This window comes from Oryzias latipes, chromosome 11, assembly GCF_053564925.1.
Source record: "Oryzias latipes strain Hd-rR chromosome 11, Olatipes_Hd-rR_3.1".
Classification (NCBI taxonomy): domain Eukaryota; kingdom Metazoa; phylum Chordata; class Actinopteri; order Beloniformes; family Adrianichthyidae; genus Oryzias; species Oryzias latipes.
In genome coordinates this window covers 20077053-20196327 of record NC_136247.1, presented here as the reverse complement: position 1 = coordinate 20196327, position 119275 = coordinate 20077053, and the positions used below count along the sequence as shown (strand labels likewise).

General features: G+C 39.7%; 8 protein-coding genes and 2 long non-coding RNA genes across 24 annotated transcripts; 6 read left to right on the top strand and 4 right to left on the bottom strand.

The window, feature by feature from the left end:
- Positions 1–19417: 19417 nt before the first annotated feature.
- On the bottom strand, positions 19418–37973 carry cspg5b (chondroitin sulfate proteoglycan 5b). 6 transcript variants are annotated; one of them, XM_078954962.1, is made up of 6 exons: positions 37282–37973; positions 31236–32004; positions 30199–30387; positions 29090–29252; positions 28768–28830; positions 28326–28634 (listed from the first exon to the last, which is right to left on the bottom strand). In XM_078954962.1, the coding sequence occupies exons 1-6, from the start codon at positions 37361–37363 to the stop codon at positions 28626–28628; spliced, it is 1275 nt and encodes a 424-aa protein (XP_078811088.1). In that variant the 5' UTR covers positions 37364–37973; the 3' UTR covers positions 28326–28625. The 6 variants fall into 6 exon arrangements, with proteins under 6 accessions (XP_011479099.1, XP_011479101.1, XP_078811088.1 ...); XM_078954964.1 differs by having other exon boundaries at positions 29174–29252; XM_011480797.3 differs by lacking the exons at positions 28326–28634; positions 28768–28830 and adding an exon at positions 19418–20363.
- Positions 22021–23428, top strand: LOC144995326 (uncharacterized). The gene is made up of 4 exons (XR_013658892.1): positions 22021–22196; positions 22749–22926; positions 23056–23150; positions 23308–23428. It is a non-coding gene; the product is annotated as an uncharacterized LOC144995326 (long non-coding RNA).
- A 3278-nt stretch (positions 37974–41251) lies between the features above and the next one.
- Positions 41252–53106, bottom strand: smarcc1b (SWI/SNF related BAF chromatin remodeling complex subunit C1b). 4 transcript variants are annotated; one of them, XM_011480804.4, is made up of 28 exons: positions 52935–53106; positions 52493–52612; positions 51977–52062; positions 51776–51857; positions 51440–51532; positions 50408–50477; positions 50261–50330; positions 49856–49931; positions 49538–49663; positions 48649–48731; positions 48451–48557; positions 47752–47811; positions 47629–47657; positions 47406–47521; positions 47254–47325; positions 47063–47176; positions 46836–46989; positions 46647–46757; positions 45351–45410; positions 44954–45212; positions 44797–44868; positions 44317–44357; positions 43205–43319; positions 42983–43137; positions 42629–42763; positions 42415–42550; positions 42197–42298; positions 41252–41586 (listed from the first exon to the last, which is right to left on the bottom strand). In XM_011480804.4, exons 1-28 carry the CDS (start codon positions 53100–53102, stop codon positions 41519–41521), a joined length of 2880 nt encoding a protein of 959 aa, XP_011479106.1. In that variant the 5' UTR covers positions 53103–53106; the 3' UTR covers positions 41252–41518. The 4 variants fall into 4 exon arrangements, with proteins under 4 accessions (XP_011479106.1, XP_011479107.1, XP_011479108.1 ...); XM_011480805.4 differs by having other exon boundaries at positions 42197–42283; XM_011480806.4 differs by having other exon boundaries at positions 42983–43122.
- A 591-nt stretch (positions 53107–53697) lies between these two features.
- On the top strand, positions 53698–61602 carry aste1b (asteroid structure-specific endonuclease 1b). 3 transcript variants are annotated; one of them, XM_011480802.4, is made up of 6 exons: positions 53698–53935; positions 56408–56674; positions 57354–58255; positions 58897–59128; positions 59226–59409; positions 60272–61602. In XM_011480802.4, exons 1-6 carry the CDS (start codon positions 53698–53700, stop codon positions 60564–60566), a joined length of 2118 nt encoding a protein of 705 aa, XP_011479104.1. In that variant the 3' UTR covers positions 60567–61602. The 3 variants fall into 3 exon arrangements, with proteins under 3 accessions (XP_011479104.1, XP_011479105.1, XP_078811085.1); XM_011480803.4 differs by having other exon boundaries at positions 59226–59371; positions 60272–60562; XM_078954959.1 differs by lacking the exon at positions 59226–59409 and having other exon boundaries at positions 60272–60562.
- klhl7 (kelch-like family member 7) lies at positions 61544–71392 on the bottom strand. The gene is made up of 12 exons (XM_004073813.5): positions 70942–71392; positions 70742–70844; positions 68467–68560; positions 68217–68341; positions 67973–68148; positions 67085–67259; positions 65726–65868; positions 65317–65557; positions 65019–65220; positions 63260–63357; positions 62989–63172; positions 61544–61933 (listed from the first exon to the last, which is right to left on the bottom strand). The coding sequence occupies exons 1-12, from the start codon at positions 71068–71070 to the stop codon at positions 61759–61761; spliced, it is 1845 nt and encodes a 614-aa protein (XP_004073861.1). The 5' UTR covers positions 71071–71392; the 3' UTR covers positions 61544–61758.
- Positions 64452–65852, top strand: LOC144995328 (uncharacterized). The gene is made up of 2 exons (XR_013658893.1): positions 64452–64855; positions 64899–65852. It is a non-coding gene; the product is annotated as an uncharacterized LOC144995328 (long non-coding RNA).
- Positions 71393–71409: 17 nt separating the features above from the next.
- Positions 71410–77099, top strand: si:ch73-345f18.3 (uncharacterized). 2 transcript variants are annotated; one of them, XM_078954965.1, is made up of 5 exons: positions 71410–71497; positions 74059–74219; positions 74447–74525; positions 75101–75322; positions 75398–77099. In XM_078954965.1, the coding sequence occupies exons 2-5, from the start codon at positions 74163–74165 to the stop codon at positions 75793–75795; spliced, it is 756 nt and encodes a 251-aa protein (XP_078811091.1). In that variant the 5' UTR covers positions 71410–71497; positions 74059–74162; the 3' UTR covers positions 75796–77099. The 2 variants fall into 2 exon arrangements, with proteins under 2 accessions (XP_078811091.1, XP_011479109.1); XM_011480807.4 differs by lacking the exon at positions 71410–71497 and having other exon boundaries at positions 74041–74219.
- Positions 77100–81747: 4648 nt separating this feature from the next.
- Positions 81748–106324, top strand: hycc1 (hyccin PI4KA lipid kinase complex subunit 1). 4 transcript variants are annotated; one of them, XM_078954960.1, is made up of 13 exons: positions 81783–81954; positions 92821–92929; positions 93021–93102; positions 93745–93846; positions 94873–95052; positions 96742–96822; positions 96902–97017; positions 97458–97553; positions 98277–98393; positions 98869–98956; positions 100794–100956; positions 101582–101922; positions 104184–106324. In XM_078954960.1, exons 3-12 carry the CDS (start codon positions 93052–93054, stop codon positions 101878–101880), a joined length of 1293 nt encoding a protein of 430 aa, XP_078811086.1. In that variant the 5' UTR covers positions 81783–81954; positions 92821–92929; positions 93021–93051; the 3' UTR covers positions 101881–101922; positions 104184–106324. The 4 variants fall into 4 exon arrangements, with proteins under 4 accessions (XP_011479112.1, XP_078811086.1, XP_023815557.1 ...); XM_011480810.4 differs by lacking the exon at positions 92821–92929 and having other exon boundaries at positions 81748–81954; XM_023959789.2 differs by lacking the exon at positions 101582–101922.
- A 638-nt stretch (positions 106325–106962) lies between these two features.
- On the top strand, positions 106963–113209 carry tomm7 (translocase of outer mitochondrial membrane 7 homolog (yeast)). Its single transcript, XM_078954967.1, has 3 exons — positions 106963–107125; positions 110644–110692; positions 112840–113209. Exons 1-3 carry the CDS (start codon positions 107023–107025, stop codon positions 112853–112855), a joined length of 168 nt encoding a protein of 55 aa, XP_078811093.1. The 5' UTR covers positions 106963–107022; the 3' UTR covers positions 112856–113209.
- Positions 113210–114989: 1780 nt separating this feature from the next.
- Positions 114990–115709, bottom strand: LOC144995324 (interleukin-6-like). The gene is made up of 3 exons (XM_078954966.1): positions 115615–115709; positions 115392–115535; positions 114990–115314 (listed from the first exon to the last, which is right to left on the bottom strand). Exons 1-3 carry the CDS (start codon positions 115630–115632, stop codon positions 115111–115113), a joined length of 366 nt encoding a protein of 121 aa, XP_078811092.1. The 5' UTR covers positions 115633–115709; the 3' UTR covers positions 114990–115110.
- Between the last annotated feature and the right edge of the window lie 3566 nt (positions 115710–119275).

The following is a 119275-nucleotide window of genomic DNA, read 5'->3' as shown; positions in this document are numbered from 1 at the left end:
AAGCGACTTTGTATGCAACACTTCCCAAACATAAAGCGTTATTCTCCACGTCAGAATCAGCGGATTCACGTTGGTCGCACAAATGATCAAAGAGCGTGTGTCATTTAGGTGACACCTCCAATAGTAGAGGCGACTTAGGGGCGACAGTGGCTCAGGTGGTTGAGCGGGTCGTCCAATGATCGAAGGGTTGGCGGTTCGATCCCCGCTCCCACCAGCCAAAATGTCGTTGTGTCCTTGGGCAAGACACTTCACCCTCCTTGCCTCCAGTGTGGCTCCACTGGTTTGTGAATGCGCATGAATGATCCCGGTGATGGTCAGAGGGGCCGTAGGCGCGAACTGGCAGCCACGCCTCTGTCAGTCTGCCCCAGGGCAGCTGTGGCTACAACCGTAGCTTACCATCACCAAGTATGAATGAGGAGTGAATGAATAATGGACATAATGTAAGCGCTTTGGGTGTCTTGAAAAGCGCAGAAAAATCCAATCCATTATTAGAGGATTAACCATCATCAGGATCTGGCTCTGGGGTTTATACATCTATGGTCGGAGGTCATCCCAAGCACGAAAGACGTCGTTGGCCCAAAGTGTAACTGCCAAAGATAACAGACTTATTTCATGAACATTTTTCTGTAACACAAATAAACCTTTACTGGCATTTCTAATATATCTCCTTATTTAAATGTAGTATAGTCTATTTTCAAATACTTATTTCCTCTTCATTGTCAGCTTTTCATGTTAAATAAAAATTCTTTCATGTTGATTTGTTTTTTGCCCTGGTTGTCTGCCTCTGCTGCATCTGTTAGATTCTTAAGATTCTAAGTAGACTTTGCTAGAAATAAAAGGGGAAAATTCTTGATGTTTGTGTTGAGTTCTCATTTAAACAACATTTGACATTTCCCTACTCTGCTCTGTCTAATAGGATCATTGACTGTATATGAATACTAGATTGCGTGACCCCCTCCTCCCTCGTGTTCCAAACAGGAAGTACCTGCTGGTTCCCGGAAGCCAAAATCTCATAGACTTCTATTGAGAAATAAACAGTTATTTCTCATTCTATTTGTCAGAATAACCCTGTATATTTTTTTTAAATATTTTTCCTGATTCTTATTTTCTTTTTTGATATTTTCTATGGTGCAAGTAATAAACGGACCAGTCAGATACTTTAATAAAAACATATGCTCTCACGTCAAATGTTTGAAGAGTTTGATTGACAGATTTTCCTTAGGTCACTTTCAAGTGGTAGGGGTGTGGACTTCCAATGAGCTCAATCCTGATTGGTGAGATTTGATGACTCAGGCTGACTCCGACAAATCACAGCTTATTAATGTTGTCTGACACCAATATGGTGACGTACATATTGCAAAAAAAAATACGAAAAAAAAGGTGACTGAATTGAATTGGAACCGAACCAGAACTAAGTCATTTTCTATGGGTGACGTCACACTCACTCGCTCCAATTGTCATAGACAGTCAGGAATTTAAAAAAGGTGAAAGATTCAACCTTAAAAGCTACACAACTGTTGTAAGACACTCAAGTCGAGGCTTTTCAAATATCGCATTTTCCCCACTGTAAGGCGCACCTGACGCCTTCATTTTTGTCAAACAACAGCAATGCGCCTCACAAATTGGAGGGGATACACAGCGCTCTGTCAAAATGCTTTAAGTGTTCCAAACAAGGTTGGGAATGAATGATGAATACACTAACACGGCTTACGCCTCTAATGTGGCCAACATGCAGCATGTTCCAAACAAGTTGTAGAGTTACTGTGAACACAATTGATAAAGTCTGACTTGACTGACAGACTTATCTCTGCCTCATTTGTTTTGCCTAAACCTCCTTACAGTTCAATGCACCTCAACCCTTGTGCTATCTTAGATGACCCCACCCTTACATTGACGTGTTCTCCCTACCATGACAAAGGTGGATAAAGGTGGAAAGATTTCATGTAATCCATGGACATGTCAGGAACTGGTGGTGGAGGACCCAAAATGCAGGAGACCAAGCTTGGTGACAGGAAATTAAACATTAAATAAACAAACTGAAACATGACAAAACTACGGGGAGAAACAAACCAGTGACAAAACAGAACAGATGACCTGACAAGGATGAACAGAAACTAAGACACTTAAATAGGCTGAGGGCAATTAACTGAACTGAAGACAGCTGTGGGTTATGAACCTTAAAGTGGAGTGACTGACAAAGAAAACCAAACTACTGAATCCTTACAGGACACCAGTGAGGTTCACAAATCATTGAAGAAAAAAGGTTCAGAGCACTGTCTAGTGGGTCTAGATGACCCAACTCCCAATGTCAAAGTACCAAGGATAGCACAAGGGTTAAACATGACAGACGTTCATTGGTGCTCCTTATAATCCAATGCGTCTTATAGGGTGGGAAAGAAAGTAGTTGAAATCACCACTTTGGTTAAAAACAGAAATGTTACAACAAAAGAAAGTTTTGTAATCATACTTAGCACAAGAAGGACACCCTAACCTAATTTTAAGGCATCATGGGAATTCTTTGGACACAGATGTGCCTGTGAGAATTAGTAAAAATACATTTGCGCTCAAACTCTTTTTCATGGAAGCGTGTTCTCCTGTCAAAAAGTGAGTCTGCTGCCGAATCCCTTCACAAAGGTCTGATCTTAAGAAATAATTTTACAAATACTGGGGCAAACTAACATCTCCGTGGTATCCTCCACATCAGAGCATTCAGCTTTAGAAAATCTGTGCTAAAAATATCAAATATTGTGCTATTCTGCCAGCAGAGGCATAAAATTAAAGGTCAGTGTACGGAGCTGTGTGGTTTTATAAACTTCTCCCGGTTCGGTGATCCACTCAAAACCGCTGAACTGACCTGCATGTCGACACGCACACAGATTTGTGCTTCTGTGTGGCGTTGAATGTGTGTGCCCCCTGATATGAATTATTGAGTGTGTTATTTGAGGGACAGCTGGCTCTTGAACATATTAACTGCCTCAGTCAGGCAGCCAGTTACACAGTGACAGGAAGAGAAGAGCGGAATGAGAGTGCTAATGCAATTTCACACTGACTTGTATTGGCGGGCAATTATATTAGGAATTGTTTACGTAAGCTTTCAAGTTAATTTACGCAAGGAAATAAATGATTTCCTCTTTGCATCAAAAGCAGTGAGTCCAGCTTGGTAATATGAATAAATGTCATAAACAGACAGAGTTACTTCTCATGTAAAGCTGTTACCACATATCTGTGTAAGCTGCTCTGCCAGTGATCCCGCTGGGGTGAGCCCCTCCCAGGTGTGCGCACCTGCGTCTCAGGGGTGTGTGAATGTGTGCCTCCCACCTGTGGTGGTAAATTTTTGGTTCCTTCCTTCCAGCACCGCTGGGTGAGAGCAGGGTGCAGCCTTTGGGCCCTGACTTTACTCTCTGTAGGTGTTCTTCTCCCTCCTGTCAGAGTTTTTTTTGTTTTTCATGCATTTGTGTGTGTGCGCGTGCACTTTTGGCTGCAACATGACCTTACAAAGGCTGTCTTCCTTACTACTTTTCATTGTGCCTCACTTTTTTCTCCTCATTTACAGCTCACAGAAGATCTGACATCTCCATGGTAACAAGGATCAGAGGAGGAATGAGTAAGTTGAACAAAAAGCAGTCAGAGAGGACATTCCGAAGAAAAGGAAAAAAAAAGGAAAAGTGACAAAGACGTTTATGGCCAGAGTCGGACATCAGCTGACACCTTTTCAAGCTCTGGGGTTCATTACTCAATTCCTATTATCTCTTAACTTTCATCAGAGTGCTGACATGGAGAAGTGCACTGTTTTCATGGGGTTTAAATGAACCATGTTGAGACTGGGAGGTAAATGTCAGAGGTTTTCAACCGGAAACCTTCACCACAAGAATGTGACCACGGGATGTCGAGTAAATCAATATAAAAGCAGAGGGAGAGGCTGAAAGTAGGGGGGGGGGGGGGGGGGGGGGGGGTGTTTGCTGCATGTGAAAGGGAGAAAGATAGCAGAAGAAGAAGAAGAGGAGGGAGAAGATGAGACCATGAAGATCGGCTGGTTTGTGGTTTAAAAGCTTTAAAATGGGCTACGATATCAAGACCCCTTGAAAGAAGTAAAGTATTCTTAAAATAAGGAAAAAAATGGGGTAAGAAAAATTGATTTACCAAGAATGTTTAAAATAAGAAAAAAATTCCAGTTACTGGAAGATTTCTTCCTAAACTAAGATTATTTTGCTATTGAAAAACTTTTCTTGATAAAATTATTTTTCTTGCGAGACAGAAAAAAAGCCATTTCTCTTGAACCACGGGTCTTTTAACTTTCTTAAGATTCCGGTTTTGCAGTCTGTCTCTCACTATTTAAACCAAAATTTGACCCCTCGCAGAATTCTCCGGCTCTGTTTGGTGCAAAAAACATGTTTGTATCACTGTGAATGAATGATACAATCATGAATCACCAGTGGATTTCTAAATTCCTCACGAGAGTATTTGAAAAATCCAAATCATGGGTTGGAGACCCCTGATGTCTCTTCCAGAATCTGATGTTTTACTGTTGAGACGGTCGCTGCCCCACAGAAGAGGCTCACCAGCTGACCAAAACATGAAACTAGAGCAAAGAATTTGACACAAAAACCTGGCAAAAGTGATAAACAAACGCATCCGATCACATCACACTTTTCTCTAAAACACAGAACTGTCTCTGAAAGAGCGACTGAAGAAATAGAGTTTAAAACTCACTGAACCAAACCTGAGAGAAATGCCTTTGATTTTTCACCTTTTTGGACTTACATTAAATTAAAACAGCATTTTTTATTGTGTCGTTGGAATGAGTGTGGCAAAAAGTAGTCTACTACAAGAATACTTAGTCTAGTCTAAACGTGAAGCAGTATACTTGAAATTTGCTTTTTACACACTATCTATATGTTCTGAATGTATTATGCTTCAATTTTGTCTGAAGAAGTATTCAGGTAGTACACTTCCTACACCACACGTATATAATCTACAGTACACTAACCATACTTCTACTTCATAAAATAAACTTCAAGTTTACTTTTTTTTGTTGGGGGATCTCAAACTTAGGATGATTAGTCATCCTTTGGCAGAAAGTAATCTGTTTAAATGTACTGCAAGTATAATTCGTCTGTACTAAAAGGGAAGCACTATACTTGAAGTTTACTTTAGTTTTTACATACCATCTATATATTGTAAACTCAAAATGTTCCTATTTAGTCTAAAGAAGAATTCATTTAGCGTGCTTCTTACGCTACACCTACATGGTCTATGGTAAACTACACTTGCTATTCTTATACTCAATTATACTTAATAAAATTAACTTCAAATGTACTGCTTTTTACTACATTATCAAAGATAGTGTCAGTTTTAAAAACCTTTCCTTTTTCCTCCATTATGATGACAGAAAGACGGAAAACTTTTGGACTGAAAAGTTTGGTTTTGGGATTGACTCAAAAAAGTACCTTTAGTACCTTATGGATAGTCTCACAGCAGACAAAATGTAAAAAATCTAAATATACTATGTGCCAAGAAATAATCTCCTTGACTTAGTTTAAACTGTAGAACACAGTATCTTCTCTGCACTCACTGTCACCTACAGATGTACAATATCTTATAACTGTCATCTCCTCTCAAATGCCTGAGATCCTCGAGATATGCGCAAGATAACAAACTCTTATCCCAGCATCATGTTGAATCAGCACACATTCCCTCAGTGGACACAAAGGGAATGCTAATGAGGATGCAGATCAGCACTTTCAAAACGCTGGTGGCTCCTGAATTCTCCGGTTGCTCAGGCTGCACTGCAGGCCGAGGCTGCCGCTCAGTGGTTCGCCAAGGAGCTGCACAAACATGAGGCCCACGATGAAACCGGGTCATGCAGGGTAACATGACCCAAAATGGAATTTTCATTGGTGTATTTCAAGCCATCAAAGTAAAAAATACAAACACATTCAAACAAAAATATATATTTATACATAAATATATCAAACCTAAGATGATTAATCAGGACTTGATTGGAAAATTTTAAAAAGTAGAAGAAAGATACATATTCAAATATGCACATAAACATTTAAAAGGTGGCGTAATAATTACTGTCAATCATATATCATAAATAGACACTTAAACATGCAAAACACTGAATCCACCAAATGTGTAGTTTGTGAAAAAGAGTCCAATTACTTTAACAATAGGCGTTATTAATCTTCAGACAAACCAAAGGTATGTCTGAATAAACCCCTTTAGTAAATGAGGCCAAACTTTATTAATTTCAACCATGTTTGAAAATCTTTGGTGTTGGACCGGACGGAAAAGGAAAGAAGGGAAGAAGAGAGAGGGATGTTAAAGAGGGGGGATAGGAGGGTAATAATAGGAGGGAGGGGGGGTAAGACCATGAAGCAGCATAAAGCAACAAGTTTACTGGTTGTTCATCATTATGGTAAGGTTCAAATGTAGTACAAAAAGGGCGGGGCCTGTCCACACACACACTAAAATGTTATCAACACACCTGCTAGCTGCAAAAATGTCCACATGTCAACATGTACACAAAACAGATAGTGTTCACACACGCATACTTATGCCTTAAAACCAACTAGTGTGAAATATTTCCTTCATTCAATCACACAAACTATTAGTGCAAAGGTGAGCTAACACCTGTGCTCAGGTGAGTGTTTATGTTCTTCTAAAATGGATGGAGGAATGTGAAAAGAAGGAAGGAGAGTGCCCAGCCATCCCCACACCAAGACCCCCGCCGCAGCAGCAGCGGCAGCCGGAACCCCCCCAACGCCACACGGGAGCAGGCAGGGAACAACCGCCCCCCGGGAGCAGGCAGGGAACAACCGCCCCCCGGGCGACCAAATCCGCCACCCAGGCCAGGGCCAGCAGGACCGCCGCGAGGCCCCCAGAGCCAGAGAGCAGGGAGGCATGGGGGGAAAGAGAGCGTCGCCCCAGCCCAACCAGGAGAGCAGCCCCCCCGCCGCACCGGGAGAGCCCAACTCAGGGCCCCACCGGAGAAGGGCGCCCACAGCCCCAGACGAGCACCCCATCACCACCCAGGAGTTCCGGGCATCCCCCCGCCCCAACCCCAGGTACGAGCCAGGACCCCCCAAGGGAGACCGGCTCCGCACTCCAGGCAGCCACCCACCCAGCCCACAAGGGGTGTTGTAAACATCGCCCGACCAGGCTCGGCCACAGTTGGAAATTTGGCGGGGCCCAGCGCTCAGGGGCAAGGACCAGACCCCCCCCCCCCCAGGCGCACTGCAGGCTAAACCCCTCACCCTAATATGAGGTTATACGAGGAAGGGGGTAAGTTGGGGACAGCTGGTAGACTGTCCCCCGGTGGTCAAACAGCCGTCCCCCAGCCCCCCCCCCCCCCCCCCCCCCCCCCAGCATAGTGGCCAGGTCCACCCAGCCCAGGAGCCCCATCCCCGGAGGCGCCGACACCCCAAGCCCAGCACCACCCACCCCACAGAGAGAGAGAGGAGCCAGAAGGCGTCGCCCCCCCCCCCGAGGAAGTCCAGGCCCCCACCCCCAAACGCCGGCCCTAGAAGAGCTCTGGTCAGGCCTCGACGGGACCGAGGCAGCCAACCGGCCGGGAAAACCACCGATTGCCTCAGCGGAGACCCCGAACCGTCAACCCCCCATGTCCCGTACCAATATTGGGCTCCCCCTCCCCCCCAGAACGCCCCCCCACGGGACAGGGCCGACAAGCCCCCAACCCCACCCCACTCCAGACCCCGCAGCCGAAGCGGATGACACCCAGGGCGACCGGGGGTCCCAAGAGGCCCTCAGTGCTCATCTGCCTGCCCAGCTGTTGGACAGGACAAGTTAAAAAATAAATAAATAAAAAAGAGTCCAATTATTTGCTTTAATAAGGGAGGGTGGAAGAAAACCATAAATACAATACCAGCCTTAATAAGCTTTACTTAGTTATTTAATTTTTTTTTCTTTTCTTCCTACATTTTTATCATAATTCGATCTGTAACTTCTAATTATAGTTATTTATACTTTATCAGTCCAAGTGCAAAGTTTCTGCAGAGCGGCAGTAGTTTATTAGAAATGTACCTCTGAGTTGTGGGCGGGACTATCGGCACAGAGCAATGATATGTCACCCATAACTGAGGGGCTCTCTGTTTACATGCTCGCCCCCTAGCTTACAGCCCCTCAAACCCTCAACCTAACATTAGCGGTGCAACAAAAATGGCGAGCAATACCAGAACTATCCGGCTGCACAGTTTTGAGACAGATGCCATCTCAGACGAGGCAAACGATAACAAACATCAGAATGGAGCGGAGCAGGGAGCTTGTTACAGCTTCTGTTCAAACTCTGTAGCTGAATGGCTCACGAGACTATAAAAGTGGTTCTATGCAGCAGAAAGCCATGTTCTAACAGCAAAGTTGGCAAAACATCTGTTGCATAACTTGGGTAAATGAACAAGAATACACTGGATACTTTTCTGTTCTTTAATTGCCACAATGGCTGAATTGCTGCCTTGGAAAACTATTTTTTGTGTGGGATGATGACCCAGAAACACTTGTGTCCTAAGGGCTGCTTTGGATTGTTCTTTTTTCCGGTTCTTTCAATACCTGTGACTCTTAGCAGTAGGCTTGAAGTAATAGTAACAGAAGTGTCTGTAGATCATTCGTGTCTGAATCTCTCTTTCACCAACACTTGTGTCACATTGGATCAGTTTACAAAACTTTTCAGATAACAGTGAAGATTTTACCAAAACCTTCTTCATTTGGGTTCTAATTTACTAAAACTTCCACACCTATAGGGTTGATCCTTTCATAAACCTGTATTTGATTGTTTTGGGGAATTATTATGATTTTTACAATTGTCATAGCCTCCTGAATGGGATTGGTAATTTTTCCAGACATTTTTACTTCTGAAGTTATCCTACCCAGATGACATTTGGGGCTTTTCAATGGTATTACAGGTGACAGGGTTGTGGGAATTTTGAGTGGATAACATGTTTCCACCGTTAGTCAGAAGGGTATCTCATGTCAGGATTGTTAAATAGAAAGTCATATTCACATGTGTATTTCATTTCTATACTTTAAATAGAAGCATTTTTATGTATCGCCTAATGTGAGCTAATAATATATCATTGTATAATTCAGGACTATCATCATAGCATCAGCTGGATTGAGCAGCAGGGCAAAGAAGAGAACAGCAGCTCCTCTGGGATCAGTTTTCTCACGAGAGCATCTTATCGTCTCTCTGGAGGTCATCTATTTTCCTTCACTTTGTTTGGTGACTTATTTTGCTAGTTTGATGTTGAGACAGATGTGATCACTCCCCACAGAATATGTACGCTCATCAAAAAAATAAAAGATGAATATATTTAACTAGAGGACACCACTGCACTCTGCTGGACAACAGTGGTAAAGGTGGCTTGATGCGGCGTCCTGCAAGAAAACTTTAAAGCTTTTTTAAGCTTTTGTTTAACTTTTTTTCTTGAAAAAAAAAAACGTTTTTGTAACCGTGTTATATTTACATATGTGGGTTTTAAAATTTACAGGCAGATACAAAATAACTAAGCAGCCAAAAGATAAGAATTCTTCTTGGCTACAAGTAACATTAGATTTAGAGCCAAAGAGATCCAGTCAAATTTATGGAAACACAGGAGAGACTGACGTTTTATTTGTCCTTGTAGCTAATGTTTATGGTGTGGTATGTATAAGCAATGTTTTTATTTTATTTTTTATTTTATTCCTATTTTTTGTAATTAATTAATTTTTTATTAACTACTGTAATTTTTTATATGCTGCTTCTTAACTTGTGTATTCTTGACACTGTCCTTTTTAATGCAGTGGTGTACTCCTTTTTATTGATTGGACTATGAGTCTGGAATACTATCTATCTATCTATCTATCTATCTATCTATCTATCTATCTATCTATCTATCTATCTATCTATCTATCTATCTATCTATCTATCTATCTATCTATCTATCTATCTATCTATCTATCTATCTATCTATCTATCTATCTATCTATCTATCTATCTATCTATCTATCTATCTATCTATCTATCTATCTATCTATCTATCTATCTATCTATCTATCTATCTATCTATCTATCTATCTATCTATCTATCTATCTATCTATCTATCTATCTATCCATCAATCTGTCTGTCATTTATGGGTAGCATCTGCCTTTTCCTCACACCCGCCACCCTCCTGTCTTCCTTCATCACATCCACTAACCATCTCTTTGGTCTCCCTCCGGGACTCTTCCCTGTTATATTCAACCTCATCCTTTTACCAACATCATCACTGTTCCTCCTCTTACTGTATACAAACCATCTCAGTCTGCTTTCCTGCATTTATCTCCAAAACATCTTCCATTATCTGCTCCTCTGATGGAATCATTCCTGGTCCTTTCCATCCCCTTCCCTCCCAAAGAGAACCCCAACATATGTATCTCTGCTTCCTCCAGCTCTGCCTCCTGTCTCTGCATCGGTCAACATGGCTGCTTTCACCACAGTCTTCTACACCTTTCATTTCAATCTTCTGGACACTTTTGTCACAAATTACAGCTGAAACCTCCCTCCACCCATTTCAACCTGCTTGCACATGCCTCTTCTCCTTTTTCCCAAATACAATTACGAGTGTTTTACTTGAAGTCATCCACCTTCTCCCCCTGTAACCTCGCCGTTTATTTTCCTCACATGAGATTCCTCCATCTTCTTTAGTCTGTCTACACTCTCCCAGCCTCATCTTTCCAGTCCCTGATCTCTTTTAGATTATGTTTGCTCAAGATGTAATCAATTTCTTCCTCTCTATGTTCCCTAATGCTTCTCTCTTTTTTGGAAAAAACATCTTCATCATTTCCATTCATTTGGCAGTGTCCACCAGTGTCTGTCCTCCTGTATTCCTGTCCTGAACACTAAACTCCCTCCTCACCTGTTGTCCTCATGTCCACTAAAGGCTGCCCCAGTCACCACTCTCTGCCCCCGAAACTCCTCTCCCACCTCCCTAAGACTATCCCTGTATCCTTTTGCTCACATTTGACCAGGAGGTCATAACCTCTGACATCATCTAACATCCCACTGTCAACGCATCAAACTCACTCCTCTCCGTCCCCAGAGCATTTTTGGCTTCTTAAACTTCCACTGTTTTCCTCTTTTCCACCCACTCCATGATAAAACCGCTTTAACCTGCTCCAAATGTATAGGCCTTGCTCCCTCTTCGTCCGGACTCTTGAACACACACCTTTCTTCTTGGAATCATGTCAGTCAACTCTGTAGTTTTTCATGTTAGAGTCCCTACATCCTTTTCCTCTTTTAACCAACAGCAGTCCAGGTTTTAACAGAACCCTGTAAGTCATTAGAACCAGAGGTGGTTGCTGTTAACCCCAAAGTTCTGTTCATTATCCCCATGGTGGATCGTTTGAAGTCGGTTTTATGTCGGATGCCCTTCAGAACACAACCCTCTGGATTAACCCGGACTTGGAACAGTGCATTCATTAATGTATCACAACAGCAGTAAAACTTCCTAAGTTAATTTTGATTTTTTTTATGTGAGAAGCTTTCACAAAGATTCAAACAAAATCGTATCATTAAAAAAGATAAATACCTAATGATTCATTGGATTTCAAACATCATAAGTTAATTTTTAAAGGTTGTTTCATCATCGTAGGATTTTTTAAAATAGTCTTTGTGAAGACTGTCTGATTTTCTGCTCACAGGCAGAACTTTAGATCTGCTCATTCAGCTGAATCCTGATATTCCCAGGAGCTTTATTGAAGCAGCTGTTATGCTGTAAACATGTAAAAAATACATTTTTTTAATTCATCCCATTTCAGGGTTACTTGTTTTGTAGATTTTATATTACCATTCTCGCTTACACCAAGCAACATAAAGGCTTTCATCCTGATTTCACTTCAGTATTTTTTGTTCTTTTCAAAATCAGAGCCAGAACTGTTAAAACAAATCAAAGTGATATTTTCTTAATTTGTTTTAGAGAAAGAAATTCAAACCACTCAGAAATATGCAGCACTGCAAAAAATATATAAACTAAACTTTGAGATCTGCACTGTTATAAGATTTCTTTAGGACATCTTTTTTATTTTTATTTTAAATCTTGAGAAAGTTTATCTCTTTTTGACATTTAATGTTCAATTTTTTGCATGTAATAAAGTAATGACTGGTTTTTCTAATGGAAACAAAACTTTATTGCAATTTCATTAAAAGTCAAGGAGATAAACTGCACTTTTAAATATTTTTAAAACTCTTTATTAGTCAAACATGAACATATGGAGAATTTTAAAGCTAGAAAAGAAACAATAATCAAAATACTCTATGAGATTTTATCCACATGCTCTAATGTACCCCAGCAGAGATATATTTGAGCAAAAACACAAAACAAATCTGAATGTTTTTCAACATATTTATAGATGAAAACTATTTTGATTCGGTTAGTTTGTTCAAATTATTAGTCATCAGATAAAGTTTAACACCTGAAACCACTAGATGTCAGCAACAACGAGATTCGAGGATGTCATTCAAGCAACAAAAAGATTAAATTATCATTAAAGATGTTGTCATTAAAACGTCTGCCTTACATTCTATTCATCTAACATTATGTATACAGTAAACCCTTGTTTTTCGCGGGGGCTACGTTCCAAAAAGATCCCGTGATAGGCAAAATCCGTGAAGTAGAAACCTTTATTTTTTTCTTACAATTATTATACAATTAAATACTCTATTATACATTGAAAAGAAAGAGCAAACCATTATACAGGCTCTAGCATTTTTTAACAAATAAAGGTACTTTAGTTTAGAAACGTTTTTTTCCAACAAATAACTTGTGTACTGTACTGTCAAATAATAATTTTAATCATCAATGTGAACAGAAGGCTTCAAATTGCGGAGATTAGCCCCGCCCACCGCGACCCGCGTAATTGGATTAAACGGGAGAAAATATAAAATGATGATTATGAAAAAATACAAAGTACAGTGGGACAAATAGTGACTCAAGTGTATCTCACTGCTCTTCAGACTGAGCCGCTGCATCCTGACTCCGCTCTGCAGTGTTTTCTTCTTTTAAAGCCCGCGGTGCAGCTGTGTTTGTTCGGTAGAAGGACATAGTGATTGGCAGTTGTTGTCGCGCTTTTTTCTATGGGGTTTAGAGAAACTAGAAATTGCTAGAGAATTTGCACGTATGTAATGTTAATTTGGCGAGCTGAACAATAAAAGTGTAAATGTAAATTTTGTCCAGTCTCTTGCAATCAAACAAAAAAGGTGTAACTTACATTTCACAATAATTGTCATCAAAACTTTAGCCATAGTTTACATCAGAACCTCCCTCTAAAGTACACAGTTATATTGACAACATGACTAAGTCATTTGACTGTCTTGTTCGTAGACAATGACACAAGGACTTGACATTCTGATGGCACTGACATGTTCAATGACATAAAGACTTAGTTTTGAGAGATGAACTAAAGATTTTGAGCAAGTTAAAGGCTTTTGCAAGAAATCCATAGTGTTTTGCTGTTTGTACATTTTGTTTTGAGAAATGCACACGAATTTGCAAACTTCAATTCTGATCTGAGAATTGTACTAAAGCGACTGAGAAAAACTGTACTGTTTGCAGTGGGTTTTTTCTATGTTGGTATGACATGGTCTGTCAACAAATTACAATATGAACAATAAAAGTGTAAATGTGAATCTTGTCCAATCAAACAAAAAAGGTGTAACTTACATTTTACAATAATTGTCATCAAAACTTTAGCCATAGTTTATATCAGAACCTCCCTCTAAAGTACACAGTTATTTTGACAACATGACTAAGTCATTTGACTGTCTTGTTCATAGACAATGACACAAGGACTTGACATTCTGATGGCACTGACATGTTCAATGACATAAAGACTTAGCTTTGAGAGATGAACTAAAGATTTTGAGCAAGTTACAGGCTTTTGCAAGAAATCCATAGTGTTTGGCTGTTTGTACAAATTGTTTTGAGAAATGCACACACGTATTTGCAAACTTCAATTCTGATCTAAAGCGACTGAGAAAAACTGTAAGTACAGATAGTCTTCATTTAGCACAATTTCCAAGTGAATAGATCTTGTTGAAATAAACTGATTGTTGATTCTCAGTCTAATGGTTGTTTGCTCCAAAATGAGTCAGCATCATTTTATTGTGTAAGTCATCACATGCACAATAGTCTGTTCAATTTTCAAAATCAGTCAAGAAAATATTACCATGAATATGATATATGAATCCCTTGGAACATTTGACTTGCAGTGCCTAAACAATAACAAAGGAACATAGTATTTTGGGGGCACTGACTGTTTAACGCTTGTGCTATCTTAGATGACCCCACCCTTACATTGACGTCTTATTCCTACCATGACAAAGGTGGATAAAGGTGGAAAGATTTCATGTAATCCATGGACACCAGTGAAGATCACAAATCATTGAAGAAAAAAGGTTCAGAGCACTGTCTAGTGGGTCTAGATGACCCAACTCCCAATGTTACAGTTTTTCTCAGTCGCTTTAGTACAATTCTCAGATCAAAATTGAAGTTTGCAAATACGTGTGTGCATTTTTTAAAACAAAATGTACAAACAGCCAAACACTATGGATTTCTTGCAAAAGCCTGTAACTTGCTCAAAATCTTTAGTTCATCTCTCAAAACTAAGTCTTTATGTCATTGAACATGTCAGTGCCATCAGAATGTCAAGTCCTTGTGTCATTGTCTACGAACAAGACAGTCAAATGACTTAGTCATGTTGTCAATATAACTGTGTACTTTAGAGGGAGGTTCTGATGTAAACTATGGCTAAAGTTTTGATGACAATTATTGTAAAATGTAAGTTACACCTTTTTTGTTTGATTGCAAGAGACTGGACAAGATTCACATTTACACTTTTATTCTTCATATTGTAATTTGTTGACAGACCATGTCATACCAACATAGAAAAAACCCACTGCAAACAGTAAGACAAAGGGAAAAAAAGATAGGACAATATTCTGTCCAACAGTACAGGCAGTGCAGTAGGAATTTGTGCGGTCTTCCTACACCTCTTTTCATTCCTGTATGTTAGGCCACAAATTCTCATCCACATCACAGCGAATATCCTCTCTTGCGAAGCAGCGAAATATGTTTGTCACATTTTGACAACTTGGTCAACCATTTTGCAGTTAGTGACTTATACGATGAACTAATGACTAGGTGTTTTGAGGAGTAAGACTATTGCACATCTAACTGTATAATACATTTTGATCAACATGACATGAACAATTGATAATGTAGCAAAGAGCAGAGAATTGTACATAATCATTTGCATGGATGTACCAAAGCAATTGCAACTTGTTCAAAGAAGTGAGAAACTGCTTACATGATGTGCACAAGTGACATCATGATGTGAAGATTGAACAAATAGTTTTGGGAATTTCATTCTGATCTGAGAATTGTACTAAAGCGACTGAGAAAAACTGTAAAGTGCCTAGGATAGCACAAGGGTTACATGAGAAGGAAATTTAGTTTTGACACATGAGTGAATTGTTTTGGGAGAGATATGAGCTTTTGCAGGTGAACCATGGCGCTGTGCTGAACCATCCACATTATTTTGAAAAAAGCACCAAGAGTGTTGAGAACGTCCGGTCTGATCAAGAAATGAGCCAAAGCAACTGAGAAGGATCTTTGCCATTTTGGTGGCACAGACTCTTTACATGGGAAAGGAATTTAGTTTTGAAGCATGAGTGAACAGTTTTGGGAGATATATTAGATTTTGCAAGTGAGCTATAGTGTTGTGCTGAACTATAAGACGTTTTTGCCAAATGATCTTAGAATTTTCAGAATATAATTTCTGTTTCAAGAAATGAGCCAAACCAATGGAGAAAAACTATTACACATGATGATGATGATGATGATGATGATGCATTTTCTGATTGATCATCCATTTATTGAGGGTTCAAAGCATGAAACAGACATTTAAATAATCAATAAAGTAGACTCTAGAAAGGAACAGATGCATATAAAACATTGATAATACTGTGAACACGTCAAAGAACAATTTCCTCAGCAGCTGCTGAAATTGGCACCGTGCTAAGAGACCCGCCGTTTTGAGCGTGCAGAAACCTGAGTTTAAAGAGGCTGTTATTTACATAAAGGTTTGACTGTGTGGCTGCAGGAATCATGATCTGCATTTCAATTTTGTACTCCTTTCACTGAAACTTGCCTGCAGACGTACGTCTAAGGGTGGTTCTTATCTGGGTTGGGAGAACAAATGAATAGGAACAAACCCAGACACTAAAAAACAAGGAGAAGGAAAGCAAAAACAAAAAGGTGACTGGTTCACAGACTTTTGTGCGTTCAAGTTTACAAGTTGGTGAGACGAGTGCAAGTGTGGTCATGAGAGGGGGGGCAGTGAGCGGGTGCTGACTGCGCCATGCTTCACTTTGGACGGTGATGGAGGCAGCTGGGTGAGATGAGGTGAGGAGGGCGATGGGTGAATGTGGTCCCTCCAGGTCTCAGAGCGGTCTGAACTGGACGCCTGAGCCCTGGGCCTGTTCAGCTGAGGTGGGGGGGCGGAGCAGGTGGACATGCATTTGTGTGGGGAGTAAGGGGAGGAGTAGCACCCAGGGGCGGAATGGCGGTTTGGAGACTGGTGGCAGCTGGGTAAGGAGTGACGGCTAGGGGAGGAGTGCCTCCCACAGAGGGGCTCACGGCTACAGTACAGGTGCTCCCGGGTGTTTTTAGGGGACTTGGGCATTTTGGGAGACTTTGGTGTTTTGGGAGATCTGGGAATCGCATGAGAGGAAGAGGAGAGAGATGAAGGGTCTCCATTATTGGCAACCTTGTAGAGGAAGACATCGTACTGAAGCGGCTGGCTGTTTTCCGAGTGCAGCTTGGCCTCTTTGGGCAGAAGCACCTCCAGGCCAATAGTGACTGCATCCTGATGTGGAGTAAAGATGCAGTGATGTAGGAGAGTCACAGACAGAAGACAATCAAATGAAAGCACATACAAAAGGAGAATGGGTTATGACACAGTGGCCTTCTGGATGGAAACACGGCAGCAGGAACTAAAGATTGTGTCACACAGCAACTATGTACATTTTGCGCATATTGAATGAATGAAAATTGGTCAATCGTCAATATATGTAGAAAAAGTGAGAAAAATTGTGTTTTTTACGTGAAATTTTCACTCATGTATCTCGAATGAACCACGTTAAAACCACAGAAGTAGTACGAATAAACCACGCAAAGAACATATAAATCAACATAGAACATGAACCATGCGTGATTTTTGTGCGTTTTATATGTAATTCATTATTGATTCATGTGTCAATTATGTAACTTTAATTTGCTATGTTTGTCATGTATGCGATATAAAACAGAGATCTGCGCACATCGACAAACACAAGAAACGCTTACGGTATCATTAAAGACAGAACTCACACGTGTGAAAAATGCGCATAATGTACGTAGAGGCTGTGTGACCTTTGTACGGTGGCCCTGCAGTGCAAATCACATCACCAAATCACTCAACACACAAAAATGTTGAAGATCAAAACAACAATTAAAAAAGCTTATCAAATAATAAAAAACACAATACTACATTTTAGAAATCAAAACAAAATCCAGAAACCAAAACACAATTCCAAAAAAATGAAACAAAATATAAATTAAATGTTTCGGACAACTTAAACCTAACTTTGGGTTAGAATGATGGACGAACATCATCGTCCAATCAGCGATCTCCCATGGAAACTTCTCTGCGTTGTAATTGTGTTTTATTTTTAACATTTTGTTTGGATGGAAATTACTTTTGTTTTCCACAACGTTTCATTTATGTTTCCTTTTTTTTTGGGGGGGGGGGGGGTGTTGTGTTGTAATTATTATTATGTAATGTTTTTTATTTATTTATTTTGCTTTTTAATTGTCTTTGTGATCTTCAATATGTTTTCTTGTTGAGGGATTTGTTTGATTTGCACTTCTGGGCTACTGTACTATTGCTCCCTCCCATTGATTACTTGTTACAATCTGCTTTTTTTATAACATCAAACCAAAAAAATGATATCTTTATGCTTAAATGCAACAAATGTAACACTTGTTTCTCTACAATGTTGCGGCTCAACTTTCTTTGACCTTTCATAACTTTGGCAAATAAGTGATGGAGCCAAGAAACCATGACTCAGAATTGAATTTAGTCAGAATAAATGAGGTAACCTATTTAAAGGAAACAGTCAGTCATGACTGATGCAACAGAGAAAGAAGCTACAAACAACAGAATCCCTTTCATTAATTTGCTGTAGCAGTAAATACAATAAAATCTATTTATATAAAAAATATTTATCAAATTTATTTTTTTAAATATTGCTCTGTATAATGATGCCCATAGTACACTTCTACTTCTAGGCTGTTTAGATTTCACACGGACTCCATCTTGTAATTTCATGTGGTAGTTAGAATACTTTGCTGGATTTTCTGTCTACGCATTCAGGTTTATTTAAGCAAAGCCTGTCCTCATTTAGGACCACAATCTGTTCTTTGCAGAAAAGCCCCGCCTCCTTTGATGCAAAACACACCTGTACTACACCTGTAGTTAGTCAAAACAGAAAAGTGGCAGTAATAGAAGCGTTCAAGCTTTCTAAATTAAGCAGAATAATCCCACCTTGTGGCCTTTTACTGGTTAAAGTCCCACTCCGATCCTCTTTTGATCTATTTTCAAAGCGTTCCCTGTTGTCTGTCAATTATTATGATACCATTTTTAGCCCAAATCAAAAACCTGTGTTGTTTTCTTGGACAAAGTTTCTGCAGGGGGGGCAAGAGGTCATCAGAAATTCCCCTCATAGTTAGCAGAGCAACCCCACCTCCCCCTTCCATCACCTATCTGTTTAAACTAAACGATAAAAGATTTTTTTTGTCTGCTCCTGATTCACAACGATTTGAATAAAGAATTATTCAGAAATGAAAATTTTAGCTTAATTTTCTTTTCTTATATGTCCTCCATCATCAGAAAAATGCCACAAGAAAAACACAATTTTCATCAGAGTGGGGTTTTTAAAACAATTTACATGAAAGAAATAAACCAAAGGCCATATTTCACTAAGCTGTTCAAGTTATTTCGGATTGTTTTGACATTTTTATGCACCTGCTAATTATTTGATATTTCAAAAAAAAGATTAGTTTTATTATATTTTAAATGCCAGGCTTTCATGGTTCTCTTTAGTTATTTTGGTTCTTCGTTTGGCTCATTGTGCTTTGGTGAACGTTTGAGTCTGCGTCTGTGAGCAGCAGCAAGCTGCAGTGCAGGGTCAGGCATGCATCTAGTTCTCATGAGCTAGAGAGCAGCTATAGGCAGAGGTGAGCTTCACTGTGGGCTGACAGGTGGAAGACGTGAGAGCCAGACAGAGAGTGACAGTCTGAAGGGAAACTACAGCTCATAGCAACACACAGGGACAAGCAGGATAAAATGAAAAAGATTTATTCCAACAACTGTCAACTGTAATCCTCCATTTATACCCAAAAAAGTACAAAAGAATCTCAAGTACATTAAAGTAATAGAAAAAACACACTGAATAAAGCCAAGACACAGCGTGTGAATTATATGCATATATAGACTATCAACTCCAAGCATTTACTTCAACCTCATGTAATCTAGACAAATCCACTAATTAGCAATGTCAAACATGACTAGTTCGCAAATACAGATTCACTTAACTTTCACATATTTCTTAAGCAAATTTTATGTTTTCAGACACTTTTATTTTTTTTTACATCAATACATGCGAGCAGAAAGAGACGAGAAGGCAGGGTCAGGCAGGGGGGTGGGGCAGGGGAGAAACAATGAAGGAGGTCATTGGCCAAAGACCAAGGCAGGGCATCGGTAAAGAGAAAAGTCAGTCAGTCAGTCAGTCTGTCAGTCAATAGGACCAAGCTAATGGTTTCAGTCCAGCGTCAGAATCAGATAGACAAAGGAAATGAGGCAGTGGCGCCGTCATGTGGTCAGCATAAACATGGCAGCCTTGTAAACAGATTTGTTGTGCTTCTTAAGTTGTCTCAATATAATTCATGTTGTGCTCTCTTTTTTTTTTGCCAATAGGTGTTTTAAAACCGCTAAAAACTCACAGTATGCACTTGGCATGGAGTAAACTATGTTGTAGGAACTCTGGAATGTGCTGTAGACATTTCCGTCTGATATCTCGATCTTTGTCGCCCGGCGACGTTACACCAGGTTGTTCTGGAGCTTGTTTACCTCAGCATTTTCTTCTGTGCTGTTAGGGGTGCTTCCATGGATGATGGAAGCAGGGCGGTTGTTCTCGTGCTTTGGAGAATGAGAGTTGAGGATGTTCATAGAGCCTTCTTCCTTGGATGGAGGGGACTTAGCTTGGTTGTCCTTCTTCTGGGGCTCATCCTGCAGGGAGAAGTTGCCACGCTTTACACATGGATTCAAATATTTATTTTGCTTAAACTTGAATTATCTGTTCATTTCTCTATATAAGTGCTTCAGTTTCCTGTTTAAAAAGTGTGTCCACTTTTGCAAAACTTCTAAGTGCATCACATAACAGTGCTCAAAAGCAGTCTAAATTAACCATATATAGGCATATTTAACCATTCATATCACTTTGACACCGCTATCTCATTAGCATGATCAAAACTTTCCTTAACCCTTGTGCTATCTTTGATGACCCCACCCTTGCATTGATGTGTTCTCCCTACCATGACAAAGGTGGAAAGATTTCAAGTAATCCATGGACACCAGTAAGGTTCACAAATCATTGAAGAAAAAAAGTTCAGCCTACTGTCTAGTGGGTCTAGATGACCCAACTCCCAATGTTAAAGTGCCTAGGATAGCACAAGGGTTAAAAAGCAATTGTTTATAACTTTATTCATGCTTTCTGCCCTGTAGTTCATTATCATTCCACTAGGGGCAGCAGAAGGTCTTTTCCTGATCATTTCAAAATGGCTGCTTCCATGAAATCTCAAAAACACTTCTGGTGGAAAAGGTTTTGATAATTTTTCAAAACTTTATGGTGGGAATAAGTTATATGTTGTGATTCGTTTTTTTAATTGGTTTAGGCTACGTTCACACTGCAGGCTGAAACGACCCAATTCAAATCTTTTTGCTTTGATCTTTTATCTTTGCTTTGATCTTTTCATGACAGTCTGACCGACACAGATCCGATCTTTTCAAATGCGACCCAGGCCACTTGGGTATGTGGTCCTGAATCCGATACGTATCCGATCTTTTCAAATGCGACCGCCGTCTGACCGGCCAGGCCACATGTATCCGACTCGTACGTCATTGATGCGCTACAAACTTCATCATTCTGCATTGAAGTAGGCGGGAACGAGAACATAAACATCAACCATGGTGGACGATGCTGCTGTGACCAGTCAGTGGAAGGGAAGCGAGGTCACCGATTGGATTTATATTTAGGGTGACAGCTCTATTCAGGCCAAACTCCAGGGCTCTTATCGCAACCGGGCGGTTTTTGAAAAGATTTCCAGCGAAATGGCCGAGCGTGGTGTTGAACCTTCCCTGCGATTACTTTTTTTTTCTCTTTCAGACCGTGGTCAGAAGCGCGGGGGAGACCTTCTCCAGGGCCGAAGGCGAATCCTCCTTCGGGGTTCACTTCCCTGTTCGGACCCTCAGATTCTCCAGAACGGGTTAATAAAGAGTCAATAGCATTTATTCTGGGGGAAACCTTCTTTTATTACCGTTCTCCTTCCTCCCTAACACACAACATGAATGCGCGGCCCCAACACACTTCCGCTGCCCCCCCCCCTCACTCCCTCCTGCGCTAGACGCGCTCTCTCCTCTCTCTTACACGCACGCACGTGGCCGCAGCACATACACATCCCCATTCCACAACAGTGGGTACAGTTGATCCTAGCTCCAATGCCTTCTAAAAAAGAGAAGATTGTGATTGTGCTGGCTCCTTCGTGAAAATAAATGCAATAATGCAAAAAGAGCACCGCTGTTGACAACACCGTTGTTGACATCAATGGTCCTTTTTCGCAAAAACCGGAAGTACGTCATCAACGTGTAAACCTAGTTCCGGTTTGTGCTTCGCTGGCGGAGGAATGGCAGAGCCTAGAGTGTTTTCGAAGAGCCTGAGTTGTGTTCCGAAGTTCACCAGCACCGATGTGATGAAGAGTGTGAAGATGCAATCGTCCACTAAAGGAAACAAATTGGACATGGGATATAAATTCGTCCACGAAGAGTTTATCCACCATTACCAAGGTAAGCTTCAGCTAGCTTTAGCCATAGCCGCATCACCGGTAACTCTGTGTGTTTACGTCAACTGTAAATCCTGGTGTTATTAATTTGTAATATAAGGCATCGCAGTGAATATGTTGTGTGTATGTTTAAGTGAAAAGGCATGAGATTAACATAACACCCAAAAATTTGGTGAAGCTGTAAATAAGAAATGTTAAGTTGCCCGTATGCGTGTTCATTTTGCTGCGGTTGCGGCACTTTCTTCACTTACTAGTATTATTTTTCTGAAAGTATGGTGAGCAGAAGTCCTCTTTTCCTGGACATGTCCTCTCTTTTGATACTGATATAATAAAATAACATTGAACATAGATGAAATGTAATTATATTTGCTTCATGTATGCAGCTCTGAACACCAATTACTCTCGATGAAATATCTCACAAACTCACTTCACTCCTCTTTTTTACAAACTCAAATCTGGTCACCCTATTGACAGTTATAGTTTCATGTCATTCTGAACATTGATGTAGCAACATAAGTATGTCCTAATTTTAACCTATATAATTTATTGTGTCTAGATATCACTGGACGCAGAAAGTGCCAACCTGAAAGCTTTCGTCTGCAGTTGTGTGGCTGCTAAAGGATTTTGCAATCACATAGTTGCCATCCTGTTCCAGACCGCACATTATTCACAGCTGGGTCTGCAGGCTGCTCCACCCCCCTGGCCTGCACGAGTGGCTTGCAAAGATGGCACAGGTGGGTTTGTGATCATATTGTCATTATTTTTTAAGAACGTATGTGTATCCATAACAACTCTAAATTATTATAAAAACACCCCAAGTAGTTACTACAGACTTTAATTGCTTTCTGCCTTTTACTTATAAGGGAATCCATCCTGAACCGGTTAGTGAGCTGATGGTGCAAAAACCCAAAACAGTTGGCAGGGACGGTCAGAGGTCCACACTGTACAAGGCATACAGGTGATTAACTTTTTGTTGCTTTGTGAGCAAGTTAAGTTTTTTTTTTTTTTAATCTTATGACTAACCAAATTATGGTTACAGCAGATATAATGAATTAAATTGAAATGTAGTTATGCACTTATGTCTAACTTTTGTGTGTTGTGTTTCTCTTGTGTAGGACCACAGCCAGATCCATATGATGGCATCTGGAAGCAGATTATGCCAGGTGCAGCCCCAACCTCTCATGGCTGGGTTGGATGGGTTTCTGAGATGGAATGAAAGAGAACTTGGATATATATTGTGGCAAATGCATGAATGCATACCTTAAATTACACTTATCTTGTCTTTAACAATCAGTTCAGCCTTCTGTCTTACTGTTGATCTGTAATGTTATTTTTTATTGTAAATGTTTGATGTTATTTGCATACCAAAAAATTAAATGAGGCACAATTTTGACCAAAATTGTTTTATTTGTTCATCTAATTTTTTTGTGTAGTCAGTCACATTTCAACAGAAAAATATTACGAATATAACAATTATATTTAGATTTTAAGAATATGTGGAAACACTAAATTTTTCCATACTATTTGCACATTATACATTATTTACATACCAAACATTAATTCACTCTTCAAAACAAAAAAGTCCATGATAATTTGCCAAAACACGGCGGTTAAGCCAGATCTGATTCACACTGCCCATCAGTGTTCCTGATGTGAAAGGACTTTATCCTACTGATCACTCTTTCCACCATAATTCTGAGGCGGGTGATGGCTGCGGTTTGTTCTGTTTCCTCCTTGCTGAATTGAGCTGAAAGCTTAAAAGGTCGAATGATGATCTTAGATCCAATGTCAGTTAGGAGGTCTTGAACGAGGAACTTTTGTCCGCCATGACATCGTCTCCTGGCTCCAGCAAAGGAACTTGGCTTCTAAGTCATGGATGTAATCCAAAGCCTCATCCAGAGCACCTGTGAAGATAAAGAAATTAAAAATCAGTCTTAATATATTAATGCTACCTTTCAACACAACACAGTAATCATGTTTTGAAAAGTATGTTAAGTATTTAATTACAAATACATTTCATTTATTTTTGTTAAGGAAATTACAAAATGACAAAATACTCAATATTAATTAAATACATGTAATTAAAATAGGTGAGAGCATGAACATCTTTTATTATAAATATTAATTTGTTCAGGTAGAAATGCATTTATCCAATAACGGTACACATAGTTGACTAACGTTAACCAAACACATTATGAACAACCTTACCTGCAGGTGGGTGTGTCACGTAGTCGTGATCCATCTTTACTGTCTTAGCGTAGCCACCATGTCGCTAGTATCTTCACAGCTTAGCTGCATAGCCTGACGTTTGAGGTTCTGTCATATACTGACTCCCTTCTCAAAGGATCAGTAAAGTTGTTCCAAGGGAAAATACTCGGGGCAACACCACTCTTCAGGCGACGAACGACGCAGCCGCACCACAATCCCGGAGCGAAGTTAGTAAGTGCCGGCAGCAGAGGTTGCTACCTGTGTTTACATTAAAACTATGCCCTTCATCTCTTCAGATCGCCTATATCCATTTGGGTTTCAGGTTTGGATCCACAGGAAAATAATGAAATGAAAGGTAAGGCTGTTTTTGGTTGGAAGACGAACAGCCTGGAACGCAACAGAGACTGCAACTCTTCGACTCTGCCATTCTTCATATCTGCTGCTACGCTAACAGGAAGTTGTTTTACACGTCATTGACGTATTTCCGGTCGAAAAATGCGGAAGTGTGAAAAAGGTCTATTGTTAACGTTAGCTACTTCCACAAACAACCAGTGACGTCATTCGCCGTGCGCAAGCGGGTCACTTCTGGGTCATTTTACGGTCACTGGAGATCACAAAAGTTCGCATTTAATTGGAAATGTGAACGGCCTTGCAAAAATATCGGATTTTTTCAAAAATCTGAATTGAGCATTAAGCCCTGCAGTGTGAACGTAGCCTAATTAAGGTGCTTTTTTCTTCCCCTGAACACGCATGTCAGCACATTGTTGTGCAAAAACTTACCAAGTCACCCAATGTATCATGATTGATACTGATATCTCATTCAAAAATTATATTGCAATTTCTTTTTGTGGATATCAATAACGGGTTTAAAAGACATCTTCCCCAAAACGTGACTTTTCTGTCAATTCTTTGCTGTATTGGGCTTTACGGAGTTAAATTTCTGGCCAAATATGTATTCACTGCATGAAAATATGAGATCAGTGTCTGTTCTACAGGAAATCCTTCCAGTTTATACAATGAGAAGGGTTTTAAATCTTGTACCTCAGGACAAGAAAGCAAAGAGCAGCTGTGTCAATGACAAATTAACGCCGGAGAACCCATGGGGTTTTTCCTTCTTTTTTTCATTTTATTTCTTTAATTTTTCTATTTTTTTACTTCTATACATAATTGCTGCTACCCAAGATTAAAAACCAAAAATAAAATTGTCAAATGAACTTTAAATGTGCAAAAGAAAATGGCTTTAGAGATTTTAATAAAATAATGCAATCATTTACATTTTGTTGATATATCAAGGATAATTCATGTTGTGTTCTGCTGTTGTACAGTTTTCTTTTGTGTTTTAGTTTCCAGATTGTTGAAAAGAATGTTTTCTATGTGTGAGTTGACATTCCTCTATTCGCTTTTGCCTCATGTGTCTTTTTTTATACCAGTTATTGTAGTTGTCGTGTCTCTGTTTTCATTTTTTCCGTCTTGACAAATATGATTACAGTTGCTTTAGGTTTGGTGAATTCTTGGTGTGTTTGCAACTTTATTTTACCTGCAACACATTCTGATATTCTATGGAGTGTAAGGGCCACCATAAAACATGAAAAATGGATAAGTATATGGGAATAAAGTCGTAAAATTGAGAGAGAGAGAAAGTCACACTTTTAGGGGAGTAAAGTAGAAACTAGGAGAAAAAAAGTCAACATTTTAGGGTTGCATGTTGGTTCAATGGCTTTTGCCTCACAGTGAGAAGGCCCTGGTTCAAATCCAAGCTGGGACTTTTCTGTGTGGTTCTTGCAATGAGTGGGTTTTCTCCAGGCTTCCACCACTGTCCAAAGTCATGTCATAGCTTGATTTCTTACTCTAAATTGTCTCTAGGTGTGATTACGTGACCCTGCAAGTAGCCAGTCATGCAAGTCATAAAATTATAAGAATAAGTCAAACAATTCTGCAAAACAAACTCTACAATTTACAACTATAAAGTTGTAAATGTCTCAAAAAGTCTCACAAGAAAAAAAGTCTTACCTCATCAAAAAAAAATTACATTTATCTTTTAAATTGTTTCAATTTTCTCAAACATATAATTATTGCTGCAGACAGAAAAGTGTGGTGGACATCACTTCTGCTCAGGAATCTCACTGAATTTGCTTTACCTTTTTTGTAAATAATTATTGAATTTGTGAACTTAAACTGGAGTCATTTTGGATTTTCATGAAAATGACCAAACTAAGTTTCTTTGTTTTTTGCCAAATTCACCTGTTGGGTTGAAGTGTGGTATGTGTTTTATTTATTAAAATTGGAAAATTGGTCCAGAATTCAGCGGCCCGCTTCATCACCAGAACTCAGTCCTTCCATAACATCACTCCCGTTCTCCAGCAGCTCCACTGGCTTCCAGTAGCTTTCAGGATTCAATTTAAACTCCTTCTCTACATGTTCAAAGCTACTGTTCAAATATAAGAGGGAGCCATAACCTGGCTCCCTCTTATATTTCTAATCTCCTCCCTATTAGCCCTCCCTCTCGCTCTCTCCATTCTTCCTCCCTTCAGCTTTCCGTCCCTCCGGCCCGTATGGTCACTATGGGGAGCCGTGGCGTCAGCCGCTCGTCTCCCCAACTCTGGAACTCTCTCCCCCCAGACCTCCGTCACAATGACTCATTTTTAATTTTTAATCTGTTTAAATTTGCTTTTCCAGATTACAATATTTCATCTGCTGTCTCATTTTATTAATGATTTGAACTTATTTATTGTTTTTAACATGTTGTGATTTTATGTTGTTTTCTTTTGAATCTGTACAGTCTCCTTGGGTGTTCTGAAAGGCGCTTTTAAATAAAATGTATTATTATTATTAAAATAGCTTTAAAACAACAACAGGATTGATCATTTAAAATACAGCCATTGCTCAGTAAAGAAGACTAAAATATATAGAACTCGCACAATAATGTGAATTTTACAGATTACCCAAAAAAACTTGCTGAAATTGTTCAAATTGTGCAAAACATTTATATAGAATTCCAAACTAAATTGTTAAGATTTCTACCAATAATCTTCCTGCTTGTGCAAAAAAGACAAAAAGCAAAATGACGCCTCAAAAGATTCCGACTTTCTGAAAAAGCAGCTGAAAGGTCAGGAAGCGTCAACAACCCCAAAATAGACTTTTGGAGGAAAAAATGAAGTGATGCACCTGAACTCCAACGCCTGAGCATGTTTCATGAAGGAAAACATGCTGAGATTGTTCATGCAGTTAAAATTTGCCGTCATGAACTAAAACGGTACAAAAACTCCTTTATTAGAGTCATTTTGTAGGCTGATTCTTGACCCAAACACTCAAGCTTGATCTAATCAACTGTTGTAACTCTGCACTTAAAAACGTCTCATGACATTTAAAAAGAAACGGCTCAGACTTTTTAGCTTTTCGACCTGACATTTAGAGCATCCTCAGACACACACACACACAAAAAAGTAAAAACCACTCTCCATAACCGCTGCAAGGACATGTCAGCGGAGCACAGAGAGCTTAAAAGTATGATTATGTTCTCTTTTATTTACGCAACCAAGTGTGGCAAATAGGCTGAGAATAAGTTTTAGGAAATCCATTTGCCTGTGGTTATGTCTGTAGATCTGTTTTTTTTTCTCCTGATGCTGTCCAGCTAATGTGTCTGTTTGTAAATGTTTGTTTATTGGCGTGTCACAGACGTGTGAAGGTCATGGGCACAGCAGGCGGTATGTAGGACACAATTGATCCATCAGAGGCTGCAGGACACAACAGTGTTTTCATAAACCTTTGCTTTTAGTTTGGAGTATTTGCCCATGCTTTTCGTTGAGATTTCCTCTATTTTAGCCTTGGAGTCATATAAAGAGCATCAGCAATGTTAAAGTTTGGACTTCGTAGCCCAATAGAAATGAGGTGAACCAGGGAAATATGGAAACAGATATGCAGCACATTTAAACTCAAAAGGTTTAAGTGGATTTATTTAGCTTTAAATTCATGAAGAATCTGCAAAACAAACAAATTAATTAAAAAAAAAAAAAGAGCTGGGTGAGAACTTCACAGCACAGGGACCTAAAATGGCTGTGCTGCAGGAACAAAATGGAGCCTCGGCTGTGTCACTGAGCCCCCCAGGAAACTGCAGAGGCTCAGGTTAGAGAGGAAGCAGATGAAGGAGCTTGCAATTTATTCACACAGCAGTGTCATAACATCTCTGAACATCTGTGCTGCAGGAAGACGCGCAGGAGGTGATCAATCATTTCACCTGGAGAGGGAATGGACCAGAAGCAATAAAAAAAAGGGGGGCCAGAAGTTTTCGTCTACAGCATTTTTACATCGGGGAGGTTTAATGCAAAGCCGGGGAAAGGAACGGCTGCATGTTCCTCTGCTGTTCTTACCTGAAAATGGTTATAAGGGTTTCTGTGTTTATACTCCCAGGTAAAGCTGGCTGTCGATGGCCTCTGAGAGGATTATGAAAGCCATTAGACAAACAAATTCAAGCAGAACACCTAATGGAAACCGCCGATTTTCTGTCGTGAGTTTAGGTCAGCAGAAGAAAGGTTGAAGACAAGATGGGACAGACATGCCAGGTTATTTAAAAAAAGAAAAGAAAAAAAAAAGTAATTGGGAGAGATGGAGGAGAAACCGTGCAATGAGGAGAAAAAGTGAAAAAAATAAATAAATAAATACGGAGGAAACACGAGGAAGCTAAGGGCATACCTGACAGATAATGTTGTCATAGTACGCCAGGTTGTGAGTATGAGCTTGGGGTGCAGGCGGGGGGGTGTCACAGAGTTTCCTTACATTTGGTTGAGAGCTGTCCGCCGTAGTTGAAACGGAGAGGCCGTCTGTCTGTGGCTCGCTGCTCTGTGTGCGGTACTTACTGCAGGGACAGAAAAAGACTTTTTTTTCCTGACGGAAACATTTGTGAACGTTCATTTTTTTAGAACTTGAAGACCCACTCTGATGTAAATGGTGTTTTTGGTGTTTTAGACATGTCCTTGGGGCATTTTTCTGATGATGGAGGACATACTGTATAAGAAAAAAATTAAGCTTAAAATTGCAGTTCTGAGTTAGTCTTTGTTCAAAGTGTTTTCTATTTTACTTGATCGTAATTATTATAAAGAAAATACACCAGGCGGGGCACAAACTCCTCCATGTTGGTTTTGGACTCCATCCGTTGATTACTTTAGCAACACGTCATGTCCCATAGCTAAGTCTCTAATTGCTTGAGTTAGAACCCACTGCTGCCAGACGATCATAGATGCGCCACATGACCTCTGACCTCATCTGTGCGTTTAAACTGGACACCCCTGACGTGCAAATTGTGTTCAGTGTGAACACAGCTTAGTGCATCCACTTGTAGACGACCAGATCCACGAACGTCTTCATTCTTCTCATCCTGGCCTCTGGCTCAAAACTGTACAGCTGGATAGCTCCAGCCATTTTGTTGCACCGGAATGCATGATGTGTTCCTGCAACTGCTGGGACAACTCTCCCTAACTGGCTTTAAAGCGATACTTCCTGACTGTGTAGCCAAAGAGTGTACATGTTATTCTTGAGCTGATGGTAAATCAAATAAAATAAATGTTAGGCTGAGCTGAAGGCTAGCAGGAGAGCGTGTGAACAGATGGATGATGGGAATGAGGGCGAGCTTGTGTTGGGCCAACACAGAGGAGAATTTCTAATGAACTGCCTTTTTTTTTTTTTTGGCTAAAAAATAAGCCATATTTAATTAAAACTTCATTGGGAATGCTTTTAAAATAAATTAAAAGATGATCGGAGTGGGTCTTTAAATGTAGAGAATGGTTTCGAACTCTCTCACCCACCTGCGTTTGCGAAGGCGCCTGTTCTCGTTCTTGAGTTGGTAAAGTCTTTTGGCAAAAAATACTATGATCATGAAGAGCATTAGGAGCACAACAGAGGCCACGCCCACCACCATGCACAACACCTGGAACTCCGTGACAGCCCATTCGCAACGCGTGCCTTTGTTCCAGATATATTCCTGCACGTTGCACCTGGATGCATAGGGAAGAGGACATATGGGCCGCATTAGCCTTTAATATCTCCTTAGCAGTTTTAGCTTGCTGACCTGATTCATTAAAATGGCCAAACTATTATCTTCAGCATATGTTCCCACATTTTCAGTGAATTTGACTAATTCACAAACCGCGTTGAGTGACATGATGGCCTGTTCTAACGTCTGTCTAGCAAAGCAGGGATTCAGTCTACAGCATGGACCCTAATGAGATCAAGGAATCAGAGCATGTGCTCACAGCTGTGTTTTTACTACCTGTGCTTACTTTTTCAAGTACACATTAAAATATGTGTGCATGTGATATGATTCAGAACCTGCAACACCTCCAAGCTCCTCATGAAGCTGCAGGATTTGACAGACGGATACAAAAAAGATGTGAAGTGTGTGTTTGGACTCCTTTTTGCAAATCGATTCTGATGCCCTTCTTAATGATACTGCACTGTTGCACAATCATTCTTATTGTGTCTGTCAGCAGCTCAAAGACAAACCCCGTCTTTACCCCCTGCCTCAAAAACTAATCCTTTAGAGACCCTGTTGCGCTCTTGACCAGCCCTCCTGACACGTTAAGCCAGCCGTCTGGCTCTGTCTGCTTGTTCAGCTGCTGTTTGTCTTCATCGCCCTAAATCTTTTCTTTTGTTGGGAGATAAACACATTGGAAATGGGCCCAATACTATAAATACCTATCATCCCATACCAAAGCAATTAACTAAAAATATAAAATTTGTTTGTATTTGCTCAAATTCAGGGGAAAAGAAAGATGCTAGATGAAAATAAAAAGCTCAGCCGCTCAGTTCCAATGTACATGAATAAAGTTTTTACATCTCCCACCTGCAGAAGGCTCCACTCCCTGGTACTACGGTGCACACTCCTCCGTTGAAGCAGAAATTAGGCTCCGTGTCGCACTGAGCAACACAAACTCCAGGTCCAGAAAGTACAAAGCCCAGCCTACAACCATCTGCACCCATGGCTCCACCAACACCTAAACCCTGGTCTGGGTCTGGGCTTGGGATGGGACCAGCTGCTGGAGATGATCCAGTGTCCATTTTTGGCCCCACTTCATTAAAAACTGCCGGGGTTCCGGGCAGGAGTGGATTCTCATCATCCACATCAGGTGGAGGTGACGGAGTGGGATCGGGTGCAGGAGTTGAATCTAATGCTGAGAGATCGTCGTCAGGAGCTGGGTCGTCGTAAAAGTCAGACAGTCCCCATTGGGTGGAGTCCCCACTTTTCTGCTTTTGCGGTTTGGGGACTTTTGCCCAATCCAAAGCTACATCAGAGGGCACAACGTCTGGGGCAGGGCTATGAAACTTAACGGGGATTACATCATCGGACAAGGAATTCCCATGAGCATCTGGTCCCCCGCCGGCAGTTAGCTCCTCTGCCACAGGTGTGCCCTCTTCAGCAAAATCTAGGTAATGGTGTTTATGAAAGCGGTGATGTCTGGTAGAATGGAGTGGAAGGCTTGGTCTGTGTCCTGCTCCAATGAGGTGGTCCTTTTCTGCCGAGTCATCGCTAAGGACCATCCTGGTGTCCAAGGCCTCCTTGTTGACAGACGAGTGGTTGTGGTGATGATGGCGCTTGACGAGTGAATGTCTTCCTGTAAGCCAGACATAAACTTTGTTGGTGGGAGACATGTGAAACTATTGGATCAACACTAACCCTAAATAACACGCCGTTTGGCGCAAAGACCGTTTACACGATCAACGTGAATCAGCTGATCATGAAAAACAGATTTTTATCCGCTGCAGAATTAGCCTGTTCATGTTGATTGTGTAAACTGCTGTAAAGTTTTGCTTATTGGCAAAAGCTGCTTTTTCCCCCGTTTTAGAATCCACTGGAATTACATTAATTGCGTAAGCGGTTAAAGAGTTACAGTCCAAGGATTGTCAACACCGGAGCTGAAGCTTCGGGTGTCAAAGAGTTAACTTTGTCAAAGAAAAAGTCTTGATTATGAGTTTATCCTTCAAAGACTGTTGTAAAGACTAAACCACTTTCAAATCAAATCAAATCAAATCGTAGTTTATTGTCATATGCACAGCTTTTATACTGACATACGAAATGTTGCTCCAGTACAAAACAACAGAAATGCATACATACAGTTCAAAGTTGCAGCAATGTTGGGCGCACCTTACTAAGCGTGGGTGTAGATGGATTACGATGTGGGGGGGGGGCATCGGTGACAAAAAAAGTATATCAACACTGCTTAATACAATGTGTGGAGACAAAAACTACACAAGTGCAGACAACAACACACTACATGAGGCCCAGTGGGTGGGAGCCTCATAGAACCATTTCTTTTTTGATCTTTAAAACAAAATTACTGTGCAGGCAGCTGGAGCATCATCAGATTTGTTTTAAATGAATAATCATTTTTCAAAGCACAGTCTTTGAAAAGTCTAATTTATTACATTTTTAAAATCGCAAATAGATATTTAGAGATTGAGTATAAATTAAAATGTGTCGAGATGTAACGATTCACTTTCCCCACCATTTGGTTCAAACCTCAATTTTTGGGTCACGATTTTGTTTTGGGTTGATATCTGACTTGTGTATTACAAAGCAACAACAATAAATTTAGAAAAATACTTTTGTTTAAATTTGCCAGTAACAATAAAGGAAAATCTTTTAGTTGGCTCAACACCTACCTTGTGTAATGCAATAAATATTTTAAAAAATGAATCCTTTAAAAGCTACGTTCACTCCAGGCATGCAAACGGTGTTCAAGAACGCATGATCTTGAACACACATTTAGCCAATAGTGTTCACACTGGACTGATTCTACCCAATTCTAGCACATATCAGCCACCGACAGGTTGAAAAGGCTTGGTGGGAAATGTCAAAGTGGTGCAAATCACAGCTCTGTTCCGGTACATGAAAGACTTGGTGTCATACATTTCCAAACCGCAATTATTAGGAGAACTCCATGGTCAATTTCAAATGGGTGGCACTTCCATGATTTAAAAGGGGCGCCATATACGTCACTACTAAATGTGAGTCAACAAGTGTTCAGTGGACACTCGTTTTGCACATTCAGTCATAGACACTTGCGTAATGACGCGTGAACACAAGCGTTTTGAACTCAGAAGTCTGAAACGTGCATTTACATAGATTTTTCATTGAAAGTGGTGCTTGAACGTGTGCGGTGTGAACCTAGCATCACACATTTTCATCAACAGACTTGTAAGCAGTAGGGATTCACTGATTCACATTCGCCACAATTTGGTTCAATGCCGAAACAAATGGTTCCGTTTTAAACCTCGAATTGTAGCATCACATGTATTTACAGATACTTTAGGCTTCCTGCAGGTTTTTCTGAAAACATTACAGTCTTTGCATTGAACAATGTCAATTCTGACAAACATTTAGATGACTCAAGGACATTTTTCTGGCATTTGAAATAGATTTGTTCTAGCACATTTTAAAAAATGTGTTGTTTTTTTTAGAAACTATATTAGAAACTGTGGACTTGAGGATGGTGTTAAAAAGGCATTTTGCTGCACAAGATACACAGTGATGGATCCATCTGTTCTAATATCTAAGGGTGTATTCAGACTGGACACATTTGGTCCAATTAAAGTGAACCAGAGTTCGTTTCCCCCAATAATCCAGAACAAATTTTGAGTCTGAATACACCCAAGCAGACCCCAGTCTGGGAGCAGGAACTGCTCTCAGGCCCTTAGACCCATCTTTGGAGGTGGTCTTGGTTTGTATACAATCAGAGTGAGCTTCGGTTTGCTCTGAGATTCCTCAGTCTGAATACAACCCGTCCTCGGAGCGGAACAACTGGACCGAAACGGCCCCCTGTAGCTGGTGGTCACGTGATCTGAACACAGTCAAAATGTAGCAACAGATGAGCTGCGGACAAATATAAAACAACACTTGTCGCGTTATCAAAGAGGAAAAAAGGGTCCACCTTGTTAAAACGTTTATTTTGACACCGCTGAAAATGCGTTTTATATGCATTTCTGCGTTTTGTTACCCACCATGCACTGCTGTGACGTCGTCCTAAAAGTTACCTTGTAGTTCCTGAACAGAATTCTCTTAAAACAATCCTGTAACACCACAGCAATGAGACACAGCAACTCATTGCAATGTGGTTGGATGAATGCAGACTCATTAAAACAACTTTTATTTGATAGACATTGCTTTTCTCACTGTTTTCCTGACAATCTATGTGTCAAACACTCATCAGTAACTTCTTGGCTGTCTTTTTGTCAGTAAGTGCCCTGCAGCACGATGCCTCCACCGGACCAAAGAAGCGACTAAAACGTTTTGAGCCTGACGTTGATACAGACAAAATTTGTGAACGAAATATAAAGTTTAAATGAACTAAAAGCAGGACTTTCATAATTTCTGCTTCTAGTTGCTTAACCCCGCCCTCGTAATTCCTGACCAATGAGGGAAGAGATCTTTAGTCAGATTGTTTTGTTTACAAGGTTTAGTCCGGAACAGGAAAGTCCCCATGATGGCAGTCTGACTACAGACCAAACACAAGGTTCAGGACTCGATCCGGACCAAAATAAGCGGACTGGGTCAGGACCAAACAGTTTTCCCAGTCTGAATACACCCTAAGGCCTTGATCAGGTCAGGATTTAGAGTTAAAGCATAGAGGCTAACTGGTAAAGCTCATGTCCTGCACGTGGTAATCTGCAAGCAGAGAAGCAAACAGACTCATGTTTTTTTTAAACAAAGAGTGTTAAATAAAAATTTGCTGCAGATTTTTTTCCTGACAATGAAATGATATAAGAAGGTGTCACAAAAACCTCTCCATCATGAGAGTAGAACAGGAGAAAATTAACTTAAGTCATAAGCAGGAGAAACAGGAATCACTGTATTACAAGACCTAGTCTTTCATTCAGAGCTTGTACAAAAAAAAAACACCTGAACGTGCTTGGAGTCACTAAGATTAACGGAGGCTGAAGCGCCACGAGATTCTCCTCAGACACACATGCATCGCGTGGTTGCCATGGTGAGACGCAAAGAGGTGCCATGTTGAGAGGAAGAGCGGAGCGAGAGAGTTGCAGTGAACACAGAGAATTCAGTGTTAGTGCTCTGTCTGTCTTGATTTTCAATCAACTGTCAAAAAAAAAAATCCACCTAAGGTCTAAAAGACACACACAGTGACCCAGACACATTAATAGGAATTCAATTTTCATTTTGAGGTATTTTGTTCCGCTCAGATTCACATCCTTAGCAGCTGTCTGTCTGAACATCCAGGGATCACAACAGCAGGACTCCAAACCTAAATGCATTCCTTCAGGGGAATTTTCATTAGAAAAATGACAATATTTGGATTTTTAATTGGGATTTTGCTGATAACCTCTGGCACTACATTGTCACCATAGTAACAGGTTTTACCTGAGGTCATTGTGATTGGCTAGACTCCCAGCGGCTTTAACATGAGCATGATGGAATGATATAAGGATGCTTAGATGGACTCGAACTCAAACTGCTGACTGCCACACCAGGTGTCAATCATCACAGTAGATCAAAACTGATCCTTTATGTGCTTTTGCTGTTTTTTTTTTCTTTGTCGTGTTTGCCATCGTTTCCACCTTCGACTAGCCAGCCCTCTAACAGTCATCCATTCACTTCTATGAATTTCAAATTTCCGGACTATAAATAGTCTTTTCTTCCCACCTCTCCTGTGGGAAATAATAATGATCTGATCTATGGTGACATCTCATGAGCTGTCTGGGGCAGAGGGGCCAGATGGACCTCACAGCATGCAGCCTTTAAAACTGTGGACACGCCCTTTCCATAGAGATGGATACTTTTGATTTAGAAATTGAATATTTGCTCATTTCGTAAAGATTATACTAGAGGCATCTGAAAAAACGACCAAAAAATAGAGTGACAGTATTCTAATCCACCAAAAAAAAAAATCAACTATTGCAATACTTTAATTTGAAATTAGGCAGAAAAAAAATGACCAAAACATATGCATCAAATAAAAAAATGTTTGGATGAACATTAAATGAATGTTACAGCATTATCACAAAATTAATCTTGTTTTGTGGCATTTTTGTGGGTAATCTGCTGTTTATTCGAAGCACTAAATATAATTAAAGGAAAGAAAACCTATTCACTAGTCATGAGGTCAAAAAGAACAATTCCATAATTGGAATTATTAAGACCTCCCCTCCACATGGTGTCTGCCTTCAATCATGACAGGGAGGGCGGCAGGCGCGTTGTGCCGGTCATTATGTGGCTGCGTTTACGCCTGGTTGCGCATGGAGACCGCGGGTTGCGGGGACCAAAGGCGTCGCGGGTTTCGGCGGCTGCGTGGAACACCTGCGACCCCTTTGCGTGGACGGCCATCCCTGTTGCTGGGCAGCGGCAGAAAGCTCATTTTTATATTCCCGAGATCCTCCTGGTTTCTAGCGGTGCTTTGGGCGCAGGCGCATACCCACCAGCAGGCAGACAAAGCGAACTATATGGCTGTAGTGTGAGGTTTTTTTTTTTTTTAAACCGGACATCATTTGAATGTCCTGAGGAATTTAGTGCAGACATTGACCCTTCTTTTTATCGGGTGCCTTTTCGTCGTTTGGCTGCATTTTAACAAAAATTCAATCTAGATTGATTAATGTTTGAATTAAAAAGCCATTATCACACCCTGCCAGTCTGATAGGACCTGATGGTTCAGACCCATTTGTCTTTTCTTTTAATAACTTAAGCAAAACGTTGGAAATCTGCCAGGTAAATTGACACTGTCTGGTGCAAAACGTTATGTCTAATCTTTCCCCAGTCAAAGTCACCAAAAGCCGATTTGATTTAATGACCCAAAAATCCTTTTGGACAATGTTTTCATCAATTGCAGGTGCGGTCTGATTCTCGCACGTGTGACACAATCAAAGGTTGAGTCGGTTCTTACCGTGAGCAGACAGGGAGGTGATGACCATCGAGATGGCCAAAAGCACCTGCCAGCTCCACAAACGAGCGTCCCCGCGCGCCATAACGCACGTTTCCTCTCCGTGACCCGGTGATCGATGCAAGCTGGATTCCTTCCCTTAGTTCGTCTCACCGGTCAGATGTAGCTAATCCTCCCCGCAGATCCTCCCGAAGTTCAGACCTCCATTATTGCCTGTACGGACGCGTGAACACCTCAAAGACGCGTGGGCTCTCCCACGTCCTCGCGCGGCTGCTCTCTGCTCCGCACCTTTAGCGCGTGTTCCTTCAGTCTGCGCTTGACAGCAGCGGCGGCGGCGGCTCCAGGAGGAGTTGTAGTAGTAAAGCGCGCGACCAGCGGTGGGTCTGCAGAAACCACACGGGATCGACGCCGAACGCCTGCGCGCGATTTGCGCAAGCGGCTACATCCGCGGTGTGCGCGCACACTAAAGTGCCAACGCTCTGGTGCAAACACGCACGGTCCGTGAATAACTTGTAGATCTGCTGTTGGACTGCCACCTCTGTTGTCAGTAGATGTCAATATGCTCCATTTCACAGCACAGCGTGATTCTCCGTGGGTGGTGTTTTGTATGTCAGTGGGTTATTGGGTGCGTGTCGCCTTTGGGCAAGCAGAGAAAGGTTTGCAAATGCTGTGAAGGTGTTAATGTGCGTGCAAGTGCCTGGATAATCTTCTTTAGTGACATAAAGAATCCAGACAATAGCATCTGCTGCTGCTTCTTCACACAAAACTGCTGACCTGAAGACACCTTCTCCTTTTTTTATATATAAATGTCTGAACTCGACAATCAGCCACAAAACTGCCAGCAGAGGTCTAGAAAGACTATTAGGGGCATAACAATTAATCAAATAATCGATTTTTATTCCTATGATCCAACCAAATCAATCTGAGGCAAGGTCGACCTATACCATGATAAAACATTTCAAAATGAAATAAAATTATTATAAATGATGGTGTTTCCACTAGTTGGATTGAGATACTGTAGGTTTATTTTACTATAAGTTAAAAATGACCAAGTGTCATCCCAGCAGACAACACATGATGCAGCAAAAACTGACCAGTCCATCATTCCAGTCCAATGTGCGGAAATACTTTGAATTTAGCAAAGACATGACGGACAGTTTGCTAGAATGTCCTAATATTGTTCTATTTGGATTATTTTGATGTGGATAAACAACAGTGGGCTGAACTTTAGGAAACTAAATGGGTTTGCCAGTAATTCTTGTTTACTTGTTTGTAAACATATTTAAATATCTTGAAAGAAATGAAAGGAATCTGGAAAACTTCCCCTGCATTGTTCAGTGACAGGTATTTATCTCTGAGTCACACTGGTTGAAGTTTTGGCTAAAGATGTCCTGGATCGATCATAGGTCAGGGAATCGGATCGTCAACCAGAAATTGAGATCTGAATTGAATCATTACGATATCCTCCAATGCATGAAAAAGACAAAGAAGGAGAGTTGATTTGGGTGGGAGAGTTCTCCAAATGAAGGATAATGTTCACTGAAATGCTGCCAAACAGAGTGGAACAAACCTGCATCCACAACATCCCTGCTCACATCATCCATGCCAAATGCTCACATTTATTCATTGCATATGCTTTGAAATCTTTGATGAACAGATTATATTTGTTGACTAAAGAGTTAGAAGGGGCTCTTTGCTGTGCATCAGGAACAGATGGATCTCACTGGGAAAGACTGCAAAAAAGAAGACACTTAATTTGAGGCCAAGCTCAGTATGTGTGTGTGCTCTGTCCTCTAGTTTTTCCATCCTGTTCTTGTGTTGAACAGTGAGGGGTGGACAGGATGTCCAAGACCTCTCCATCTCAGAAAGAGTGGCTGTGGAAAAAAACTGCAGGATTTTACTGGTTAGACAGCCCACGGGCCGCCCCACCGTTGGGGTGAAGGTAGAATATCAGGGGGGTTAGCAAGGCTGAATGCAGTCACTGTTCCCGTAAACATGATGGCCTGCAAAAATCTAAAATGAACAAAAGAAATACCGCACCCCACCCCCTGCCCCCCTAAAAATAATGAATGGACTTAGCAGCCCATCACGCTTGCCTTTACCTATATGTGGCCTTAACAGAAAACGTAAAAAATAAACCAATTTTCACCATAAATCCCAAAGGCTGGGCAGAATAATGCGTTTCCAATGCTGCAGTTATTTGTTTCAGCCAAAGCTCCTTATCTAAGAAGGAATCTGTTCTTTTATCCATTAAACAAGCCTTTTTTCCCAATTTTTTATTTTATTTTATTTAGGGCTGGCTTATTTTTTTACATGGAACAATGATGCTTTCAAATTATTGATAAATGTTATTAACCAATTTTTGCAAAAATCAAAATTCAGACTTTATTTTATGATATTGCTATTTTTGAGCTGACGGCAAAGATGTTTCGTGTGGATTTTAAAAAAAACCTGTTATTTCAATGTTGATGCAAACTGTAAATGAAAATCAGCAAATGCCCTCAAAGCATCAGTCTGTTGCCACAAGACCTGCAGGGTTTTAATAGATCAGCAGGGACTTATCTCTTCCAAGCACATGCTAAGCTCTGTGACTCAAAGGAAGTGACAATAGAGGAGATCCAGACACCTGTGAGGACGGCAAACCAACCAGAGCCGCTGAAAGGGCACAGAGGAAGTTCTGTTCATGCACATCAGTGCGCAAAGATGTCCTGTGTGGCTTTTAATTTCTAGAATGTGATATATTTCTATTAACCGGGTTTCGCGCCTCTATGCTAGTTTTATTTTCAAGTAACATTTACTTTTTTCCAATATTCTTTCTTTCTTTTTTTTGCTCCTCTGGCTTAATGCAACTGTCCTTTGGTCCATAGTAAATGTGAAGTGTGAGATTAAAACCTGGGCTGCCATTAGGTGATGACACAGCTGCATGCATGGCGCTGTAAAACAGTGTACAATTGCATAAACTCCCTGCTATAGTGATAACCTGGCACCATATTATGCAGCATTGGGCACAGATGCATAAAAAGCCAACGTGCAGCAGGCTGTTCAGGTGTTGCTTCACAAATAAAGTCATCGAAAAAGTATATTCTTTTTCCTCATATATTTGCAATTTCCTTGATAATGTGATCAAGAAATATTTCTTAGAATTTCTGGGGACGTTTAAAAGTCTTCTTGCATTGGGGGTGGGGTCATATTCTGGTCTTTTTTTGGCCAGTGTCCTGCTTTATTAGATATACCTCTAGCGTTAGTGATTGCAAGGATCATTTTATCAATAATAAGCTACAAAGGTAGAAAACAAGACCATCAGGAGCAATGTGGGCTCCAGTGTCTGTCCAAGCACACTTCAACACATGAACAAGCGAAGCGGGAACAGAACCTGCAACCTTCTGATCAGAGGTTTAGGTGTGAATACGTGTATGAGTCATGTGTCACCATGTGACCCTGTGATGGACCGAAACTATCCAGAATGAACCCAGAGAACAAGCGGGTATAGATTATGGATAAATGATCCAAAACACTTGCAGATGAAAAAACATCTCAAGAAATTGAATTTAACCCTTGTGCTATCTTAGATGACCCCACCCTTACAGTGACGTGTTCTCCCTACCATGACAAAGGTGGAAAGATTTCATGTAATCCATGGACACCAGTGAAGATCACAAATCATTGAAGAAAAAAGGTTCAGAGCACTGTCTAGTGGGTCTAGATGACCCAACTCCCAATGGTAAAGTGCCTAGGATAGCACAAGGGTTCCATACCGGTACTATCTATATATTGTAAACTTAAAATGTTCCAATTTAGTCTGAAGAATTATTCAGTTAGTATACTTCCTGCACTTGGTACATGGTCTATAATAGACCTACTATATTTATACTGATACTGAAATATACTTCATAAAATAAACTTCAAGTGTACTACTTTTTGCTTCAGATAGTGTAACATGCATACACCAAACAGGAACAGAAAACACGTTCAGTTCAATAGAAAAACAAGTTTAATGAGTTAAGTACAGATTTCTCAACTCATGACATGAACACAGATAGTTCACAGAAAGACTAGCCGAGCTTTAGACCAGATACATTTCAACTTGACATGTTTTTGAAGCCTTCAGTCTAAAACACAGAACTAAGGATGAATTACAGACTTGGGTCTGAGTGGCTGTTTTTTAACAATGTGAAAGGCATTGGTCTGGTGGGTTTCAGGAGCAGACATTTTTCTTCGCGTGTCCCATTCGGTGGTCCGTTTAGCTGTGACTTGATGGTGGGGGGGCAGTCTGAGCAGATGCTATACCATCAGGCTGTGAGGACGGATCTGTGACAGAAAAACAACAAAAATGTTTGTGATGTAGAAAATACAGTGGGTGGGTCACAAGCGTCCTGCTCCGCCCATTTCTGATGCATCCACTCCTAGATGACTAGGAGTGGATAAACTCATGGAAGTGCCAACCGTTTGAAAATTGACTGTGGAGGAGAAACGACTGTGTCCAGGCAGAATTAGATGACACAAAGGCTTTCATTTATCGGAATAGAGCTGTGAAAAGAAGAAGCCTGGAACAAGAGTCATGGGATTTGCACCGCTTTGACATTTTACACCAAGCCTCTCCCAACTGCAGGTCCATGCGCTCGTGTTAGGTCACGACAGTCCAGTGTGAACAATGAACGCCCCTCACATGGCTGGTGTGAACGCAGCATTAGAGGTGAATTTCTAATGAACTACCGCCACTCTGCAGAAACTATGTCCTAGAAAATGACACAAGCCTTTTGGATTTTGGCTAAAATTAACCTTAATTAAAAGACCACTGGGAACGCTTTGGAAACAGATCAAAAGATGATCAGAGTCGGACTTTAAGTCAACAGAATTGATCAGAGGATTATTTCTAAACTAAGACAAGTGGACCAAATAGTTGAAACAAAACACTCACAGATGCCATTGGGAGCTCCTGGATGTCGAGGAGCCATGGTCTGAGGATTCCCTCCCCCCGGCAGCACGCGGTTGGCTACAGACTGACCTGAAGAGAGGAGGACTAGTGTGTAACGGCAGATACACAGAATTAGACACCAAAAAAGAAAATGAGATCAAAGTGGAAGTGCTCTAAAGGGTAAGGCGATGCATCCCTCAGGAGAGGTCTTCTTGTCACACCTGTATTCTGCACCGGGTATCCAGGCTGTCCCGGCTGCTGCTCCCTCTGCTGGCGAACTTTCAGCTCTGCCTGCTTTAGCTGCTCAGTGTGGAAAGTCTGTCTTTCCGTCAGAAGCTGCTGCCGCTGCTGTTCTAGCTGTACAAGACAGAAACACAACAGTTACTCAGAGCAGATTAAACTAAAACTGGGTTACTGACCGCAGTAATCACTCACAGCCTCTTTCTCTCTGTCCATTATAGTCTCCAGTTCTTCAAAGTGTCTCAACTTGATCTCCAACTTCTTCATCTGTGTCTCCACCAGCAGAGCCACCAGGGACTTGATCTTGCGTTCTTCTACAGCTGCCAAGTGCTACAAAAAAAACAAAAAAAGTGAGCCAAATTGTTGGTACTGAAACATAAGAGAACCTCTTTAGCTGCCATTTTATGTTTCTGCAGCTTTTATTGACTCATTTCCAGGAAATCATTGAAATCTCTAAGAAATCTTTCACATCTGTGATCTGTGATTCTGCCTTTTTGCAATATTCTCCATTTGTCTAACCTCCAGCTAACATCATTGTGTGGCCTTTACCTTTGCCTTTGTTGCAGCTGAAGACAGTGCTGCTGCTGCTGCCGTGGCAACGCTGCCTTCCACCAACTCCACTTCCATGACTCTCCCTCCGTCATCTCTCTCTACCTCCCTGTGTCTTATGCCATCGTCACAAACCCCTCCTGGAAAACAAAATCCTTACATCCAGTTGTGCATTAGTTTACACACATGACGTGTGTTCGTAAAGTGCTAGTAAACACGCACCTTCCGATTCTTCAGCGTGTACATTTTCACCGTGTTCTCTTTTGACTTGGTCTTCCTCCAAATTTGAAACGCCAGGTTCCATCTTGACCCCATCAACCATCACAAGAACCTGAAGCTGTATACATAAGCACACAAAGACTGGCGTTTACGTCACTACAATAGTTTCTATTGACGTTTTTGCATATCTGCCAATATAGATGCACAAGATGCTCCTGCAGCGAAGAGGAAGAAAGTAGGATTGCACGATAATATCGGATACCGATATTATCGGCCGATAGTGGACAGTATGATGTCATGCTAATATTTCCGATAAGAAAAAAATTTGAAGATAAAATGGACCGATAACTAAAAGCTTAAACTTTTCAAACAAAGCAATAATTTTAACTATTTCTTTTGCACGTTATTATATCGGGTATTATATGTATTGAAAAATGTCCTAGTTACATTGGTATTTAAGTTACAGTATTTGTTCTGACCATAGAAATGCACTGTTCTTTGTTCAAAGATGTATGGCAGACTGAAAAGGCTAATAAAGTGTTTGAACAATCTGTTGTTAAATTTATTTGCAGGTAAAACTAGTTCTGCAAATTTGTTGAATACATAAGAGCCATCCGCTGTTATTTTGTACTTACTTATATATTTTTTTAAGTATTTAAAAAATACATGAGCAGGAAAATATCGGGTATTGGTTGTAAAAAGTCATTATCGTGCATCACTAGAAGGAAGGACAGCAGAGTGAAGCAGACGATACCCAAAACTGTTTTAAACCTTCTTTGTCATGTTTTAACTTTGTTTTTAAACTCTACAGAATTGGTGCATTTTTATTTGTTATATACATGTTTGAACTGATCATTTTGAAACATGACCTTTTTTCCCTTCATTTTTGCAGTTAAAAAAACAAAATGTACTACTCTGAATTTTGTTTTTTGTATAGTTTCAGGTTCATTATGTAATATAATGAAAAAAATATCTGTTTAATAAGAAGGATATCAAATGTTTTAAAACTAAACCTTTAGAGTTATTTGCAAATTGGAAAATGGAAAAAAAAAAGCTCTCAAAAAAAGGCCCCAAACTACTAAGACTGAACTAAATACATGAATCGCTGCACTTACCTGATGAGGGTTGGAGTCTAGTTTGTCCGGGTCCATCACATCTAAAAGAAACAGGGAAATAAATGAAAACAACATTAACTCTAGAACACTTTAGTTATAAAAAGTACACCATCACCTTCACCGGGTAATTTTTACCTGATTGTCATAAAAAATAGATCAAAACATGATTAATTAGAGTGGTTTTCTTTTATTTTCCGCTGTGGTTTGTGTAACAAAATGAAAAAGAGAAACATAGGAAGTTCCTAAGAACGTGCTCAAAAATCACCGAAAAATTAGGACTTTGACAACAAAAAAAAAATCCTAAAATATAATAAAATGATTCTAGAAACTAAGTCTTTAGTCCATTCCTGGGACATGTGAGACTTGGTGAAGCCACAGACAACATGACATGCGACATGTTGAAATTCAAGCAAATAGTTTTGCTCGGGTGAAAATCACCCGGCGATAGTGCTCTAGGGTTAAAAGTTATTTAGAGTTTACCTTTTTTCTCAGACTGGTGGGAAGGGTCAGAAATTTTATCCACAAACTCTTCCTGCACTTTGGAAAACTCCTCTGAAAACAGAAAAACAGGCGTTCAGTGAGAACACTTCACCCTACAGACGTGTCCTCCTCTCAAATATCCCTCCTAAGCTATTACCAAGTGCAGCTTTGGCTGCAGCAGATGCCACTCGTGGATCTACCACGGACGCTAGAAAGGCCACTGTGCTCATGACGGGGTTTTCCGATTGGCTGAAAGGCACCGGCTGGTACGCCAGCGGCCCCAGCGAGGAGGAGGAGTCCTCCAGGTAAGGGTCTTCTATTGGCAGACGGAGAAAGTGGAGGATACATTCATCCTGCGTTCTCGAACCCACGTGCTCCGATACTTTGTTCCAGTCGTCCCTGTAAACCTCTAAAGCCTGAGAGAGGAGGAGACACGAAAGAGGACAAGCAAGGCTGTAAAGGTGATGGGTTTGTGCAACTAATTACATGTCTAAACAGAAAAAGAAGAAACTTATCGAATGCAAACATTAGAAAAGGATAATCTTTGTTTTTACCTCCAATAGCAAAAGTGTTTCTTGCTCCGTCCATTCTCTTCCTGCATTTGCTCCTTTAGCCTAAACACAATATTAGAGTATTTTTTTAAAGTATGACAACAACAAAAATATTTAAAAGACTTTAAAAAAAAATATTCAAAAAATATAAAATAATTAATATTTACAGATTTAACCAATAATTTTTATTTTTTACTTTGTTTTTTATTTTTTCATGAAATTACATGTTAATAATTATAATTGCAAATTGGAAAATGAAAAAGAAAGCTCTCAAAACTATAATTTATAATTTATTATAATTTATTTGATGTTGCTCTGAAATCATGTAGCCATACTTTCATTTTTATCTGATTTAAATCGCAAAAGGGTGGATTTATTTATTCCACTGGTGTTCCATTTAGAAAGTGTTGCTGTAAACCAGGAATATGTTGTCACATTAGACTAATCATTGATACAGAAAAACACACGCAAAATAAGAATAAATCATTTCAGAAAATGTAAACGGATAAAAAGAAAAGCAAAATATGACTTTTCCTTTGCTCTATTGCGGTTAACCTTTCCCAGTCTCGGAGGGTTTTTTTCAGTGTGAATTTGCATGACCTGGGTTGTGATTGACTGGACACCTTGTGAATTCATCTCCACTGTGACTGTGCCTTCTGTACAGAATGGGTTTAGTTTGCAAATATTACATAAATCTTCATTGCGATCAGATCTTTGCTTTCATACTTTAATCCTGAACTTGTTCTTCTATTAAAAGTTTGAACTTGGACAGTTTAAACAAGAGAGAAAAGTGTGAAAATGTTCATGTCTGTCTAAGAAAAGTGTAGAAAGTGTGTAGTGAGGGGCTTTACAGCCCTAAAGACGGACTTGTGAATTTAACAAGTTCTTGTGGCGTTTTTCTGATAAAAAAGGACATTTATAGAGTAAATTAAGCTCAAAATTGTATTTCTGAGTTTTTCTGTGATTCAAATCATGTGATTCAGGAGCAGAAGAGGAAAAGCCCTTTAAATAGGGCTTCTATTTGATGGAGAAAATAAAAGTTTCCTGCTCTGCTCCAGAACAGGGGAAGGACAGTCCTGCCCACAACTCAGAGGCACATTTCTACTGAATTTCTGCTGGTTTGCAAAAAATTATTGGCTAAAAATGGCGTAATCATACTGAAAAGTCATTTTGTTGAGTCATCATTTGTAATTTCTTCCAGGTGAAACGCTGCTGGCGAAACGTTCAAAGAAAGAAGATTGTGAGTCCGTTCGCCGCGACTCAACTTCAAGACATTTTGTACGCGTGTAGTGCAGGCACCTTTGGATGTTTTCTGGCATAGACATCAGTGCGCAACCCAAAGTTCTGGCAGTCTGTAGATTTCTCTCTGCCCCTCTCTGGAAAATACAGCATGTGCTGTGAAGCAGACACCTACGACAAAAACAAAAACACAACCTCATAAGATAAGAAACAACTGTGTGTTTGCTGTGCAGTGAGTGCATCACACACCTGTAAGGGTTTGTGTTGAAGAGGAGCGAGCCCAGATGGCGTGTCGGCTAATACGTTGAAATGAGGTGTGGGTGGGGGTCCCATTGGAAGGGGCCGACTCTCTGCGTCCACTTGGTAATTAATTAAACCCCACTGCTCCAAAAAGGCATGAACCCTTGGAAAGCAGCAACATTTATTTGCAGACGTCCACTGAAAAGTCGCTCTGCAGCCCCGGCGCCACTAAATACCTGATGAGCGAGCAGACGTCTCCGGTGAGGTTGCGTCTGCAGGTGGTGGAGCTGAGGTACTCCTGGGGGTTGAGGCGGTACGTGTCGATCATGAAGTTCCGATATGCCAGGTAGCTGAGGCACAAAAACACCAGTCAAAGAGAGGCCCTCCTCCAGTTACACATCTATGCACAGACGTCAAAAGGACTTACATTTCAGGAGTTTTGGATTTATTTTTTCCATTGAAGAATTCGGGCAATGCTCGTTTCTCTATTGAATGGATGCTGAACAAAATGCACAATGTTGGATTGAATAACAAAAGACGTCTCTCAGCAGACTAGAAAGAGGAATTAGAATCGTTTACCTGTTGTTGTTGAACCACGATGTATAACTAGGTATTATAATATGATGCGTTTGTTCCACAATATTTTCCTCTCCCTCTGACAAACGAGAAATGTCTCCTCTTCCGTCGTCATCGTCCTAAAAAAAAACAAAACACACGACTGAAAATCTCACTTTTATGTCCCATAAATATTGTCAAGAATCTACAGACTTAAACTGGATGCTAAAAGAATAAAAGAGTTTACCCTTCCAGGAAAATCATCATCTTGATCATCTGAAACAAAGAAAAATAAAAGTGGACGTTCACCCAAACTACAAGTCTGTTCGGGTTCTGAACATGCTTGTAAAATATAGATTTAGATGCTTACCGAGGTCGGCCATAATCCCTCCTTTCACTGGAGTGTTCTCACTGTCTTTCTTTAAATTCACTGAAGAAAATGAAAAAAAAGGAAGCTCTATAAGATGTGTGATCAAACTCTTCTGCTACGTTCACACCGGGCTCGACAGTGTTTACTCAAGCGGTCGCTTTACATGAAAAGTCCATGTATACGCACGTATTTGCACGTTTTGGGATTTCGTGCTCACGTGCCGCTACGCACGTTTTTTAAGAATGTTTACTGGCTCTAAGTAACTGGCTCAAAACGTGCAGCCATTGAACACGTGTTAAAAGTTAAATCAGGCCAAACTTTGACCAATCAGGGATTTGATAGTGACGTTTGAATAGCCTCCTTTTCATTCACGGAAGTGCCAACAATTTGAAAATTGGGAGGAGAAATTAAAGGTTTCAGTTTGTGCCCGGCTGGAATTATACGAAACAAAGTTTTTCTAAATTTCAGAACAGAGGCGTGAAAGACGAAGCTTGGAGCGACATTGACAAGATTTGCACCGCTTTGACATTTTGCGCCAAGCTTCTTCCGGTGCATGTGCTATTGTCGGGTAGCAACAGTCCGGTATGAACACCGCACGCTAAAAGTGTTTTCAAGAATGCCCATTCAGTCCGTTCTTGAATGCCTGGTGTGTCCGCAGCATCACACGTTTGGCCAATTTAAGAAATGAAGCTTCTTTACCATTTTTGGGTAGTACAACTTCCTCCATGTTAGGCACTGGCGTTGGGTCCTCCATATCTTTGGTCAGATCCTCCTCTGGCTCTTCTTCATGTTGTCCACGTCTTTTCCTGAGTATGTGGGCAATCCATACAAACTATAAACAATATAGTTTTTGTGTGTGTGTGTGTGTGTCGCAAGCAAAGACAAAATGAATCTCACCCCTTCTTTCCTTTCTTCTTGCCTTCAGGAAAAGGAGGCGATGGTGAGCGTCTCCTCTTTTTGGAATGAGCAGACTTTGATTCCTGTAATAACAGATTGTAGAAATAATGGATGAAGGAATTATTATAGGATTTCAGAAGAAAATGGAAAAAAAAGTAAAATGTTTACAAAAAAGGAGAACAAAAATTGTCATTCCCATCATCTTTTAATCGGTTTTTAAAGTGTCTTTTAAATATGATCCTGTTGTTTTTTTTATCAAAATCAAAAATCTGTGTCATTTTCCAGGACATAGTTTCTGCAGAGCGGCAGTAGTTCAATAAAAATTCACCTCTGAATTGAGGGTGGGACTGTTGGAGCAGAAAAGCCCGCCCCCATTTCTCATCACCAATCTGTTTACACTCTGTTTCGCTAGCTTACAGCCCCTCACACCCCCAACCTAACATTACCGGTGCAACAAAGATGGTGAGCAATATTGAAGCTATTCAGGTGTGCAGTTTAGATCCAGATTCCAGGTCAGATGAGGAAAACAAAGTCATTCATGGATCTATTTGTCTAAAAGGATCAGAATAGAGTGAAGCAGGCAGCTTATGGCCTGTCCAGTTAACCAGTATAAATAAAGAATAAAGAAATACTCCAAAATGCAATTTCAAGAATAATTTTCTTAATATTTGTCCTCCATCATCAGAAAAATGCCACAAAAACATGCTAAAAACCCCATCGGCGTGGATCGTTAATACTTTTAATTAATTCTATAGTTGTTTTAAACAATAAAATAAGGAGAAAAGATCCCATAAACTTTACTTTGCTTAAATTGCAACCATATAAACTTCCATTTTTTTTGTGTAAACAAAAGAAAAAAAAAAGATCAAAAGCATATAACAACACCCACCGGCTCCTCTTGAACATGAATCCGCCGGCGGAGAATGACGGGTATGTTCTTTTCATTTAAACAATAGTCTTCCTCATTCATCCACTCATTAAAGACATCTGTATCCAAAAGCCAACCAGCATGAACCTGGATCACAAGAACAAATGAATCTCATTCTGATAGAAGTAAGTGCATCAGCCAGTAAGAAAGTCTCCTCAATGTGTTTAATAAAAAGTCAAACATTTCATTTACTAAATGTTACTAATGTAATTAGCAGAGTGTGTGATACAGTTTTTTGTTTGTTTGTTTGTTTGTTTGTGTGTGTGCAGCCATACTAACCCTCCAAGGCCTTTGGATGTGTAGCAGCTCCTCAACGTCTCCTTCAACGTCACTTGAGGACAGCCAACGGTCATAGCTGTAAAGATGAGATGAGCACTTGAGGTCAAATAGATAAACCCTGTCTATCTATGTGTTGTTTTTGGGTTTTTTTTGGAAACAGGAAAATGTACTGATGTGGTTCTGCGCAGAAAAAAACAGAACTGACCAGACGGTGAACTAATGTTCTGCAACTGCAGCAACACAATCTATTCAGGTTCTAACAAGACTGGTGCATTCTCAATAGATACATAATGTTTTAGTTCAAATTAAAGTTTTGTTTATAATACTTTGAGAGTAAATGAATGGTTTAAATGGATGCAGATGAAGGGGGGGGCATCTGTATTTGGGTGTTTTCTTGAGTTTTACCTGTCAGGATGCATGCCCCAGTGAACTTGAATGTGATTGTCTCGTCGCATAACAGGACGCATCCACTCATCTGAAAAGGTAAAATTAAAAATGTAATTAGGTATTTTAAAAAACAGTACGAACAAATATGAACAACGATGATTGGACCTTCGTCAATTGGAGCAGCTGATGCGCAGACATGATGACTGGCCATTGCTCTGTCTTCTGTGATTGAACCCTAAGAGAAGGCAAGTCAACCGCTTTATATAAAACAGTGTAAGAAATCATTTAATAAAAATTTTTAAGGGGTGGTCATTAAAATAAAAATGTAAATTGAGTTAAATCGAACTGAATTTAAAACAAACCTAAAATAACAGTGTGGATGTAAACTTTTGAATACAAACTCATGAAATGCAGCGGAGAACAGGTGGATTTTTAACCTGGATTAAACCAAATTGAGTGTTTCAGGTGATCTAAAGCTGTCAGGAAGTCTGACAAGATCTATGGAGCACAGAAGCTGAATGCAGCGTCTCAATGTTTGGTTTAAACTCTAGGATCTAACAAAAGACTGGATCCAGATGACTGGAGAGGTCTGGCTGGTACATCCAGGGTCAGGAGGTCAATCGTGTATTTTGGTAGTAATCCATTAAGACTGCAGCTTTCGCTCCAGTGTTTACATTCCTTCGACTATCGTACATCTTCAACGGTTTACGCAACAAAGGTAATTCCAGTGGATTCTGAAGCGATGTTTTACATAAGCTGCAGCTTTCTGATTGATGTTTTTTGATAGTTCTGTAAAAACACTGTTAGTGTAGTAGTTTTTTCAGGTCCTTGAAATATTTTTAAGATGATAGTGGTCAGATTTAGTGACAGCCTTAACGTGTTTATGAAAATTTAGGTCTGTGTTCATCACTACAGCCAAGTTTCTGACCTATTTAGTGGTTTTTAGATGAATAGATTGAAGCTCTGTAGCGACCAAAGACAATAACCTCAGTTGGGTTTTACTTTTGCTGAAGTAGGTTGTGGCACATCTAGTCATAAATGTTCTTAATGCATAAGAGCTGGGCTCAGTCTACTAGTGGCATGGCCAGGAATGCTTAAATAGGGTAATACCAGTAAACAGAAAAGCTACAAGAGCAAGACACATTCTATATAGGTAACTAAACACATATTTCCGTTTATTTGATGTGTGTCCTTTACCTGATGTCTGAGGATAATGGCAGATAGTCTGCTAGTCAGGTCAGGATCCAGCGAAGAGTCAAGACACACCACCGGCAGGGATATGCAGTTGTTCTGCAGTCACAAAAGATCACTCTAAGACAAAAACGTTTGCACAAACTGGGCTGTATCGTATTTCCCACACTATAAGACACTATGGAGTGTCACAGCAGCCAAAACTGCATGGTAAAGACGAAAAACAAAAACAAAAAAATCACATACAAGTCGCACCCCCCAGCCAAACTATGCACAAAAACACAACTTCTCCGAAAAATATGGTACTTATTTTTGTGTTTTGTTTATTAGGTTCCTTAGTACCTGTAGAAGAGTCTTTTCAATCACAGCAAACATCTCTATGTTTCTCTCGGTTCTTGATGGATTCTGCAGGTCAAATCTTCGCCTGTCAAACAGTAAATTGGTGACACAGACACATTGAATAGAACAAAAGGCAGAAAACGTTTGTAAGGGTGAAATAAAAACACTTTAGAGAGGCAAAAGCACAAAAAGTGTGCAACCCACCAGCCCTGTTCAACCTTGAACTTGTAAGCAGTGCCAAGAATGTGACTGAGTCCACCACCCGGCCGCAAGTCCACGAAGCAATGTGCCTGTTAGAGTAAAAGCAATACAAACACACTTTTATTAAAGTCCCACTTCAATCAGGTTTTGATCCCAGTGGTCTTTTGATTGCAATTACGCTGTTTTAGCCCAAATGTAAAAAATAAAAACCGTGTTATCTAGGACATAGTTTCTGCAGAGCGGCAGGAGTTCATTAGAAATTCGCCTCCTAGTTGTGGCCCTTTCCTGACTTCCCATCACCCCTTTGTTTACACTCTCTCCCGCTAGCTTACAGCCCCTTTACACCCCCCAACCCAACATTGCTGGTGCAACAAAAATGGTGAGCAATATTGGAGCAATCATCATCATCTAAATAAGCAATTCAACGATCAACTTCCAACAGCAAGATTCAAGAATAGCAATTAAAAGTTGGAGGCCTAAACTGCTAAACTTTCAGAAAACATATTTTGACAAACTTACAGGAAGTTTTGTGAGTGCTGGGTTGGAAGCATGTCTGCCAAAGGCATCCTCTTGAAATTGGAGAAGCTGCATGGTGAGTGCAGCCAGAGACTGGCAGGACGGGGCATCCACCACTACATACTGACACCAGATAGAAGACAGAAAAAGATATTAACATATCTATCTCTAACTGTTTTAGACATAAACGAAACCATTTATTGTCTTTTCAATCGTCAAGCAACTAAAAAAGTGAGGCACATCTGCTTTTAAAATGTCAACATTAATTCAAATATGTACACTTAGGTAGAATGTCAAATGAACTTTAATTGAGTTCGACATATTTGGGATTTTACCAGAAAAATCTGTGAAGGCAGTTTAGCTACAATGATGTTTACAATGCGAGCCAAAGGGCTTTAGCAGGGGGCGGCTAACCTTCCTCCTAGCATCCTAGTCTGCTAATTACCTTTTTGTAGTGCCTCCCGATCCACTGCCGCACCAGCTCCAGCTGAGATAAAGTGTCGGGGCTGTCCCAGAACCAAGCGGACGGGCTGCATTCCTTTTTCCGGTATGCGACTGTTCCAGAGTTTCCTTGATTACTTCCAGAGAACCCGAAGTTTGTCACTCCGGACATTGTGGCCACAACAAAACGACATTAATTTCAAACGTTACGCAAAACTGGCTAGCGCGATCGCTAGCGTTTGTATTCTCGTTTTCTCTCGCGAGATTTTACTTAGAAATTTCTCCGTAAAGGTTTGCTTTATTTTCTTAGTGTTCGTTTGTCTTTTTTAAGCACGATTTCTTTTGTAAACATCACGTGTTTCAAAAACTTTCAAACCATTTTATTTTTGAAAATGAAAATAGAGTATAATATACTACAGAAATGTGATCCAAAACATTTATTTTGAAATACTAGGAAATGGTTAACGAGAACAGACAAGATAACGTGTTAAGAGAAATGCGTTAGTACAGTTTTATATAATTGCACCACTTAAAAAACAATACTAGTCTATGTTGCTAGTTTGTTTTAATTCCTAATAGTTTATACCAATCGTCGTGTTCGGTTATTGAGATTGCGACAATAACTTCCGGGAGGTTTACTTTTCTGGTAAATATTGCTTAAGTACTTAAAATATAATCAATAGTCGTCTGGATGACAGCTCTTTCCTCCTTGTGAGTAAAAACCTCTTATCATATTGTTACTCTATCATTTCAGGCTCTGAGATGTCATGGGTGTAAAGGGTTTGACCACGTTTGTGGAGGGGAACCACAACTTCCTTCAAAACCATAAGTTCAAGAACAGCCGCCTGGTTGTAGATGGCTGCAGCCTGTACTTCTACCTCTATTTTAACCATGGACTGGACCAACTGCATGGGGGGGATTATGATGCCTTCGCTTGCCTGCTCAACCAGTTCCTTTCTGCTTTGGCAGCCTGCAACATCCAAGCATTTGTGGTACTTGATGGAGGTAAGAGTAGGTCTTATCTTTAGGCTTCAGATTTTGAAGCACATTTTAAATGACATGGCTTAAAGCGTTAAAGTAAATTTGGATTTGGTTTATTCCAAACAAATATAGACAAACAACAGAAACAGAATAAATAAGAATACATTTTATTTATAAGGTGCCTTTCTGGGCACTCAAGGTCGCCGCACAACATGTATACAGCATAAGAAATACAATAAACAGTTAAAACAACAGCAATTTAAATACATACACAGGTAAATAAAATGTATATGAAAACATGAAAAATAGATCTATACAGAGATATACACAGAACTGAGGATAATTAGTCATAAAATGATTGGAAAGTGTATATACATACACATGCATGTAAATAACTCGGTTATAATTACTCTTCATCATAAATAAACCTATTAGCTCTTATGCATACAGAACAAATCCCATATTAGGAGTTTAATAATTGCTTGAAAGGGAGAAAGGGAAGCAGACCTATTTAATCCCACCGCTGTTACATTTTAGTTGACTTTTTAACTTTTACATAAACTGTCATTATCAGGTTCTTAACTTCTGATCAGTTATTTATACCAGCATGGTCATAAATAAAATAAAAAAACAAGTATTAATTAATTCAAACAAAAAAAAGATTAATTAGATAAGAAGACATAATTATAGGAATCATTATAACATCACAGATAAAGTATCAACATTAAGTGCATGTTTGTCTCTAAAATATTATTGCAATAGACAAGAAATTGTTATTGCAAATCACATTATAGATAGTCACAAAGGAGTCATTTGTATAAATAAGTTGTGTGCTTATTGAGATGATTAGAAAATACTATTGCTTTAATAATTCATATTTTATTCATTTTATTTATTTAATTATGACTGTTATTATTTGGTCAAAATCAGCATCCTTGTCACAACTACACCAGGTTACAGAAATGGTTATGATGTTAAATGAAAGGTCCATATTCTGTAAATTGTCCAGGGTGACTCCACGGTTGGTAATCCATCTTTTGCTGTCACATAAACAGCCTTTCTTCTGGTTTAACAGAGTTCTTGAAATTCTCCGTGCTGTCATGTGTGCAGACAGTGTTTATCAGGGTCCTTGTTCTTCTGCAGCTGTTATCAGAGTTACGGAAAAATACATGAAAACTCTATGTGGTCCCATATTCCAAAACCCCTCTTTAAACAGTAACAGGAGGAACGGACTTACTTTTGAAATTTTCTTTTTGAGATCCATGAGATTCCAAGAGTTTTATCCTACGATCAACGACACATCCTCTAGTTTTGCAAGTTTATTTTCAACCACAACCTCATCCCTCATGGATGAAATTATACAACGATTTTAGTTTGTAGAAAATCTACATTCAATCACGATTGGGTTTGATAAAAATATTATTCAGGTTAAAGACCTAACTGATAACCTTTTGACCTTCATTGCCTGGATAGAAAAATACCTTCTTTTCACGCAGCCTAAAATATTTTAAGAATGTTTGTTGAGCACCCCCCCCCACTGCTCTGATTCAGTTAATCAATCATAAGTCACAAAGGGTATTTGTCTCATTGCCAATATTACAAATTTTTTGCGTCATACATTTAAATGGTAATAACATGTCTCTAAAAGATGACATAAAACAGAAAAGCTTCTTTTCAAACATTTTTTTTAAGTCAGTTTACAGTCACTAATCAAAATGTAATCAATGGCCTATTTTACCCAACGTCAAAGAAACCCATTTTAGATTTATAGACTTATATCTATTCTATGGCTGAATTTCTTAGAACAAATTTTGTGTTGAACCTTGCATTATTTGGGAATTGAATGATGAAACTTTAGAAAATTTGTTTTTCTCCTGTAAATATTCCAAATTTTTCTGGATAAACATTAGAAATTAGATTAATGCATTTTGTGTGCTTCAGTGGTATTAACATTTTTGGAAAATGTAGCTGATTCATTCTCCAATATTACTGACATTGTTCATTACTCTGCAAATATCACATTTCTTGCAGTAAATGGAAAGGCAGCAAGTCTTCATTCCCATGTTTTTTAAATTAATTCAAACTCGTTAAAACCATGAAAACCTGGAAAACTGTTAAAGCAAATTTGTTGTTTTACTTTTTTCCTTTCATTTTTTTGTTCCTTTTTTACTTTGTACAGCCCCTGTAAGGTTCTGTTATGTTACTGTCCTCTACGAGAAAGTGCACAGTGCAGTGTGTTCTGTCCCTGTGCCGGTCCCCAGCCCGGATACAACACGGGGTTGTGTCAGGAAGGGGCTTGCGGTGTTTAAAAAATCTCTGCTAAACCACTTGTGTGTGAATTTAGAGATGGCTATGGATATGCCCAAAGGTGAACAACAGCAACAATCCACATGAAATATCAGTTTGCACCGTTTTTACCGTTTTTCTTTTACCGTGTGTAGAAAAATTGCAGTTTGTTAGGTTGTAACACAGATTTGTGTTTTCATTATTACAAAGGAATGGACCCCAGTGATAAGAAGTTTGCTACGTTGCGGGAACGCATGCAGGCGAAGATCAAAGACGCAGATCACATCTGTCACGGTCGAAACGGCTCCGTCCTGCCCCTCCTCACCAGAGACGTCTTCATTCAGGTCCTCATCCAGAGAGGAGTCCCGCTGGTTCAGTGTCCGGCTGAGGCTGACTGGGAGATAGCATGCTTGGCATACAACTGGAAGTGTCCAGTGCTGACAAATGACAGTGACTTTTATGTCTTTGACCTTCCAGGTGAGGAATGTGAAGGCAGTTTTGTCAATTCACAATTTTATGAATCAATTTTGAGGCTGCATGGCGGCACCGTGGTTAACGCTCTCGACCTGGTTCAAATCCCGTCTGGAGTTTTTCCTGTTTGGAGTTTGCATGTTCTCCTCATGCATGTGTGGGTTTTTCTCCGGGGGCTCCGGCTTCCTCCCACAGTCCTAAAACATGCTCCATAGGTTAGTTGATGACTCTCAATTGTGTCTAGGTATGATTGGGAGTGGGGTTGTGTGGCCCTGCAACAGACTGGTGACCTGTTCTGGTAGAACCCCACCTTCAGCATCTCTGTCGCCCGGGGGTCTATGAAGATAAATGGATGATTCAGCTTTTCTTTTAAAATGCTTTAAACCCCAGGAAATCCCATTAAAAATGTTAAATCAATAGTGCATCTTCCAAGTAGTTTAGCTACTGCCGGTCTGCAGAAACTTTGTCCTAGAAAATAACACCGCTTTTTTTATTTTGGCTAAAAACGGCATAATCATAAAAGACCACTGGGAACATTTGAAAATAGATCCAAAGATGATTGGAGTGCGTTATAATAAGTTTTTTCTTTAAATTCAGCTGTTTCTATTTGTATTGCTTGCTAATATGAGCTGTTTCTAGCGATGACCTTTAACATGCTGTCTGTGTCCTTTGCTCTTCACGTTAGCTGGTTACCTGCCACTTCGTTATTTCCAGTGGACCAATGTCAATGGAAAACCACCTCAACGCTACATATCAGCTCGCCACTACACCACCAACAGCCTGTGTCGCTGGTTTGGTGGTATGAACCGGGAGCTGTTACCATTGTGTGCAGTTCTTAGTGGTAACGACTACGCGGCTCCTAAAGGGACTGACATGCTGCTTTCTCTGATAAACGCACACCCAGGTAGCAGTGGCGGAAGACGTACAGGTGGCTCATCTAGTTGTCGCATAGAGGGTCTCCTCATTTGGCTGTCCTCTTTTTCAAGCGTGGCAGAGGCTCTTGAAGAGGTGAGCAGGGTTATGGGGGAGGAAGGCAGTGGAGGAAAGAGAGGAAAGAAGGGTGGGCTCAGCCCTCAGCTGTGGACAGCCATGCAAGACTACAACATCAAATCTCAAAGCTCTTTGGCTTGCTGGTTCTCTGAAGGTAAAGCAGTTTTTGGAGGAAAGATATTTAGTCTGCCAGAATACCTGAGACTTGCAGCAACTCAGGGACAGTTGGGCCCCTTGGCCCTTGATGCTTTGGTGATGCAAAGAGTCTTTCTTATTCCACAGGTAGAGAATAGTAGGTTAGCCAGCAGCCACTCCACATCTACAGCCATACGTCAAGCGATATATCAGCTTCTACTGCAGAAAGAGCAAGAAAGTGCAACTCAAGGAAGAGGTGGAGGCAATCCATTGGGAAGAACTAGAGGAGGAAGAGGGCGGGGAGGCAGCGGTCAGTCCGGCACTGAACAGATGGGCTTTAGGGCGGCAAGTACGGATTTGATTTTGGTTGAAGAGTACGACCGTTTGGACGTAAACCTGAAAAAAAACCAAGTGGAGGCATGCAACACCAGGAACCATGCACATGTAAACAAACTCTGCCAGGTGAACATTTGATTACTCTCATTGACTGGAACAGAGAACTGGAGAGGAAGTACCAAACAGGAAGTACCTGCTGGCTCCAAGAAGCCAAAATCCCGTAGAGAAATAAACAGCTATTACTCAGTCGTTATATTTGTCACAATAACCATTTTGCTCCGATACCTTGTTTTACATGTTCTTTATAATCGTTTTTTTCATGATAATATTTCTGTTGTGAAAGTAATTTCAGTTGTAAACTGATGTCTGATAAACTGATCTGATGCCTCAGTAAAAGGATTTGGTCTCATGTCGAACATGCAAAACGTTTGACAGATTTGGTGTGGCCCACTTTCCAGCTGTAGGGGTGTGGTTTCCAACAAGCTCACTCCTGAGTAGCAAGAGTGGTTGCCATAGAAACGATGACTCAGCCCGACTCGGACCAATCCCTACTTACTACTATCATGTGGCTCCAGCATGGTGGCGTCTGTATCGTGAAACAATTGAGACTGATTGAAATGGAATTGAGGGATTTTCTATGGGTGACATCACGCTCACTCTGTCCAGTTCTCTTATACAGTCAATCATTACTACCCAATTAGTTCTGGGTTAAAGAAATGACGCATGGTTTTGCTTTATTTGATTGTGCTCATTCTCGTTTGATCAAGGCGCCTGAGGCTGTGCGGCTCGGCGTCCTGTTGGATGTTCTGGGCGTGAATGACTCCGTCCTGGCTCCTGTTCCTGCCCACCTGCGGCTGGCAGTGGCAGTCACTGGATTTTGGTTACGGGAGGCAGTACCACCACCTTCCCAGCACATGCTGCAGGCTTTGCTTCTGGGCATGATCTTTGGTGAGCTGTCACTAAATAGCCAGTCTGGAGCTCCTCAACGCCGCCATGCTGGTTAGTTAAGACAATTTTGTTCTTTTAAGTTTCAAATTGATTTGCAATTTGTCTAAGTGAAAACAGCGAAAAGACTTTAATGAACTGTGTATTCCAGCCCCACAACATAACTGTACTGCAGAGCGAAATTTAATAAATCGACAACGAGTGAGACCGGGGGAGAGACGAGGAGTTGATATTGGGGCAGCCCACAGTATCAGCCAATGGCAGGCCTGCCTCTGGAGTGCACTGTGTCTAAATCAGGTGCTGCTGATGCCGCTGCCTCAGCCCCTTCTGTCATGGTAAAACATGTACACCAGATAGATGCATTCCTTCTTACCTGCAATTGTTCATTTTGTACATTCTTAAATATAAGGATGTAATATACTCTATTATTTTCATGTTGAAGAAAATAAGAAAGAAAAAAAAAGGTTTACAGGGGCTATCAAGTGTGTCATTCCAAAAGCTTGATACAAGGCAGGATGGATACATGCTTTTATGTTGTTGACGCCAAATTCTGATGCTACGATCTGAATGTCCCCTAATAAATAATAAATAATGCTGTAACTGGGGATCAGGGGAGACGACCCAGGAGCAGGAAGAAAAGACACAGTAGAAGTCTTTAATGCCAAGAGCAAAAGCAACTCGAAACAGAACATAGGAAGAAAACGATCCGACACAGAACCTCAGAAACTTGAGCCATAAATAGAACAAAATGATAATGAATCAAATGAAACACACCTGTGATTCTCACAGGACCTCAGGAAGGGGAGGACCTCCAGGAGAGATCACAGCAGAACAAAAGTCAGGCCTTTACATGACAAATGCCTAATAAAGTGGCCAGTGAGTGTAGATTTGCCAATCTAGTGAGCATTGATGTACACTGATTTTTCACAGAGACTTCTGGGAACTTTCCAGGGCACTGGATTTTGGAATTGTAGATTCAAACACCTGGAAAAAACACCCTATACAGTGGACTAAGTAGTGAGGAAATTCAGACACAACATTATTTAAAAAAAAAAAAATGGGGCTTGGAACAGTATAGGGTATAAATATGTGCATATTTTAAGACATTGGATTACATTAGAATATATCTATTAGAATAGTGACAGAGAGGTATTTCAATCTCTTTAATAACTTGACTAGCTTCTTATTCCTCCTCAGGATTTTCAGTGGTTCTTTGGTTCATGGCCTCCTGAGGTACCTGAAAGGTGGCAAGCCTGCAGAGTCCCTGCTAACTGAGGGATCCTTTTATAGACAATTCTACGTCATTCTGCTGGATGCTGTGAGGAGCTGCAGCATCAAAGCGAATCCTCGCTCCTCAGCATCCAACAGGAGAGGAAGAGGCAGAAGAGGACGACAGAGAGCTGGTAGAGGGGCTCGTGGTGGAGGTAGAGGGGCAGAGGACATCAGCAACAGGTTTGCTCTCCTGATGAGTGAAGAGGAGGATGAAAATTAAGAAAAGCAAAACCGGAAAGGCTTCATCTTGGATGCTCAGGAAATGCCACTGTTACTATACAGTGGAGAGAGTGATGTCTTTTAAATGTTAACTCTGTATTGCACCTTTTTCACATTCCTTTATTCTGAAACCTTGTTTTTTTTCATAAGACTTTAAGGGGCCTATTTCATGCAAAATCGACTATTTTGAGATTTTAAGTGTATTATAATGTTAATTCTTCATAAAAGCAACCTCAAAGCGGTATTTTTGATCAATTCATGCATTCCTGAGTATTTTTAAAAAACCTGCTCTGAGCACCAGCCCCTCCCAATCCACGAAAACGACTGGGTTCTCCCATTGTGATGTCACAAAGTGAAGAACAGCCCCTTCCAGGAACAGCTTGTACTGCCAACACCCCCCCCCCCCCCCCCCAGGCTAAAACACACACCCACTTTCTCAACAAGCTAGCAATGATTGGCTAAACAATTTCCTTTTATATTCACATCCATCTTTGCCAAAGTTCTGTGTTTTCGGGGATGAAACACAGACCTGCTTCTGGGTTGGAAACTGTCTGCGAAAATTACGACTATTTCATTAAAAATCGTTCTTGAGGGTGACAAAGGTAATATATTCACATATGATGGGTTAAAGCATGAAATAGGCCCTTTAACATTTAGAAAGTACTTTTATCCAAAGTAGATACAGAACAAGCGAAAACAGTCAATACATTTTAGAGGAAGAGTTAAAAAAAGTGTTTTTGTAATTTCGCCAAAAGTATTTGTTTTGTCTTGTTTACATGAAAGATGCACTAATAATCAATGCAAACCCAACTATGGGTTTTGCCATATAGCAAGCATTTGCAGCTGAAAATTTTATAAAATGCAATTTTATTGTCTTTGTATGGAATTTTTTAAATTGTAAAACAGGTAAAATCTCCATATTTGCATGCTTGATACTGAAATGTGTACACATTTCAATGAAAAGGAAAGAGGAGAACATGAATTTACATTATTTTATTAGTGTTTATTCACTTTTTCAATAAATCAATTAAAATGTTTTCCCACTGTTACTTCAACCACAAGATCTAAACAAATCTGGAAAATGTAACTTAAGAAATAAAAATACTACTGTACAGGTAAACTTTTTTACAATAAAACAAAAATGACATGAAGACGATACTAAAATATAAAGCCAGGCCACTAAAAATCTTCCTTTATTTCTGTGAGGTTGAGGCAGTCGAGGCAGATGAGGTGGAGGATGCGGCGGATGTAGTTGGCTGTGAATCTATCAGATCAACGTCTTCATCTTCGTTGACCCCACATGTGTCAACGACGCAGATCAGGCAGTTGGTGACTGGAAATGCTCGCACTTTGCTGTATGTCACCCATCTTTAAACGGAAGGAAAGCATACATGAGTACAGAAATAACAAAGAGACTCTTACTGTTTTTTAATGAAGCTATAACGCCCACCAGCTTTTGATTTGAACAATATTTGGTTAGACAATGCAACAGAAATGGTTTTATGTTATGAGCAGTTAAAACACTAAAGTAAAACCTATAAACACATGGCCAAATGGACTTTGTCAAACTTAAGATGTTTTTATTAGAAAACATTCCAGAAGAAAATGCAGGGTTGAGAGAAAAGCCTCTAAAGTCGCTTTTCAGCTGATTCACGTTGATCATGTAAACCACGTGTCAAACTCAAGGCTTGTGGGCCAAATGTGGCCCCCCATGTAATTTTATGTGGCCCACGAGAGCATACAAGTTGTTAATGTCAAAAAATAAAAAATGGTGCATATTCATTCATATCTAAGGGGAATCAGACTTGAAATGTCAGATTGGGCAACTATACATTAGGACTTAAACACTGTCCATATAACCTAACCTGACAGAATCAATGTAACCCTTGTACTATCCTAGGCACTTTAACGTTGGGAGTTGGGTCATCTAGACCCACTAGACAGTGCTCTGAACCTTTTTTCTTCAATGATTTGTGATCTTCACTGGTTTCCATGAATTACATGAAATCTTTCCACCTTTATCCACCTTTGACATGGTAGGGAGAACACGTCAATGTAGGGGGGGGGGGGGGGGTCATCTAAGATAGCACAAGGGTTAAAAAGGATTTATGCTAGAGTAACAAGCAAACGTGTTTTCTATGCAACTTTAATTGTCACTTTAAAAAGTTATGAGTTATTTAACATTAAGGAGTAGTTACATTTATTTTTCATTACATTTACTTACATGTATTAGTTATATCTGGCCCTTTGAAGACAACCACTATACTGATGTGGCCCTCCGTGAAAATGAGTTTGACACCCCTGATGTAAACGGAGTGTGTTATTCAGGTGTCATCTTTGGTGTTGAAGGGTTAATGTCATTTTTGCTGGTTGTTTTTTGTCTAGAGATAATTAGTAACAGCATAACATTTATAAATACAAACCTATCAGTTTCTGTGTGGTACTCCAAGGCGTGACCAAGCCGCCCCACTCCCTGGAACCCCGCCAGGACATAGATGACTTCACCCACAGCAGCACACTTGACTGTCACGCCTCTCCATGGCATCGGAGCTGCAGAGCGCCACTCATTGGTGGCGATGTCGTAATATTCCACTGAATCCAGTCCACCTGCAAAAGCACAGCAAGAGAGTCATATCATGAAAAGACCAACCGTTGTAATCACTGTTGGGGCTCCAGTAATAACAGCTTTCTGACCTAATGGCCCCTGGCCTCCAACAGCATAGATCCTATTGTTGACAACCACTAATCCATGGTTCTTTCTGGCTTCTTTCATCCCACACAGCTCCCTCCATCTGAAAAGACGCAATTAGGAACAACCCTCATTTTGACCTCTTTTCTCTTTTTGTGCTTATGAGTATAGTTTTTAGGATGCTGCATTGAATTTAGAAATACTTTCAAAAAGTCTTCGTCTTAGACTGTATATGAGAACTGGACTGAGTGAGTGTGACGTCACCCGCAGAAAATGCCTTGCTTCTGGCTCCAACCAAACAAAGTCAATTCAGTCGCCATTTCTTCCACGACACGATCGCCTCCAGATGCCAGTCATCAGTGATTAGTCCGAGTTAGTCTGAGTCAACGCTGCCATGGCAACCACTCTTGCCAATCAGGAGTGAGGTTGTTGGAAGCCCACACCCCTACCACTTGAGAGCGGGCTACATGAAATATGTCAAACCTTCAAAGTGTGACCATGTACTTTTATTTAGGCATTTGATTGGTCGGTTTATAACTTGAATAACTTGCACTACAAAAAAAAGCATTAAAAAAAATTAGACTGAGTAATAGCAGATTATTTCTTAGTAGAAATGGGATTTTGGCTTCTTGGAGCCAGCAATACTTCATGTTTGGAACACTAGGGGGGAGGGGTCACTCAGTCCAGTTCTCATTTACAGTCATTGGTCTTATTTCAAGAAAGCCTTTTTAACTTTATCATAAATTTGCTACAGTTTTATGTAGTTATCCAGCATTTTGTCTCTTTTAACCTCTAATGAGAAGCATTTGGTTCTACTGCAATATTAACACGGTTTAAACATAGATCTGCCTTTTTTCTTAGTTTTAAATTCATTTTTCTTCCCTCCAATCTTATATTGAAGAGTTAAAATTCAGTCTTAGTATTACTGACATTTAAAAAGAGCAGTAGTGCAGCAACATTTGTGAAGATATAAATTAAAATAGGCATCCATTGCAACTTATCCAAATAATTCTTTTATTGTCTTTAAATGAGAACTCGACTGAGTGACCCCTCCCCCTCACGTTCCAAACAGGAAGCATCGCTGACACCAAGAAGCCAAAATCCCAAAGACAACTATTGAGAAATAAACAGCTGTCAGAATAACCATTCTTAATCCAATAACTTTTTTAACATGTTCTTTATAATTTTTTAATGATATTTTTTTCTTTATTGCAATTTATTAAAGTTTTAAACTGACCAATCAGATGCCTCTATAAAAGAATGTAATGTCTGGGGAGCCACCCTTCAAACATTTAATTTACAGATTTTGGACCAATCACTGCTTACCGACGACACCTGGCTCTAACATGGTGGCGTCTGTATCACCAAAACGTGACGGCTGAAGTTATTTTGCACGGCTGACGTCATACTCACTCGGTCCAGTTCTCATATACAGTCAATAATTACTTGACAAAATTCAAGGCAAAAATGGCCAATTACGGTTTTCTGGACAAACCGCTTAAATCAGACTCACTACAAATGTTACAAAAATGGATACAGATCTAGAGTCTATATCTACCATGACAGCAATTGATCTAAATACATTACATTAACAGCAATAGGTTTTTAGATTTTAGATTTTAGGTTTTAGATTAACAGCAATAGGTTTTTAGACTGTAAGGAAGCAGCCGACAGATTTTTCCACCTTTGAGCTTATAAAATATGAAACGCGCGACAAACAGCGCAATGGAAACAATCCTGGCAGCTGCTCTGAGCGTCACTCACTTTTGTGTGTTGGGGTCATACACCTCACAGTTGTTTAGAATTCTTCCAGAGACGTTGTTTCCCACCGTTCCTCCGCAAACATAAACAAGTCCGTTGGCCTCCACTGAGCCGTGACTGCAGCGGGCCATCAGCATGCTGGTTTTGACCTGCCATGACTCTGTCCTGGTATCGTAACATTCAAAGAGGTTTGAGGCTGAACTACCTGTGGACACATATGAATGTCACTTCAGTAAAAGCTAACAACCGTGTCATGGCACCGCTGTTGTAGCATCCCTGGGTGCTGCCTCCTCATCCTTACCCACTTCGGATCCTCCAGATGTGTATATTTTTCCTTGGGAGGCACACGCTGCCAGACTGTCGCGAGGTGTGGGCGGGCCAAGCTTCGAGTACCAGCTGTCCTTTAGGACATTGTAGCAGTCCATGCGCTTGATGGGGAACAGCTGGGAACCCCCAAGGATGTAAACCACATTGTCCCAGAAGACGGCTGTGGCATCTCTGCGCTTCTCAAAGGGGCAGCGGATGTCTGTCCAGCTGGAATCCTGCATGGAAAATAACTGTATGTCACTTTTATTTCATTTAACCCTAACATATGAACATTTACCTCACAAATAAAGCACTTGGAAAATGATGTTGTCAAACTCCTTTACTTTACTTTATGTATCTATCAGTCTGGTCCTAAACCATGCCTACTGTGTGCTTCCTGGTACCTTTGGGTTAAAGTAGCGGCAGGACTGAGGCTGTGAACCGCCGAACAGAGCAATGCGATAGTCGTGCTTTTTGCGTCGAGGCCGGCTGTTCTCCCCAAGGTCTTCTCGGTCCTCCAGAGAGAGCAAATGATAACGCATCCCACCTTTAAAAAAATAAAGAATTAAAACAAGCTGATTAGCTTTATATGGTTTATGTGGACTTTGTACAAAAATGACAAAAGCCTTTTATTCCTAAAATGTACTGGCTCTTATAAAACTGAAAACTTTTTACCTTCTAGAATAGATTTTCTGTATGTTACAAACTGGACATGAACGTAAATAATATACTTTATGTTTATGTGTTATTGTACAGTAGTCTTTCGCTATACAGCGGTTCATCTTTTGCAGTTTTTTTTTGTACAGTTTTGCATGTTTTTGTTTTTTTGCAGCATGCTGTGTTCTGCATCCTGATTGGCTGTAGACCATCGTCAAACAATCTTTTCTGTGCTGAGTCTCTTGTACTGACTAAGTTTAGTTTGACAATTTTACATAAATCTTCAAATGCGATCAAATCTCTGTTTTTATTCTATAGAACAGGAATTTTTATCTAATCTAATATTTTACTTAGTTATTGTGATTATCAGTAGGAATTTGTGTTTAAATGTTAAATAAATTTATCATAAATATGATTAACCCAAGATCAATTGAAAAATAGCTCTTTAAATCAACATGTGGACTGTGAAAACACTAACTACACTATACATTCACATGATATACTCCTCAGATTGGAGTCTGATAGACTCCAATCTGAGAAGCCTTTTACTTTTGCCAATTTTCCCTATTACTATTTTTTTTAAAAAGCTTAAAGATTCAGATGAAAATCAAACATTTTTAAAAAACTCACTTTAATGAAAATGATGTTTCTAACATGTTCTTTGGGCCTTTTTCTATTGATGGAGGACATTTATAAAGAAAATTTAGCTTAAATTTTGCATTTCTGAGAATTTCTTGATTCAAATTGTTGAGAATCAGGAGCAGATGAAAAAAATGCGGCTTGAAAATCTGTGAAAATTTGTGATGTAGAAAACACACTGGGCAGGCAACAAGCTCCCTGCTCTGATCTCTTAGCAATGGGAAGGGGAAGGGGGGGGGGGGGTTGCTCCGCACCAACAACTCACAAGGTGATTTTTAACGAGCTACTGCTGCTCTGCAGAAACTATGTCCTAGGTTTTTTCAATTTTGTATAAAAATGGCAGAATCATAGTTAAAAGACCACAAGGAGAACTTGGCATAGATCAAAAGAGGAACAGAGTGGGCCTTTAAAGATGAATGTCTTCTAACCCGAGCTGTAAATGCCCTTCCCCGTCACTTCTTACTCACTAATGACCATCTTGAGGCACTGCGGGTTGTCCTGGATGAGCGGTTCGGCCTGAACAGTCTTTGATAGGAACGTTTTGGACACCAGAGGAAAGCGGACACATCCCAAAACCTCCACCATGTACTGTTGTCTGTTGCACACGTCATACTTCAGCCAACGCACTGCTGCATCATAAATCTGAAAGCAAGGAGTAAGGGTTTCAGTTCTTTGTTTCCTCAATGAAAACTTGTAAATCCTGCAAAAGGCAATTACATTAAAGACGATTCAGTTTTTTTTTTAAACCATTTGGTACAATTTACTCATAATAAAAGTTTTTTCAGAGTTAAGGATTGTTTTAATTATGATTGTTTGGGTGATTTGGTGAGTTTTAGCTTCAACAAACGTAAGATGCAAAATTCTTATCACGAATGTTCAGGGAATAAAGCACCTTATTTAACCACTGTCTCGAATTTGATTGACACATTTTTAACATGGTTTAATTGTATCATGAGAAATAAATTATCAACAAATTTTGCATTATATCAATACATAAAGTAGTCTATTTAAAAAATGAATGACAACAGATGAGTTATTATTACCATAACTAAACTTTTCCCTGTCAAGTGTTTTAGAGATTTCATGGAAGCAGCCATTTTAAATGACCACTAAAGCCCTCTACTGCCCCTAGTGGGATGATGATGAAGTACAGGGCAGAAAACATGAACCAAATAGTATGCAATGAATTTTTAAGAAAAGTTTGGATTCGAATGGTTATAAAGAGTTAATTCCCTTTATCAATTACACATTGCTAATATGTTATAAGCTTTAGATTCTTTAAAAAGAAGTTTGGGACTCTCGCATCCTAGAACTACTTTGTGTCACACGTTAAAGCCTGAAAATGGCAGGTGCACCTGGGCTTCAGAGCGGACAGTGAGTTTGTCCTGGTGCAGCAGGTGAGTGAGCTGTGAAACATCAAGCTGCAAGAATTCATCCAGTTTGTAAACTTCAGTAAAATGAAGCTGGAAAAAGTCCTCTGCTGCCGACTTCAGCTCAGGGCAGTCCATGCAGTCTGCGAGAGCCGAGATGCCTGCAACAAATAGATACCGATTAGCGGCGAGTATGACGAATGACGTCTGTTTGTATTTCTGCTGTTACCCAAGCAGTTTGTGGGATCTATCTGGCCTTTAAGAAACTCCACACACATCTTCTTGACTGGCTCAATCTGGTACTGGTTAGCTGCATCCAACAATGACTGGACATTGCTGCTGTTCACGGAGATCCTGACACACAGACACACATTTGATCATTAACCTAATTGGCAAATGAAGACTTTTTGTATTAAGTTATTAAAAATGTCTTTATGGTCATGCTGAATGGTACGAGTGACACGGGCACCAATTCTGACCTGGCTGTGTATATAAAGTCAATAAGCAGCTCAATAATCTCTGGCTCAGCACTCCTTAGCTCCACCTCATGTGACATCGACTCCATCATCCTAGCTGGAAGCCACGAGAAAAAGAAAAAGTGGAATACATGACAACAAACAAGAGTCATGCATTACTGTAATTGGTCATTAACAAAAAAAAACCTGCTGCCTATTGGGGAACAATATTATTAAACAATATTCAGCTCTGTATTATGGTTATTTTTCTGGCTAAAACACATGTTTGCTTAGTTCCTGAGAGTTACATTTTTTATCATTTTTTCCATCTTATCTTTCATTACTACGACAGAGTTTTAGGGCCACTAAAGGAAAAAAAAAGTAATATCGAGATTTGAAGTCGTAAATTTACCAGATTAAAGTTGAAGTGAGCATACAGTGCACCAGCAAGTGAACGCCGTGCAACAGCAGGGCAGACCGACTAAACTTAGTTGAACAGGTGAGCTGCATGTTGATGGATAACGTTACAAATGTTTGGAAGCTCATTTGTTTGATTTATTAATGTTTTATTCATTGATTGGTGGCTTGTAGAATCTCTGCAGCCGTTGATGAAGACATCGGTGTCCCTGCAGATGTCCACTTCAATCCTTTCTTCCTCCATGAAAGACCAGATCTCTAAGTCTGTGTGATGCCTCCATCTGAGGAGGAGCACTTTTGGGTATTTTCAACATTCTAATGCTAATATAACAGACTATTTTCATTCATCTTGATGTTTTACGCTGAAATGGGACGTTTTATCTGGAGATGGTGACGTATGTAACACTGTTTACTTCCACATTGGTGTTCTGCGCATGACAGTACCAGGACCTAAGGTTACAAATGGACTTCTGGGTATGTGAATGAAAAGGAAAATAAAGTAGCGGTCCTCTTCACCCAAACGTGTCTCTGAGCTCCTTATTTTACATATGAAACTCTGCTTTACCGACACCAAACCCCGGAAAGCCGCTACACTGACAATAATCTGATTTGGAGTCACCAAGAAGTTCAGAATTTCTTTGTTTTTTAAACCTATTTGGAAATTAAGCTTCACAAAATGCTCCACATCTTCCACCTTCAAGCACGGCTTAGATAAACAGACAACTTTTTAAGATTGTAACTTTAGGACTTTATTCTCATAATGTAACAGTTCTGAGTTTTTTCTCGTAAATTTACAACGTTAAAGTCGTGATTTAAAAATACATTTTTGTTTGTAAACTGGCCCTTAAACCCCGTCATAATTACCTGTCATTGCTATTATATGTTTATACATATATGGCTGGTCGTGTCTGAGATTTTCTCAAACTATATTTGATCTTAGGTACCGGTAAATTAAAACCAACATTTTAATCAAAATCTAATTTCTTGAGTTACCAAATTATGGCGAGATCTAATATCTAACATTCTATGTCAGACATTGACAGGTATTTGACCTTAAGCTATGCGAAAAATAATGTCTTTCTAATCTTACTTCTCCCTTCTTGTATTTTTCTTGTAATTTATTTGGGGATTATTTTATACATCTCAGGTTGTGTAAAAAATAGTCAGAGAAAGACAAATGCGATCAAACTGAAGTGGTGTAGAAATATCTTGAGTGGAAAACTAAAGATTTTTTAAGGAACAGTTGCATAAAAATGTGGTTTTCCCTTCATTGAACTTAAACGAGAGAGAAGAGAGACGTTTCCAAGTTTAACGATCAATAATCTTGGAAGGTCAGCTCTGAGATTGTAGTCATGCTGAAGTCCAACAACATTGCACTTTGAAAACAATCTAATTGTTGTAATTATCTGCTTACTCTGGACAACAGGACTTTAACCCTGAGAAGTCTCTGAATCTCTGGGGAGTTTGCCAATCACATCGGCTGATTACAATAATATAGGAATGATGACACCGCTGTTATGGTTTAAAATTTAACGGAAGGGTTACAAAAAGGTGAACAGGTGTGTTCACATTGTTTGTCCCGGTCTCTGCTTAGTTTGGGGATTTATACATTTTTATTTTTTCTCTACACTTTAATCTTTGTTGTAATACATAAAAATCTGTTTGATGTCAATATCTGTGATTTTTGTAGGGGGAATAAAGATTTTTACCGTTTGAAATTTAGTTTGTTTATTTTTTAGAGTTTTAGGTTTGTTGTGGAATTATTGTGTACTATAGGCAAATAAAAGACTACTAGGGGTTGTACAAACAGGCCCATAAAACAATCCCGTATGTTCAACCTCAGGTTTGTATGAAGAACTTTGGCTTTGTGTGTGAAACCTACTGGTGAACATGAGGCTGAAAACGTGACTGGCGGCGGCGAGCACTACTCTGTGGGCAGGAAAGTGCTTCCCCTGAACCACGAGGGTCACATCACACAGTGTCCCCTGGAAACAAAACACGAGGCATTATTATTAACTCACAAACACACATGACCGCAACATTTACGTGTAACTGTACAGGTTTTCCCCCGCCTTTGCACACCTGTTTCCGTAGGTTGTTCATTACTCCCATGATGCTGGACAGCTGCCTGTACTCTTCTTTGGAGGCGCATTTTCTCTCTCCTTTCTTCTTGGAGCTGGACGCTTTCTCTGGAGAAGCCATTCCTGCCATGTCAAACTATTTTTTTTATTTTGTGTGACGCATTAGGCAGCGTGTACTTCTCCTTGCCTGCTCCTCGTTGAGATTTAGCAGCTAACGTTTTCGAGCTTCGAGCTAATAAACCAGCAGTATTTAAATTTTAAATACCACCGCAGTTTCTCTGTTTACGCTTTTTTTTCCTTCAAAATAACTGTTTGTCACCAAGGGTACAAAAAAGCCTCATACGTCTAAACCTATTTGGTTGTGGAAAGCTCACCTAAAGACGATGTAGGTGTTCTTTTGTTTTGTCAATGCCAATTTATTTTTTATTTATCTTTTTTGTGTTTCTGTTAGCAGTCAAAAGACAGCGAAGGCGTTATACCGCCCCCTGCAGATTGGAGGCTAACATGACAACACATCTTCATGGTCGAGCATCACCTTTCTGAAGACGTTCAAGAGAGTTAGTTTTTTTTAAGTTGTAGCTTGTGAATAGTTTTGTAAGGGAGTCCAGATAAAAGGGAGTTGCAGTAGTCCAGACGAGAGGTGATGAAACTATGGACTGGGATGGCTGTGGAGTGATGACTGAGAGAGGGGCGGAGACGGCGGATGTTTCGAAAGTGGAAATAGGCCGTCCGGGGGATGTTATTTATGTGGGCATTAAAGGAGAGAGTGCTGTTGAGGATGACAGCCAGACTCTTAACTTGTGGGGAAGGAAGATTGGAGCAGTTATCAAAGGAAATGGAGAAGTTAGGGAGTTTATTTAGGGTGGTCTTTGTTCCTACGATGAGAGGTTCCGTTTTTTTGCTATTTAACTTAAGGAAGCTTGCCGTAAACCAGGATTTTATTTCAAGAAGGCATTTGGAGAGGGAGGCATGTGGAAGAGTGGAGTTAGGCTTGGAGGAGAGGTAGAGCTGGGTATCATCTGCATAACAGTGAAAGTGGATGTTGTGTTTACAGAAGATATAACCAAGGGAGAGAAGGTAAATGATGAATAGCAGGGGACCTAGGACAGAGCCTTGGGGCACACCTGTGGTAATTGGAACAGTGGGAGGGGTGAATGACTTTAATTGGATGAATTGCGTGCGGCCTGAAAGATAGCACTGGAACCAGCTGAGGGGTAAGTCAGTGAAGCCAATGGTTGGAAGTCTTTCCAGAAGGATGGGGTGAGAGATTGAATCAAAGGCAGCAGTCAGATCGGGTAGAAGGAGGATGGAAGCTAAGCCAGAGTCAGCGGCGAGAAGAAGGTCGTTGGTAATTTTAAGGAGGACTGTTTCTGTGGAATTGATGGAAGCCAGACTGGCGTTGTTCATATAAATTATTGGAACAGAGGTGGGTGTGGAGTTGAAAGGTGACGGTTGTTATTGAGATTGGTGAGATCAGAACCTGTTTTTATCAGTATGGGGTGACTGCTGCGGTTTTGAGAACAGGAGGAACAGTTCCAGTCTTAAGGTAATAGGGCCTTTGAGTTGCCTTTAGCGGAATTTATCAAACCGGAGAAATATTCTGTTTTGGTCTTGGAGATGGAGTCTTTGTATTGGATGACATGTCCTTGTGAATAGTGAGCCCAGTTTTCTTGTAGAGTCGTTCTAGTTGACGACCTTTAGCTTTGAGTTGTGTGAGGATTGGAGTGAACCAGGGTGCAGAAACGTTGAATGAAATAGACCTTGTTTTGAGTGGGGCGAGAATGTCTAGAAAATGATGGAGGTTATAATTGTAATAGGAGATCAGTTCCTCTGGAGGGGAAGCACTGTCAGGACTGGGCAGGCTATGGATGAGTGAGGATATATTGTCCAGGTTAATGTCCGTAATTTTACGGAAGCTTATGGTGCGTGGAAGATTGGATTTAGAAACAGAGAGGTTGACATGAAAAGATAACAGCATATGATCAGAATACAGGAGGGGGTCTGGTTTACAGTCCACAGATGTAACACCCGAGCAGCAAACAACGTCTAATATGTGACCCTTAATATGGGTGGGAAAGTTGATATATTGAGTGAGACCGAAGCTGTCCAGACAGGAAACAAAGTCTTTGGTGAGGGGGTTGGTGTCATTGTCCATTTAAATATTAAAATCCCTTAAAATTATTATTCTGGGTGAAAGAGTGGAAAGGTGAGTTAAAATAGCAGAAAAGTCAGCTATAAATTTTTTGACTGATTTTGGGGGATCTGTAAAATGGTACTCATCATATAATAATAAAATATAGAGGACAATAACTAACGTTTCTTATTGTTCACAATATTGACATATCTTTTTTTGCATTTAAAAAAAATGTGTTTAATGATTTTGCCTCTTCAATTCAAAGATCATTCCATGATGAACTGTATTAACACATCTGTCTTTAGCTTTAGTTCGTAATTGAGGTTTCTTAAAAATTGCTTGTCCTTTGAAATTACACTTCTGTGGCATTTTTACTATTTAGCCTACTAATACTTTATTTAATAGTTTATATTTATTTTGTAACTAACAGTAAAACACACAAACAGTTTATTTTAAATGTATTATTATTATTATTATTATAGTTGTCATCTTTCTTCCCCTTCAATTAATAAACACCTTTTTCCTTGTGCCAAAAGAAAGAAAAACATATGCCTACACCATGTAACACTACCAAATGTGAATTTATTAGCTTAATCCCATTTCACAACTACATACACAAAATAAGCAACATTTCTTTTTGTTCATAGTATTTGATTTTTTAATATGTTTTTGGATCTGGCCTCTTAAAACTGTGGCAGAAGATCATTCCATAACCTGATAACCTGTTTAAAATATTGTTAACTATAGTTTTAAATTAAGGTTTCTTGAAATTTGCATTTGTAATTACTCTGCTTTTTGTCCTTGTTTTTTTTTAATTTATTTTTATTTTTTTACATAATTTGTATATTAAAACGTAAACATGATGCACATTTGAAATCTTACAGACAAAGCTGTGTGCGTGCCAATGCGACAGCTCACCTGCAGGTGAACCTGTTTATCACAGTTACCTGTGAGGTATAGTTAAAGCATAACCGGACATTTCAGCAGGATGAGAGGCGCGTGACGTTGACGTCAGACGGAATGCTGGCGGCGAACGACGCATTGTTTGGAATAAATGACCCGAAATCCAACTACAAAAGCTGCAGGAAATGTCCTCTTTTCTCTGCTGCTGTTGCTGCTGCCTAGACGAAAACTCCAGCAGTGAGGTCTGTAAAGAAAAAAGGACATCGTTTTCTTCATATCTGTTTGCATTTCACTGAAGAGAAACTAATGTGTACGTCATGAACTGCTACTGCTTATGTCTATTAATGTTTACGCACAGCTAAAACTTTGTACCCATGCTCTTCTGTCATTGGAATGGGCGCGTGTGTCCAAATATCCTGCATTTTTAAAGCCTAGGGTAACAAACAATATGTTATTTTAAATGTTTTAGAGGCAGCCTCTGTTGAACTCCAATGTTAAAGGAGAAGATGGAGCTGGAACAACGGCCAGACAGCCCCGTCCAGGACATAGTAAGGCTCTTCTTTGTCTTTTATTCATGCTTTACATGAAATTAGTTTATTTGAAGCAACCAATACCCACAAAGAAGAAATATATAATCACAAGAAATATGGAAATAAATATGACTTTGAGTGTATAATTAATTAGAATATCCACCACCTACAGTTGGAAGAGGCTTGGTGCAAAAAATGTCAAAGCAGTGCAAACCTGGTGGATCTTGCTCCAAGCTTTTTCTTTCTAAGCTTTAATATGATATATGAAAGACTTGGTGTCTTGTAATTCCATACGGCCACAAACCACAACTATTACTTTTTCCTCCATGATCAATTTTTCAAACATCCATCCAAGTTTCTGATTGGTCAATTTTCAACCTGGTTTAACTTTCACTGTGCCACGCAGTTTGTCTACGTAGAGCCCAAAACGATCGTAAAAATCTGCGTAGCTACACGTAAATGCAAGAGTTTGAGCGCGTAAGCCCGAAAAACACATTACACAAAATTATACAGACTTAAACACGTGTTGCCCTGGGCGTTGTTAACGTAGCTTAAGAATTTCTCTGTTTTCCTGTTTTTGTTGTGGTGTTTAGATTTTGATTATACTAAGCAAAACGGAAGGCTGCTGATGAGGCGGGTGAATGTCCCAGAGCTGGATGAAAGGTTTGCTGACCTGGCACAGACCTTCAACGACCATCAAGAAGGCTATGAGACAATGGTCGAGCGTATCAGAAACCTGCAAAAAGGATACGACTGCACACGCTGTGACCACATGAGCCTCGCTGAATGTGTGGGCAAGATCATGCAGGAGTGGGGTAAGTGAAAGACATATGCAGATATATTATGTTATAGCAGCTAAAGCTTATTCAGATGTGTTTGTTTGACTCCAGATACAAGATTCAAGGTTACCCTAAGGATAAAAGGGTACGACTTCTCTCTAAGTGTTGTCCCTGTCAGTTTGGAGAGTGAAACTGAGGAAGAACCGCTGCCTCCAGGTCTGCAGCACACTCAGAATGAAGTCAGATATATTTCTGATGGGGCCAAGGCCACCATCTCAAAGAGTACCACACTTCAAGAGCTTACTAGCTGGCTGCTGCGAAGCCAGAGTACAATGATTGAGCAAGTGCACGAAGCAGCAGAAAATTACCAAGAGCAAGGAAGATTGAAGGAGAACCTGAAGGAAAATATGATAGAAGTGAGAAGGGCTCAGAGGTTAATACAAGAATACAAGCAGCGGGCTGGTGAAGTCCTTACAGAAGCTGAAAAGATCGCTAAGGCTCATTTGTAGGCCATCTTTTCTTTAATGGAGTTAATCTGAGACGTGTGCTACACCCTAACACAACACAGTCTTTGCAAACCCTCTACACAAGTTGAGTATTAATTTTACCAAAATATATCAACCTGCAAAATACAATTGTCAATCAGTGTACAGAATCTGCTATCAGGGGCGCAAAAAGTGGGAATGCAGTATATGGGGCGCAGGCCTACAGAGGACGCCAAACCGAAGTTTAGAAAGTCATTTATAGTTTGTATTTTTTTAATTTCAAAGCTGTGCACATAGATATGATGTGATCAGTAACAGAAGCACTGATTGGGTGCCCCCGCCTCAGCTGCTCCTCCTTGCCTTCCCTTGAGTCGTGCACTGAGAGCGCGCTCCGGCATGTAGTCATCTGATGACAGTGCGCTAAAGATGGAAAGGCAAAAGAAACAAACAATTAAGGGCTCAAAACAGAAAATGCCAGAGATGTAGAGGGAATGAAGAAAAGTTCTTCTAAATGGTTGAGAGACAGCAGGTACATTATAGCAGTGATAAAAACAGGCTTGTCAACATTCAGGTTAAAGCTACCAGTAAAATGGTCACAAGTGTTTTGCAACTATACTGAGCAGGATTTATAGTATCAATAATCATGAAGAGAAAATAAAGGAGCTTGTTTGTACAGATTTTGTTTCAGACAGACATAAATAACTTCTTTAACAATAAACTGAAATGGTTTTTATCGCATGATAGTAACAGCACTAAATAATGATAAAAGCTGCTCCTAATTGAAGAAGTAGGGAGGAGTATGTGTGATGTGGCTTAGATGGGGCTTTTGTTTTTATTTTTATATCGTTAAAAGCTTGGATAATTATTGTTTTTTGAGTGACTATTTAGTTTACAGCCTATTGCTTTTAAAATCATTATGGCGGAACGATACTTTGGATTTTAGCTGAACATTTGGAGATGTTTAACAACAATAAATATATGCTATTCTATACCACCACTAACTGATATCCAACAAAAATATAATTTAAAATAAAACAAAAAAATCTATTTTTACATTACATTTTTACAGTTTAGTCACTGTATTCTTTTAAAATCTTCCTAACACAAAGTTAATATCACACAGCTGTGAGGATGGAGAGAAAGAATCAGGACAGATGGAGAAAAGAAACAGGTTGGTCTTATGGTGGACGTTCAGGGAAAACCCAGTTCATACCAAGTCAGTCATTTTGAAATAGTATTCTTCATTTTAGAAAACATACATTAGCAAGATGTTTAATTCATTTAAAATAAATAATTGTTGCTTGGCCATATGATTTAGTGGAGAAGAACACAGGCAAGAGGTGAAGCACACAGACATGAGGTTGGTGATGCATCTGATATCAAAGAGAGCAGTAATGACTTCAGGTAGGAATAATTAAACTATTGAAGCCAAAAAAACCCAGATGCTCCTTCTGGTTCGAAGTTCTGCTGACCACCGCTTCACTGTGGCCTTCTGCAAATAAGTGCAGGCATAGATGACAAGTCAGTCACAACAGAGAAGAACGAGGAGAGAGGTTCAGATGATGATGATGATAACGAGAAAGAGAGACGATCAGCTGATGATGAAGAGGGAGAAGAAGAGAGGTGCAGAGGAGGGGGCTGGTGAATTCCTTCCTCAGAAGATCCTTCTGAATGGCCTTCACCTCACAAAACTGGGGACTCGTTGAGGCAACAATGGTTGAAAATGGCTCAAAAAGTTTCTGGGCCACATCTAAGATCAGTTAGGGAGTAAATCGGTTTATACATTTAAACAAAGAAAGTGTTGTAGGGGTGTTTAGCTTTAGGAGGGGTGGATGGGGCGTTTTATAATGTGCATTTATGTCTGTGTGTGCGTGGTGGTGGTGGGGGTTATAATGTGATCGCAAACCCCTATAAAGTTGGGTAGTTGCGCCCCTGTCTGCATTATTGTTATAAAAATCGCCGTCTTTCTTTGGAAATAGCACAGTTTAAGTCTCTACTTTTATTATTCAAATATATTTTTAATTGGTCATTAAAATGTATAGTTAAACAGATTTGTCAATACATTGATATGAACTCTTTAATACTTTTTTAAAAATATTATGAAAGTATATATTTTAATGTTTAACATAATAATAGAAATGTTTTTTTTCATTAGACACCATTATTTTGTCATGTCCTTTATGATGAAAATGTACTTTAAGAATAACAACCAACAATATTTTAAAAACTCAATAACTTTTACATCAATCTAAAGCTCCTTGTGTATTTTTTTGCTGGCAATGTTTTTTTGTGAGGTCAAAATTAATATTTAATTATTAATTAAAATCATTTTTGTGTTGAGTAACACCACAAACCTGTATATAATGACCCCCCCCCTACTAAATACAAATGTGTGATCTATAAGTGCATATCCATCAGGAAGTGCCAACCCAAAAGTCTTTTGGACCTCTCGACATCAGAGGGAGTCAGGTCTGCCTTTATATGTATTTATTGTCATCTATGTTGTGAAACTGATTTGGTCAACCCCTATAACATGACAATAAATTAGAAAACTTCTACTGAATATTATATTTAAATTCTGTTCTTCATGCATACCATGTGATCTATTCGTAGTGTCAGGACATGAAGCAGCAGTGTGAAAAAATCTCACCTGTCAGACTCAACCCCGTTATGTTTTAGTGTACGGGGGGTTAAAAAAGTGTGGCGAGGTCAAGATTTTTATACCTTCATTATTTCATTATTGTAAAAATGATCATTTATTACAATCAAAATGATCGTACTTGCATGCATGCTGAATACGATTTCTGTTCCATGCTAAAGATTTGAATGATTAGATTTGATTGAAGAAATGCTAGTGAAAATGCACTGGGGAAGTCTGGAGTCTATAGGTAAATGGTGCATTCTAAACTATGATGATGACTTGTGTCCAGGTGTCATCGTAAACATTCAGGTGCAGATCAAATGCGTGCATCCTATTGGGTCAAATAGGTTCTTTTGGATTTCTTGAACTTATACCACCCCCACTGAATGTGACTAAGCACCATGTGGAAGTCCTGAGAAGAGATGCGGAATCAACTCACATTTGAATTTTATTATTTTGCTCCTAAAGTGTAGTTGTCTCTTAAAGGGGTGACTGTTACCACACCTCCCATTGGACTTTTTATGTCTACTCGCAAACACATACATACACTACAGAATGTTGCACTTGAGTGATTCACGCTGTTGTTTATATACTGTTGGTTGTTTTGGCTCATTATAATAAAACTCTATTAGACTATGCTTCAATTTGTATCTGGTTTTCTTTTGGATATAAAATGACATACATAAAAGTCTTAAAAAAGAATTTAATGAATAAGTAGGTCTCTAAATCAGTATTTAGCATTATGTATGTCATTTCAAATCTGTCACCATCTTCAACTCTGTTATGCTGTTTTAACTCCATAACACCAATATTTTCAGATATTATTTATTAAAAATGATAAAAATGTTTTAATGTTTGTTGATTTTTTTCTAAAAATCTTGAGAACTCTCATATGTTTGGTGTTTTATATAGCAATTCTTAAATTAATCAATTTTTTAATGAAAATGCTTTCACTGATTATTTGTGAGCATTCAGTTTAATCTGATTGTATTACTCTTGAATGTGTTCTGTATGGTGGAGTGAAATAAAATAAATACAAAGATGAGAATAAAGAAAAGAATGAGAGAAATATTTCAACATTTTACAAGAATATACTCATAAATGTATTACCTACAAAGTTGTAATTTTACAAGGAAATATCAGAGCTTTTTGAAAAGTAATATTGTAATTTTATAAAAATTAAAATGTTTATTAACAGAAAAGGTAAAACAGATTAAGTGAGATTTTTAAGCAGTGTGACATTCATCCCTGTGCTTTGATTGTCTGCAATAAGAAATAAAATTTTCATCTTCTTTCTTAAAACACTTTAAATGCTAAATGTAACATTTTATTTTGAAAAACGTGATTTTTTTTTTGGTAAAATAACTACTTTTTGAAACATAAATCTACAACTTTATATTTTTCTCTTGATTTCATGACTTGATTCTCATATTTTTGCTGATGTTTCCTTCTTGTATGGTTTTTATTAAAGTAAAAATTAATTTGTCGAATGTCCAATTCGTCCAATTAATCCAATGTATTTTTTTATTTAAAGAATTTAAGTATACTTGCATAACATGTAGACAAGGTGCATCCAAACACATGAAAACACAATGAAATTTCAACACAAAATAGTTACAGGAAGGGGCATGTAAGTAAGGCATAAGTTAACAAATGCTAAACAAAGAATAATAAAAATAAAATGAAAAAAAATAAGAGAAAAAAAATCAACTAACAGGGTGGTACAAATTACAACCTCTTTGAGAGTATTAATATGTTTGAGAGTGTTATAAAATTAATGAAATTCAGAAAATAAAACATAGTTTAACTCTGCATTCATGTATATAAAATTTGGTTTGAAAAATTAATAAATTAACTAACAATATTTTTATGTTTCTCTTATAAACACTAATATGAGTAATTACCGGTACATGTTTAAAGTGTATGACACTATTAATTTTTAATTTACTATTTATGGATGGTTCCTGGTTTTTTTGGTTCAGACAAAGGCTTTGTGTCTCCATTTACTAACAGAAGGTGGCACTACAGCCCTATTTTCCAGAGTAATATTTAACGTTCCTGTCAAAATTCATTCCTGCTCAGTGCAAACCAGTAGATGTCATTTAATATGTAAAAAAAAAACAAGCCTGTGTATCTCTAAATCCCCTAAGATAAATAATTAATCGCTTAAAATGTGTCTGCTTATCACAGTATTTAAATGGCGAATGTTAAGTGAAGCCTGCTTGACTTGGTTAAGGATTGTAAACGTGTAGTGTTTGACAGATTCCAGCTCTTATTTTGAAATCTGATTTGAAACCGCAACTGTTGCAATATAAAATAGACATTTGCCGTTTCCACAATTCTGCCAGAAACAACCCGAAACCTGCGCCCATTTATTTTGGTCTTGTGAATTCACATACAAATTTTGGAAAAACTTTAACAAATTTATCTCCAACTCTATTTTTGCTGTTTTACAACTTTATTATAAAAACATACTATTTGGTTTTCATAGCTTTGATGTCAAAGATCGAGATGCTTTCTTTTGCATAAACATGTTATTATTTATGGCTAAATTCCAAATTCACAAAAGCAAATTTTCTAATAAAAAAACTGATTTCTTTGTGTTCAAACTGGAACTGCAGCAATATTTAAACTTGATTTCAGCTTCAAAAAATACAAAAGCTCACAAAACAATTAACATTTGTAAATCTTTTGGAATGATAACATAAGTTTACTCTCGCATTTTCTCTTTTTATTTTATCTATTTTTTTTTCTATATTTACTTTTTTTATTTTTTGTATGTGTTGCTAATATTTAGAATCTTTCTAAGAATGTAACATGTTTAGTCTGTATTCAGAAGTGTAATTATTTTTAATTTTTCATTTGGTGGTTCTGTATGTTGCAATTGTTCAATAAAAAAAAAAGAAATTGCCGTTTCCACAAATCATTTTGAAATCGCTCCACGAGGGATTTAACAATGGGCTTTTATTGTGTTATATTATAAACTTATGTATGTACAAAGGTAAGTATTTAATAAAGGAAAAAAACAAATGATATAAAAATAAAGCCAACTATTTGTTTAAATGTCATGGTTAGTCTAAAGCGAAGTGGTTATATCATAAATCGTTATCAATATAAAGTCTTTACAGTTCTTTCCTTAAAAAAACGTCTAACATTTTTCTTTAATTAATTTACTTGATTAATTGCATTTGATGTATTGATTTTTATATAGCAGGACCATTCGACTGTCAAAAACTGCAGCTGACATGGACAACCAGACTTGATTGCAGTAACTGTTCGTTTGCTGACGGCAGCTCGAATTTGATTGAACAATGCGTCCAGGAGGCGTGGCTATTGATGACGATCTGTGTACTGATTGGCTTAAAACTCTGTCACTCCACGTAGATCGTGTCCCATTGATTAGTGGAGAAAGTAGTGAAGATGGAAGGAGGCGACAATGCTGAAAAGAAGAAATGTATGTATTAGCAGGGTGATATCAATTTGTTCACCTCTTCGGACCAGCAGAGGACTTTGATACCAGGAACCTGGCAGATAGCATGAAAGTAAGTAAAGAGGAAGTTGGTTCACTTAGCGCTTTAGCTGCGCTAGCTAACTAGCTAATCTGGATGCAGCCGCGGCGACAGCTCGGTCCGTAACAGCAAGCGCATGACGGCGGAAGATAGATTTACACATTTTGGCTAATATCCATGAGGAAAAAACGCCAACTGAACAACCGGAGTTGTTCATAGTTTTTTTTAAGTAACACTTTTGTTAATGAGGAGTTTAACATTCCTGTAGAGAACCTGTGTGTACTCGGTAGGTAGCAATTTAGGTCCTTATTTTGATTTATTTCCAAATAAATCTATTTAATATTGATTTTAAAAAGAGCAGAAAAGTTGTCATTAATATCCGCTTGTTTTAATTTTTGCTACAGATATCCACAATCCAGATAAGAGACTTTGTACCCACTGTCTGTGGGTGTGTTTTGATGAGATATTTGTGATGATTTAATGCTGAGAGTATGCACATGTGAGAGGAAGTGAAACGACTACAAGCTAGTTCCGAAACGGTTTCAATCATTCGTTTTAAAAGTTGTGATAAGATTAGACTTTTCTTCCCTCTAATCTGCTAGTTTGGGGTTTTCTAAAGCGACCTGTGAAAAGATTGACCTCCCAAAGCTTGGTTTAAATGGGATTCCAGAGAAACCCATTCAATGATGATGCTTTTCCACCTCGAAGCCCCTTCTTCCTAAAACCGCTTCATTTGTTTGGCACTACTGTACTTCAGTGCTGAGGCATCTTAAAGATTTCTGGGGATGCTCATTCATCTGCAATGATTTAATCAAAGTAAAAATAAATAAATAAAAGCAGTAAGATTGGCTTATTCTTTTATTATTGAAGACATTTCCCTTTTTTATCCAGCAGGCTGGATCCATCCTGAAAACATTAAGGCAAAGTATTAAAAATACAATAAGAACATTAAGCAAGGGATAAAAATTCAAAATCAATGAATAAATAAAACCAAACACAAAATTATGGTTACTTTGCTAAAGTAAAAGTTATGCAGGACCCCCCCCCCCCAACTATTTGTTAGGGGGGCATTTATATAACAAGTCTTATCACTGTTATTATCATTTCATTGGCTTTTATTATCTGAAGGTACCCCCTATGGTAACAACAACTGCTTTCATTTTTTAAGAAGACAAGGCAATCTTTAGGAGACAATATGTTTTCTTAGGTCTTAGACCAAAAGAAAAACCCAAACATATATACTTAACCTCTTAAGACATGTGCTGATTATGTGAGCTAACCTCCTAAACAAGTGTTCACAGGGCTTCACTTCAGCAGAATTTACCATTGTGGTAACACAACCCAAAATGTGATGTTCATGCATGTGGGCGCCTGGTCTTAGAGGTTAAATAACATCAATCCAAGTAGGAAATAAGCCTGCAATAAATGAGGGAAACTCGCGATATTTGGTGATCAATATTGATCACTATTATTACTTGCGATATATGAACAAATAGGAAAACAACCAAAAACATAATTTCCATTTCACTGCAGTTCAATTTAAATAAGAGTCAGCATACAAGTGTAAATAAAACTAGTCTACATGGGAGGCGAGCGTCTAACATCAAAGGGCTTCATCTGATTGGTCGATTGCATAAAGGGATTTATTTTATGCGTTGAATGATTCAAGCTGCCATAAGATCGTTTTAGCACATTTGAAGTAACCATTTGCTGCAGTTTTGCCGTCTTTTGTGATTATGCATATTGCCTATGATATCGTGATAACGATAAATTTGCAATTTATTGTGCAGACCTAGTAGGAAATGTAATTGTTCTCCAAACAAATGTAGATGGAATCATTATCTACATTATTTTCTGGCTGTTTTTGACCAGATAGCCCTGACGCTCACAGAGCTTAGGGGCTCGTAGCCTATTTTTTAAAATGAATGGATCAACATCTCAATGCAGTTTAACACGATTGTTTTGTTTTTAAATTTCTTTTCACAAAGGTGCGTTTTATATTTTAAAGAACATTATCATGCAAATAGCTTCACAGAACATATTTAAAACACTTCTTTCTTTCTGTATTCAAAGTCACATTGCATGCCAAACATATTATCAGGTATTTTTCCGTGACGAGCAATCGCAGATTAAAGAGAGCGGAGGAAATCAAAAAGTTTTGAGAAGCAAATTTTAAAAGGAGTCCCCCTCAGGCGCATATTAAGGAAGACGGGGAACTGAAAAGGATGAAATGCATCTCTCACTTATCGGTATAAGGGAGAGTAGATTTTCTGAAAGACTTTTACTTTGTCCATTCTTAGCATCCCCACCACCAAAACCCACCAACTCTCATCTCTGTCGCTGCAGGCAGTTTTCTGTTTGTGAGAAGAAAAGAAGAGACGAACATGCTATCCATCCACATTTTTCTGGTGTACCTTCAACCTGCTTTTGTGTAGTACTTAAAGGGGGGAAAATAGTTGTATGGGACAGCATGAACTCAGGGCAAGAGGATCTAAATAAAGATGTCAGTAAACAACGTGACAAAGGAGTGTTATAAATTGTTAATCGAGGGCAAAGAAGATTCTTTAGGTGGTTAAAAAGGACACCTATGTGGGTCAGATGTTTAGGTCATAAATCTTTGGTATAATCGCTCAGATTCTTTTTTTATTTAGCTGTAAGGTTGGAAAGATTTGGCAGTCAAGCCTCCATCATCGGAAACATGTTTAAAAAACTCAGTTTTCACTGGAATGGGTCTTTAAGTCATCTGTGAATTCAAGAGGGGGTTTGTTTGACTTTTTTAAGCCGTCTCATTATAAGCTGTATTGTCACTGTCACCAGAACCTGGGGCTCGATGCAGCTGCACCCTGCACCACAGGAAAAAGCAGCCGAGGCAGCTCGGCCACTAGCAAAACCAACCACTTCATCTCTCTGTTTTTTATCTTCCCTTCCCCACTTTTAAGCCTTTATTCTTATTGGTCCTTTCACTTCCTTAGTTAAAAAAAGGTTCCTAAAAAGTGCAAAAGGAAATGAGATAATCAGCAGGGACGGGAAGGCCTGCAATTCATTCTCACTCGGCTTTTCTTCAGTTCTCTAATAACCAACTTTTAGAGGTATGTCATTCCAAATTTATGATGCCTATTAGGGAGTTTTGTTTTTTGTTTTTTGTTCAGGTGCAGGAGTTTAAGTACTTGGGGTCAACAGTTCAGTGTGATGGGGAGTGTGGAAAAGAGGTGAAGAGGCGAGTGCAGGCAGGTTGGAGCGGTTGGAGGAAAGTGTCAGGAGTGTTGTGTGACAGAAGAGTGTCAGCAAGACTCAAAGGAAAGGTGTACAAGACAGTGGTGAGACCAGCTCTGCTCTATGGGTTAGAGACGGTAGCAGTGAGACCGAGACAAGAGGCTGAGATGGAGGTAGCGGAGATGAAGATGTTGAGGTTCTCCTTAGGAGTGACCAGGTTAGACAGGATAAGGAACGAGTACATCAGAGGGACGGCTCATGTTGCTTGTGTTAGGGACAAAGTCAGAGAAGCCAGACTGAGATGGTTTGGACATGTTCAGAGGAGGGATAGTGGATATATTGGTAGAAGGATGTTGGAGATGGAGCTGCCTGGCAGGAGGGCGAGAGGACGGCCAAAGAGGAGATACATGGATGTCTTAACAGAGGACATGAAGTTGGCTAATGTTAGGGTAGAAGATGTCCATGATAGAGTGAGGTGGAAAAGGATGATTCGCTGTGGCGACCCCTGATGGGAAAAGCCGAAAGAGAAAGAAGAGGGAGTTTTGTTTTTTTATGTTTCCACGATGCAGGTAGGGGGGGAGGATCTGCTTTTCTGTGATTGCTACAAGTGACTCCCCGTCAGGAACTCGCCAAGGATTAGAAATTCAAGACAGACTTGTTTGTGATGGGAGAGGTCTGTAGAAGGAGGAGTCAGATGTAAGCTCATTTAGACGGGATATCCAGCATGTATGTGTGTCAGAGTTTAAGACCTCGCTGTGGGTTCACGGGGAAGAAGCTGTCAGCATCACAGAAACTGGTTTGGCCAAACCTAGAGACTGAGTCAACACTTGTAAACACAGACTTGTGCAATGGGTGGCACAATTCTATCACTCCTTTCTCTACTTGGCACATAGTTTTTGCATTAGTAAAACAAAACCGTTGAATGACAAAAATACATCTTAAGAGACTGAAATGGGTCTGAAGAAAGGAGGTGTTCTCTTTCATTCATTTTGGAGATTGCCTGGAACTGACTGAACAGTAATTAACTCTGTTTTTATTCACCTCTCTGTCTCAGTCCTTTTGGGACGTTACAAAACCCTCACACTTCCACATTTGCCAGATAGACCTATGAAATGTCATCTCAGTCTCCTGCAACAGCTTACACTCAAAGTTCACCTCGTGTAATTCTCTTTATTGCTCTTTAAAATTCAGTTGTGAAGTGGGTTTTGCTTCGTTTCAACTATATAGAGAAGTGTAAATGTAGAGGATTCATAAAAATATTCTTGAGGGAGCTAGATTGCAATTGATTTCAGACACCTCGACAAGAAACCTGAAGCTTTTCTCTATTCTTCTTCCTCGTCTGTCATCTTCAGAGCTCGTCTTTTTCTAGTCCGCCTGTCTCCATCTCCCCGGCGTTTTTCTAGATAAATGTATGGATGTATTTGTGAGTTGTTGCGTGTGCTTATGAAGCCTTTTGAGCCACTTGTCTTTAGCACTTCCCATCCTGATCTATTAGCCAGTCAGTGTAGTTGAGCTACAAGGAAGAAATGTACTGACTGCTCCGTGATCTGAACAAATGTGTTGCCACGCTGTTGGTTCCTCTCATAATCTGTCAATCCTATAATCTACTGCAGATTCATGAAACGGGATCTAAATCAGACAAGCTTGCGGCTGCTAATGTAATTGTGTTCTAAATGGAAGTGGGTATTTTTTGCACTGCTTTTTTCTTTTGCTTTGTGTCACAATAGCTGAGAAATTGTAGTGTTATTTTCTTTTAGTAAAGCTATTACATATGTCCACAGTTTCAAATGTGTTTCTAAGTGTGTAACATTAAAACCACAAACGACCACTGCACTTTGTCGATGGATTTCCTCCTGGGTACGTGTTTCAGACTGCTTACTCATTGGATAACTGTTTATTAGAAATTTTCAGTGACGCAGCGTTGATGTAAACAAACCCGGCTAAAGTTTGAGATTTAAAAGTCACTACATCAGTACATTCTATTGACTGTATATGAGAACTGGACTGAGCGAGTGTTATGTCACCCATAAAAACTATCAGCTCCAACCAAATGAAGTCAAATTCAGTCGCCTTTTTAATTTAATTTTTGGCTATACGGATGTTGCCATGTTAATACCAGACGTCCTTAGTAAGCAGCAATCGGTCCAACATTTGTTGCGTACGTTTGACGTGGGGGCCACCAAGAACCACACACTTTTATTGAGGCATCTGATTGGTCAGTTTAATACAGAAATAATATCACGAAAAAAAAAAGTTATGATTTTGGGTTCTTGGAGCCAGCAGTTACTTCCTGTTTGGAATTGTGTGTGTGTGTGTGTTGGGGGGGGCAATTATTTCCAGTTCTTATATACAGTCAATGGTTCAAATCCTTTACAGGACGAAGTTAAAGTTCTTTTTCGTTAAAATTTTACTTTTGTTATATATTTTACAAAAGGACTTCTAAAGCTACAGTTAACTAAGCATTCTGTAATTTTGTAATTCTCTAATAGCCTTCCCTGCTGTCTTTTCATTCATTGTTTCTCATTTTTATAGCAGCCTTACCGTTTTTGTTTTTAGCCACAAATGTTTGTGGGATGAAGGTCTTACTCTTTTGTTCTAGACAAGCCTTTTGCGTGTTTTTAATTTAATACAGTTATTACTGATTAGATACCACAGTGGCAGCACTGTTGGGTTCAAAGCAACTAGTGGGAGGAAAGGCTTTCCTTTCAGTAGACTGATTCATCCTCTCACTAATCACTGCCTTCTGTCTCCAAAGTAACTCTTCGCTAAAAGCATTAGCTGTTTTCTGCTCACCTGTCTGCGTGATGGAAGGGAACAAAAAGGCTACTACCACGCACTCATTTCTCTAAATGGAAAGGATTTTGCTTTTTAGTCGTCCTTGTTTCACGAGTCACTCACTCCCCTCCCCCCTTTGCCATTCCTGCCATTGGTACAGTCCATAAATAGACTGTTGCTGCTACAGAAGGTACTAAATAGCAGAATCGTCTATAGGAAGCATGTAAATGGACAAATTGAAACATCCAGAGATACGAGAGCTTTAGGAAAGGAAACAAAGTATTTTAGCAATGAACCAAAGAGCAAAAACAGAAAGTGGGAAATCTATATTCAACTTTTTATTATTCATATAGAGTAATTAATGGAAAAAATACTATAAAACCTTGTATTCGTGTTGGTGTTTAGTTAGCTAAACCCATTTCCAGAACATAGTTTTATATAAATAAACTAAACAGAAAAGTCGCATGATGCCTTTGGTCATAGAAGTCTGAGGACTTTCTTTTTCTCAGCGTATTTTATCAGCAGACATACCAAACATGGACTTCATTTCTGCACTTAGATGTCAAATGTGGCTGTGCCCGCAGCTGAATGTGACATCGGGATGACATGCCCTAGTGGAAAAACAAAACAAAAAAAACTTCATTTATGGTATTTATCAAAAAGTAAAATTAAACTAGAAAAGATGAAGAAAAAAATGTTTTTGGAAGTAGGGGATCCTCTAAATCCTAGTTTTGCAAGTATGGAGTAAAGTGTAACATATTTGGTGTAGATTTGGGGATGCACCACTTGGTCCCAATTTGGTTTAGACCTTGAATTCTTTTGGGGTCACAGTTCTGTTTTGGTCCAATAAATGATTTATGTATTTGAAAACCTCAAAAAAAAAACAAAAAAAAAAACTAAAATTTCAGAAAAATTCTTTTTCGATTAGCTAATTGGGCAACAATAAAACAAAACCTTCCAGTTGACTTGTACTAACCCTGGTGTCATGTAATGAAAGGCTAAATAATAAATCCTTACACACGTGCATGCCACTTTCAGGTTAAACATTCTGGTATGCAGTAGCACCCATTCACATGATTCGCTTCAGTGATTTCACGTATGGTTCAGTTTTAAACCCAAAAACTTGCATGTTCACTCGGCTCATCGTCAGCGAAAATCGCCTGGGTGTGAACACAAAAAACGTGGCGAAAAACGCTGGCGAATAACGCCTGGCAATATTCGTCCCGGTGTACGGGGCTTTGGAGTAGATGAATTGCCGTGGTGCTACTTATTTAAACTTTCATATTAACTTTGCCAATTCTGCCACTCGGTGTGAGCAGCATAGTAACATGAATTAATATTATGCAACTAGCTCAGGGGTCGGCAACCCATGGCTCCGGAGCCACATGTTGCTCTATCATCCATCTGTTGTGGCTCCCTGTGACTTTGGAAAATAATGAGTATTTTATAATAATTAAATTTTATTTCAGTTTGTTCATTTTTCATGGCATTTCAAAGCCGCTGATGGCTCCGTACGAAGCGCGAGCCATGTAAAAAAACAGCTTCGTAATGAGCTCGCATTTATCAGGCGAGAACTGCAGAGCTGATAGCAGGGAGAGGCACGTGGGGCGGCTTCAATAAACACTCCGATCTTCTGCCGGGAACTTGACATGCCGCGGGGCAGAGACCAACTCCCTGATGACAGACTGAGAGTTTGCGCCAGCGTTGCCAGAGTCACAGTTTTCCAGCCGAAAAGTCATCTGAAAACCGCCAGACTCAGCCAAAAACAGCCCAACACAGCTTTTGTTGATGTTTTTTTTTTTGTACTTGACTGATAAAATAAAAGATTTTACTAAATAAAAGATAGTTCAGACTAATAATAAAATGTGTACAATATTGAATATTTCTTCAGCGGGCCGCCTTCTTCCATTCATTTGCTTAACCCGCTCTATCCCCGCTATAACCTGCGTCCGGCTCTTTCATCCTTGTGCGGCGCTGGAGCGCCCTGACTATCGTATTTTGCGCTCTCTGTGTAGGACACACTGAGGAGCGCGGGGGAACCAAATCTCAGCTGCAGAGGATGTGAACAGGTGAACAGGTAGAGAGGAAAAGCAGGTAAAGTGGCAGAGGAGGGGCTTTGGCTTCAAACTCTGTCAGAGAGATGCAAACACGGGCGTCAGATTCAGACGCAGCTTTCCCTGCAGGAGTTGAAGCAGAGACTTTCCCTGGGATGATTTTATGAACTCAAACATGGAAACATGATTACCAAGTAGAACTCTTCAAAGTAATAAACCTGATCTCTCCACATTGTCAGTGTCTACCATGCATGAACACATCTTCTTCACACATTGATAAACACATTGCTCCATGCAGCGATCAGACCAGAACCAGTAGCTCCTCCCACACGCGGCCACGGTATCATCCTTTAAAGAACATAATGTGCATTTGCAGCGGTGTATGCTTCAGACGATGTCCGATTGGCCAATCTACATGTCAATGAAGTCCCGTACTTCTCAGTGAGGACTTTGGTGGATTTTAAAGAAGTACTTTTTTTTCTTTTTATCTTTTCTGGCCCGCGATCTACACTCATGTCCTTGAAGATCGACGTAATGAGCACCCTTGATATAATATATACATGCATAATATATATAATGATGTCAAAACGGTTTGTGGCTCCGGGTGCTTTCTTTTTTCTTAGGGGCGGCCCCAAATGGCTCTTTGAGTAAAAAAGGTTGCCGACCCCTGAACTAGCTCAATGAACCACTGTACTGCATTTTAAAACTAATGAATCCTAGCTGGTATTAAAATTCATATGCAGATTTGTGCCCACATATCCCTCAAATTTTGGAATTCAGCTGATAATTTCTTGCATTTCCTCACTTTTTATGCTGATGTATGTGAGAATGAGAAATGTATCTGACAGAATCATTGACTGTATAAGAGAAATGGACTTAGGCTACGTTCACACCACAGGCTGAAACGACCCAATTCCGATTTTTATTTATTATTTTTTTCCCCTATGCGACCTGTATCTGAGATTTTCATGACAGTCTGAACGATACAGATCCAATCTTTACAAATGCAACCCAGGCCACTTGGGTATGTGGTCCTGAATCCGATACGTATTCGATCTTTTCAAATGCGACCTCCGTCTGAGGGGTGACAGCTCTTTTCAGGCCAAACTCCAGGGCTCTTATCGCAACTGGGCGGTTTTTAAAGAAAATTTCCCGGTTAATGGCCGAGCGTGTTGTTGAACCTTTTTTTTCCCCTCTGACCGTTGTCAGAAGCACGGGGGACCAAAGGCGGATCCTCCTTCGGGGTTCACTTCCCCGTTCGGACCCTCAGAATCAAATCAAATTAAAGTTTATTTGTATAGCACCTTTAAAACCCAAGGCATTCAAAGTGCTTTACAAGATGAAATTCAAAAACAAAGGACGAGACAAACACATATGTAATTAATTAAAAACCGGCACAATGCCAACCACACACGCACGCACACGCACACACACATTCACTGTGATAAAAGACAAAGGATGCAATGTAAAAAACCTGGCTTTGTACTGAGGTTGAGGAAATGAAGTTTTGGGGACATGTCCACATCAGTGACACCCCACCCAGGTTCACAGAGTCCACTACCACAGGACCCCCCCAGATCTAGACAAAGAACCAGATCCCATTGCATTGACCCGCTCACTGAGAAAGGTCAATCACCAATGTGATTCTCCAGAGCGAGTTAATAAAGAGTCCATAGCATTTATTCTGGGGGGAGCCTTCTTTTATTATCGTTCTCCTTCCTCCCTAACACACAACATGAATGCGGCCCCCTCATTCCCTACCTCGCTGGACACGCTCTCTCCTGTCTCTTACACAGACGCGGCCCCAGCACATACACATCCCCATTCCACAACAGTGGGTACAGACGATCCCGGCTCCAATGCCTTCTTTAAATGAGAAGATTGTAATTGTGCTGGCTCCTTTGTGAAAATGAATCTAATAATGCAAAATGAGCTCCGCTGTTGACAACACTGTTGTTGACATCCATTGTTAACATTAGCTACTTCCGCAAACAACAGTGACGTCGTTCACCGTTGAGTACTATTCTCCGCATGCGGGTCACTTCTGGGTCATTTTACGGTCACACACAAAAGTTTGCAATTAATTGGAAATGTGAACAGCCTTGCAAAAATATCGGATTTTTAAAAAAAATCGGAATTGAGCATTAAGCCCTGCAGTGCGAACGTAGCCTAAGTGTCTGAGACAATCTACTTTTCTGATTGGTCAGTTTTTATTTTGAATAACTTGCACTACAGGAAAAAAATATGAAAAAAATTATAGAGTAGCAAGATCATGTTAAAAAAAGATAGCAGAACAAGAATGGTTATTCTGACAAATACAACGGCTGAGTAACGGATGTTAACTTCTCTGTAGAAGTCTATGGGATTTTAGCCTACTGGAACCAGCGGGTACTTCCTGTTTGAAACGCCAGTTAGAAAGGTTACTCAGTCCAGTTCTCATATACAGACGATGATCAGAATAAACATTCAGAAAGGTGTATCTTACTGTGTCTAACTGAAGTTAGTTTGTTTTTGTCAGTTTTTCCTCATTCAAAACGTGCTGCCTGTTCAGCCTGAATGTGTTTTTTTCTCCTCTGGAGTACTTGATGTCACTCAGGGCTGTCTGTGTGGGTGAGTTCTATACAAGTCGAGAAGGTGTTTACTGCAGAGATGTGTGTCTGAAGAGAAATGAGTCCCACTGCTGGAAACCCAGGAAGAGGATAGAAGCGTGCATCTTTGACGTGTTGCAACCTAGCGTGTACAGGGTCACTGTTTGTCACGATTGCTACTCTTCTTCCTATTTTTGTAAGAACACATTTTTAAAATTTCACTAATAAGTAAAACTTGCCTAATCTGAAGTCATTCTCTTTGTGCTTAGATTTAGACCTAAACCGAATTCTTCTCCTACCCCTACGGCTTCTACCCTTCCCTGACATTTAGTCCTCCAAACGCCCCTACAAATGGAGGGGTAGGAAGAAACCGCTGGGGTAAGGGAGGAATTGGGATTCAATCTTAGTCTATTTATCTGCACACTTAAAACCCATGAAAATCCATGTAATAACGCAGTTCTTTTTGCAGGTAGTTGTGGCTGCATTGCAAATGAAGGAACATGTTGGCGATGGACCAAGGAGTGGTGGAGGAATGGTTGTCAGAATTTAAGGTAAGCTTTCTCATGTGTTGTTTTTTTATGCAAAATCAGTAGAATCAAGCAAGTGCCTGTTCTGCTTTGTATTCTGTACATCCACCATTGCTCCATATGAACAGCTAATATTCTCTGAGTGCTTTACTCCCACTCAAACACGAACACTGTTTGTGTCCTTTATTCTATTTATTAACCTCTTTTGTAAATGTGTTTGCGGACTCTTTTGTTGACCTCAGATAAAAAAAAGCTTTGTCAGATAAACAGTGTTTATGCTTCTCCTTCTAAATGCAAAAAAAAAAAAAACAATTCGAATACGGGGGAAACAAAAAGTGTGATCAATGCAATGACCTTTTGATTGGAAGCTTGATCAGATAATGATCAGATTAGGTGATTGATTAAAAATAACAAGATGTATCAAATCTATTTTGGATACTAATTCATGAATTGATTAGAAAATAAATAAGAAAATGATGTCATCTTACTGAGAATACAATTGCTCACAAAAAAGCAGTGGCTGGACAAATTTGGTGGCCCACCAATTTGCTTTTTAAAAGATATGTTTTTTGAAAGTTTTTTTCTTTTCTTTAATAAAACTTTAAAAATATCTTTTTTTTGGACTTATCAACAGCCTGTTTTTTCTTTCTTTTGTTTTTTCTCCAGACTCTCCCTGACAGTGCCATCTCCACCTATGCTGTCTCACTGAAGGACAAAGGCGCCCTGGTCCCAGCTCTCTACAAAGTTATACGGGAAAACTACAGTGATGTACGTCCTTCTGTTGTCCTTCAGTGTCCAGTGTGTGAAAGTAGCTGAAAACTACTGTCTACATGCGGGTTCTCGATCCATTTGAAGTCATTTTTCCATGTCTCACAAGCAATGGTAGAAAAGAAAGTTTGATTTTAAATCTGTAGGTTTATTTTCTCCCAAAACATTAATGGAATACCAGAATAAAAAAAAAAAAAACATCTACTACTAAAAAACATGGCAACCTGTTTACTGACAGCTATTTTTACCTTTTTGTGCCCCTTTTTTTTGGTTTTGTTAGTTTGTACCTGTAAACCAAATCTGCATCAACTGCAGCTCCCGATGGAGCACAGAGTCACGCTTTCAGAGATTCTGCTTACATGAGCTCATGGATTTTTGTGAGCTGCTTTTATGATTTGAAGACATCCCCATGTTGAGCTTGTCATTTCCTGCTGTTGTATTTTTAGCCAGCTTAGCCCTAAAGAGGAATAAAAGCATTACTGACAGACAGACAGGGTGGAAAATTATATTTTAAGCAATCAGCCCCGAGAATGTCTGAGCAGATATTTAGAAGAAACGCGTCTTAACCAGCTTTTCACTTCTGGGTTGACATGACTGTTAATTTGACTCAAGGCCATCCACGCTCATTTGCATGAATGTATATATATTTTCATTGAAGTTGTCATTTTTTTTGTTGTGTAATAGAGAAGAAAACATTTTAAATATAACTTATTTTAGAAAATAAATACTTGTATTTGTTGTTTCTTAAAATAGTTTTACACATTTGAGTCACACTTAATTTAGTAAACGATCAATTATGTTTTGAATGACAAAAAAAACATTTATAAGTTGTGTGTACAACTATAAAAGTCATATCAGTGCTTTACTATTAATATTACTTTTACACTTGAAGCTCATTTTATATTTGAAATTATGATCATTTGGCACCATCCACAGTTTGAGCTGTAGTTTGATCTGACTTGACTGGTTGTCTTTTTTTTTTTTTGCATTATTATTTGTCTCCTTTCATTTTCTGACCTCCCCCAGCTGCTGGAGCCGGTTTGTCACCAGTTGTTTGAGTTTTACCGGAGCGGTGTGCCGCAGCTGCAACGTTTCACGCTGCAATTCCTGCCAGAACTCCTGTGGAGCTTCCTGTCCGTCAGTGCTGCCAGGGACCCCCACACCTCCGGCTGCATCGAGGCCCTTCTGCTGGGCATTTACAACCTGGTAGGGGGTCTATAGGAAAGCATCGACTGATGACTATAATTAAAATGTGTCCTTCATTCAGACTGTAATTGAAAAGAATGCTTTTGTGGCCATTTTGGTACAGTTGTGCATTTTGGTGTGAGCTGAGCCTTTAACTGTGCAGCTTATTTCTAGGATTTGCGTCATAACTTTTCTTGTCAGAAATCTTGAGGCTGTTTGTGAAGAAGTAAAAATGAAAGCAGCTAGCAGCGTTGTGTGGCCCCACAGACAGACAGACAGACACCACCCGCCTTTGACCCGGCCTCACTGGCTGAGCGGCTGCTACATGCGCCTGCTTCTCTCCTTCGTCCAGCCACCCTTGTCGGAGCTGTGTGTGACAAATTGATGGAAAAAAAAACATTCTTTTCTAAATGGCAGTTTTCTGCTGGTTTAATTTCCATAGCAAGCGTTATATTTTTTTAGTTGCCTGGGGGTGATGACCAGATAGATGTATGTCATTTTTTTAAGAATCAGCAAATGTAAACTTTTTTTTTAGGTTTTTGTTGACTACACTCCTTAACTGTTTGCATTGTATGTTGAATCATTTCGTTCAGCTATGAGCTGAAGATTCATATGCTCGTTTTTTCAAAATATTCAGATAAGAAGGTTGGGAAACCCACCTATGCGAGCTCACCACGCTGGCGTTCAAAATCGACAAACTAATTCTAAAAATATATATACATATAAAATAATTCCAGCATTTTTCCCCCATTAGCTTCCCAATGATGCTCAAGGAGCTTGGAGGCGATAGATGGAAATCCCTATTGGGGACGTTTACATCTGTAGAATGCATCACAGGTGATGATATTTGGAAAATTCGAGATGGTGGCCTCTTCTCAAGGTTAAAGGTCAAAGAAACGATGGTTGTGGTAGTAGACGTAACCTGGCAGCTCGTATGTCAAGTGTCATAATGACGGCTCAAACAAAAGTTCTATTTTGCTGTGCAAGAATCGCAGAATTTCACACTTTGCCGCAAAATGGCAGCCAAGCTTTGGTCCTGTGGCCATCCCATAATAATTTCAAAACTTTTCGTTTTTAGTAGTGGATTTTGAACGTTTTCTGAGATTTTTGCTCCGTGTATTTATTTATTTATTTGGGGTTTTCAAATGGTCTCTCCCGCTGCAATGTTATCTTTTTTTTTTTTCTTTTCTTGTGGGAGGGGTGATGCTTACTATGCCCATGCGTGCGAGTTTTTTGCTATAAATGCGCCGTAAAAACAATCTGGATCTTTCAGTCCAGGACTGCTGCAGGGACAGAATTAGAAACAGTGAAGTCACCTTTAAAAATGACCATAATCTCCTCACAGAGACGCGCCACTCCAAGTCATTGCCAAAATGTGCTTTTTTTCTTTTTCATTTTCATTTGCTCTTAATATTCTATCAGCAAAGTGGGGCGTGTCTCCTAGCTTCCTCTCTGAATACCAGAATAGGTCAGTCTGCTGTCACTCAGCATCCCGGCTGCTTCCTATTAATCTGTTTGACATTAACATGCACACAGGGGGCATGAAAACCCTGGGGTTTGTGTCTTTGTGCGTCCACACAAACGAATGAACGCAACAGGGGGGCGAGGAGGCGAGGTTCACACACAAACATGACCCATGCTTGAAGAGTAAAGATTGTTGTTTGGGTCACAGCGGGAGAAAAAACAAACACATTTTTGCTCTTTTCACAGGAAATAGTTGATAAAGATGGTCAAAGTAAAATCCTGTCCTTCACAGTCCCATCTCTCTCCAAACCCTCAGTGTATCATGAGGTGAGTGAGTATCCAAACTGGAAAAAGTCAATTCCTTTAGCCGCTTCACTGTCTTAAATCTGATGTTCCCTCTGATCAGCCTTCAGCCATTGGCTCCATAGCTCTCACAGAGGGAGCTTTAGCCAATCACGGACAAAGCAGGGTGGTGTACAGCGGGCCGCACCTCCAGAGAGAAACCTTTAACGCACAGAACAGGTAATGTGAGCTCCAGTGGTGCCTGGCAGTTGAGCAATTAAAATTTAAGCACCAATTTTTACCACTGTAATATCTGCAAATTCTCTATTATATATAAAAAAAATGTAAATTTGTGCCACAAACCTTTTCTAAACCGTAGATGTAAGCTTCCCTAAGTAGGTTTATGGTTGTGCGTGTGCTGTGGGGATCACGTGTTTAGATGGTGTCATGGTGAATCATTTTCTGTTGCGATGTCGTGAAGGCCCGCAGCTTTTCTTCTGCATCTCTAAAGTTAAAATGCAGAATTCTTATTTTAGTGCAACTTAGGAGAGATGGAGGTCATCTTTCCTCGGTTTGATTTCCTACTTCAATTTTCTTTTTACTGTGACTTTTTTATTTATTTTTGTTGTTGTTGTAAATGGTTGTTTTCTGTCTCTTTCTAATGGTTTGTGTTCGTTGAGGTTTGAGGTGCTGACCTTCCTGCTGCTGTGCTACAATGCTGCTCTCAGCTACATGACAACCACCTCCCTGCAGTCCCTCTGCCAGCTCAGCTCCAGGTAAGAGATGCACAACCACTCATCTCACTTTGGCACTAAACTGGATGAATGTTTTTTACACTGTTGTCAGAATTAATGAGGCTACTTCCACGTGTACAAATACATGGCAGTGTGTAAGCACTTCCTCATCTGCTCCCTTCCAATGTACTGAGGCGCCATTCTTTGACGCTGCAGCTGCAAAAACTGAGCTTAAAAAAAGTCATTTTCCTGCTCTGTTCATGTTTGTACTTGAATAGAAAATGTAAATTGCTTTTAGAGTTCTGTTCTGATCATCTTTTAATCTATTTTTAAAGCAGCTTTTAACTATGATGATAGCGTTTTAAGGCGAAACCCAAAAAACCTGTGTTGATTTCTAGGACATAGTTTCTGCAGAGCGGCAGGAGTTGACCAAAAATTGACCCCTGAGTTGTGTGCGGGTCTGTTCATTCACCTTTTATGTGATCTCCCAGTAGTTTACAGCCCCTCACAACCCCAACCTAACCTGTTTTTTAAACTGCATTTTATTTTTATCTGCTCCTGATTCACAACAATTTGAATAAAGAAATACTCTGAACTGCAGTTTTCTTAATATATGTCCGGCATTAAAAAAAGCTACAAGAACATGTTAAAAACCCAATGTAGCTTGTCAAAAGTGGGTACCAATGGAATTGTGTTATAACACATAAGGAATGTTGATGGATGCTTTGATTTTTTCAGTCGTTCTATTGTTTTTCACCACCTTAGGGTGTGCATATGTGGTTACCCACGGCAACAGATGCGGCGCTACAAAGGCATCAGCACACGACTGACTGTCACGTCAGAGTTCCTGGTCCAGCTCATCACAGGAATCCATTATGCCTTGTGAGACCACATGCTTATTACACTTGCAATCAGATAGAGCGACTGCAGCCCGTCTGTCTCACTGCATGCTCTCTGAGAACGTGCAGTGTCTTTTTTGTTACAGGTTTCTTTCTGTTGCTCTCTTATAATTTAAGGATTTCATAGTTGTACAGTATTTCTGTAAAATACTGTAAAAATGTAATAGTTTGGCAGTGTTTCTTTTGATTTAATTTGATATAAATGATAAATTATATATATTCCCTAAGAAAATCAATGATCTTGTTGTGTTCAAGCATCCCTTACATTTTAGAATTTGTATTTATTAAGAAATGCACACAAACTCTATGAAATACAGGAGGAAATGTTGATAAATATAGTAAACTGCTTGCATTTCTTGTATTGCAGAACTAGCTTTGTCAGTGTAACTGTCCTAAAGTCTGACGTAATGATCCAACTTCTCTTATTTTTGAGCATCTTTGTGTGTTTCTTCATATAGATGCAATGGTGAGGTTGAAGTGGGATCTAAAGCTCTGGATGATGTTCTCTATCGAGCCCAGCTGGAGTTGTTCCCTGAAGCGCTTTTGGTGGGTGCAACATTTATTTTTATTTTAATATGTTTCCTGCTAAACATCACGTCTTCTCTTCCTTTCTGTTTTTGGATCAGTGTAGGAAACGGCATGTGATTGAAGTGCACATGCTGACCTTTGCTCTTGAATCATGCCCAGCACAGCGCGCCGCATTGTGTCGCTCTGTGCGTATCGGCAACTGTTAGCCCAGGGTAATCCCTCTAGATTATTTACATGCTTTCCTCTCTGCTCGCTTAAACTGTAATCCTTAAGACCCGTGGAGTGGAGGATTGAAGCTCGTAAATTCACTTTACTCGTGCCAAAGTCAAGGTGTGCTGCTCCAACACAATCAAAGTACTCAGTATTTGAACTTTAACTAGGGTGAAGACATTTTTTTATTATAATCTTCTTAAATGCACATAGATAAACTCAATCTAAGGCTTTTTGTAGCATTTCTGGCAAAGCAGCAGGTGGCTTTTATCTTAATGTAACTTGATGACGCGCTCCTCATGAGATCCATGTTGCAAAATTGGACAAAAGATGTTTTGTGACCCCAATGTCGTAATAACGGTTGCGTGATTTAATGTGTCACATGAGAATTTGCAGCAAGATCGCCTCGTTATGTAAACCGATGAGAAACACAAAAGCCGTTTGTGTTTGGACCGCACCCCTTTCCTGTCGAACGTGTTGCCGCTGTGCTGTCTGATATTCATCTGCAAATCAGGTGATAATGGCTTAGTTACAGATGAATAATTTGCGTAACACCTCCCCCCCCCCTCCAAAACAAAATAACTTTCTGTGTTTGGATGATGGGATGTAAGGACTAGATCCACTGAATCTGCAGATGATGGGAGTTTGGGACACGTTTAAATGTCTTAGGTAGACATTATCTCTGAGTTTAGCTGTAAAATAAGTTTATCTGTAAAATTCCACCTCTTCTTTGTATTTGCAGGTGTTCATTAGTCACATGCGTCTGTACAGGGGTTTGGTCTGAGCAGGTGCTGCAGGTTTTTTGGCTTGTCCAGGTCTGTGGAGCCTCGTAGAGAGGAGCGGCTGCATCTTAAATTACCGCTCTGATCTTCTTTTGATCTATTTTTAAAGTGGCCTTTTTAGTTATGATTACGTTTTTAACCAAAATTTAAAAAAAAAACTGTCGTTCTCTATGCGTCTATGCAGGAGGAGCCTGTGGCCCGCCTAGTGTAATTTCAACATCACAAATACGGTTTTTATTAAGCAACATTTTTTTCTGCCCCGATTCGCAACGATTTGAGTAAAGAATTTATTTAAAGAATGCAATTTTAAGCTTACCGGTAATTATTCTTTCTACATGTCCTCCATGATCAGGAAAATTCTACAAGAACATGTTAGAAACACCAAAAACAGTATTTTTATCGGAGCAGGTCTTTAAGGAGAGCGCAGGTGTGTCTTGCAGTCCCCTTGGCTACCTCAAGGGATGGCATTAAAATGGGACGTACCACTAAGGTACATGTGTTGAGTGTATCATTAAGTATTCATAAGGCTAATAAGTCGCACGCACGTGCAACGAATAAGTGATGCTGTCGTATGGTGTCCTCACACCACGTCTTCCACCTCTCAATGACCTGTCGCCTGCAGCATGCCCGTAGAAAAATGTCCATGAACATTTTCGCTCTACGGGCTCACCAACCTTGATATTTTGTATGGGACATCTGCGTACAGGTTTTCCCATTTTCTTGCCCGCAGACAGCACACCTGTAAGGGCAGTTGTGACTTCGGATACAGGTGTGGGTTTACTGCAGCTATGTACGTTTTTTGCTGTACAACTTTGTAAAATAATGAATCGGTAATGTTCCTGCTGGGCCTTTTTCCTGTGAAGGTGGGTAATGCCATCAAGTCATCGCTGCACGGAGCAGCTCTGAAGAGCAACAACAAGGAGGGCACAAGGAGCATCCAGGTGGAGATCACCCCCACCTCCTCTAGGATCTCCCGCAATGCTGTCACTTCCCTCTCTATACGAGGGCACCGCTGGAAGAGACACGGTGAGATGCACAGGCTGGAATAAAGCAGTGAGGAGGAGGAACCGAAACTCAATTCTGAGAAACGACATCCAAAAAAAAAAAAAAAAGAAAAAGGGTAGAATACGTCAATTTTTTTCTCATTTTTCTGCCCGTCTTTGTGTGTTTGCTTTGATTATTAGTTTCAGTTGAGGCATAGACTAATGGCAGTAGAGCAGCTTTCTTTCCTTCCATTGTTATAAAGTCAGGTAAATTACAGCCTTCAGCTAGTCTAATGTGTGGGTTTCAATCCCAGCATGCACCGTTGACTCCTTTTGGGCAGTGACCATGCCAGCAGCTTGGCTGTGGGGGCAGCTGTGATGAAGGGAATGGGGCCTGTGGTGATTGGTCTACCACTTGCTGCAAGGACTTTGGTCATCACCATCATCATTGTCGTGATCATTTAGCGTGTAGTCTGTTATGTTTTGATCAAAAATATCTTTTTCTGTCATTACATTTATTATTTACTTGTTTTTCTTGTGTTTGTGTGGTTGTGTGTGCCTGTGCACATGACCGTTTTTTTGTTTGTGCGTGCATGAAATGTGTGTTCATCTGTGTACGTGTGTGTGTGTGTATTGTCCCACCACCTTCCCATGCTCCCCGTCACCAGAGTCCCCAGAGGTGAGTGTAGAAAGTGATGCGTCCATAGGGGGCGTGGCTATCCCCGAGATCAGTGTGACTGGCGTAGGTGGCGACCGAATGGCCAATGGAGACTCCCTGCGGCCACGCCCCGACGGCCGCACCCATACGGACGGTGACACGGGCGCCTCCCCAGAGGTCAGCCTGGACCCTCGCAGTCATGACTCCGGCAGCACTCGGAGTCAGGAGGTCAGGAGGCAGAAGAGTTTGAGACGAATGGTGGAGAATGAGAGTTCTGGGTTGGCCTCCACAGGGAGGAGCCAGCACTGAGGTGCTGCCCCCCTCCTCCTCCCCGCCCCTGGGGTAACCTAGGTAACCATGTGTGGAGGGTGTGATCTGAAAGCTGCATGGCGATTTCCTCCCTTTACCATTTCCACTGGGCTATACCACCCTGTCTTTGCCTATTCACACACTTATCCACTCATCTGTCTTTCCATGGTCATTCAGCCGTTTGCTCTCCTTGCGGCTGAAGCTTCCGCGTTAAGATCAGCTTCTGACATTCCCTCAGGCCAAATGATTGCATTTTCTGTTCTCGCGCTATTTGATAACCGATCAATAACCTCATGAAATGCTTCAGCAGCCTGTGGCTGAGTCTTCAGTAGTAATTGGTGGTTTTGGTTCATTTATATCGATCCAACAGGAAAGGATATTAAGCCAGTTAGATGATACTTCTCTCCTTCTTGTTTCTAAAAATAAGCCAACGTCCAATTTTACATTCTGGATATTTTCTTGGTATTTTAGGAAACTAAAAAAAATTAGGTTTCATTAATTGGTTTTGGTTCATTTTTACACCTCAATACATTGCACCTTGGTTGCCTGTGGAAACAGATTATCAGATTCTGACTGTATAAGAGAACTGGACCGAGTAACCCCTCCCCTCTGGTGTTCCAAACAGGAAGTACCCGCTGGTTCCAAGAAGCCAAAATCTTATAGACTTCTGTAGAGAAACAAACAGCTATTACTCTGTCATTCTATCAGTCAGAATAAGCTTTCTTGCTTTTTTTTTTTTTTAATAAATACTTTTTTTTCATTTCAAGTTATTTAAGTTCTAAACTGACCAATCAGATGCCACAATTAAAGTATGTCGTCCCACGTCGAACATTTGATTGACAGATTTCTTGTAGCCAGCTTTCAAGTGGAAGGGGTGCAGACTTCCAACAAGCTCACTCCTGATTGGTGAAAAAGGTTGCCATAGAAATTCTGACTTGGACCAATTTGAACCAATCACTGGTTACTGATGACGTCTGGCTCCAACATAGCAGAGTCTGTATCGCAAAAATGTTGACTGAATCATTCGCTTTGAGCTGGAACTATCATATATTTGGAGGAGAAGTTGCGTTTTTTTTGGCCAGGGGTGGGATCTGTACTCAGGTGTGACTGTGTTTTTGTTTTTTTAAGTGTGAAAAAAACAAGCAGCTCATGTTTATTATTTTCCCACCACTCATTTAAAGTGATTTAGAGAGTTGTTAGCATGTTTCTTATGCTATGGTGATCTCAGCATTTGTTTAGAAGGTGTGCTAAGAAACACTTATTCTGGGTTTCATGAAGCTAAATAAGGTTAGGTTAGTGACGGGTATATTCAGTTTGTTAGCATGAGAAGCACTTTTTATAAATAAAGTTTGATTCGATTTGATATATTCTGTTCTGCTTTGCCATTCAAGATGTTGTTCTTGGTCCCGTATTTTGGTAAATACATTTGTGACTCCAACCTTAGTGCAACTAGCTTTTTTGGCGGTTTTTTTATTTTTTTTACATCTGCAAATTTTACTCCAGAGAGGCTTATAGTCCAAACAATTGCAGTAAGCCATGCTCTATGGATGACATCACACTCACTCGGTCCAGTTCTCCAATGCAGTCAGTGAGTGACTGGAAGCTGAGGAAGGATACGAAGGTCTTTGGTTTAAGTCTAGACGATTACGTCGACACTGCTCATCTGTTTGGCATGAGATGAGAATGAGAGGACCTTCCTATCTGTCAATCAGCTGCCAGCCAGAGCTGTGTTCCTGTGATAGCATCAGATCAGATGGATTTTTGTGAAGACGGCTCCTCGCGTAGGTGTGGTTCTTGTTATGAAGGCAATAGAGAAATATGTCTGTATTTAGAACACATGAAGTAACCAGTCTAGAGTGTGACGGTTCGTGCCAGCCTTTTCTGCCTTCTCTCTTCCTTTGTGGTCTTTCCCAGAATTCTCCTCTTGCGCCGGTTCCTGTGTTTTTTTTTCCCCTGTTGGGCAACAACATGCTGTACTCTGTCACTAAATTACTCACAGCTCTGCTTGATATCCTAATGTGTGATGGATTGCAACTTGTGCTGCCTTGTCAAGTGGCCAGATATCCCATTGGTCTAACTTAACAATGTGACAGCGCCACCTGCTGGATAGTTAAACCTCCTTTGGCATCCAGATTCAAGTGCAACAAAAATGTTACAATTGAATTGCTCTTTACAAAAATGTTTGTTTTTCTCTGTGGAATCTGGATTAGCAAAGAAAACTGGATGCCAGACGAGGTTGTTTGATGCTTTAATTCATCTTTTTCATGCGAGTCCCTTCCTGTCTCCCTCTGTTTTCCTCCCAGATGCAGTGGATCTGGGTTCCCCGGATGAGCTGATGGATATCTCTGAGGTGGATGAAGGCGATTGGCCCGTTGGGCTGGGCTCTGACATGACCCCGCCCACCATCACCATCAGCAACAGCGTCACGACATTAAACCTCGGCATAAAGGCCATTAAGAAGTGTCGGCTCGGCGGGCGCAGCAGCAAAGACAAGGAAGCGGGGCCTCTAACAGCCGTCCGGGCCGCCAGCGAGAGCGCAGAGCTGTCTGTCAAGCGCCTGACACTCACTTCCAGCCAGTCTGTCCCGAAGGCCGGGGCTCTGACCAGCCTGACCCGCACTGCCAGCGCCGTTTTCTCCCGCTCTTTTGAGCAGGTCAACAGTGGCAACGGCCCCGCCGGCAACCACGTGGCTTCAGAGGCTGGCCGCTATTCCTGCAGCCTGCAGGAGGATGGGATGGGGTACTTGAGTCCCATGCCAAACCACACCCAGCGCTCCCCGAGCATTAGCATTCACCTTGGCTCTGACCTTTGAACCCTTTAGCACTCCTGACTGTATGGACCCCTATCTCTGATTCTGTGACCCCGTGACCCCGTATCTGTGATCTGGAACTTCAAGCCATGCCAATTCTGGACCACAAAATTGTGAAGCCTTTCCTTTCCCGCCGTTTGTCCCTTCTAAAATATTTTCGGTATTTTTCCGTGTCTGTGCTGTAAACCGGCTCTAAACTTCGTTCAAACACTCATGGCCGCCTCTGCTTTTCTTGTCTGCAGTCTTTTGTGAGCTTGACAGACGCCGGTCGTCAAAAAAATATCTATATATACAAAAAAACGACGCCTTCAGTTCCACTGGATTTAGTCAGAGTTGCCGCACGACTGAACGGTTGTGAATGAATGCACTGAAAACAAACGCATCACTAGCATTGGGAAATAAATCTTCTGGAGTTTGTTGCTCTGCATGGCTTCTCTGTACATCCATCCTGGTGTTGCCCTGTTGTTTAGGGGCAGCTGTAACGGTATCTGTGCACAACTGAATGTGTGTGTGTGTGTTTGGAGATGAGTGTGTGTGTATATATTGTGCATTTGTGTAACTGTTTTTAAAAACAAGGCTGCTGATTGGTTGATTGATACAGTGAACACGGTATGATACTGTTTGAAGGAAATGTTTCTACTACTTTTTTATTCATGGTAAATACCTTCTCATAGCAATACAACTACCCTTCTAATATTTTTTTTGTCTGATTTTTGCTTTTGATTTGTTTTTTTTTTAAAAGTAAAGTCCAAATTCTTCCTAAAAAAACACACTTTGTGCAATATCAAGCATAAAAGTGAATAAAAGGTTCTTTTTGTTTACAATCAGACAGTATTCTTGTCAAAATGGAGAAGCAATACTTACCTAGCCTGCTCTCAAAGCACCTTTGTTAATTGCTGTCTATTTGCTGATTTAAATACATTCACTTTTCAAATGACACCTGATTTTAGAATATTTTGGGGAATTATAAATTTGTATAATTAGCAAAGTATTGAATTTTGCACAAGGGAAAAGCAAAATGTTATTTTTCTCCTCATGGTATTTTAATAAAAACAGATTGCAAATTGTATTTTTCTGGGGAAAAATGTCTTGATGCTCCAAACAAATTTAGTTTTTTTGCACCCTGAGCAGCATGGAATAAAACTGTCCTAATTTTTTCTGTAGGTTAAAAAATGTGATGCCTTAAGGTTTTTTTTTTTTTTTTTTTAAGAATCGTTGAGTGTTCAGTGCTGGGAACATCACATCAGGGGCAACGAGGCATCTTTTCTGTCTTTGAATCAACTCTCCCTTTCAAATGTCTCTGTGTCCTCTTTCGTTTAATTTTGTCATTTCGCTGAGATGCAACGATCAAAAAGTGAAAAAATAACTGAAAGTATCTGCTCCCACTGATGTTCTAAATCCAGCAGCGATGCTGCGTCATCCTGAGGCATACTTGTGTCATGTCGTGTGCTGTAGCTGTTGTGTCCATAGCTTTGGTGGAACGATACCTATGTTTCTATGTATGTGGGTTTACAGTAAAAATTGTAAGCTATTGTACATCTTACTGTTAAAGGTGGTTATATTGGCCTTTATATGTTTAAAACAAAAGTAATTCTCTGCTGCAACTTATGGGGAATAAAGTGTTTCTATATTTCACGCTCGTTCATGTGTCTTTTGTGTCAAACGTTTTAAAATAAAATGTTCATGCATCAATCAAGTGCACGATTTTACTGAACAGTTCTATTAAAGAACTACTCTGATGAAACTTGTTTTTAACTTTTTTTCTGAAGACTAATGGCATAAAGAAAATTAAGCTTAAAATTGCATTCCTGAGTACTTCTGTATATATCTTTTATCTATCTTTAGCAAAGTTTTATTCTCATTTTTGATGCTTTTCCTTCTTGAATTATTTACTTACAGTGAAAATGTTCAAAAAATAAAATGTGAATACACATAAGAAATTAGAAAATAAGTAAAGAGCCTCTTTGTACTTTTTATTTTGTAATGTTTAAGATCAACAAACAAAACTGATGGAAAAAAGGGGGGAGGATGGTGATTCAGAAAAAAGCAACATTGAGTAGTTTAGAAGACAAAATGGGTTTGTCCTCTAGTTCAATGAAACTCGTGAAAAAATAAAAATTAGCGCATTTAAAAAATATTTTGATGTCATTTTCTACTCCCTCGAGTAGAAATTGTAATCAAAGTTGAGTCGTCTTACAGGGTAAGTTATAGGGAAATCCGCTAGGTGGCAACCGCGCACAGATGAAGGATGGACAGAATCGTCAACTTCTTCTACGTCACTTCCTGTTCCTGTCCTTTGAACCCTCGAGGACCAAACTGTCTCGGATAAACACATGGCTAAACTGAGTAAGGAGGCCAAGCAGCGGCTTCAGCAGCTGTTCCAATGCGGGCAGTTTGTCATTCGGTGGGGGTTTATCCCAACTGTGCTGTACCTCGGTTAGTATCCGAACAAAACCATGGAAACGACAAGGAGAATGACTTATGTTACCTAGCATTTTTTGCTAGTTAGCTCCACTGCCTAGCTAACGGTTAACCTTGCACACGTTTGTCTATTTTATTTATTTTCCATATCTAACACATCTGATTTAACTCATTTGCTCTGTGTGTGTCTGATTCTCAGAAATTCTTGTTTGTTTGTTTTTTAACTATTGACTTGTACTTAAGAGCTGGACTGAGTGACTCCTCTACTCCCGTGTTCCACCAAATACAGGAAGTATCTGCTGGTTCCAAGAAGCCAAAATCCCTTAGACTTCCATAGAAAATTCTATGGGATTTTTAAAAAACAAAACAAATATCTCACCCATTTCCAGAAGTAAAAACCTCAATCTTCAATTCTATAAAACTCCTTTTTATAAACCCACCCTGTACTGATGATGAAAACTTGGATGCTTTATATAAAATAAAAATTACATTATTGGATTTTACGTGACAAATAGGTCAAACGCAATGCATTTTGGTCTATTTTCGCCAATCCAGTGGGCATAGATGCTCACTAGTTTTTTTTTGCAGACTTTTAGAAAATTTCTAGGGCACTAGAATGGTAGATTGGGACACCTGGAAATAGTGATGGGTAGATGAGGCTTCATGAAGTGTTTTGGTACTTTGCTATAGATTCCGTGTCACTCAAGACGGACTCCTGCTGCACCGAAAACATCATTGCAGGCAACCAAGTTAAGAAACTGCTGATAAACTGATTAAATGAATTAGTGTAAAGACAATATTTATCATTGTAGTTGTGGCTTCCTCTTTCCCATGTCTCGCTCTATAATGCCCCAACACTGAGGAGGTGCTTTGAAGTTTGGCAGTTCTGCTGAACATTTAACCTCCGAAACATAAAATCAAGCGGAAACTGAGAGGAACGGATGGGACAAAAAGCTAAAATCACTATTAAATATTTCCACAAACCTCATTAAAATAGCACATTAAACATCTTTAGTAGAGATTTGGTAAAACTGAACGTCAAACACAGGTGGGAGGGGGAAACGGGGGCGCGCGAGTATTGTTCAACAGCTGGGAGCTGGCCGCTCATCTGGGGCATGACAATTCTTTTCCCGACACTGTTAAACAGATTTAGCACTGCACAAAGCATTTGTGTAACCAAAACCCCCCAAATTGACGCGAAATGTGCCTAAAGCAAATTTTCTCTCCACTATCAAAATTAAAACCACCCAACTGGGAGGAAAACCACAGAATCTGTAAACGTGGTAGATGCACTTCCTTGTTTGGCTCCTCTGTGACACAGGGGCTGTATTGGTCACGTGACTTCTCCTGGAGCGATACGCGCACCGACATGGTGTTTAACTTTCTGAGCTCGACGCGTCGGTGTTGGCGGACCCATCACCGTTCTATATAGTGTACTATGTAGTGCAGAGGTGGGCACTGAGGGCCGCAGTCCTGCATGTTTTCCAGCATACCCTGCTCTGGCATGTTCTGATTGGCTGGACACACCTGAACCAGGTAATCAGCCATGAGTAGGGCAAGATTATTGGCTGGACACACCTGAACCAGGTAATCAGCCATGAGTAGGGCAAGAGTATCTGGAAATCATGCAGACACACCGGCCCTCGAGGCCTGGAATTGCCCACCCCTGATGTAGTGGCTAGTGAAGATCCCAACGTAATTTAATTTGGGCTAGAAATAAGCCATTTTTTTATGGATGACATCACACTAACTCGGTCCAATTCTCTTATACAGGCAATGGTTTGAGTTGTGCTTTGCTACACTAAATTAAAAATATATATATATCTTTTACAAATTCATTTTCTTTTGATTGCAAAAAAATGTCAGGATTTATCGTCCTGAAAAACTGCTTCAGACTAAAATTACGGGTCAAAGTTAATATAATGGATTCATGTAATAATTCTACACGCGTGTTAAGTGTGTGTACAGTATTTCCTGTGTGTTTGGGGTACATCCTAATGTTAAAATGCGACATAGTTGTTGTTTTGTGACTGTTTTTGCGCTGTCATCAATTAAAAGTGCCCAATGAACTCCAGCATTAGTCTAAAACAGCGTCAAACCTCGTTCCTCGGGGGTCAGAGTCTCGGTGTGCTGTGGGGGAAGTGTGTGTCTGTGTGTGTGTGGGGCGGCGGGAGATGAAACTTTCGCATGCATCACCGCATATCTGTGGATTTGCCATTAGTCATCTGTAACCTCAGCGGGCTGGAAACACCAATGCTGATGTCATCCTTTCTGCTTTTTGAATAGCATGAGTCGTTGTATTTGTTTAGGAGAAACAAATACTCCATGTGTTGGTATTCCTTTTGTTAGGTGCTTCTACTTTAATTTGATATTTTCTTTGCAAGATAAATTAAAATCAAAGAAGACCAGCATTAACTTGATTAAAATTTGAACATTGTGTCCCAGTTTCAGTTTTAAGACTATTTTAAGGCTTCTAGGAATCTATTTTTTCATATTTTACAGATGCATTGTGTTGGAATTATTTAGAAAATGAAACTTATTGTCAGCACTCTTTATATGAATTTTCAGAGCTGACCGGTTGGGTAAATTATAAGCAATCTTGGAATGCAATTAGGCAATAGATCATGCACAGAAACCCCGTTAAGAATCTTTGTCATTTTTCCTGTAAATGAGTTTATCACCAGTAAGCTGAGCTCTAACTGCTAAAGTAATTACCTTCTATATGAAGTCAACTTGATCTATTGATATTCCTGCCAACTAAACTTCCAACTCCAGCTTTCATAAAGAAAATTCATGTTGTTTTTTTTTTTTCAATTCTTTCAAAGACCTCCGATGAAAATAGTTTTTTTTTATCTTTTTAACGTGTTTTGTAGCATTTTACTGATAATGGATGACATATGTAAAGAACATTGAGCTTTGAATAGAAATTCTGAGTATTTCTTTATTCAGATCATTATGAATCAGGAGCAGACAAAAAAATACCCACAACTTAGAGGTGAATTTCTAATGAATTACTGCCACGCTGCAGATACTATGTCCTGGAAAACGACAGTTTTTAGATTTTATCTAAAACGGCATAACCATAATAAAAAGACCACTGGGAACACTTTTAAAATAGATCAAATGATGATCAGAGTGGACGTTTAAATTGCTGTCTTAAAATAAAAATCCAGCTGATTCGTTGTTTTCGTCTCTAAAACTGTCCGTCGTGCAGCTTTTGGGAGTTTCTCTGCTTTTATCTTTCTGTCTTGACTCTTTGGTTTTGTCATTCCTGTGTTTCTTCACCGCTGTTCTTCGTTTTGCTTGTACTTGAGATTTTAGAGATGTCTGATGAGAACCACCAAACATTCTGTGTTAAATCATCTCCTCCCAGAGGTTTTTGAATCCTTTCCAGTGTTTATCAGAGGGATCTCTGCATTTCCTGTTGTTCTGCCAGGTGTCCCGGCTTGTTTCAAGTCCACAAGGACTCTTCTTTTGTTTTTAGGCCGCTGTGTTTATAGCCTTTCGTATTTAAAGATGGCTTTTATTTGCAGGTTTCAAGCGGGGAGCAGATCCAGGGATGCCTGAGCCTACTGTCCTGAGGTAAAGACTCGGTGGTGTGAAGTTACTGCCAACACCTCTGAACCCCAAACACAGCCCAAATCGAAGGGCTTGAGGAGGAAAGTCTGGAGAAAACAGGAACTGTTGATGATTCAGGAATGTGCTTCTGTCAAGCATTGTGGTGCCTTTGTTGTCCATGTAAAACACTGTCCATCACGTTGACATGAAAACAGGCAGAACTTGAAAGATCTATAAAGCTAGGAAAGCAACCAAATTCTTGAGGTTTGGTTGAATGTTGTTTTATTCTTTTTTGTAGTTGAGTGAATTACTAGTAACAAAAGCAGCAGCCAAATCAAAGCGCTCTCTAAACAGAAATCCTTCTGGGGCATAGTTTGAAAGTGTTTAAAGTGGTCAGAAAAGGCTTTCTGCTGGGCAAAAAGTACATTTCTGATGAAACGCAAAAGAGCACTGTGTGGAATTCAGGCATTTTGTTTTGAAGGGCCTGTATCATGCTTTTCTTAAGCCTTTCAGAGTAAACTATATCCATAAATATGATCATATATTACCTTTGGCACACTAAAGAACCTTTTTTATATTAAATAGGGGTCATTTTATTTGTTAATTTTCCAACCCAGAAGTAAGACGACTCGATCTCTGAGGCTCCTCCTTTCTCTCTGCGTGGGTGCCGCCCATTTCATGATGTCATCCTAGAGACAGCCTCGTGTCTGTGTTTCACGAAAACAAACAACAGCCGAACTTTTGTAAAGATGGATGTTAATACTGTTCATTTAAGCAAAGCGCTTTTGCAGATCACCGCTAGTTCCACATAGAAAGTGGGCGTGTCTGTGTTAGCCTCGGGGGCGGAGCTTTCAGCACAGACTCTTCCTAGAAGGGGCTGTTCCTCACTTTGTGATGTCACAATGTGAGGACACGCTCGTTTTATGTAGATTGGGAAGTGTTGGTGCTCAGAGCACAGGTTTTTAGAGGAATACTCTGGAACGTGTGAATGAAACATTCTTGGTGAGGAATAAACATTATAATACATTTACAAGCTGAAAAAAGTTGATATAGATCTGTTAACAAAAATATACTTACATTTAAACGAGGACTTAGTCCTCAGGCTGCCAAGAGGATTTTTCCTTAAAGTAACAGAAAAGATCATATTTGGCTGCAACTGTAAAAACATGAATTTTGTTTATTTTTGTCATTAGTTTATGTTGAGAACAAAACATTAATGAAGAGCTCTGCAATATTCAGACAAAATCTCCCCCCCCTTTTTTTTTTTTTACAATAATTGGTGAAATCAATTACTTCACTGGTATCACTGAGAAATTCTTAGATTTATTCTACATTTATTAACAAGTTCACTCCTCTGTTTCTAACAATTTGACTTAAAAAATAGTTGTTTTCCATCTAAATGTCTTTTGTTACAGTAGCTAGTTTTTTTTTTACTCGAAAAAGTGGATCTTTAATTTTTGCATGAAGAATCTTAAATAAGAAAAGCTTTTCCTGAGAAAAAATACTTTAAATGTTTTAAAATGAAAACATGTAATAAAGACCCTCTCTGATGAAAGTGGTGTTTTTGGGGTCTTAAACATATTTTTGTGTCATTATTGTTCAGATTAATAAGGATAACAAAGAAAATTAATCTTAAAATAGAATTTCTGAGTATTTTTTTATTCAAATAGCAGATGATAAAATGCTGCTTGGAAGAGATTGTATTTGTGTCGTAGATCCATGAACGTCTTAGTTTTCCTCGTCTGAGTTGGAATCTGGATCTAAACTTTACGGCTGGATAGCTCAGATATTGCTCGCCATTGTTGTTGCTCCATTAATGTTAAGTTGGGGGTTGTGAGGGGGTGTAAGCTAGCGGGAGAGAGTGAAAATAAAGAGCTCTGTCACGGGTGATGGGAAGAGGGTCTGCACCAACAGTCCCAACCACAACTTGGAGGCAAATTTCTAATGAACTCTTGCTGCTCTGCAGAAACTATGTCCTAGAAAACGACACAGGTTTTTTGGATTTTGGCTAAAAACAGCAGAATCAGGGTTGAAAGACCACTGGGAACTCTTTCCATAGATCAGAAGATGATCAGAGTGGGACTTTAGAGGAACCAGTATCATAAAAAGGTAACATTAGATTGTAAAGGTTGCAGTGATTTAATCTTTATTTTTCTCCTTTTGTCTTTTAGTTTGCTCTGGGGCTGAGCTCCGCCTCCACGCCACCAACCGCTGTGAACGCCAGGAAATGGGCATAATCGCTGTGCACGAAAAAGAAGGTCCTGCTTCACAAACCATGCATGAAATGACTGTGGCTCAAAGGCTCAGACCTAACGTCTCTGAACAACAATATTTGTTCTCACTCTGTTTTTGTTAATATGTGACGTTGACTTCATAATGTCTTGGTTTTCTTAATTTATAAATGAAACATCTGACAGTAAAACCTGTAAAGATTGAAGTTGGACCTTTTGATTTCTCCACTGCAAATGTTTCTCTGAAAAAATATGTTATGATTTAGTGCTCATTTATAACAAGTTACTGTTATAAAGGAATAAGATCATACAGAGGTTTGTTCTGTAATCTCACATGACTTGGTGCTAGAGACCTCCCTAAAAGATCCCAAATCCCTATGCTGTTCCCTACAATGGCACTTCAGGGCCACCATACACAGTGTGCAGCTCTGCTTATAAATACAAAAAAATAAAAACAGCTTTTGGGGAGTGTTTCCGTATTTTCCGGACTATAAGTCGCACCGGAGTATAAGTCGCATTTTAACTTTCACAACCTTATATGACACAATCATAGCAGACTGTTTATCTAATAATTTCACAGTAATTTTTTCTCAAACTTATTTATTTATTCTTTTCATGAAGCATCATTGGCCAACTAATACTCTGTTTTCATCCTGTATTTGTAGAAACAGTTGTCATTTTTATTGCATTTCTGAATCTAGGAAATCATTGGAAAATAGAATATTGTGTTTTTAGCCTTCAAGATCTTACTGTAAAAAAAGTTTGCTGATTCTCTGAGTCACTTAACATACCCTTAACACTTAACATACCTCATACATCAAATTGACCCAGGAACATCATCTCTGTTCCTCACAAATGAACATAACAGGAGCGTTAACAATGTATTTATTTCAATTTATTTCTAATATAAGTCGCTGCGGAGTATAAGTCGCACCCCTTGCCAAACTATGAAAAAAAGGGCGACTTATAGTCCGGAAAATACGGTAATTGGTGAAATCTGTACAGTGTTGGTAACAGCCTACAGTAAGCACAAAATAAAATCAACGTTTCTGTGTCTCAGTGCGGTAAAAAGAGACGGACGCTGCTGTATATTCTTCGTTCTTATTATTACGAGAAAAAGAAATGCATTTTCTCAAAATAACGACATAGTGGATCTTGTTATCATGAGAAAACGGATTAAAAAAAAGTAGGACCAGCTGCTTTCGGCTTCCGTACAATTACAAGAAGAAAAACTCTTATCTTCAAAAAGTTGTAATTTTACACGGAAAAAGTCAGTTTTTTTTGTAAAAAAAACAACAACCAACTATTCTGCTCAAGAACCTCAACAAACCTTTAACTTTTTGTAAACTTCTTCCTCTTTCGGCTTCTCCCATCAGGGGTCGCCACAGCGAACAAGTTGCATGGTAAACTTGGCAATGTTTTACGCCGGATGCCCTTCCTGACGCAACCTTCTCAAACCGGGCTTGGAACCGGCACAGAGGTAGAGAAGGGAACAGGGAGCAGCTCTGAGTCGAACCCTGGTTTCATGGACGGAAGGCGCTGCAAACCAGCACGAGCTAAACCGGCTCCCAACTTTTTGTAAACAATTAACTTTATTTTTATTATGAAATTACAACTTTATTCTGAAAGAAATCACAACTTTTTTCTTTTAAAGTTCACTTTTTAAATCAGGACATACATAAATTTGTATAAAATGTTGACTTTATTTTGAATCATTTTTCAGCTTTATTCTCACAACTGTACAACTTTTCTTTAGTCTAAATATATTTATTTTTTATATTTGTCATAGTTTCTAGATGATCACACATTCCCTAAGATTTCCCATAATGTTGTTTGATAGGATTTAGAGAATATTCCCTCCTACGAACGAACTAATACTAAATTTAGTAGCTGTATGAATGACTTCAGCTTCTGCAAATGCAGAAATGAATCCTTCAAGAACACATTTAAGACGGCCGTTCACACAACTGAACAAGCTCCATATGTTCAAATCCAACTGCCATACAACATTTAAAAGTTCCAGCTGAAGTGACCCCACAACTCTGTGAATTTATCAATAAATAAATCATTGCATTAAGTATAAATAGTATAAATAAAGCACCCTGGGATGAGGTCATCAGTCCAGACGCTCACAGTGTGACGGTGAAACCCTGAGGAGAAAATCTTTCCCGCTTCCCTGAGGTTTGTGAACGGAGTCGGCCCTCTTTCCGCTCACGCCGACGGGTTGTCCTTCTGCCTCCTGGGCGTCTCCCATTTGCGGAATGCTCTTTTGCCGTCGATGAGGAAGAAGCGGAGGTGGCTGAGGATGCTGTGCGCCGTCATCCTCCTCTGGAAAGTGTCGGGGCTGTCCAGCTGCTTCAGCAGCTGCTCCTCCTGGCTGCTGCTCGGCGCCGGGACCCGCTCGCTCCTTTTCATCTGCGGACCACAAAGTCCACTTGGATGACATCATCTTAATCTGACGAAAGTGGGGGTTTGCACCTCTTTGCGCCCACCTTTTCTTTGATCTGTGCGACCAGCAGCGGGATGCCGGGTTTGATCTCACGGAGGATGGAGTTGTCCGGGTACTCCTTCTCCACCTGCTTCAGCAGGACGGTGTAGACGAGCAGGCCCTGCGCCAACCTCTGCAGACAGGCCTCCTGCAGGGGGCGCAACCGCAGGCAGGCGTTAGTCTGGACCTTTTCCGTTTCACAAAACTTTAGGTCTTAGACTGCTTACCTTACTGTAGTTAGACATTGGGCATTTCACTGGAAACGCTGAGCGTTTGTGGCCTTCCAGAAGAATGTAATCCACATTTCCCTGAAATTCCTGCTCAAACTGAGGGGAAAAAAGTCAAAATCGTTAAGGATTTTAAATTTGACAAAAGAGTTTCCATATTTTAATAACTTTCACCTCTTTCTGATGCTGTTTGGTTGCCTCAATCAACCTTTCCCAGGTCCTCCAGATATTGGAAGCGAGGGGAGGGGCTTCCTCCACGCTCCCCTCACCTGAAGTTTCACCTGCCAGAAGGTCCGGAGGTGCATCTGTGAGAGCTGCTGCAGCAGCCGCTGCAGCGGCGGCGGACGTGCAGAGCAGCAGCAGAGCTGCAATGAGCAGACGTGGGTCTGTGCATGGAGGAAGAACAGAAATGAATGAAGAGAAAAGAGGAAGAGCGAACGCACCACAGTCCACAAATAACTTACTGCATGTAGAGGGCATGACTTGCTGCTGGGAAACACGGGGGGGCTGGGTTTGAGCTGATGCTCAGGGCTGGCTGGGGATGGCGTTCAGACCCGCTCTCATTTTATACCCCCTTCACAATGAAAGGGATTTCCCAATCTTCAAGTGACGTCAAGCATCCATCGCAATTTGAATAATAACTTTTTAAAAGAGAAAAGTGAAATATCAACTTGAGATATTCCTCCTGTTCTTTTTCTTACATCCATATAATACATATATATAGATATATACGTATAGAGAGATATTCGGCATGTGAGTTGGGCTACACACAAAGTCATTTCTTTTAAAAGCATAAAAATAACACATTGAAATAACTGAGGCAATCCCTCTGGTATTATTAACCTAATTATTTAAATGGAAAATTCATTAAAACTCAAAGATTTGCATAGCAGGGAATCCTTTTTGTGCTGGTAATACGTCTAGGGAAATAAACGTAGCTGTTTTTAAGATGAAACTTATTTCTTCTTTTCCCTTTTTGCTCTAATGACACGTTTAAACACATTCTCTTGTAGCATTTTTCTGATGATGGAAGACACACATTAAGAATATTGAGCTCAAAATTGCATTTCTGAGTATTTATTCAAATCCTTGAGAAACAGGAGCAGACGGTAAATTAATGTTTAAAAAAGGTGGTAAAATCTGCAAGCCATTAGCTTCCTGTTGCGCTTCATTCTGATGCATCCACCAGCAGTCAGATCCATAAAAATGAGGAAAAAGAAATATGTTTAGATAAAAACATTAACTGAAAGTCACTTCATGCAAGACTTTAGCATTTAAAGCCCTTTTCTCCTGCCCAGCTAGTGAGCCAGTCAGGACAACACATTAAAATAATTGTGCAAATTTGTGGTACAAGCACAAATTTATTTATTTCTTTTTTTCACAAATTTGGCATCGATGTATCCATTGACTGTATTTTAAAACTGGACTGAATGAGTCCTCCTCCTGGCTTTCCGAACAGGAAGTAGCCGCTGGCTTCAAGAAGCCAAAATCAAATCGACATTTATTGAGGAGTAAACAGTCATTGTATTTGTCAGAATAAACATTCTTCCCCTGATATCTTTTTTCATTTTCTTGATCATCCTAATTTTTTTCAGTACTGCAAGTTATTCAAGGTTTAAATTGACCAATCAGATGCCTCGATAAAAATATGTTTGATTTACAGATTCCCCTGAGCCCGCTTTTAACCCTTGTGCTGTCTTAGATGACCCCACCCTTACATTGACATGTTCTCCCTACCATGACAAAGGTGGGTAAAAGTGGAAAGATTTCATGTAATCCATGGACACCAGTGAAAATCACAAATCATTGAAGAAAAAAGGTTCAGAGCACTGTCTAGTGGGGTCTAGATGACCCAACTCCCAATGTTAAAGTGCAGGATAGCACAAGGGTTAATAGGTGGTGGTGGGAGTGGTTGCCATAGAAATGTTGACTCAGACAGATATGGACCAATCACTGGTTAATAATGGTTCCAACATGGCGGTGTCCATATAGCAAAGAAATGGTGACTAAATTGACTTCATTCTGTTGGAGCCATAGTAAGCCATTTTCTAAGGATGACGTGACACTCACTCGGTCCAGTTCAGTTGATGTTCTTTAGGATCCCCTCTTTCACAAAAGGACGTCAGTCACGAGAAAATGCAAGATTTTAAATGTTCTATAGTTTTCTGTAGGTACCCCTCGAGATAATAGAATGCATTTTGTGCACAAACAGCCCACAGTGTTGAGACTGGGAGAATGGGAATTCATTGAATTGAAGGCCACCATCTTTAAAACTGTCTGCCACCCCCCTCCCCCCCTCCCGCTTTTCTGCAAGAGGGGATCCTAAGGTACATCCATGGTAAATTTGGGGCTTTTACCACAAAATTGCACAATTTGTCTAAATTGTCAACCTAACTGCCCCCACGTACATGAAAGAGGAATCTTTAAAGACCCACTCCAACGAGAATGGTCCTTTTAGGGGTTTTAACATGTTCTCATAGCATTTTTCTCATGATGCAGGACATAGATAGAAGAATTGAAGATTAAAACTATGTTTCTGAGTATTTTCTGATTCTGATCATGATAGATCGGGAGCAGATGAAAACTAGTTGTTTGAAAAAGTTCTCAGTTGTAGCAACTGAATTGAGCGAGGCAAAGTCCCCCTGCTCCGCTCCATTCTGATGCACCCACTTGCAAACAAATAGATAGGCATCAGGCTCAAAACTGTACACCTGGATAGCTCCAGTATTGCTCGCTGTTTTGTTTGCACCAGTATTGTTAACTTGGGGTTTTGAGGAGCTGTAAGCTGATTGGAGAGAGGGTAGACAAAGAGATGATGGGACATCAGCCGAGGCTTACTTCTGCGACAACAGTCCTGCCCACAATTCAGAGAAAAATATTTGATGAACTGCTGCTCTGCAGAAACCATGTCTTACAAAACGACACAAGCTTTTTGATGTTTGCTAAAAACTTCATATTAATAATTAATGGACCACTGGGAACACTTTTGCAATGGATATAATATTATAGTTCTAATCCGACAACAGGCTCACTGGATACATAAATGTTGTTTTTTTTTTCAGGGAATAAAAAACATCAGGTTTCCTTTAAACCTCTAATAAACTGAACAGTGTGATGTTCAGTTTGCCATTAAACCAGAAAATCAGAGCACATTTGAACAATACTCCAGGTTTTGGTTCTAAATGTTGTTTAAAAATCTGCTGACAAAAGAGAATTTGAGGACAAACTCAAAAGAAAAGAAAAAATGCATTTTGGAAAAGATATACTGGCAACTTTTAAACCAGAACCAAATGTTTAATTTTCTTCGAAATACTTTCACTATTGGGCCATGATTGAGGTCATTACTAAAAGTAATATCAAATTTTCAGACATGTCAGCACGGGCACAAAGGGCCTAGGAAGAAAAAAACAGAACATTTTTACGTAATGTTGGAAATTAGCGTAAAATAATAATATATTTCATTATATTTATAGGTATTATTGCCAAAGGTTCAGGTGGATAAATGTAAAAGTTCTAGACTACAGTAATGCCACAAAAAGGAAGAACTGAGGTCTCTACAACTGTAATTTATTGGATTCATTTGTGTTTTTTCTTTTTTAGGAAAGTGGAAAATCATTTCGTTTGTGCTTAAAATAATTGTAAACACAGACAGAAAACACAG

What these genes read in the sequence shown, in the direction of transcription:
- cspg5b (XM_011480797.3), bottom strand. Translation starts at nt 37,363, where the DNA reads ATGGCGCGCGGGGACGCTCGTTTGTGGAGCTGGCAGGTGCTTTTGGCC. An exon ending in GGGAGTGGAGCCTTCTGCAG is followed by an intron (nt 30,388 to 31,235) that starts GTGGGAGATGTA and finishes CTATGCATCCAG; the next exon opens with GTGCAACGTGCAGGAATATA. An exon ending in AGGCGCCTTCGCAAACGCAG is followed by an intron (nt 29,253 to 30,198) that starts GTGGGTGAGAGA and finishes CTGTCCCTGCAG; the next exon opens with TAAGTACCGCACACAGAGCA.
- smarcc1b (XM_011480804.4), bottom strand. Translation starts at nt 53,102, where the DNA reads ATGTCCGGAGTGACAAACTTCGGGTTCTCTGGAAGTAATCAAGGAAAC. An exon ending in AGCTGCTCCAATTGACGAAG is followed by an intron (nt 50,331 to 50,407) that starts GTCCAATCATCG and finishes TTACCTTTTCAG; the next exon opens with ATGAGTGGATGCGTCCTGTT. An exon ending in TGCAGCCAAAGCTGCACTTG is followed by an intron (nt 44,869 to 44,953) that starts GTAATAGCTTAG and finishes TTCTGTTTTCAG; the next exon opens with AGGAGTTTTCCAAAGTGCAG.
- aste1b (XM_011480802.4), top strand. Translation starts at nt 53,698, where the DNA reads ATGGGTGTAAAGGGTTTGACCACGTTTGTGGAGGGGAACCACAACTTC. An exon ending in ATGTAAACAAACTCTGCCAG is followed by an intron (nt 58,256 to 58,896) that starts GTGAACATTTGA and finishes CGTTTGATCAAG; the next exon opens with GCGCCTGAGGCTGTGCGGCT. An exon ending in TCCTCAACGCCGCCATGCTG is followed by an intron (nt 59,129 to 59,225) that starts GTTAGTTAAGAC and finishes TGTGTATTCCAG; the next exon opens with CCCCACAACATAACTGTACT.
- klhl7 (XM_004073813.5), bottom strand. Translation starts at nt 71,070, where the DNA reads ATGGCAGGAATGGCTTCTCCAGAGAAAGCGTCCAGCTCCAAGAAGAAA. An exon ending in CTGTCCGCTCTGAAGCCCAG is followed by an intron (nt 67,260 to 67,972) that starts GTGCACCTGCCA and finishes CCTTGCTTTCAG; the next exon opens with ATTTATGATGCAGCAGTGCG. An exon ending in TGGAGGCCAGGGGCCATTAG is followed by an intron (nt 63,173 to 63,259) that starts GTCAGAAAGCTG and finishes GTGCTTTTGCAG; the next exon opens with GTGGACTGGATTCAGTGGAA.
- si:ch73-345f18.3 (XM_078954965.1), top strand. Translation starts at nt 74,163, where the DNA reads ATGTCCTCTTTTCTCTGCTGCTGTTGCTGCTGCCTAGACGAAAACTCC. An exon ending in ACGAAAACTCCAGCAGTGAG is followed by an intron (nt 74,220 to 74,446) that starts GTCTGTAAAGAA and finishes TAAATGTTTTAG; the next exon opens with AGGCAGCCTCTGTTGAACTC. An exon ending in ACAGCCCCGTCCAGGACATA is followed by an intron (nt 74,526 to 75,100) that starts GTAAGGCTCTTC and finishes TGTGGTGTTTAG; the next exon opens with ATTTTGATTATACTAAGCAA.
- hycc1 (XM_023959789.2), top strand. Translation starts at nt 93,052, where the DNA reads ATGTTGGCGATGGACCAAGGAGTGGTGGAGGAATGGTTGTCAGAATTT. An exon ending in ACCTTTAACGCACAGAACAG is followed by an intron (nt 97,018 to 97,457) that starts GTAATGTGAGCT and finishes GTGTTCGTTGAG; the next exon opens with GTTTGAGGTGCTGACCTTCC. An exon ending in GCACCGCTGGAAGAGACACG is followed by an intron (nt 100,957 to 104,183) that starts GTGAGATGCACA and finishes TTTTCCTCCCAG; the next exon opens with ATGCAGTGGATCTGGGTTCC.
- tomm7 (XM_078954967.1), top strand. Translation starts at nt 107,023, where the DNA reads ATGGCTAAACTGAGTAAGGAGGCCAAGCAGCGGCTTCAGCAGCTGTTC. An exon ending in CCCAACTGTGCTGTACCTCG is followed by an intron (nt 107,126 to 110,643) that starts GTTAGTATCCGA and finishes TTTTATTTGCAG; the next exon opens with GTTTCAAGCGGGGAGCAGAT.
- LOC144995324 (XM_078954966.1), bottom strand. An exon ending in TCGCACAGATCAAAGAAAAG is followed by an intron (nt 115,315 to 115,391) that starts GTGGGCGCAAAG and finishes TGTGGTCCGCAG; the next exon opens with ATGAAAAGGAGCGAGCGGGT.